This window comes from Conger conger, chromosome 14 (assembly GCF_963514075.1).
Source record: "Conger conger chromosome 14, fConCon1.1, whole genome shotgun sequence".
Classification (NCBI taxonomy): Eukaryota; Metazoa; Chordata; class Actinopteri; order Anguilliformes; family Congridae; genus Conger; species Conger conger.
This window is the reverse complement of record NC_083773.1, coordinates 38962825-39105382: the sequence shown is the minus strand read 5'-3', so window position 1 is coordinate 39105382 and position 142558 is coordinate 38962825. Positions and strand designations below refer to the sequence as shown.

Sequence of the window (142558 nt, the reverse complement as noted above, 5' to 3'; positions counted from 1 at the left end):
TCATTTATCAAGAAATACCCCACTGAAATTAAAATGTGCATGACTATTACTAATGTGCACAGTGTCTGATAGCCGTCTTTCCAAATTGAGTGCAGGTTGAAGGAATATGAAGGTTTCTGCAGTGAAGGTGATGCTTGCAGGAATTATAATTGAGCAGTGAAATGAGTGAAGAAGGAAGCAGTCTTAAACATTGATATATACTAATGGATAGTTCTACATAGAGTTAAGGGTGTTAGCCAGACCATTTATATAAGACAGTGGTGGGCTAATTATTTAGTGTCTATAATGAAAATATCATGTTCTATGAAAACTGTGGCCAAGGTGTGGAGAGTAGTTAAGGATGCTTGCATTTAAAGTATGTTTAGAGTCTAAAACAGATTAAAAAATGACATCTATGAGTTTCTTCTAGGTCTCAAAACTGTAAATACAAATATCCAAACTTAATTATCTTCTTAATCTGTTTTTCAATATAACTTTTTGTTTTGGCCAAGCCAGATCCATTTATTTATTTTTTGCAATTATCATCAAATGTGTGTCCTTTCCAAGTCAGCAATAGGGGATTGAGACCATTAGGTATACAGTAGGCGACATTTAAGGAGTGCATACCTTGCAGAATTGGGAGACAGGGGGTATGGAAAATATGGATTGTATGTGGGTCAGTGACAAATGGGATTCCAGTTTACAAAAAAAATAAATGGGTAAAAAATGCAAATGAAATTAGTTTTTTAGAATGATATTTAGTTCTTTCTAAAATTTGAATTTCAAAAATATTCTTTATATATGTTAATTTAGAATAATATGATGAAATCAGTCACTACTGTCATAAGAGATAACAAAAATTAATTTCCAAAAAATATATATATTTAGCTTTTATTGCCACCCAATAATATACAAGGTGATATCTCAAGTATGTAGTGCACAGGAAATAAAATGTTTTTTTTTTTTTAATAAAACAATTGCAGTTGTTCTATATTACAGGTCAATGTGTTCAAGTGTCTTGCACAAAATGCAGAAATGTGACCCAAACTGGAAAATGTCTGAAAATGTTTTCTAGTACATAACACCTCACTGTTGTGTTCTCAACTCACTCTGAACATTACGTTTTTACTACATGAAATCTGTTATCCAGGCTGACTGAAATTGTTACCTGCCAGGACAGTCTTTACAAATACTGACCTCCTGATTCGTCTCACAACATTTGACCTTTAGTATGATAAAATAATTATTGTATGATAAAAAGGTTTTCTTTTGAACTGCACTTGATACTTCGCTGATCCATTTGACAGCTAATACAACCATGTCATTATAAATAACAACCCACTGATTAGTATGGCAAAAATAGACCACTATAGTATGTTTTACAGTATGATTAAATAACGTTATCATACCTCAGATTTTAATTTAAATGAACTGCACTTCTGACTTGGTTGGTCCATATAAATTCCAAAACCAACCAAGAGAGTGGTGATTAGGAGCAGGTGGAGGTGGTCACGGGGGGCAGGTGGAGGTGATGAGTGCTCTGGGGAGGTGGAGGTGGTCATGGGGGGCAGGTGGAGGTGGTCATGGGGGGCAGGTGGAGGTGATGAGTGCTCTGGGCAGGTGGAGGTGGTCATGGGGGGCAGGTGGAGGTGGTCATGGGGGGCAGGTGGAGGTGATGAGTGCTCTGGGCAGGTGGAGGTGGTCATGGGGGGCAGGTGGAGGTGGTCATGGGGGGCAGGTGGAGGTGGTCATGGGGGGCAGGTGGAGGTGATGAGTGCTCTGGGGAGGTGGAAGTGGTCATGGGGGGCAGGTGGAGGTGGTCATGGGGGGCAGGTGGAGGTGATGAGTGCTCTGAGCAGGTGGAGGTGGTCATGGGGGGCAGGTGGAGGTGGTCATGGGGGGCAGGTGGAGGTGATGAGTGCTCTGGGGAGGTGGAAGTGGTCATGGGGGGCAGGTGGAGGTGGTCATGGGGGGCAGGTGGAGGTGATGAGTGCTCTGAGCAGGTGGAGGTGGTCATGGGGGGCAGGTGGAGGTGGTCATGGGGGGCAGGTGGAGGTGATGAGTGCTCTGAGCAGGTGGAGGTGGTCATGGGGGGCAGGTGGAGGTGATGAGTGCTCTGGGGAGGTGGAGGTGGTCATGGGGGGCAGGTGGAGGTGGTCATGGGGGGCAGGTGGAGGTGGTCATGGGGGGCAGGTGGAGGTGATGAGTGCTCTGGGCAGGTGGAGGTGGTCATGGGGGGCAGGTGGAGGTGATGAGTGCTCTGGGCAGGTGGAGGTGGTCATGGGGGGCAGGTGGAGGTGATGAGTGCTCTGGGCAGGTGGAGGTGGTCATGGGGGGCAGGTGGAGGTGGTCATGGGGGGCGGGTGGAGGTGATGAGTGCTCTGGGCGGGTGGAGGTGGTCATGGGGGGCAGGTGGAGGTGATGAGTGCTCTGGGGAGGTGGAGGTGGTCATGGGGGGCAGGTGGAGGTAGTCATGGGGGGCGGGTGGAGGTGATGAGTGCTCTGGGCAGGTGGAGGTGGTCATGGGGGGCAGGTGGAGGTGATGAGTGCTCTGGGGAGGTGGAGGTGGTCATGGGGGGCAGGCGGAGGTGGTCATGGGGGGCAGGTGGAGGTGGTCATGGGGGGCAGGTGGAGGTGATGAGTGCTCTGGGCAGGTGGAGCTCTGAGACGAGGGCATGGGCGTGACAGACTAGGACATTACAAATGATATTCAGGCATGTGTAAAAAGAGCAAATAAAAAACATTTTATCCGAGACATACTAACCTTTTACCAATGCTTCAAAAGCTTCTGTATGATGCCACTTCCTGTTTAATGATTTAACAATAGCATGTTTTTTACATTTGCTCCAGCCAGATTGTCTGTTATCAAGGTTAACATTGGCTGAAATTCCAGTGTTAGGACAAAGGGTTTGAAGCCTAAAAATCTATTGAACTTGATCGTTTTTGTAATGTTTTCATATGTTGATAGAAAGACCTATATAATTATGCCTGAGGGAGAGATGTAAATTTGTATTTTATTTTTGTAGCATTTTTGCATTCAGCATGTCGGTGCGGAAAGTTATCTGGATGACATTTTGCCAATTTGTGTTGTAATTTCTCATACGGTTTTTTTGTATCATTTGAACTCAAGTATAGCATTGTTTAAATAATAGCATTGTTAAATTAAATAATTTAAATAAATCCTTAGTTTTATATCATAAATGTGTTTTGTACATCAAATGGATACGTCATTGTGTGAATATTACAGTTGGGATTATTTAAAGATCGTCGATATAAATAACAAATAATACTGGACCCAGGATGAAACCTCCACTTTCAGCCAGGCAAGATCAGCATGCATCTTATCTGTGTGATCACTCAAGGTCTTGGAACCATACTTCCCTCTAGGGTCTTCAACACACTTGTCCCTGGTTATGATTTGCCCTTTATTGTACCTTGCTCTGGGTAAGAGCGTCTGCTAAATGACTGTAGTGTAATATGTAATTATCCATATTTACTCTTATTGAGACTAACGTGCTGCTCTATTCTGCACTCACTGAGGCGTATACAGCTCCTAATTTGCAGCACTTGACTGCTGGCCAGTAATCAAGATGAGACAATCCCTGCAGAACAGTACTAGGAGTGATGAAGGTGGAGCTTCTACTTATAATTGATACTCCTCTCCACATTTTCCCCACAATTTTGTTTATGTGATTGCTCCAGGATAGCTGTCCATCAATAGTGACTCCCAGGAACTTAACCTCAGTGATTTGCTCTATGGAGGTGCCCTTGATGGAAAGACTCAAGTGGTTCTCTCTCCTTAGTGCATGATTTGATCCAAAAGCAATACATTTAGTCTTGGACGCATTTAAAGCTAGATTTTTGTTTTGGGTTACCCATTCCAATATAAATTCCCAAGAATATAATTTAGCTCATCCACACTGGATCCTGTGGAATCATCAGCAAATATAGCTAAGCTTGCTTCTCTCAAAACAAGTGCAGGCATATCATTTTAAGAATAGAATAGAGGAAGGGGCCCAAGCAAGTTCCCTGGGGGACACCAAACTGCTTGTCTTATAAACGCTATGATTTTAGTATCCCTAACACAAACTATGTTCAATGGTCACTATCGTCACTGGAAAACAGAGATCCCAGGGTATCTGGGGAGTGCTTTAGTAAGTATCAGATTGATAAGAGATGATGTATCTGGGAATTCAGCTATTTCAGGTAGGCAAATTGAAAAATTGGGACAGTTCAGGTTGAGACAGTTAAAAACACATTTGCAGACCGGGGTTACCCGATGCCAGTTCAAATGACCCATTAAGAAATTTGGCGTCATTAAACCCAGCCAATAAACTACATAAAGGCGTGCTAGCCTCATTTGAAGCAGATGGGACCTGATAACAGCATAGATGGGAGTTATTCGCTTAATTAATTTTAATAGCAAGGAACTCAAGCTGTTCCTGTATCGTCAATGATTTACCCAGCAAAGAATTAAACTCGATTTCACCTACACAAATTGATCACTTTATGAGGTATTTATTTGACTTGTTTTTTAAACGTATTGGTCTTCTGCTGCTGTAGCCTATCCACTGAGAGGTTTGATGTGTGGTGAGTTCAGAGATGCTCTTCTGCATACCACTGTTGTGACATAGTTATTTGAGTCACAATTTTTGAGTTCACATAAACATTAAACAGAGTATATTTGATACATGTTGGCCATTGAAGATCTTCTGCAGGCAAAACAATAGTGTTTGTATGTTTATCTCCCCTAGCGACTACTCACCTTTTGATAAATGCAGAAAATCTGGGAAATGCCCGGACGTAACAGCACAGCAGGAACCCACCCAATCCCAAAGTATCAAGTACTGAGAGCAGGGATTTTCAAGGTACTTTAAGGTGAGGTCCTTAGAAAACCATAATACACTCAATGCTCTTTAGAAATCAGATGCCTCTGTATTTACTGGAACGGAGGAGCAAGACAGTGTTGCGGTCGCTTTTTTGCACTTTAATTAGCTCCTTCCAGATGTCCAGTTACACATGTACTCTCAAGTAGATTATTATAAAAAGAAAGAACTTACAAATAAATGTGGTGGTTACACTTTCATGGTTTCTTTAATATCGTCTAAAAAACTCAATTTATTAGGTATTTATTAGACTTATTTTTTAGACTTCTAACTTGTTCTGCTGCTGTAGTCTATCCACTTAAAGGTTTGATCTGTTGTGTGGTTAATTGCGTCACTGTCACCTTCCTGTCTGCTTTGACCAGTCTGGCCCTTCTCTCTCTCATTGACAAAGCAGTTTCGCCACCCACAGAACCACCTTTCACTGGATGTTTTTTGTTTTTCCTACCACTCTCTGTAAACTCTAGAGCAGTGCTATGGAAGGCCTTGTATGATTAAATTATTTGTTAAATTATTTGTAAGACAGCTTCAAGCCTAGAAATTAACAGGTGAGACTGTCAAAGTAGAATCGGCATCAAGCCCAGGATTTGTTTTTATATTCCCAGATGCGGAAAAACAAGAGAATCATATGAAATTTAGCCTGAGTAGAACAAACACTCACAGAGCGACCAAGGAACCAGCATGGGCAGCAGTTGTAAACCCTGAGAGAAACAGGTAATTAACCTAACAAAGAACCGACGGATAAGTCGCAGATTTAGCAGTGAAGGCCAAGCAGTGTATCCAAAATAGTTGTAGCTGGAATTGTGTATCAGCTCGTGGGGAGCTTGTGGAATGACTTGGCTTGTGTTCGTTGGCAGTTATGTACCTGGGTGTGTTGGGTATGCTGCCATCCTACCCCTGTTCCAGACACCTGCGTTGGGGGGAAATTGCAATACTGAATTATGAACACAAGATGTCACTGTGGAACAACTATGGCCCTTTCCTTTTGGCATAACAACAACAAAGGTTGCCTGCAGTCATTGTCCTCACTTGTAGAGCAAACTTTTTTTTTTTTTTTTTTTCAAATGCCAACATTTAGCATAAACATATCAATTCCACACTTTGTCGAAAGGGAGCTCAAATTCACACCAAGGAAATTAAAGAAAAAAGATGGGCAGGTTAGCACAGATGTGAATACATCTGTTTCTGGTTGATTTGTCTGCTTTTAGTCTCGCGTGTAGGGTTCGCTTAGTGTCATTGATATCAATCATTAAACCTCAGCAATACTCTCAGTATTTGTCATATAAACAGAGAAAATGAAATGGCCTAACACTCAGGAGGCTTATTTTAGCATATTACTGCCTCAACCAGTCCCCCCCCGTGTAGCAATGAAAACCCCAATACCTTGATAAATTCAGTAAGAAATTAATTTAACATGTATGCGGGGCTAAGAATAGAAAAGTTACATTTGTGTGTGTCTACGTGTGCATGTGTGTGCAAATGTTTTAAAAATAATAATAAATAGAGTGGACACTATTACGTGATAATGTATTGCTGCAGGAAAAAATATTTTAAATAAAGATGATTTGAATTTAATGAGCCAAGTATTAGTACTAGCACCACACAGTCTTAAGGTACCCAGTATAATTACACAGTAAATTTGAAAAACAGACAAACCTACACAGACACCCGGATGAGTTCACTAAAAATTGATTACTACAGTGAATTATGGACAGTGGTTGCACGCAATATTATTAATTATATGGAACTTCAATTGAATTTACTTAATAATATTTTGTGCAAACCACTATTCATATTTTCATATTTTGATTAATTTTTTAGTTCACATAAACATTAAACAGAGTATATTTGATACACGCTGGCCATTGAAGATCTTCTGCAGGTGAAACTATAGTGTTTGTATGTTTATCTCCCCTTGGACCACCATTTTGCGACTACTCGCCTTTTGATAAATACAGAAAATCAGGGAAATGCCCGGACGTAACAGCACAGAAGGAACCCACCCAATCCCAAAGTATCAAGTACTGAGAGCAGGGATTTTCAAGGTACTTTAAGGTGAGGTCCTTAGAAAACCATAATACACTCAATGCCCTTTAGAAATCAGATGCCTCTGTATTTACTGGAATGGAGGAGCAAGACAGTGTGGCAGTCACTTTTGTGCATTTTATTTAATCAGTTCCTTCCAGATGTCACCAACATCCAAACAATCCATGTAATTTGACATAAAGTACCTGGAACACATTGTAAAGATATAAAAATATATTTTACCAAATAAATATAATGGTTACACCAAAGAGTTACCCAAATACTCTCAAGTAGATTATTATAAAAAGAAGTTACAAATAAATGTGGTGGTCACACTTTCATGGTTTCTTTAATATCGTCTAAAAATATACACTCAGTAAGCACTTTATTAGATTTGTTTTTTAGACTTCTAACTTGTCCTGCTTCTGTAGCCTATCCACTTAGAGGTTTGATTCATTGTGTTTTCAGAGATGCTCGTCTGCATACCACTGTTGTAATGCATGGCTAATTGCGTTCCTGTCACTTTCCTGTCAGCTTCAACCAGTCTGGCCCTTCTCCTCTGACCTCTCTCATTAACAAGGCATTTTTGCCCACAGAACTGTTGCTCACTGGATGTTTTTAGTTTTTCGCACCATTCTCTGTAAATTCTAGAGACTGTTGTGCGTGAGAATCACAGGAGATCAGCTGTTTCTCAAACCACCATGTCAGGCAACAACAATCATTCCACGGTCAAAGTCACTTAGATCACATGTATTCCCCATCTGATATTTGGTCTGAACCTCTTGCATGCGTTTATGAACTTAATTGCTGCCACATGATTGGCTGATATAATATTTGCATTAACAAGCTGTACAGGTCCACCTAATAAATTGCTCAGTGTGTATAAAAGGGTTTTTTTAAACAACTACATTAAATTCTTGGATATTTATCCTCTCTTACATAAGTGTGAGTAGACCAAAACTGAAAAAGATATGTGTGAATTAACTTACCTGAAAAAATATGTACGTACATGTGGATTTTAAAGTTTAATATGAACATAGACAGAAATGATGGGTTTCATGAGGAATGGAATCAAATAATACATAATATATAATATGTTTTGAATATGCAGTGTGATGGTAAAGCTTTTGCCTAGAGTGTCCGGCAATGACTCCTTTCCTTAAGTCTCATCCAATTGAAATGGCCGATGGTGACTTTTGCTTCTGCTCTGTCCTTGAAAAAATAATTTTGCTGATTTCCAGTGTTAGCACTAGACACCCTTTTCTCTCAAGAAATGCCTCACTGGGCACAACAGAAACTTTAAGTCTGAAAACCCAACCTCCATTCCCAGGGCAGTTCCCTGATTGCCATCAACTGGACAATTGGCTACGACTAGCCTGATAAGAAAACATGTATAGTCCTTTTGCCAACAACAATAAGTTGGGCTCTGCAAGACAAATTGTTGACTCAACGTCTCCTTTTGGAATTTGGGGGAGGGGGGTGAGGGGTTATGTGCAAGAGAAACAGGTTACACCTGAACAAGAAAAGGCACTAAATGCATCAGACCTGTTTACGCTAAGTGTAGCAAATGCTAAAAGTCACTTAAGTGTAGTGTTGAGAAGTACTTCAAATTGGCGTTCAGAGACCGGGAGCTTAATTTGCGTAAAGGGTAGGGCACTGTATGGATGGCAGATAAGGACTGCGCTCCCGATGCAGCGATGAGAGCATCTCAAATAGAGGCCATCTGGCGCGGACGTTTAAAAGCCAAAAACAGGTCATTAGGATGCCAGAGACAACCAAAGTACTCTGAGCAGAAGGTCACCAAAACATCAATGCTAGTTCCGTGCCAAGAATCACGGGAGAAAGTGCCATGAGAAGACACTTCGTTTCAAAGAACTGACTGCAATTTACAAAACAGTCAGTCATACCAATCTCAGTATAACAAGGGAACGTTACAAAGCCGTACATGAAGATTCATGAAGTACTTGTTGGGCATCAGAGCTCTTACCGGCATTATAATTCTGATGTTGTCAGCATCTACTACCGTTTGTACACAGAGAGCCCATATAAGCAAAGGGCCATTCATCTTGTCCACAGGGATTCTCTACTTAGAATGATGGCAGTCTTTCGTGCTTAAAGGCTAAGCACTTTAAGATATCAGCTAGCTTATCTTAGGATAAAACATGGATCAATAGGACTGTGTACATATCTGATTCCAAACCAAGAAAGTACTGCAAGGTGCAATTTTATACTCTGTTGGAGGCTTAAACACCAGAAACCATAAAACACAACTGCAAGGCCAACCATGAAGAAAGGAGAAGATGAAAGAACAAACCACCAGGAGGGCCCTCTGTATTGTGTCTTTTTTAGCATGTCAGTGGTGTGCTTCCTAAAACTCTGCTGTGCTTGCTAAAAGTGGGTCTCGTGACCCTTGTAACTAAAGATTAGGAGTAAAACTGATCTGACTCTGTTCATTTTCATAACCTGTAATCTGGTTATATGTGTTAATAAGGGTTTGCATTTACACACATTGATTGGGGTGTGAGTGGCAAAAACCTGAACCCTGGTGAGACTGGTGCCAGCCAGACCAAGTGACCTTAACCTGTAAAATATGTAGATCCAGACACTGACAGCTAAGGGAGGCTTACACCGTCAGATGCAAAACCTGGTCAGCATATAAGCAAGCCAAGTATGGTGGATGCACTAAAGAAGGGAAAACAATATCATGACGCAATATGGCTAAGCATAGGCAGTTTCAATTATATTAAAAGGAAGGCATTGTCCCTGGTCCACTGCAGCATCATATAACATAACATAATATAAGCTAATGGCGAACAGGTCTTCAGCCCAGCAATGCTCGCCTTGTCCTACCCCTAAGTGGACCTACTGCCTCGTCTGCCTAAAAGCTAAATAGAATCTAACACTGTATCAAGCCTGGTCTTGAAACCCCCCAGTGTTTCTGCCTCCACTCCATGCACTGGCATGCTGTTCCCCACATAGACCACTCGCTGTGTGAAGAAATACTTATATCGGTACAGAATTTCCATCCATCCATCCATCCATTATCTTAACCCGCTTATCCTGAACAGGGTCGCAGGGGGGCTGGAGCCTATCCCAGCATACATTGGGCGAAAGGCAGGAATAAACCCTGGACAGGTCGCCAGTCCATCGCAGGGCACGCACACCATTCACTCACACACTCATACCTATGGGCAATTTAGACTCTCCAATCAGCCTAACCTGCATGTCTTTGGACTGTGGGAGGAAACCAGAGTACCCGGAGGAAACCCACGCAGACACGGGGAGAACATGCAAACTCCACACAGAGAGGCCCCGGTCGACGGGGATTCAAACCCAGGACCTCCTTGCTGTGAGGCGGCAGTGCTACCCACTGCACCATCCGTGCCGCCAGGTACAGAATTTCTTCTTCGCCAAATTCCATTTCTGCCCTCTCTGCTAACCGAACTCGTCCTGAAGAATCCCCAGTTTATTGTAACATGCAAGTATAATGTCTTCTTTCAGTGCAGAATGTAGGAGTACCTTCAGCTGATAGCCAGGGACCTATCTTGGGAAGGCTTCATCCAGGGGTTTTCTGTGGGTGCTTTATGGCTTTGGCCTTGGCTCCTGTCTGCCCCCTGACACATCCCGGGTTCTGGCTCTTCCCATCAGAGGGCTGTCGATAGGAGTTGACCTCGTTCCTCAAACAAAGTGGCTCCCTTGTTTCGACCCCTTAGTACCCCTTTGTGCTCTGTATAGCACCTGACACCCTTTTTGTGTTGCAAGATCACTGCTGCACTTGACCCCAGAGAAGAAGGAGGTTAAGTAGCGTAGAGGTTAAGGTACATGACTGGGAACCGCACGATTGGCGGTTCGATCCCCGGTGTAGCCACAATGTGATCCGCACAGCTGTTGGGCCCTTGAGCAAGGCCCTTAACCCTGCATTGCTCCAGGGGAGGATTGTCTCCTGCTTAGCCTAATAAACTGTACGTCACTCTGGATAAGACCGTCTGCCAAATGCCATTAAAGTAATGTAATGTAAAGAAAGAAATGGAGCTGTGGGCTTCAGTAATCTGTCAAAGGAAGAGAATGCAGCCTCAGTCCATCAATAACTGTCAAGGCCATCATAAATCAGAGGTCATAATTTATATGGAAGAGTGGTGGTCAAAGAGTGAAGGAGCACACGCCAGATTGACATGCATTGCTCAACATGACCTACCAACCCCTGCAACCACCGTGCCTTGAGAGAGGTTGTTTTCACTGTCGGGACATACTGTCAAAAAAGAGTGCCAATTTATCATCTGAAAATGTGCACAGACTGGTCTGCCTCAATGTAGGCCCAGGTCTTTGTGATGGAAGTTTATTCGTAATGCTAAATTCTCTTTTGTCTTTTTTTGTTTATTATTCAATTGCCACATTTTCAATGATTATCATAGATCTTTCTTCTACAACGGTCACTAGAAAGTTCAGAACTAGCGTGGCATGTGTGTATTTTGGCAAATTGAAGATAAACATTTTGGACTTTGAATTTTGGACAATTTGCAGTAGCCTGATGCCACAGGTCAGAAAGTATTCAAAATGAGGGATTGTACTTTAAGTGGCTGTGTTTTACTGCAGCACAAATTTAGCCACATTTACTTTTTTCTCTCAATCTGATATATTCAGCAAATACAATTTAATTGTGCTTACAGAAATATGCCATTATATCATGTCAAATGTTTTGGAAATAAATCTACATTGTGACCAACTTGTTTTCTCAATGAAATGTAATGCTAGGCTGCCTGTCAAAGTGCCCCTAGAACACCCCCGAAAAGGAGTAATACTTCTGGCCTTATGCTTTTACATTCCAAATAATCAATACTTTTTGTGTCCATTAATTATCCATATTTGCAATTTAGGCCTATTCAATGTTTTCATTATTCATTTTTGCCATACTTGAATTAAGTAAATTGTTTTTTATCATATTCAAGCCATTTGTGTCCTGGTTACTTCAGGATGCTGTGCTCCACAGGCTTTACGGACTGCTTGAATCACAATAAGGTGATTAAGTTATGTTTTATGTAAATTAGACTAAGCCTATACCTTTTGACAATAGGTTTAAACAAACCTGCAAAATAATTGCAGGATTTGCATATTTTCCCTTCAATTTGATATCAAAAGCCATGAATTATGATCATAATAGAATAAAAGCCCATGAGGCAAAAGACCGAATTCAGTCCAAATACAAAGCCTTGACTAATGCTCCTAGCATAAAACCATCACATTAGCACCCCTTTTTGATTGCACCATTGGTTCTGTGTGTTGTCCCAGTTAATGGACTGTAGTTTCAGAATTAATGAACGTGAGGATGCAGTTGAGTCGACTTCAGTGTGTGTGCACCATTGTAGCCCCATCAGGTTCCTAGCCCCTTGATTCAGCAGACACATATATGCATTTGAAATGATTCAGAATTTTGGCTTGAGTAGTTTTGAGCCTATGGCCAGACTTGATTTAAAACTCACTGGGTCAAATTGTGTTAAAATTCTACATATATTATATTTTTGAAGATGCATGTTATGTGTATGTTGGACAACAATATTGGAAAGATTGTTATTTTAGGGATAAAATAATATGTGATCACAACCGATGAAATGACAGGCATTGGCCAAATATACTGCAATAGGGTTGTTTCATATCTGACATACCTAGAACCAGGGCAACATGGCTCAGGCAGTAAGAGCAGTCGTCTGGCAGTCGGAGGGTTGCCGATTCGATCCCCCGCCCGGGCTGTGTCGAAGTGTCCCTGAGCAAGACACCTAACCCCCAAATGCTCCTGACGAGCTGGTTGGCCCCTTGCATGGCAACCAATCGCCGTCGGTGTGTGAGTGTGTGTATGAATGGATGAATGAGAAGCATCAATTGTACAGCGCTTTGGATAAAGGCACTATATAAATGCCCTCCATGTGCCATGATCATCTGGCACATGGAGGGTTCGTTCCTCGGCCCAAAGTGTCCCTGAAGAAGGCACCATACTCCCAATTGCTCCTGATGAGCTTTCCATGCTATATAAATGTAAGTGTTTATAAGTGTTTACATAGCTCTAGTGTTAAGTAGCAAGCATCTGACAGGACACAGGTATGACAGACCACATTCCTGGAGGGCCACAGCGTCTGCTGGTTTCAAAGGTCTCGGCACCAGTGGCTCCTTTCAGTGATTGGCTAAAGGGCCCAGACTCCTTGTGGCGTTGACCCCAGGAACTTCACTTTGACAAATCTGTGATAAGGCTATCATTTTAACTATGCCCACGGATGTTCATGAGAACCTGCTCGTGAAGGTTCATGGTCCAAGAGAAAATATGCCAAGAACCTGTCTGAGATCAGGTCGGTAGAGGTGAACAGCATTTGTTCAGATGGGAACTTGTTCCTCTACATCTGTGGTTCTTCAGCATGGTCCTGTGACTCTTTCTAACCTCAATTGCAATCCAAGCTGCTAATGTTTCTTAATCATTCCTTTCATGTTTTGAGGAATTGTTTATCCTCTTGAACCACATTATGTAAGAAGATAAGGAAGTCCCATATTCACACTGTGCTATTTTGCAAATGATTACATAAAGAAAGTGTAAAAAATAAATAAGTGATCACAATAAAGAGTGAGGTGAAACTGGGAACACCTGGCCACTAAAACTAACTATTTGGTCAGCGATGAAGAAACAACGTGGATACAAATGAAACAAAGTGGAACATTTGCCGTTCTTTATACCATAATTTCTGTGAAGGAGTGTATGTTATCTGCAGAGAGCCACAATCGGCCAGCAGCAGTCTCTGAAAAAATTAAGTAATTAAAGCGCAGACACCCCCTGATGCTGACTGTGCATGTTGGGTCTGAATTGTAGATACAGAACCGAAAAGACCAGTCCTTTCCAGTTCAACCACCAAGTCGTTACCGGGGCAATCCATTAGCTGCAGATTAATACGATGCTGTTAAGATAATACGCTGAAAAGTATGATAATACCGTTTGATATGAGAAGTTACCTTAAATCAGCACAATGCATTAATGGACTGAAAGTGCAGTCATTCTGTGTTTGCACTATCAGCCTCACATACTTGTACCAGAGTGGCTGACTTAGTGTTATCTTAAAGAGATAGTTCACTTTCTCTTATCTGGTGTTATTATTTTATATAATTGGACTACCTGAGATTTAGATTAATGTTTTTTTATTTTTTATGTATGTATGTTTTTTCTTGCTTCAAACCACAAACTTGCGATCGTCTCTACACACACGTAAAATAAATATCCTTTATTCCACTGAAAAAATGCAGTAATACTAAAACTATATATTTTTTAATTCCCTTTATCACACTTGAGCGCTCTTTGTAGGATTGGGTAAGTAAGGGCTTGTAGCTGTCACGTGTTCCTCGTGGATCAAAGACAACCAAGTCTCGTGGCGTAAGCGTCTGACCACATTTCTACAGAAGCAGCCGACGTATTTGGTTGCTGAACTTAAACTCGTTCTACAACTAGATAATATCATATAGAATACATCAAAATATTGTTAGACATGGAGATGGATTAGTTGACTTTATTGTTTATTATCTTAAAGCTGTCGTCACTTTTTCAATGTCACTTTTTTTCTCACATTTCACGCAACATTTTTAATGTTTTTTTCACTATAGGAGCATTTTCCAAAACATTTTATGCATATAGCAAAACATTATGGTTCACCTCCAAAAGTGCGTACCTCACTCGAAATCTTAAACACATTAATTCCAAAATTAAATAATTGTTTCAATGAATTAGCCAGTGTCATCAAAATTAATGGTTAGACATTTTGTCATTATGAACCCTGGAAGAGCATTTGTTACTTCAAATCAGTCAATATTTCTGAAGTACAATATTTCACACTGACATATGTAAAATACCACTTGTAAGAGATGGAGGAATCAGTTGTAAATTACCAATACATCACCGTTCATGTTTTCTTGATGAACTTTAAACATGCATTCACTGTAAACTGAAATAGCAAGATGAATTACAATATTGCACAATTGAGCACCTGTTTTCCCTTCTGAATCTTTGTATAATTGATGATACATTAGGTTGCACTCTTTGAGGGCGGCCTGTAGTGTAGTGGTTATGACTGGGACCCACAAGGTTGCTGGTTCGATACCACAATAAGATCCACACAGCCGTTGGGCCCTCAAGCAAGACCCTAAATCCTGCATTGCTCTAGGGGAGGATTGTCTGCTTAGTTTAAAATCAACTGTAAGTCGCTCTGTATAAGAGCATCTGCCAAATGCCATTAATGTAATGTAATGTACCAAGCTCTACCATTGTAAGATCACGGTACATGGTCCACAATGGTGGCCTTCACCTCATTGGAGGTGCCTCTTCCTCTGTTTTGTGGTCTTCTGTGAAGTGTACTACTGCACGTCCCCTTGAATGAGCAAGCACTTGCCCCTGTTCAATGTTTGCCCGAGCAGATTCCTCAATAATGAGAAAGTATAGTACTATAATTGTGTTGCACCTGTGCCCAGTAATGTGACAGTAATTTGTGACTGGGTGATCTCAGATGTGGGAAACTTCCCTTCATAAGTAAAATCCAGGATTCACCTGACAAGCAATTTATCAATTAAGCTGACATTACATCAATACCATGTCAGTAAAATTTAGGGAGTGTCTACTTGGCATATTATGATGGTTGGATGGACCATTTTGCATATGATGACATACATGAAGAGTAGTTGCACAAATGTGTTCGAGGGAATTATGAAATGTGGGCTACATCATCTATTTTGATCAGAAAGACACATTGACACATTAATCAATATTTGGACATTTATTTTGTACAGGCAATACCTTAAAATGCAGTAGCAGGAAAATTATCTGTGTTTTTGCACAGTACAATTCCTTTAAATTTTTTAAAATATACAATATTAGAACTTTTTAATTACAACGCTGAATAAAAAATTACATACAGTACAAACATAAAACTAACATGTATGTAATTTGCAGGCATCCAAGTGTTTGGCAGTCTTTTGGTATGGCAAAGAACAAAATATTTAAACTAGTAAAATAGAAAAGGAAAACATAGACAGCATACACTATACTCCAGCAGGAGAAATGTATAGAATGATAACGAAAAAAAATCATGGTCATTGTGTTTGGTCTTCAAATTCCTGCAACTGGACACAATACAACTGAAGCTTTCATTATATGCTGTAACACACAATACTATTTCTGCTTCTAAAATCTATTGATCTCTCTCTCTCTCTCTGTCTCTCACAGACACACACATGCATGCATGTGTGTCTATGATAGCATCAAATGTTTGCAGCATCAGGGTGTTTGGTTATTGCTACAGCAATAAAGATTAAACAAAAAAAATGCATCTTGCCAGGACTGTGAGCAGAAGGGGCAGTATTATACGCTAAACTTCAGCACCATTTATGAAATATTGTCTGCCAAATGACTAAAATGTAAATGTAAATGTAAAATGTAAATGCAATATGCAATTTAAAGCTTTAGCTCACGTTTTTGGTTAGAAAAGGATATACCCTTCAGGCTGTTCCATGGTGAAGCTGCAGTTACAGACGTACAGTGTAGTGCAGGGCTAAATGAAACAGACTCCCCTGTTCAGTTCATATATTTCATGGACACAATGTATGACAATAATGTTTCTAACACAGTTTTAAAATGGCACCTTGAATAAATAAATAAATAACCACCAAAGTAATGTATTTAGATGAAAATATACACTCAGCGAGCACTTTATTAGGTATTTATTAGACTTATTATTTAGACACATTAAGTCTTCTGCCGCTGTAGTCTATTAACTTAGAGGTTCGATGCGTTTTGTGTTCTGAGTTGCTCTTCTGCATACCGCTGTTGTAATGCGTGGTTATTTGCGTTACTGTCACCTTCCTGTCAGCTTTGACCAGTCTGGCCCTTCTCCTCTGATGTCTCTCATTAACAAGGCGTTTCTGCCTGCAGAACTGCTGCTCACTGGATGTTTTTTAGTTTTTCGCACCATTCTGAGTAAACTCTAGAGACTGTTGTGGATGAAAATCCACAACAGATCAGCAGTTTCTGAGATACTCAAACCACCCTTTCTGCCACCAACAATCATTCCACGATCAAAGTCACTTCGATCACATTTTCCCCCATTTTGATGGTTGATGTGAACACTAACTGTAAGCTCCTGACCCGTGACTGTATGCATTACACTGCTGCAACACAATTGGCTGATTAAATAATTGCATGAATAAGTAGGTGTGCAGGTGCTCCTAATAAAGTGCTCAATGAGTGTAGGTTCATATCATTACCATTATAATTATTATGCATGTTGCACCCAAAATAACTTACATAAACACAGAAGCTGGTGTACCGAGGGTGGTAGTCTTGGGTTATTTTCTTAGCGATTGTCCTTCACATGGGTGACACTGTGGCCTGAGTTTTTCCGGAAGGAGCTCGTGGGGCCTCAAACCTTGGTCTCCTGGTTGCTGAGGACCTTGGGCATGTCCGCGCTGTCAAAGTCCGAGGGCACTTCGAAGAAGGCTTCGTCGTCGTAGCACCACTCGTCCGAGGGAGAGGCCAGGAAGGGCAGCTTCAGCACGAACCCGGTGACGATGCCGCCCAGCGCCGCCAGGCAGACGGTGCAGAAGATGGCCGCCACCTGGAACACGGCCTGGCGCTGGGCGCTGCGGCCCAGGCCGGGCTTCAGGCCCGGGATGAGACTCTGGAGCTCCCGCAGCCGGGGGTCGCCCTCGGGCGGGGCGCGGTAGGCGAAGGTCTGGTACAGGCTGGGGCCATAGGTCTCCTCCGTGGCCAGCAGGATGGCGCAGATGCCGGCCAGGCTGGAGATGAGGCCCGTGAGCCCGTGCAGGTTGTGGATGCCGCACTGGTCCTGGATGCGCAGCCGGCGGGCCAGGAAGGGCGTGAGGTAGCGGTATCCCAGCATGCAGGCGGTGCAGCCCATCACGCCCAGCGCGAACGCGGCCGCCGGGGAGATCATCATGTCCACCGTCGCGCCCACCGTTACCCCGCCCGCCAGCGTCACGTTCTGGATGTCGGCTAAGGTGAGCTTGCCCGTCTTGTTGAGCATGGCGGAGAGGGCGAAGGCGGTGAGCGTGGAGGAGCTGAGGCCGATGAAGGTGTGCAGGACCGCCCGGTGCTGGTCGTCCCCCTTCAGGGTGAGCGCCGAGTTGAAGGACGGCCAGAACACCCAGAGGAACAGGGTGCCCATCAGCGAGAGGATATCCGACTGGTACGAGGTCATGTCCTTGGCGTGGCCCTCGTTGAGGCCGGGCCGGAACAGGACGAAGGTGACGGCCAGCCCAAAGTAGCAGGCGAAGAGGTGGATGAGGATGGAGCCCCCGGCGTCGTTGATCTTGATGTACTTGAGCACGGCCCACTCCGTGACGGAGAAGACGGGCACCTCCAGCAGGGCCATGACCAGCAGCTGCACGGGGCTGGTCTTGCCCAGCACCGCGCCGAACGAGATGAGCACCACCGCGCAGGCGAACTCGGCGTTCAGCAGGTTGATCACGCCCAGGCGGATCTTGCCGTCGGAGAAGAACTGGAAGTAGCCCTGCACCAGGATGGCCCACTGGATGGCGAAGGTGGCCGTCAGGAAGTTGAAGACCATCCCGCTGAAGCCGTACAGCCGCAGGAAGGCCAGCAGGCAGCCGAAGCCCACGAAAATCATCACCTGCACATCCGCAAAGAAGTGGTAGTCGTGGTAGAGCGAGTTGTCCATGGGCTTCGTCTCATTGTTTTGCATTTTTGCGTCGGCGTCGTCGTCGTAGGTGACAAAGCCAGCGTACAGGAAAAGCATAACTACCTCCACCCCCACCACTAGTGTGGGCAGCCGGACCTTCAAACTGGTGGATTGCTTCATCACGCTTAACCTCTCGACGGCCGCTCGCTAATAGTGCAGAAACCTGCTTCTCTCTCCTTTTATATCCTCTCCAGGCAGATAAGCCCCTGGGCAATGCAACAGAAGCCACGCACACACCGACACACAAACCGGGACCTGCTCCCTTTGCTGAGAAGGCTGTACTTTGGCCTTTCTATTTGGCCGTCGTACCGTTTCGACAGGCCAGCATATTTTCCAGCTTCTCAGCGCAACCAAGCCTCAAATAAATAATAGCCTATCACCTAACGGATATCTCAATCTCAGCCAATGGGAAGTATTTTCTGTATGACATAACCTGAATGATGAATGCAAAAACATGTTATTTTTCTTTTCTTTTTTTTTTTTTACTAAGGGCATTTTACTTTAAAGGTTTCTTGTGGTGATTATTAAGCCCCCTACTACCGGTTTCCATAGAGAGAGGGATAATACCCTTGTAGCAAGCACACAGCAGGAAAGTACTAACTATGCTTTAGAGGCATAATCACTTGAATTCCTCAACTTTTCGCTTTTCTCTGTAAGGACACGTGTTTGATACACTGTATACTCTGAATACAATTATGTTGCTGGACCAATCTCAGGTACTGAGGGAGCATCGACCATACCTTACCTAGGTCAAACAAAAATATAACTATTAAATCTGACAGTTTACAGGGTTGTATGCATGATTAATTAGATTTATTTATTTATTTATTTATTTATTTTGTGACTAACTAATCCAAAATGTAGCCTGCATCGCAGTATATACGGAAAGTTGGAAAATTGAGCTTTATGGTGTTCGGACATAAATGCGCTCTGTCATAGGTTCTCCACAGGATTTGTATTAGATACACGAATAACTGACAATAAATAAAAAAGTAGCCTATAGCAGACAAGTTGTTCTACAGAATGAAATATCCAAAAGGCCAGCAAGGGGTGAAACATGAAAGGTTATCTGTTCAATGTATTATTTCTACGTTGTAGTTTAACAACTTATCCAATGCATTCGTCCAATAAATGTTTAATTTTCTATTTTGACTATAGGCTACGATAGACCAAGCTGACCTGCCTTTAAAATTATGTCGTCAAGTAAACTTTAACCATACAGAAAGAATACCCAGACTAAATGACAAAGCTCCAATGAAACGTTACGCTCAGAATAATTTAGTTTTTGAGGCTATTTAAGTGAATAAACGAACACTGGTTTTAGCGCCATGATCATTTCAAGTATACGGAGCGACCGCTCTACATAATCGGTCTGCTTGTCATGTGCTGTCACCTCGTGGACACAAAAAGAGTAGCAGTAGAATACAAACAAGAAGTAGTTTCATGCTATTTTCCCAATTGTGGCATCAGACGCCGGTAATTTCACTGGCTTGCACAATTTATAAAAACGCAAGGAGTATAGTAAACGGCGCAGTACCCAACCAATCCTTAACAAATAAATTATGAGCTGCTGATGAATAAAAAGATGTGATTGTGATGGGCACTCATAATAAATAAATAAATGAATAAATAGAAGTGATGGTGGAGGTACATTTTGTTCTTTAAGGATTTCCCAAATGGAACCTGAAAGTACATTAATGTTTTCTCTTGAAAACAAATGAGTATGTTTTCCACACAAATTAATGATTATATTGCTGGTTAGGGTACCGCCCTAGCGACAAGCATTCGTACATTTTTAGGCACTTTTCATACAATTATTTCTGAGAGTGTAGAGCAGGTGCTTCACGGCCTTTTACTGAGCAATTAAATAGCTCATAATACACCAGTGTCCTTGTGACAGACATCAGTAGCTGTTTGTGCAGTGTGGAGCAGGAGTGTTATTTAATGTAATATTTTAGAGCATTCTGTCAACTTCGTCCACCGGAAGCACGACACCCATTTCCCCATGGCCCAATGACCTCAAATGACACATCAGCTCATTCCTCTTTGTGCTGAAAACACATCCATCAAATCTGCAATAAAAGCTATTCAAACGTTCAGCAAACAGGATGGTTTTAGGTTGAGTCTAGGGGTCCATATGATTGTTGGAGAGCCCTGTGAGGGTTTCCAGATCCTTCCACTCACCTCTCATTCGTTTCCGCTGAGACTGCCTCTCAGCCTTTACTGTTAAGCCCTTTTTGCATCCTTCATTGAATTTTGTTTGGCAGAATGGGGGGTTGTATGCTGTTGTGGTGTGTTTAGTATTGCATCTTTGGATGATTTACTGTATAAGTGTCTTTGAAATTGCTGTAGCATAAGTTTCCCCTTGGTGCACAGGTGATGTCTGAACCCTCGCTATAAGAACAGAAGAGTCAGACTTTGACGCAAAAGGTTTGACCGAAATGTGAGATAAAATAGCCTACATTTCAGGTTTATCACACTGATTTAGATCAATGGTTTTCAAACTCTCTCCTGGGCTGATTTGTCTCATGGGCATCTTTAGCAATTAAGGTTGTTGAAAACATGTATTTATGGTCTAACATAATTTTGTACTTTCACATATTCACTAAACCCTAGCATTTTCAAGCTTGATCTTGGGGGCCCACAGTGTAACCTGTTTTTTTATTTACACCATAATTCTAACCTCTCAAGAGCAATTCACTGTTAATTTTTCACACTCTTAATTTATATTGAAGGATAATTTGCAGTCTTACCATCATTTGTCTGACACACCAGTCAGACAAACTACTGGTTTAATTTTATGTTATGTTGTATGACGAATTGCTTTTCGATTAGATTCAATTACAGATTGATAGGTTAGAGCACAAACACATGCATTGCACACACACACACACACACACACAGGTTTAAATGCCTTGATTTTGTTTACAGCAATCCCTCTTGCTTATTTGTGTTGTTAAGACAATGTATTAAGTCTTTACATTTTTACAATTCCTTTTACAAAAACCTCATCAATTAATACAGTTGATTGAATACATTTACATTAAATTAATTCAATGTATTACATTTATTTCTATCACTAAGCCTACTCATAGTGGTGAGTCGAGAAAATTACCTACTTCTGTGTCTACTGTAGGTAACTGCGCACAATCTTTGTCATGTGTGTATTTAGGAAGCACCCTTCATTTTGGCAGCCGTACACAATGGAACAACATGGGAAACGTGGTAAGCATATTTTTGTCAAAAGTAAGTATTGTACATATAATCATAATGCATAAAATTTAAATGCACTGTCAAGGCAAATTGAGCAAGGTCTGAGAATAGGGAAGGGAAGTAAGCATGATGTGTCTTTCATCTGCTGCACTAAGTTTCCTTGGCTGACCACTACGTCTATGGTCCTCAACGTTGCCCATTTCATTGTGCTTCTTCAACAGAGCTTGGACAGCACATCTGGAAACCCCTGTCTGCCTTGAAATTTCTGCCTGGGAGATACCTTGCTGATGCAGTATAACTACCCTGTGTCTTGTTGCTGTGCTCAGTCTTGCCATGGTGTATGACTTCTGACATTAAACTGTTTTCGGCAACTTCACCTTGGAAGCAGAGTTTGGCTGTTCCTCACCCAGTTTTAACGCTCCTACACAGCTGTTTCTGTTTCAGTTAATGACTGTGTTTCAACCTACATATTAAATTGATGATCATTAGCTCCTGTTTGGTATAATTGGTTAATCACACAACTGACTATATACCTACAAAATCCCTGACTTTGTGCAAATGTACCTAGAAGAATTCATGCTGGTTTGAAGGCAAAGCGTGGTCACACCAAATATTGATTTGATTTAGATTTTTCTTCTGTTCACTCATTTTGCATTTTGTTAATTGATCAAAATAAACTATTAACATTTCTATTTTTGAAAGCATTCTTATTTTACAGCATTATTTCATACCTGCCTAAAACTTTTGCACAGTACTGTACATATAATAAGGTGCTATGTTATAAAAACATGAGAACTACAAAAGGTTTTTGTTTTTTCAAATTATTTTGCAAAGCATTATTTTTCTTGTGGGGTAAAGAGATTATCGAAAACTCTGGGGTATGTTGAACCAGTTCACAAGGGTGGAACACTGTTCCAAACAGTGGCTAGAGATAGATTGACAGGTCATCCCATAAAAATTACAGGATACAGAGGAACATCAGAGGCAAAGACAGTCTTCACAGAATATTTAGAACAGTTTGTAGACCATGTTAAAGAGCTAACTGAGCAGTTCATGGTCATACTCTGAAATAATTAATAATAATTAATAATTGGAAATAGAAGGAGCTAGCAGGTAGGCTAATGTGTGTAGGAGAGCAAATTATTCAGTTATTCAGCCAAGAACAACCTCATCATGCTAATGCATTTTAACTTGAATGGTTAAGTCAGATACATGATGATATTACCAAATTATTTTACACTTATTTTTCTAATTTCAAGACATGCCACCATCTCACCTGTAATTTGCCTGAAGTGACATTCTTTGGAAGGGCAACTGCCTTAACCCTCCTATTATGTTCAGATTTTATGATTTTTTGGGGTCAAATTGAACCCAACATTTGGAATAAGCACAAAAATATCCATCCATCCATCCATTATCTTAACCCGCTTATCCTGAACAGGGTCGCAGGGGGGCTGGAGCCTATCCCAGCATACATTGGGCAAAAGGCAGGAATACACCCTGGACAGGTCACCAGTCCATCGCAGGGCACACACACCATTCACTCACACACTCATTCCCACGGGCAATTTAGACTCTCCAATCAGCCTAACCTGCATGTCTTCGGACTGTGGGAGGAAACCGGAGTACCCGGTGGAAACCCACGCAGACACGGGGAGAACATGCAAACTCCGCACAGAGAGGCCCCGGCTGATTCGAACCCAGGACCTCCTTGCTGTGAGGCGGCAGTGCTACCCACTGCACCATCCGTGCCACCCTGGTTGTATATTTTCTTACATTTTATACAGTTACAGAGGGTCAAAATAACACTGCACATTACACATTTATATGCCAAGTTGGTACAAGACTCGGCATAGCATTATGTTTGTTGCTCCCACCAAATTAGAAAATTAGAAAAACAGTATGAAGTATCAAGTATCAATATAAAAAAGGGTTAACTGTTTTAAGAGAGGTCAAACATTGAGTGGGATAAAATTGACCCCAAACATAATAGGAGGGTTAAACAAGACTACAGTGAGGGAGTTCTTTCCCAATGTCACTAAACTCATGTACAATGTGGTTTAATAACTTACATTTAAACCACATTGGTTCACACTGCTAGGCCATCTATTGGGCTATCTACTGGTGTTTTAGGTTTTATGTCTTTTTATATTAGTTATAAGGTCTTGAATGACTCAACTGTGTTATCTTTGTTTTACAGGCACAATTTCCCTCCAAACAAGATTTATAATGTCGATGAATCAGGTGTGACAACAGTGAAGGCGCCAGAGCAGGCAGTGGTAGAGAAAACACAAAAACTATAACATCTGCTAAAAGAGGAGAGTTCATCACTGTCATCCGTGCAGTGAATGCTACAGGGAGTGCAACCCCTCCTTTGTTTGCTCTCTGAAGAGTGAGATACAAAAAACATTTATTTGCAGGAGCACCAGCAGGATTGTTTGGTGGCTCCAGCAAATTGGGCTGGATCAATGACACCACCGTTGCCAACTTCCTTGAACAAGAGTAAGTCCTTGAATAAGAACTTAACAGATGGGGTTCAACACACCAATTGCTCCTCTGATCATCCAGTCTTGCTCAGCTTCAAAACACGAGGCCCTCTCATTTCAACGAGGGCTGTAGATCTCCCAAAAAGAAGCGGTATTGTTATTTTCACAATCCCACCCCAAACCTGGATTGGGGTCCGCTTACAATAGAGATATTTTCTCCGATGTCAAGTTTGAGCTGTCCATGCTGTCTGACAGGCCAAGCCCCGGGCTTCAGACGATTGACCTGTCGCTGCTAAACCGTCTGTAACCTGTCACTACCGGCTCGCCCTCGTCAGCTCCCATGAGCCCTGCACGCACTTCGCAGAGTAACACAACTTTGTCCTTATTAAGCCACAGTGGGAATATATGACATGAAGGGAGGAATAACAAGCAGAAGGAAAAAGGAAAGAAAGGACAGAGAAAAGGGAAAGCTCAAACAAACCAGCAAGCAAGACGAAGATTATGTCCACATTTTTACTTGAAAAATCCAATTGGCCAATTACCAATGGCTTATTTCATTTGGAAGAAAACATCCTAAAATATGGGCAAATGTATTTAGTTATTGTTACATTCTGCTTATCTTACCCATCTCCCATACTATCACTACTAATGCCTTTTGTGTAATTGTGTAATTGTGTTTGTATTTAGAGATATAGATACGTGTCGGTGTTATTACAATTGAGCAAGGGTGATTCCGATGAGAAAAGTCCATAGAGCAAGAATTATTCATGAACGGTCATGTGGCGATATGACGTTAGGTTTGGTGGTTGCGTTTACCCAAGATGCATTGCGATACCGCTGTGCAACGTAGGCAGTCTCCAATCTGCAAAGCATCAACATGGCTACTGTTTGATAGGAGACACCATTAAGATTGTATGTCTATGGAAGCTTTTTAAATATAGTGTTTCATAAACTTAGCTTGCTATCTGTAAATACATTCTCGTTTTCTTTTTCGTTCACTACCTTTAAAGTACCTCGCATTTCTAAATAAACAGGTAAGAGATGAGTCCAACATTTGTTAGCTAATGTTAGCTCTGGCTATTTCTAACCTGCCGGCTAAGAGTTAGCCAGCTGTGCTATCTAGCAATATAATTTCCAAGAGATTCAGATAACTAGTTAGTCGAATAGCAACCTGGATATATTGCGCTTCAGTTGGCAAATATGTAATGTTGTCTAATAAGCTAACTTAAATCGCTAATTGTTGGGATGTCAACGATGACAAGCTAGTTAGGTAACCTTTCAGAGCCATTCAAAAAACGGCTACTTATATTATATATCTAGGTAGCTGACTTGTTAGGACAGCTATCTTGATATATATGTAACACTAGATCTCACTATCTCACATAAGTAGAAATAGATTAACATTAACAAACTGCTGTAACGTTACACCAGAAACCCAACTCGGTAGCTAGCTAGCGGTCTACTTTTCGTATTCCGAATATGTGATAGACGTGTCAGCCCAGTTATCTGTTTGTCTGATTCAACATAGCCAGCTGGCTGCCACCGTCGCTGCTCCTCATCAGGAATATCTGTCGTTCGGTAACTCATTCTTGATTTATTATCCGTGATATGATTCACAAATGAGTGTTTACCGTTTAGTTAGATCTTTAGTTATATAACTGGTTTGTGTAGCCAAATAACGCTAGCATACATTTGCTAACGTACATGTGCACTGGCCACTACTGGCAGCATATATCTTGATGGAATATATGGACTTTAAAGCCTGCTAGCTGCCTTGGTCCTTAACATATTCGCACTGGATACCTAACTAGCTAGTGTAGCTATCAGCTCTTTCCTGCTGTTATCAAGTCCTTACATTGTGTGGCTATAAACCGTTTTTCGTGAACTCCAGGTAAAATGGCTAGTCCACGTACCAGAAGAGTTTTGAAGGAAGTGAGAACACAGGACGAAAACAACGTGAGTTTCTTCCCCTTTTCTTCACTACTGAAGTTTGTAATGTCATTAAACCGTTTTAAGGTTTTGCTTACTTTCAATGAGAAACATCACTTAACTGATTGTATGAAGAAGGCGGTTCGCTCCACAGTTAGTATTGCCGTACAAGTTTAAGCAGTGTACCTGTATTTTTTATTTTTTTTACACACTATATCCTGTTCGATAAGGTTGCTTGTTCCTATGTATTGAGTTCCTCTTGTCTTTCCGCAGACTTGCTTTGAATGTGGAGGATTCAACCCCCAGTGGGTGAGTGTTACGTATGGAATCTGGATTTGCCTGGAATGTTCTGGAAAGCATAGAGGTTTGGGGGTGCACCTTAGGTGAGTATTGCTTCCTCTGCTCAGCATCCACCATAGAATTAGAACTTAACAAATACTGTACTTCAGGGGCGGTTGTTTTGCCATTAAAAAAAAAACATACTGCCTTTTCCCATAAGCCGAATAGTATGTTTCAGTCGTTTTCTGATTTGCCATTTTCATTTTTTTTTCTTCTTTCATATATGCTGTGGAATGACTGTGACTGATGCTTTGATGTTGTGTGACTGATGTGGTGATGTGGTGATTGATGCTGTGATGTCGGTTGCGTAGCTTTGTGCGTTCCGTCACCATGGACAAGTGGAAGGACATCGAGCTGGAGAAGATGAAGATGGGCGGGAACGGCAAATTTCGACTGTTCCTGGAGCTGCAGGACGACTACGACGCCCACTGGACCATGCAGGAGAAGTACAACAGCAGAGCAGCAGCTCTTTTCAGAGACAAGGTAGGGCGGCCTGTAGTGTAGTGGTTAAGGTACATGACTGGGACCCGCAAGGTCGGTGGTTCGGTGATTGTAGGCACAATAAGATCCGCACAGCCTAACCCTGGGTTGCTCCAGGGGATTGTCTCCTGCTTAGTCTAAATCAACTTTAAGTCGCTTTGGGTAAAAGCGTCAGCCAAATTATATGTAATGTAATGTAAAACGGTGTTTTAGGTTGTACATTTTGGCACAATTCTTCCTGCTAATAAAATTATTTACTAATAACGCTAATGCCGTAGGTTGCAACCCTGGCCGAGGGAAAGGAATGGTCAATCGAGACGTCTTCCGCCAAAGACTGGACACCCCCTCAAGCCAAGACGGGCCTCTCCTCGGCTCACCGGTATGGCCTCACAAGCTTTCTTAAATTACATTCACATTAACATGTCGCAGTCTTTGTTATTTATAATAATGTTACAACATCAAGCGTATTTTATTCAGTCAGGATTTTAAATTGGCTTTAGTATCCTGAGAGCAGCACAGTTCTTCCTCTGTCTGCCGCGAGGGCCTTTGGGATTGGTCATTTGGGGCCTTTTTTCTGAGTAATTAACATCGGAATTTACTGTTTAACCAATCAGAGGTGTGACCTTCTAGTGGACTGCCAATAGAAGCGACTGCTTAGTGACACACTGTGAGACCCATAGCTTGTGTGTTTAGAGAGAAATTATTTTACATAAGAAGGCGGTTTTATAATTTTTATAATTATGTTGATGTTTGAAAATATTAAGACTACATCTTCAGCTCATGGTTTATAAAGAGTTTTAATGCTAGGAAACAGCAGTTGCTTTGCATTGTTAAATTGAAATTCTTTTTCTGTGAAATCTTTTTTTAAAATTCAAGTTCAATTTCTTAGTCAACTTGTTACATTTGGATGTGAATCTGCGTACTTAACTGCGGTTATTTGCATATACTTGCAAAATAATATAAACACACTCTCACATAGGCTTCATCTTCTTATAAGTAGCATGCGTACTGTGTAACAAATGTTTTTGGCGATATACATATTTTTCCGTTTTGAGCTTGGCACTGCTGGTTCAATTTTAGATTTGCACCAGTACGACAGGCAAACCGTTGCGTGTTTAATGATGTTTCTATGGTACTGACCTGGGCATTTTCAGTGAGCTTTCAGTGATTTAATTGATTTAACACATAAATCCTCCACACTGTAGCAGCTCTGCTGGCCCTGGGCAGGGTTCAGGACATTCTTCAGACAAGGCCTTTGAGGACTGGTTGAGCGATGATGTCAACTCCTACCAGAGGTGAGCGCTCGTGCCATGTGTTCGCCTGTATGTTAATGCAGTGATCCAGCCGCTGTATATCAGGTGAGTCATTGGGTCCCAGAAGGCACTTTTTTTCCCTTTTGTTGCAACAAATCCAGAGTCTAGACTTCAGCGGAGTAGATCATTATGGGTGCTATTTCATGAATATTGATATTTATAGCCATCTGCAAAAAACGATACTTTTCTCTCGGTGTCAGTGTGTTCTTCATTCATTCAGAGTTGCTGCTGGAAGACGAATCACTGTGAAATATGAAATACACCTGCGTATTCAAATTTTCTTCGGGTGAATAATTTTCACAACAGGCTGCAAAATCTGAAATATTATTGAATTGGAATTTGTATCTTGTTCATTTGAAAACCTGTGGGTGAGTTTATAAAATGTGTTGGAGTGGAGCGTGGAGACTGGGCCAAGCACGTTCACAGTTGACATTCCAGATGTTAGCGGGCATGTTTTTCCTGTACTGTTTGTCTGTACAGTGTAGCCCACTTGTGAGCACACTACTGTTAAAAATAACCCAGATGCAGTGATAAATCCATAGGGTTCAATTGCCATTCAAGTACTTTACATGTAATTATGAAGTTCGCGCTATGATTTCCTTTTCTCAGTCTGAATGTTAAACATTCATATTAATATATTATTGCTGCATAAAAGGCATTTTACTTGGAAATCTGAGGTGCTTTGTGATGTCATTACAAAAATATCACGAGTGAAATACTTTATTTAGATTTAGTCTATGGAAGCTGCTGTGGGTTGGCAGCATATATTTAAATACATTGTACCTAATTTTTTAAAACCATTTTAGACTTAAAGATACAGTATTATCATTGTGGCTCAGCCCTAATTCTAATTAAAAAATGTAAAATTATTTTGGTATAAAATGTCTTGTCAATTATTTGTAGCGCTTTAACTGGTGTAATTCGATAAAAACGCGCATGGTTGTATGTACTTTGCTTATACTGTATTATGCTTTATAAACACAATATAAGGGTACACGCTGTATAGTGTGTTGAATGTATTTGTGTTACCTAGGGTGGATACTCCTTTTGTTATAGCCAATTACATTTTATCGGAAAACAAAGCCATTGCACTTCATATTGAATTTTGTGATGGGCTGAACAATTGAGTGGAATGATGAGGAGACTCGTATAGTGCTGTGCAAATGGGCAGGTTTCTTTCGCTGAAGCGGAATAATACAGTTAATAGTGACGTTCTTGGGCCAAAAGACCAAACCGAAATTTGAATGAGCAAATTGGCCACTGCCTGTATGTTATTATTTATTTATTTATTTATTTTACATTACAACAAATGCAACCTGCAACCAGGTTTCCAAGTTAATGGAAAAAGGCCCAGACGATCGGGGTGGGGAAAAAAAAAAAAACCTAGCCAATGTTATTTGTACAATAGAATGTTTCAACTTCAGCTTCCCGTGTGATTTCCATTGGACACGGCCTCCGTAAAAGTGCCGCTCTTTTAATAGCTGGGAACAAACACATGCAAATTCAAATAAACTCCGGCCTCCAGTCGTAAGCAGGTGGGGGGGAGATGCACCACCCTGAGAATAACAGTGAAGCAGATTATCAGTGTCCTCCATATCTTACTATTTTGGCACCACTCTTTTATATTAAATTGGTCTCACTGGCAAATTTGATTGGAGCAGCACCAAGGCACATTTGTATAGCGAATGCTTGAATGGAAGGTGCAAATAGACAAAGTTTATATATAGACAAATAGTCCATTTAGTGGTGAAAATCCGTTTACATTTGCGAGACATTTCAGTCTAATGCAAAGTGGCTTTCTTCAAATCTTTTGTCAAAATAAAACTAGCCCGCCTAATTTAAACAGGACCTGTAGGCCTAAGAGACTTGTGCAGCTGTTCCTTTGCTGTTAATGCTGCTGGTATGTCTAGATGAATGCGCTACTCATAAGCTAGCAATGGACTGCAGTAAATAGATGTTCCATTCTCCTCATCTTCTAACATATTGCGTCTTGCGTGATTTGGAAAGCCGTGGCTATATGCTGACGTTTTCATTACCAATATCCTAGTTTTAGGATGAGGTGAAGCCAATCACTGGTCTCCAACCACCGGAGATTGACAATGGCCTTTTACTGTTACTGTTATTAACATTTTAAGACATTTATTGAAATTTAGAAATGCATCTCGAAAGTGAAAACCAATGTTACTGTGTATTTTGACTCTTGCTTGGTAGGATTTAAAACGGTCATGGCACAGAGGGTTGAGTATTGAATAGGGTGTCTTCCCTTGACATTCGTATCCCGTGGTTATCTAGCAACCCCCACAGTGTGCTTGCCAAAAGCGCCACATCAGGACTCTTCCTCTGACTTGTCTGTGTGTGCTTGGCTTACACAGGTTTTTTAGTTGCCAAAGTTGAGCTCACATGAAATTAAGTTGAGTGCCTCTTATCTCCCATCTGATTTATTCTGCTCACACTCAAATCTAAATCGGTTCACTTTTAGTTTGCAAGCCGCTCACACTTGCATTTTTGCAGCCGTAACATTGCTGCCAAAGATCCAGCATTGATCCAGAATTGGCTGGAAATGAATTTTCCCAAATGTACCTGCCCATCTTATTTGACCTGCCAAATCATTACTGATTCCCTGAAATGTAATTGGTTGTGTAGGTAAAGATCATAACTACACCGTAGTGCTTGCTAAGAAGTAGTGGGGAACTGATATCTGACCCTGAGCAGTGACATTAAGTTCGTTTTTACTCTTGCTAACAATATGGTGATCGTTCATATGTCTCATTGAAGTTGTTGAAGTGAAGTTAATGCCTTACATTTATGGACTTTCCTTCACCTGAGTTATTTCTGAAATGATGTGTGGGATTTTCTCTAAAGCTACTGGAACTGAAATATGACTTTCCTGCCAGCTGTGGTTTTGTGGCTTTAATAACTCGTATTGTGTATATTTTGCATTTAAAAAAGTGCTTAACGTATCGTGGTGAGGAAATTGATCCAAAGTTCTCCAACAAACAACATTGAATGCTGTTATTTTAATTTTTTTTTTTTTAATGTATTTATTTATTGTTTGTTTTTTAAACATTTTTAGTTATGGCAATTGTATTCCTATCCCCTTTGTGTAAGACTTTCCTATTGCGAATGGGAGGGTGGATTAACTTTTGTCTTTTGCGTGTGAAGAGTTGATGCTGAATGTTTTATTTTGAAAGTGCGTTATGACTGTGGGTGGTGGGTGCGTGACCGCGTCGACCTTTCTGTGACCCCGCAGCGGCGGCGGCTACAGTGGGCAGGAGAACCGCTACGTCGGCTTCGGGAACACCGTCTCCCCTCAGAAGAAGGAGGACGACTTCCTGAACAACGCCATGTCCTCCATATACTCGGTAAGCGAAGCGCTCCGGTTGTCCGTCGGCACTTCTTTTTTTGCCGCGGCCGTTTATTTTCGGCGGATAATTGCTACGTGCCGCGAACGGCGTGCTGTGCATGGTCTCCTCACTGTCCTCCTCTTGCAGGGCTGGAGCAGCTTCACTGTCGGAGCCAGCAAGTTCGCGTCGGTCGCTAAAGACAATGTGAGCATCCCCGTTTTTGTGTCCGTTGTGTGTGGGTATGAAGTGGCTATGCTAGAACACTTTGGTTGTTGGTTCCCCTAAAGTCTTGACATTGTGGCTTAGCTTCACTATGCTGACTATTCACCTACACCGACTACCATTGAAGTATGTTTTGAATCAAAGTACAGTTGTGGAAAGTAATATGCTTTTAATGTGAAATATTTGCAGTGTCCTTTGAGTGAAATATTTTCAGTCTATTAGGCTTGTGTTGTCCTATGACTCATATCTGGTCAGAACATAGCCTGGCGGCTGAATGAGTGAAATTTGAAATATAACTGTAATCTCCCTGGTTACAGCTGTGCTTCATTTACCGTCCCCTGAGGCCGGGCTTGTTAAGGAGAGATTTCCATAGGGCTGATTCATTTATCGCTAGTCTCCGCATCATAGGCACTTTTTATCAGTCCAGCACCGCACTGTTGCTAACTCCGATTCGCCTTACAGACGTATAGCGGGAGGCTACGGCACGGAGTTGACGGTCTGGCCCAGTGCTTGGGAGGATTTCAAGAATATACTTGGCAATGCAGCAAATGGAGCCTATGATGCTGCTTGCTAATCCTAGCCAGAGGCATTACTGCCAGTATTTGGAGTTTGTTTTGCGGGTCGTTGCAAGGGCACTGCCGCCACTATCTAAATTGAAATGGGTTGTTTGTGTCGACTCCTGAAATATTTCATACTTTCACGGATATCTCCTCAAGTTGCCTTCGGAGTAGCCGGCTAGTTCTTCCTCCAACCCAGATCTTACCCTGAGATCCACAGCTCTCTCTGTGACCAGAGTTCCAGAACAGTAGAAAATGAATGCATTCAAAAGCCCTTTCACAGCTTATAGTTCTCCTCTGTATGTTGTCCTAATGAAATGTGCATTGTTTTTTGTCTTCCTCATGCAGACTGCAAAGCTTGCAACCCAAGCCACACAAAAGGTATGATGCTGAAATTACACCCTTGGATATATGCAAATCCTGTAGCCGCTGGCTAATTCACTGCTGTTAATGAAGCTTTGCATCCTCAGAATAATTACAATTGTGGATTAGCCAGTCTAAGGTACAATCGGTAATTTCGGACTTCTAATGCTGAAGAGAGGAATTGCAGCAACCAACACCCTCAAACCGCGACACTGTTTATCCAAAGAATGGTCTTGTAACAATGTATTAACACACAAAATCTTACCTATTGTACCTTTAAAATGTCCCATTTAAAGAAGCGCAAACTTTTAAAATGGCACCAGAAACCTGGGATGTGAATAGTGTCTAGGTCCGGGATCAGCAACTCGAGGTCCGAGAACTGTTTTGATGACGGTTTTCCGCCGTCCCTTTTCCTGGCAGCCAGGTGTGAGGTCTGGCCACTCAGCGCCACTAATTACCCGGGAGAAAAGAAAACCAGGGCTGGATTTTGGATCCAGGGCCAGAGTTGCTGATCCCTAGTGTCTGGCCATGGTATCCTATTCATGGATGTGAATAGCGTAGTTTGAACAGTCTGTTGCTTCCTCTGCTTCCCCTTGCTCCCGTCGCCGGATGTAGTTAAGGGGCTATAGGCCGCCACCTGAACCGGTAAAGCCCTCCCACCTGTCCGTGCTCATGCCCGCTCTGTCTGTCTCCATTCCGTCTGTGTCTCCATGGATACCCAGCTCAGGGTTCAAAGGCAAAGCCCAGTTAGCTTAAGCCGTGGGCACCGAGTGACGTCAGAATTGCAACTAGCACTAGCTCTTTGTAGTCTGCACACGTCTGCCTAATTGACCCTTTAAAGTGTAGTATCACAAATATGGGATTAGAATGTTCTCAACTGAACATTCTAATGCTGATGTCACTATCACTACTGGTGATTAATTAGCCAATTGAAAGCAATAATCACGTACTTGAAATCAATTGAAAGCAATTGAATTCTAGAACCCTGACAAAGAATTTTGCAGAAAAAAAACAAAAAAAACAAACATTTCAAAACACTTAATCTCCGAAGGGTTAATTAGCTGCGCAGACACACTTCAGCCCAGAGTCAGGCCATCTTTTGTTCTTTTTCTGAATTGCACTAACCGATCCACCTGAGCACGTGACTCACCTCCGACCTGTTCCCACGCTGTAGATAACCCGAGAATGTCTTGCATAGAGAGCCTGCGTGATAGATGGTGTTGAATGTGGCTGGACTCGCTGAGTTTCCCCACCCTTGTGTCTGTGGTAGCCGTGGGCACGCGTTGCTCTCTCCTCCTGCCTGGCTGTGAGTCCGTACTGCCCGCGTGCGAAGCTGATGGATAGACTTTCCCCGAGAGAGTCCACAGAAAACAGCACATTCACTTTCACCTGTGATGTATGTGCCGTGCTGTAGGTCTGTGACTCTCTCATTGCCTCTCTCTGTACTCCTGTCAGACCCAATAGGCCAGGCCTTTAGCACAGAGCTGTCTGGTGCCGTTTAAGGTGGATCAGGTGCTGCAAGAGGAACTTCTGATCTCAGACAGACTGGTGACATGGGACTCTGGGACCTGTCCACCTTAAGATGGCATCCGGCCGTCAGGAAGGAGGTGGCTGGATAGAGAGCCCTGGGCTTTACGCACAATCCACCACTGCACCATAACTAAGCCTTATTTCTCCAGGAATTACACGCCTTGTATTTCCAAAATTGGTTCCGTTTCCGTTTACGGACACATCAGTCATGCAGGGTTTTAAACCAACTTTACTGCCCGTCGAGTTGAGAAAGCATGACGGTACGTCGAGCTAGCTTCCTAGTAATGTCAAAAGAAGAAATTAGAAAGTCCAAAACGGGGAAAAATGAACAGACCTACAAAGTTTTTCAGGAGAGCTTATGGTAAGATGATGACAGGATTACTGAGATGTGTTTTGCAGCAAGGGAAGGATTCAGAGTTCTGGGTGGGGGGGGGGCGGGGGGGTCTACCATCAGTCGGTGATTGTTGAGTGTGTCTGAGACCTGCTTGGCCTGTGTGCTGGCTCGCTGGGGCATATGGGAGGGGGTTTTGGGCTGACACAGGCTGTCTGACAGAAAAACGCTGTGCTTCGTCTCTCTGTATGTTCAACTGTTTCTCACACCCCTTTCCCCCCCCCCCTCTCTTTTCACTCCAACTAGGCCACAGAGTTAGGCCAGCAATTAAACGAGAATGTAATCAAACCTACTTCAGACAAGGTAACTTTGAACGTTGAACCTCAACACTGCTGATAGCTTGGTGGTGGGCTCCAATCGCAAGGGGAGACATAGTGGTTTAGTGGCCTTTGTGATTCAAAGGCTTGCTTTAGCCGTGGGCTCACCAACTGTAACTTTGTGGGGGGGGGGATTTCCGTTGGTGTAATTTGATAGTGTAATTCCTTAGCTAAGCTTAATACAGTGAGCGTCTAGACGGCATTATGTAATTTCCTCTTGAGAAAAGCCAAGCCCTCATTGACATTGAGAGTGAAGTCTTCAGCCGAGCCGAGCGGGGCTTCTCGGGGATGACGAACTGCGTGCCTGACGAGTGTTTATACTGCCTTTACTCCGTTCTACACCCTGTGGATGTTTTGAACATTTAATCTGACACTCGCGATGACTACTGTAGAAATGGTGAATCAGCAGGGAATGATCAAGCCTTTGTTTTAGAGCCGCGAGCTTGTCATCGCTATTGTCTTCAGCCAGTCACAGTGCATTGCTGCTCTGTTCTTCCCGATGAGTAACCATGGTTTGGCTTGTACAGGTGAAGGAGGGGAAGTTGCTAGATGACATGTCGACCGGCTTCACAGGGCTGGCGACCAAGGTACGGGACGGGTCACTGGCAGTGATGCGCACGCCCTCAGCCAGGCTCCTGGGGGGGCAGGGGTCGTAGGTCAAAGTGCAGCTCCGAGATTTAAGCAGGAAGGAGACTGGCTGGGGCGTACGGCTGTGTTTTTCCTCAATGTTAATGTCACTTTTGTCTCTTCTTCCTTTGCTACCGTTGTAATGTTGACCGTGAGTACAATTTAACTCTTAACTCCGAGTTCATTAAGAGATTATTTATTTTCATTTTAGTTTTGTATATTGGGATTGTGGTACTGGGAATGTGTGAATTTGTCATGCCATGTACAGTGGGCTCCGGAATTATTGGCTCCCCTGACTGATGCACAAAAAATATCCTAAAACAATAATTGTTTCAATAATATAACTATTGAGTAACTCAAAATGCCAACATGTGAAACAAATGTACTTTAGAAATGGTTAGATGGAACCAACCAACCTACATTAATAATAAAAATAAAAAAATTATTCACCCAACAAATAATAATTATTATTATTATTATTATTATTATTATAATAATAATAGACACTCAAGGTCACCTTACATTGGGCAAAATACAAAATAAACATGGTAAAAACATGCTACAAAATATCCAATTAAAAATAATTTACAATGAACATACAATTCATATCAAACAAACAGAACATCAAGGTTCCATAATTATTGGCACCCCTGGTTTACTTGGTGCATCCACCTCTGGGAAGGATAGGAGCATGGAGTCTTTAGCAGCATGGCTCTGGTTAAGATCAAGGTTATAGTGGGTTCTCACTTAGTTTCAGGCAATTTTAGCTGACAATCTGGTTGCCTCTGCCCCAATACTTAGACTTGGTGGTCATTCCAACAAGACGATGACCAAAATGCATACCTCAAAGTCCACACGGAAATGATTCCGCGATAAAATCAATGTTCTGCAGTGGCCATCTCAGGCACAATCCAATGGAAAGCCCATGGGCTGAACTGAAGAGGCCAGTTGATGAAGCGGCCCCAGAATGTGAAGGATCTTGCAGGGATCAGCATAGAGGAGTGGATGTGCAGCATTACAGGAAAAGACTCCATGCTGCTATCCTTCCCAGAGGTGGATGCACCAAGTAAACCAGGGGTGCCAATAATTATGGAACCTTGATGTTGGTGAATTAAAGAAAAAAAAATTTAATTAATGTAGATTGGTTGGTTGGTTCCATCTAACCATTTCTAAAGTACATTTGTTTCACATGTTGGCATTTTTAGGTGCCAATAATTCTGGAGCCCGCTGGATATAAATGTGTTTATGTTCTGAGTGATTTAGTGTCTGTAATTTTCAGTATTAAATATTATTAAAATAAATTCTAAAAAAGAAATACGCTTGTATGACCAAGTATATTTTGTGTTTGGTTTGAAGTTCCAGGGAGCCAGTGCGCAGGGTTGGAAAGACATGACCACGTTCTTCTCTGGAAAGCCTGAAGATTCGGCTGACGGGTGAGTGTCTTTCGCTGATTCATTTTGAGCCCTGCCTCGAAATTAAATAAGAAACGACCTCACTGTTTGAGACATAACTTCATGTAAAGGCCTCTTCTTGATGTTTAATTCATTTAAGGAAGCTGTCAGAGGCAGATAATTCAGTGTGTCTGAAGAACATCTGATCTTTTTCAAGTAGGAACATGGGGGGGGGGTTTGATGTTTGTTTTAAAGCGATGGGATGGAGAATGTGTAATGTTTCTCAGCCTGAGAGATGTGTGTTTTAGAGATTTAGAGATTTCTGTCAGGCTTACTTCACATCACAGTCCCCAGTTTAGGCCTACAATTCCGGGGTCCCTGCTTGGAAGAGAAGTCTAACCGTTATTTTGGAGAAGCGCAATTAAAAATGATGAGAGCATTGCAGGAAGGCTGAACCTCTCTGCAATAATAACCCCCCCCCAAAAAAATAGTATGCTGTCTGTACTTTCCCTTACTCACTCGCATTTCCATCAGCGGATAAGCTCTGCTTGACTGTTTGCCTTTCGTATTAATACAGCAGCGTACTTTGAGGGAATATAAATAGCCTAGTTCAGTTTTAGCGCAGAATCGTGTTTTTGCTACAGTCTGCAGTAAATGGTATTCACACAGTATACAGCTTTTGAGCATTTAGAAGATGCTCGCAGCTTATGTTTTACATATAGTCCATTTATAGGAAGGCGCACTTCAGTGATGTACCTCACTCACAGGTCCAACTGGCAGTGCCCTACCTGGGACTTCAATCTGCGACTGAATCTCAAATTCAGGCCCCATATAGTACAGTCATGGGGTGTATAATCAGCGGTTTGCAGCCTGTGTGAGGTTGGGTATCACTGATTTTATGTACCGATTAATGTAAACCTTTAGGGCATCAATTATTTTTATGAAAACAGCACAATGGTACCCTCATTCCTAAAATGCAATGCATGGGGCTGTCTGACCATGTCTGAAAATGTGCCTAAATTCACGTGGGGTACACCTATGCACATCTCAAATACGGCTTGTATATCTGCCTCTACCCTGCCTGCAGAGGTAGTTAGTGATTTAGTTGTTGACATTTTGCTGCCAGTACCACATGGACCTTTCCGGTGATTACGGTCGTCATAACCCCACTGGCATCATTAATGCATGCTCGGTGCCACCGGCCCCTAATGGATTTCCCTATAATCACTAGCCTTACCTGCTAGCCATCAGCTAGTTGAAGATGCCCCCCAACTAGCCTACCCTCATCACATCCACAACCACTGACTGCCGCTTTCGGCTGCTTCGGCTTCCATAGCGACCGACCACGAACATCAAATTCCAAAAAGTCGTTGACTTGGCCACAAACCTCCTAGCCTCAGGAACCAAATCTGTGTGTTTTAGCTTCTTCCTCTCAAACGCTTCCTCAGTAGCATTCTCGCACGGCACTGTAACTTGATACAGTAAACCATCTGCTCTCTCTCGGAGTACAAACCTATATCAGGTCTTAGGGAGGTCGAAACCATAATCTGTTATTTTCCCGTGCCTGAACGCCACTACTCTGCCCCTCTCGTACGAAACCCGCCGTGTCGACTCCACTATAACCAGGAAGTAAATTATCCTCGACGCGTTTGCTTTCAGAAACAGCGGTCAAACATTTAACAACTTCATTATGACGCTAGGTGTAGCGACCCTGCGTCAAGCTAACCTTACAGCACGGCAAAATATGCTTCAACATAGCGACCCCATTGCACAGTTCACACCTATCACCTTGACCTACCCATTGTAACCATTTCCGTCTCTTTCGATGCAACCGTTTCCCCACCGCGACATAAACCGGCCCTTTTTTCTTTTTCCTACGACTTTGACGGTTAAACCACAAAACACCCTTTTGCGTTCTTCCGCCCCAGGACCCCGACTGAAGACAGCTACCAGAACATGGGCCAGACGGAGGGGTACCAGAACAGCGGCGAGATGGGCCAGGACTTCTGGGAAGGCTTCGGGAGCGGGAGCGGGGGCGGGGGCGGGGGCGGGGGCGGCGGCGCCTCCAAGCCCCCCAAGAAGTCCCCCAGCACCGACAGCTGGACCATCGCCGACCACTCGGGGGAGAAGAAGAGCTCCGACAGCTGGGACAACTGGGGATCCGAGGCGGGGACCAACAACAAGCACAGCACCGGCGACAGCTGGGAGGCATGGGACAACAACTGGGACAACAACGCCGAGGCCAAGGCCCGGAAGAGCCCCCCGAAACCGCCGGAGGACTGGGGCAACACGGACTGGTAGACCGACACCACCGCCACCACCAACACCACCACCACCATCACCTAGTACTCCACCTTATCCGGCCTTAAATGCGTCGGGAGTCGTCTGTTTGAAGGTGGGGTGCAGCCCGATGGTTGTATTTGGACACCTTTATGTATATGTGTATGTAGGCCATGCCATCTAGGGTTTTTGCCTTTTTGACCATATATGTGTGTGTGTATACATACACATACACATGCGTACTTGTGTTTGTGTGTGTGTGTGTGTGTGTGTGTGTGTGTGTGTCTGTGTGTCTGTGTGTACTTTAAAATGCAGCTTTAATTTTTACATATCCAGTCTATCACAAGGGGAATTGGATAATACAGATTTTACAGGAACGCAAAAACTAGTGGAGCCTGGAATTCCATTGCTGGAAGGAGCAGATGTGATGGTTTATTTTTATATTCCTAATATGCATTAAATCTTGAGTGCATACGTACATACATGCTTTTTTTTCGGTGATAAAAATAGTCTGTGGGGGAAAGAAATGTATCCTTTTTGACTGCACCTAACTTTTGTATCCAGGCCCTACATCCACAGTAGTGTGGTTAAGTATATTGATCAGTTGAGTTGAATGAGAAAAGTTTTTGACTTCACAGAAACATTGAAATTTTCGGATCGTTCGCTGCCAGAGTTAAGCGGCTTATGTTTTGTTTGATCTTAAAATGAAAAGGCCGCGTCTCTTAAGAGATTGAGGTTTTCGGTGGGTTGCCAGGTTGGGGAGTGATTAGGAGCGTATGAGGCGGTGAATCAGCTGGTCGAGGAGCCCTTTGTGACTCAGACGTCGTGCTCTGACAGCCAGCAGCTCTCATTGTGCTGTCCACCTCCCTGCTGCTCGAGTGGGTGTCCCATGTTGCATTCATGGCGTGTTAATCATCTCTTGCTGAGTCAGGTGTTTATAGTGTGTCTACGTCTGTGTCTCTGTGCGTGTGTGTGTGTGTGTGTGTGTGTGTGTGTGTGTGTGTGTGCACGTGTGTGTGCAGCTGTGAGTGAAAGTGGCATTCTCCTGCTCGGAAAACATTTACCTCAAGAGAGATTTGGCTGATGCACCGTACCCATGGAAGACCATTCATTGTAAATATACAGTACTGGTTGAACTGTGACCCCCACACAAACGTATTCAAGCCTTGGGAAACCCCCTTTCTGCTTTGGAATTTAATCATATTTCCAGATTTATTTATTCATTTAGTTTTTATTTTTCTTTAAATCTTCAGCATATTTGTTAGGTGTCTTGTGGGTTGTGTTTGCAATGGCGTCGAGCTGGAATTAAAAGACGAAGCAATGGCGTCGAGCTGGAGCTAAAAGGCGAGCAAAACGCACAGCAGAAGACACTTGGGGAAATGTCATTGCTCCCGTGGGTAAGGCGGAGATCGCATCTCTGCCCTGCCACTAAGAACAACCAACAAAGCTACATTTCTCCAACACATCTTGTAATTGCCTCTTTTTTTCGAAGTAGAGTAATATAGACGAGTAAGTTAACTATTTAGTAATGCATCTGAAAAGCCTGTATTAAATGCTTGACAACGCCAGAGGCTGTTGACAATGAAATAGTGTATTCATGTGACCTGTTGAGACGAACACCGCTTAGTTCATTCCGGTCAGTATCTATGGGTTCCCATCCGTGTCCCAACGGCTACAGCCTCGAGCGTGCTCCGATTACGTAGCCAACTGTACCTCGCTTGTGAGTTTGTAAGCGTGTCTGTCGTAGACGTAAAATGAAGTCACTTTTCTCCTCGTTGGTATCGGGAAGGTTATTTTACTGTGCTTTCTTGTTCGCGTTTTTCATTTTCAGATGAAAATCTAACAGAATTTGGCATGCGCTCTCTAATATTGTCTGGTCGGTACGCAGCAGCACAGATGCGTTAAGGGCAAGGTGCATGTTTTATACGAAACCTGAATTCCGTAACTGAGTTTTAAGCGAAGCAGACTTACCACTCGTTTAATGAACGTGGCATCTGTGCAGAGCTCGTGTGACGCATCTAACTCACGGATTACGCTCTTTTTTCATTTAAATTTGCTGGTAATAAATGTTCTTGTAATAAGCCTTACAGATAAATTACCATGCCTCTTTATAAACAGATCTTTGACATTTTTGTTGTTAATAAGTTTGGTGCTCTGTGTGTGAGTGTATGTTAATTTTATCTTCTCTGAAATGCATGTAAAATCAAGGAAGAAAAAAAAACCTACACAAAAGATCAAATGCACAGTGTCTGGATTTTCAGTCTAATTCTTGTCATGTGTATTTGCTGAAACGGTCCCTAAAATTTGTATAGGATTTTAAATGTACGTGTTAAATATGAATTTATGATCCGAGATGTATTCATAGACTGAGAATCTGATCTAGTCCAATTGAACCTGAACTTGTTCATACAAAGTGCAATTCGGATGTGAACCATGTCCAAATTATCAGTCAGAAACTCCGCTGGATAAATTGCAGAGAGATTTGTCCATACATGAAGTTCAACAAAGATAGCTCCAATCACTGGCAAATATTTTGAAAAGAAATGCCATTCATCCAAACCTATCCAACTTCACAAGGTCTTTGTATAGCAGGATAGAACTGACTCAGCATGTAACAATATTTAAGTGGATTACTTCTTTTACTAACCAATACCTTGATTTTCTTTTTTTTAAACTGTCATAACTAATAAACAATGTTTACTTGTGTAGCACATGGCTTTTGTTGCAGCATTTTCCTGCCAATGGTGTGCAAAATAATGAGGAGGGTTTCACTTCCATCTGGAGCTGATGTGGGTAAAATGGGCCTTTCAGTGTTGTGCAAATATGCGTTTGTATAGTGGACATTCTAATTGGCAATTTCTGTCCAAACAAAAAGGTTTATGATATTTCAACACCAAAGTAAATTCTGTCTTTGGATCGTTTTGATTGCTTTCAATATAAAAAATATTTTAAAAAAAGACAAAAATTGTATCTGTGTAGTTGCTTGTGGATTTGTGGCTCATGAAAAGTGTATAACGGGTCAGAACGTCGTGTAAATTTCACCTCAGCTGCTCCACATCTATGAGTGAAATCCCCACTTCAAAACTCTCTCTTCCTGGCCGAAAGAGGTCTCCCACTCCTTTAACTGGTTTCTGTTGAGATTTTAACTGGTGTTTGTTATATGACGTGTAACTGGTATTGAATCGTGTTTTATTTTTTTCCTTTATTCAGTGCGTTTCCACCTCATGTGTACGAGAAACATTCCGCAGGTGGAGCGGAGTTCAGTCGTTGTGCTGGGTCAGTGTGCAATATCGCTGCATTCCCCAAGTGAACCTCCCCAAACACTCAGAACAAGACAGCCAGGACAGGGTGAAAGCTTTGTACAAGCCACAGGCTGCTCTTCTCCTGCTGTACATTGTCTGCTGTCTGGGAAAATATTCTAAATAAAGAAGTAAACATTTTTGGCTTGTGTTCATTTCATCTTCGCTTCACAACTGTGTTTTTGTATAATCTAGTGATTGCAACAAACATTCAATTTGGAATGCTTTATTGGCACCATTATACATATTGCCAAACGCATATGACTTGCTAGACAGAAGAAGGTCGATTAAGTCTCATCAAGGTTGTATTGCTATTATTGCTGATGCCAACAATACTCTTAATGGTAATGGGTAATAAAAATGAATATTATAATCAATAAATTTACAGCTCAGATTACTATTACTACTACTGCCTGTTTTTTTGCCTTTTTATTTGTATTTTAAGAATTAATGCTTATTTGCATTTTGAGTATTATGGTGTTCATAAATAATAAATATCCTCTTGATCCAGTCAGCCTGTGTTCTTGGCCTTATGTGCCCATACTGTTTAGTTAAAACAAAAATCCTTGAATACAACTTACACTTTAATGGACTATTATAAAAAGACTGACTAAAATTGAAGGTTCAATTCTGAATTATGATTCAGCTGGAACTGTATGGATCTGTGGGAAATGCAGTCAAAACATGCTATGGAAAGAATTTGAGGGAACAATTTTCTGTCCAATATGGTATTTTAATATTCAAGTACAGTGTCTTTAAAGCCTACAGTTCACTCATCTGTTTATTTAGAATGCAAAAAGAGCAGATTTGAATTATGCGAGACTTTACAAGTATGATTCAATTCATATGGAAAAGTGGTAAATAATAATAATAATAATTTTAAAAGTTTTATTCATCAGGGGCAAAAAAACCCCCAATTCATAGAGTTACTGTGTGCAAGTTGATGTATCATATAGCCTATTGATAACTCGTAACAATCTTGATAAAATTTAAATAAATTAATATGCTAATAACTCCCATTCGAACGCAAACTCAAATCCCGTTTTTCTCAAACGCCGTTTTTCTCAAACCCCGAGCCTAGTACTTTCCTTGTACTAGTCCACTGTGCGTCGTGCATTTTGAGAGAGTAATTGCATTGCCATGGGCTCGGTTCATTTCCGATCAATAGATGGCCGACTGCGGTGTTCTACAGTAAAGGTAAGAGCCCATGATGTACCAGTAAAGGACAGTTGCAGGCAGCTGGCATCGACTCCAAAAATGTATTAGTCTGCTCATTATGATCAATCGTGACGCAGATAATCCAATCACTGCGCGAACATTGGAGTGGATACCGTTGGGAACCAATAGCCAGTTCAACATTGGGTGAGGTCACGCCTTTGAGGCGTGTCCTCGTATCATCTTGCTTGAAGTTATTCTCTCCATAGAACATAATACGAAATTGCGAATGGTCGCGCTAAATGGGGTAAGTGTTCTCACCAGTCAGTTAATTTTTCAAAGGAGCAATTGCGAACCTGATGACATGAAACCGTTTGCTTGCTTAACAATACAAGACGGGACACAATGTCGCAGTTTACCCGCTTGCTATATTAGCAATATCCAAATAAATCGGCTATTGTTGAACCCAGTGAGTGAGATTAGTTTTTTTCATCCTGGTTGCTAGCTAGCCAGATTGCTAGCCCGGCTTTGTGAGTCTCATGCTTGAGAGTGCTGTAAAATATTGCTAGATGCACTCCAGCAAGCCAGATAATTAGCCGAACGTTACTTCGCGCTAAGTTATCCCAGTCGGAATGCTCACAGGTAGCACTAGCTGTCGATTTACGAATGAACGATATTGGCTGGATAATTTTATAGATTTGTGAACGCATTTTGTTTTTAAATGATTCCCTGTGCTCTGTTCACACTATTGTTATATGTGCAATCTGTTGAATGTTTTCTGCTTTAGATTTCCCCTCTAACTGGCTAGCTTGCCAAATGTAATGTTTAGAATCAATAGTTCCTAGCTCGTTCGGATTAATGTATAGCTACTTGCCCCGTGTCGGTTTTCACTTGCTTCCTAGCTAATAATATAGCGAATACTAGCTAGCTCGCTAGCCTGCAGCCTAGTTACCCTCCCACACTAACTGCTAGCTAGACAACCTAGCTAGTCTATCCATTCAGCTGACCAGCGTTTGCATTGCTGATCAATGACATTAGGAATGGATGGGTAATTAAATGTTTTTTATATTTTGTTTTAACATAGTGCAGTACCTAGCTAACGATAGATTTCAAATGCAGCGATCGCTGTCTGGGGCCAGTACAGAGATATTGTAGAAAATCCCATTGATGCTGCCAGTTTGCTGTCCCTCATGCCTCTGCTGTACGATTGGGAACGTTATCTATAACCTTAGCTAATGGTATTTTTGCAGGATTTGACCGCATCCTAGTTAAATAACACCGATACATTACCAATATGTTTTATAGAGACTACTTTTATTTATTTCTATTCATTTGTAAATTTGGGATTTTCTTTTTCAGTTGAAGATAACATGCATTCACGTTAGCAACCTATTTTTTTGACACATTGTTCTGGATAATTTTGACGGATAAACTAAAAATCTGGTTTGGAGGCTAGCAAACATTACGTATAAAAACCCACCAGTTGGTGAACATCAAACAAATGAAAAGGCTTTTTGTCGTACGATGCATGCAGTGGTGTGATGTGGTGTAGACATTTTGTTACAACACTGGATCCATGTGATTGGATACCGGTCACTATTGATCAAAATGTCGTTGCTATCAGAATAAGTGACTTGGTGTAATTGAATTCAACAGCCGTATCACTGAGCCCGCTAGCTAGGTATCTATTGTGGGTTCACTTGATTGTGAGCCATGCGTCCAGTTATTCTCAATGATAACGGTGCTTCGTCAGGTTAACGTGCGGCATTTCGGATACTGTGCCGGATTAATCCCGACATGTAGTAAATTATTATATGGTATTATTGTGCTTATCAAATTGTGTTAGCTCTAGTAGCTAACATTATAGCTTGACGCCGATGTACATTGAACCAAGATTTTCATCAAATGTAAACGGGGCAGACGGCAGTAAATTGACTTCAGTTTTCCGAGGGAACCTGTTGATGCTGTAACACTGCAGTAGGAAAGCTTTCATCTTGTCCAGATCCTTGCAAAGAGGACGTAGAGGTATTGAGTCAGTCTAGACTCCAGACCAAATAAGAGACCGAGAGATCATGATCTGCGGTGTTACCTGGTGTGTCGAGCTAAGTTGGTGGGCTCGCTCATTTTTGAGGCAGTTGGAACACCAAGCAGAAATGTGTTTACAGTCTAGGTAGGTCATTGGTTGCCAGAGTAACCAGGATCCACAGCTACATCTTTGATCTGGCAGCCCACACACTATGCTTAGTGAGGGTGGTGATGAAGATGATGATGAAGAAGCTGTCGCTGGTTTATCCTCAGGCTTTTAGGAGTGCTGGCGCTGATTGATATACAAAATACGTTTGGTTTCGGTTCTGTAAAACCTAACAATCCTTCAGTGTGCAACAAGTTGATCAAACTTACCGTACTTTTACCATTCCATTTCATAACATTGGTGCAGTGCAGTGCCCTGCGATAGATTGCCGACCTGTCCAGGGTGTATTCCTACCTTTCACTATACGCTGGGATGGGCTTCAGTACCCCCCTGGCACCCTGACCAAGAATAAACTGGTTAGGTAATGGATTGATGGTGCAGTGTCCATTCCTGAATCAGGTTTTGGCTACAGTATTTTGGACAGGGCTGGCCAAACCTGTTCCTTGATCTATGTTCCTGTGGGTTTTCAATCCAACACCAAGCAAGCACACCTCATTCAACAGAGATCATGAGCTACTAATTTGTAGAACCAGATATGCCAAATTAGGGTAAAAATGAATATCTACCGGGTAGTAGATCTCCAGGAACAGGGTTGGGCAGCCCTGATTTTGGGCAATATTTTCTAACTCGACACAGTAGTATCTTTATCTGCCAGGTTTGTTTCCAAGATTGGTTTCCACGGTTTTTTTTAAGGAATGCTTATTTATTGCAATTCATTGAGTCATATTTCCTGTTTCCAGATGTGCTGAAGCTATGGTTTGAAAGTCACGACCTGAGATAGATCAGAGGTGAAGAGCCCATTCTACACTTCGTAATCAGGTAAGGTGTCCGTCCCTTCAAGGGAACCATCCATCAAACTCAGAATGCGGAGAACTGGACATGAAGAGGTTCTGTCATTTTGCTTCTGTTTCAAAATGGCTTACCTTGTTTTCACATTTCTAAAGGCTGTGGCATTTTATAAGTACAACGGAGAAATGTATTGTGGGATTGCTGGCACTCTGTGGCCCCCAGAGTTTGCCTTTTTGAAGGGGCGTTGACTGTTGTTGGTGTCCAGGGCTGTGGGTTTCACGGTTGTGGATTTGCAGTAATGTATTCGCATTCAGCCGAATGCCATGGTTTCAAATCAAGTTAGCGACTCCTAAAACCGCACCCCTAGATACCGAAACACTCAACTGCCCCTTCAGAAAGAGAGACGGAAAATAGCCTGAGAACCAGCAGTCCCATGGCGCACTGCTCCATTATGTTTATAAACAAAAGCTTCAATCCTTTTAAATGCAAATAGCAAAAAAAAACAAGCAATTTTTAAACAGGAACCAAAGAAGGGCTAGGTTATGCATAATTTACCACTCTCTGCAGGTTTAGTTTGGGTTTTGGTCTCAGGAGAGATTCTGTTTGAAATAAAACCAGAGGCAGGAAACCATAAACAGGAAGCTAGCAGGACCTAGATGTGGACATAAAACAGCGGAGGTTGTGTCCTGCCTGTGGTGATGCTGGTGTAAGCCCCGACTGATTCGCTGTGAGTCCGCCATTTCCCCCTCAGACCCACCCCCTGCAGTGTGCCGGTAAAACACATGCTGTACGATATTGCCATTTGGATGGTCGGGAGGAAGAGCCTGGATGATGGATGGCTCCTTGGGCAGGTTCTGTGTCTGCCAGTCGGGGTGAATACTCACTGTGCTATGGGGTAGAGGGAGCTGTGTTTCCGCTGTGCTGTCTGGGCCGATTAGCCTGAATATTTAGACCATGCTCACTGTGTTTTGGTTTGGAGGACACTGTTTTTGCTGATACAGGAATGTTCAGCCTGTGTCTGCTGTGTTATGGGGTAGTAGACACTCTGTTTGTACTGACTCCAGCTGATAGACATTCATGTTCAGCCTGTGTTCGCTGTGTTACAGCAAAGTGCACTCTGGCTGTAGTAAGGCCAGCCCTTTCTTTGCCTTGAAGAGCATCTGTTTTCAATCCCTGCTTTCACTGCTTATTGATTTTCTGTCAGGCAGAGTTTCTGGCCACTCCCCTCAGGCCCCCGGCCCCCGGCCCCTGGCCCCTGGCCCCTCCTGCCCCTCTCGACAACCTTTCCCACAGGTGCGATCGCAGACAACACGGCGCTCGCCCCTCTGCCCTGCACCGGCAGAAGCCGCACTGTTTATTCCTGGGCGTTTAATTACCACGTCTTCGCCCTCCTCAGCCCGCTCCAATAACGCTGCTCTGGCCGCAGTTTGGGTTCTTTCCTCCGGAGCCGGGCGGATGGTAGGAGTTATTGGACCCGGGAGACTCCTCCGGGACCAAAGTGAGAGGAAGTGTCTCACAGTATTAATTCGCTCCATCTGCCCTGGAGGTTTTTTTTTTTTCTGTTTTTTTTTCTCTTCTTCATTTTTTAAAAACTGTTAGCAATGACAAATGTTGAGACGTTTCAATGTCTCACCCTTCCCAGCAAAGCATGGGACCCTCGCGCCTAGTAAACGGTGTTTCTCTTATCCTCTCTCTGTCTCGGTCTCTCTCTCTGTCTAATAAAAAATGCGTTATTGGCATGAAATACATTTGTATATATTGCCGAAACATTCATACAGAAAGGAAGCGGAATATGTATACAAACAACAAGAAATACAAGCAACATTGTGTTAACAACAATTTAAACAGTGCGGCAATGTCTATATAATAAAAATAAGAAGAATAACAAAAAAAAGAATACAGGAATACTCTTTCGGACGAGTGGGACATGTTGCTAACGCGCTTCACGCCGCGTTTCATTTAATTTAGCTTAGCCGCGCCCGCTGAGCGCTGCTCGGACCGGCCCACTTCCTGCCGGCGCCGCTCCCCCCCCGCCCATCGCCAGGTGCTCACTTCGGGGCGGGTCCTCGGAACCCCCCCCGCCCCGGGGTGCGTGGGCCTGTTTTAACGAGCCTCGCGGCCTCGAGTAGCCGTGACGTGCGTGTTTAGCAGAAGTTCTCAGAGAGACTTGCGAGCAAGGGCTCCGCAGCGAGGCTACGTGAAAACGCTGGACCAGGGAAATCACGCACAGATTTTCATTTAGCGAAGGAAAACAAGCAGTGAGTGCTAAAGCAAGTCGAGCTCGGAGTTGCACGGAGGGTTAAGCTGGTGGGTTTTATTGGAAGTCCTGTGAAATGCCTCCCCCAGCTGACCCCATGCCCTCACTCTCACATTCGATCGGCGCAAATGTCCGTCAGCACAAGACTTCCAGATTAGAAGGGGTACAACAGGTCTCACGGAAAGGCCTGCATTCTTATAACGAGCCAAGATTAATTTGGCTGCCTGAACGCGAGGGGTCTAAGCTTCTCAGAACTTTCATCTGGAGGTCCTTCTTTAAGGGCACAAGTGTCTCTGCGCACAGAGAGCGGACTTCTCAATTCGGCCCGAACAAAGGCGCCTCTGTCACCCGCTCGGCCCGTGTGAGCGGGAACTTCCTTCTCTTAATTACTGGCCTGCCTCTCCCGCATTGGCCCGCTGCGCTCCAGAACATGCCGCCATTGTTCTCCCAGAGCAAGTTCTGCTGCAGCCAAGAGCTTTCTGGGGTGAAAAAACAAAAAGAAAAACAACGACAGAAGTTTTGTGCAGAATTCCCTAACGTGTTTGACGTGTTCAAGTTGTTTCTGGAATTTGTAAGGCATTGCTGGTTGTGGCTGATTGGTTGATTTTTGTTTGGAGAATGCCGTGTCACAGTTAGGCTCTTGGGTCCTGAGATGCAGCCGGAAAGTTCCCATGCTGCAGCTGTCCATCTGGAGCTCAGCTGTGCTGCACGTGTCTGCCTTTCCCACGGTGGTGTTCTTACAAAGACTACTGTCACTGTACACTGGTGTAGCTGTGTTCATACAGAGACTACTGTTGCTGTACACTGGTGTAGCTGTGTTCATACAGAGACTACTGTAGCTGAACACTGGTGTAGCTGTGTTCATATAGAGACTAGCTGGACACTGGTGTAGCTGTGTTCATACAGAGACTACTGTAGCTGAACACTGGTGTAGCTGGGTTCATATAGAGACTAGCTGGACACTGGTGTATCTGGGTTTATACAGAGACTACTGTGGCTCAACACTGGTGTAGCTGGGTTCATACAGAGACTACTGTAGCTCAACACTGGTGTAGCTGGGTTAATATAGAGAGTAGCTGAACACTGGTGTAGTTGTGTTCGGTTATCTGCTGAACACTGCCATGGGTGTGTTTGGTTATCTGCTGAACACTACCATAGTTGTGTTTGGTTATCTGCTGAACACTGCCATAGTTCTGTTTGGTTATCTGCTGAACACTGCCATAGTTGTGTTTGGTTATCTGCTCTGCACTAGTATAGTTGTATTTGGTTATCTACTGGACATTGGTGTAGCTGTATTTGTACAAAGATCAGCTGAACGCCAGTGTACGTGTGTTCAGATAACCAAAGACAACAATGCTGGCATTCAGTTGATATCTGCTCAACACCAGTGTAGTTGTGTTCTGTTATCTTTATTGATTACAGCTTAATTGTGGTTTTCTAAATTCCTCGAAACCCACAGAGCCTTTGAAGTATGTCTTTGATTTCCTGCTGGAGTTTGCTTCATCCCAGAAAATGGAGGCTTAAATATCCCGGGGGCTGGAAGTGGCGTTCTGAGGCTGCTGTGCAGGCACTTTATTTACAGAGGAACTCTGGGAGCACTTATTTGCCATTGGAAGCCTTTCTGAATACCTTGAACAGTCTTTGGAAAAGACTTTCGTTTTGAAGTTACGTAATTGTAATTGCATCGAAAGAACCAGCTCATGGTAAATCGGAGGCGCTCAGAATGTAGGGACTCTGCGGTCTTGGATAGCCCTCAAGTCTTTGCAGAGGGCATGTCCGACCCGGCCATTGCGTTCCCAAAAGAGAAACGAAAAACAGAGTTGTAAACAAGCTAAGCCGGTGTGTGCCCAGAGGGCATTTCCTGACCCCGTCGGCAGCGGGCCACGGCCGCCGGGGATTCTGGGACTCGGGCTGTTCTGGTGCCTGTTGAGCCCTTTCCAGACATTGTTAATGTTGAGTCGAGGGTACGGATGTTTCCCAAAACAAAGGCGGTACGAAGCTTGCGCACCCCTGCCCTGCCCTCGCCCCTGCCTTTGTTTGAGGCTGTCTGCTGGTCTGTCTTTAGTGGGACCTGTGTGTTGAATGGCTCTCTGGAACTCCCTGTGCTGCGGTGGGTTCTGGAGGTCCCTGTGTTGCACTGGGTTCTGGAGGTCCCCGTGTTGCGCTGGGTTCTGGAGGTCCCTGTGTTGCGCTGGGTTCTGGAGGTCCCTGTGTTGCGCTGGGTTCTGGAGGTCCCTGTGTTGCGCTGGGTTCTGGAGGTCCCTGTGTTGCGCTGGGTTCTGGAGGTCCCTGTGTTGCGCTGGGTTCTGGACGTCCCTGTGTTGCGCTGGGTTCTGGAGGTCCCTGTGTTGCGCTGGGTTCTGGAGGTCCCTGTGTTGCGCTGGGTTCTGGAGGTCCCTGTGTTGCGCTGGGTTCTGGAGGTCCCTGTGTTGCGCTGGGTTCTGGAGGTCCCTGTGTTGCGCTGGGTTCTGGAGGTCCCTGTGTTGCGCTGGGTTCTGGACGTCCCTGTGTTGCGCTGGGTTCTGGACGTCCCTGTGTTGCGCTGGGTTCTGGAGGTCCCTGTGTTGCGCTGGGTTCTGGAGGTCCCTGTGTTGCGCTGGGTTCTGGAGGTCCCTGTGTTGCGCTGGGTTCTGGAGGTCCCTGTGTTGCGCTGGGTTCTGGAGGTCCCTGTGTTGCGCTGGGTTCTGGAGGTCCCTGTGTTGCGCTGGGTTCTGGAGGTCCCTGTGCTCTCTGAATCCAGGGTGCAGCTGTAGCCTGCGGGAGGCGCTGTGCTGCTGTACTAGCGATGCAGGGTCTGTGCGGAAGGCCTGGTTACCCTGGTTACACTTCCCTGAACTGGAGGCACCCACCCACTCTCTGGACTAATAGTGCTCTTACACCACCCTCTCTCTGTACTAATAGTGCTCTTACACCACCCTCTCTCTGTACTAATAGTGCTCTTACACCACCCTCTCTCTGTACTAACAGGAGCTCTTACACCACCCTCTCTCTGTACTAATAGTGCTCTTACACCACCCTCTATCTGTACTAATAGTGCTCTTACACCACCCTCTCTCTGTACTAACAGGAGCTCTTACACCACCCTCTCTCTGTACTAATAGTGCTCTTACACCACCCTCTCTCTGTACTAATAGTGCTCTTACACCACCCTCTCTCTGTACTAATAGTGCTCTTACACCACCCTCTCTCTGTACTAATAGTGCTCTTACACCACCCACTCTCTGTACTCATTGACACGGTTGTCCAGGTCTTATATCTTGTAAGTCTTCAGCCTCTGTGTCAGCACCTGTGGTTGTAAAAGCGTGTGCTGTAGCTCTGATATGGGAACATTTCTTTCTCTCCCTCTCGCTGCTGTTTCACGCCATGTTTATGCCAACTCTAGCCTCTTGTTGAAATTGCCTCAGTGAATTTATTGTAGCGCTGGAGGAATCTCACAGCTACATGTCGGTTTTGGGGAGAGGTTACCCCCGGCGTGGCTGGCACGCAGACCGCCATTCAGAATGCTGTGCGGCGGAGCTGCGTCAGAGTTAGTGACAGCGGCGCCGATTTCGGGATGGACTCATCCGGAAGACACCTGTCTCGCGCCGTCTCCCCGCAGGCCTCCGCGGAAGGGCTGTGTGATCGAGTCTCCCGCACCTGTTATGCACACAAGTCTTCACAGCTTTCCTGCTCCTGCCCGAGTTTGTTTGCATTATTAATGTTTTGGCTGTACTGTGGAGAAGGCTCTGTTAATTCTCTCTCTCTGTCTCTCTGTCTCTCTCTCTCTCTCGCTCTCATATGCAGCGTGGCGTGAGAGCACGGCCATGCCTCCTCCCTCTGACATCGTCAAAGTGGCCATCGAGTGGCCCGGTGCCAACGCTCAGCTCATAGAGATCGACCAGGTTAGTGCCCACACCTAACTTTTTGAGATCGAGCAGGCTAAGTGTTCCCAGCCAGCTCGTAGATGTCTGGCTAGTGCAGGGGTACCCAACCTGTTCCTGAAGATCTACCCTCCTGTAGCTTTTCACTCCAACCCTAACCAAGCACACCTCATTCAACAGCTAGAGCACAGCTGCCCAACCCTGTTCCTGGAGCCTAACTCAAAAGAGATCAGAGCTGCTTATACACCACTGGTGCAAAACGCCACTCCTGGAGGGCCCGTCTGCTTGCTGGTTTTTGTTCCAACTAATTACCATAGTTTTAGTTTCCTGAAATCCCTATAAGCCAGGGATACTCAATCTTTTTCAGAAAGGGCCAGTGTGGGTGCAGGCTAGGGACCTTGGTTAGTAGAATCGGGTGTGTAAGCGCTTGGTTGGAACAAAAGCCTGCACCCACACCGGCCCTTTCTGGGGAAGATTGAGTAGCCCTGCTATAAACTATGCTGGTTTGCTTCTGTACTTGAGCACAGTAAATAAAGGATACTCTTGCAGTCTGTCCCTGTAGCTGGTGCTTATACAAATGTTTCAGCTAATTAAATGATTAAGAGCATTATTTTTGGCACAAAAAAAACATAATGGACCTTGTTGGACCTTTGGATAGGTCAGCGCTGGTAGAGTTTGAGCAGATTAATGATAACATCCTGCTCAAAGAAAGTGAGTCGGTTAGTGCTAGCACTAGCCAATAGCGATTGAGCAGGTTAGTGCTAGCACTAGCCAGTAGAGACTGAACAGGTTTGTGTAAGAGGTTTAGGTTACTGTTAGTGATTGAGCAAGTTCTAGCAAGCTGGTAGACATTGAGCCAGTTAGTGCCTGACCCAGCTGGTGGAGAATGAGTATGTTACTTGCACCAATTTGTAGAGATTGAGTAGGGCTGTGTTACTGCCAGTTTGTAGAGAGTGAGTAGTGTTTGTGTTAGTGCCAGTTTGTAGAGAGTGAGTAGGTTAGTGTTAGTGCCAGTTTGTAGAGAGTGAGTAGGTTAGTGTTAGTGCCAGTTTGTAGAGAGTGAGTAGGTTAGTGTTAGTGCCAGTTTGTAGAGAGTGAGTAGGTTAGTGTTAGTGCCAGTTTGTAGAGAGTGAGTAGGTTAGTGATAGTGCCAGTTTGTAGAGAGTGAGTAGGTTAGTGTTAGTGCCAGTTTGTAGAGAGTGAGTAGGTTAGTGTTAGTGCCAGTTTGTAGAGAGTGAGTAGGTTAGTGTTAATGCCAGTTTGTAGAGAGTGAGTAGGTTAGTGTTAGTGCCAGTTTGTAGAGAGTGAGTAGGTTAGTGTTAGTGCCAGTTTGTAGAGAGTGAGTAGGTTAGTGTTAGTGCCAGTTTGTAGAGAGTGAGTAGGTTAGTGTTGGTGCCAGTTTGTAGAGAGTGAGTAGGTTAGCGTTAGTGCCAGTTTGTAGAGAGTGAGTAGGTTAGTGATAGTGCCAGTTTGTAGAGAGTGAGTAGGTTAGTGTTAGTGCCAGTTTGTAGAGAGTGAGTAGGTTAGTGTTGGTGCCAGTTTGTAGAGAGTGAGTAGGTTAGCGTTAGTGCCAGTTTGTAGAGAGTGAGTAGGTTAGTGTTAGTGCCAGTTTGTAGAGAGTGAGTAGGTTAGTGTTAGTGCCAGTTTGTAGAGAGTGAGTAGGTTAGTGTTAGTGCCAGTTTGTAGAGAGTGAGTAGGTTAGTGTTAGTGCCAGTTTGTAGAGAGTGAGTAGGTTAGTGTTAGTGCCAGTTTGTAGAGAGTGAGTAGGTTAGTGTTTCGTATCAGCAGTTTTGTTCAAGTTCACTGTGCAGCAGCTCCTCCCTGAGGTCTGCTTTCTTTTGGATAAAATGTAGAAAAAGTGCATGAAATTGCCCATTTTTCTCTACTGTAATTTATTCTAAAGATCTACCAAAAAGGGCAGAGCAGAAATAAAGCTTGTGTCTGGTGTGCATTCCACTGTCACAGCTGCAATTAGCGTGAAAGGCCAGCGGTCTCGCTGCGTCACAGTGTTGGTCCGCTCCTCCTCTCCTGCGTTGTAAAAGTTTGTTTTTAAACGCTGCTTTTCATGCGAGTGAATGAGGTGCCGCTGTGGTTGAGGTTTTTTTTTTTTTGGGGGGGGGGGGGGGGGGTTTCTTCATTCTGTAGGAGTTTAAACTCGGCTTGAAAAATTCTCAATTTAAGCTCGGCGTTGATCAAGCATGCTGTGTGTGGATGCCAGTTGTCAGATTTTTACAAAACTCTTTGATTGAAATTCAATATCTGTCCACCTGGGCACCTCTTTCTCGGCAAGGTCTCGGTTCTTATTTCTTTTAAGAAAAGAATCATATTTTTAAAAAATCCTGTTTGAATCTACAATCTGTGGAAATGGGAACTGAGGAGTGCTGATGTGCGTTCGGTATCATGAGTGTCTCATGTTTTGTATGTGTGCACTATTACTGAAATTGCACATAAAATAGGTGTCTGTATTGACACTCCTCGCATGATGAATTGGTTTCATTCGGAGTTTTTCTCTTTTAACCTTCATCGCGTTCCGACAGTGATCAGATTAGACAGGAAAATGTCCGCCCGGGGAGCTTCAGTGACTGAAAGCGGTTTTGCCCAGGCTCCGATCGATAATCTGCAGTTTATTGAGATACATGCGTGTGGAGCTGCACATCAACAGCTATCTCTCTCTGGAGCTGGATGCTGCCCACGGTGGACTTCCCCTGGCCTTCATCTATCCCAGAGTTCCCCCTTTCCTACGCAACTGGCACGCCACTCGCTCTTCTCTCTGTGAATTGGAAGCTTGACGCTCCAGGTCTTCCCAGAGACCTTTGAGAGTTCTGGTATCACCTAACCCCTCTTTCTAAGTGTACATCTCCCAGGGGATGTGTGTTCATATAGGATGATTTTATTTATATTTGTTATATTTACCCATGGGTGAGTCATTAAGGAACTGAGACAAAAACTGTGAAATGTGTATAGGTGCTAATGGGAAAGTAGGAAATTAAAGTAGCTTTATTGACCTCCGAATAATGACCATTTCTCAGGTGTCTCTGCCTAATGTGGAGGCAGGAAGCCACTGTCAGTCAGAAATACCGCAACTGTCATTTAGCATGATGGCAGAATACTTGGTATTCTCAAAATGTTAATATTTTTCCTGTACCAACAGGCCTTTTTTTTTCTCTTGGGTTAGGACGCTTTTGCCAAAATTTCACAGGCCGCTGAATCCGCAACCAGAAGGCAGGAGGCCAAAATAAAAATTGCCCCGAGGGCTTCAAGGCCAAAATAGAGCATTAAGGGGGTGTCCATCCTCTGCTGGCCTATAGGTTGATTGGTCACAAGGTAGCAAAATATAGTTAGAAAGTCCACATGAAGGCATATAAAGTATGCAGTTCAGAGGGGTGCGGCTTGAGATCACAGCTTGAAATGCAGGGAGCCAAGCCCGCTGTGGCTGGTGTTAGGGTGATGGAAAATCCCTGGGAAAACACTGGAACATTCTGTGGGAAAGCACTGCTGAACAGCACCACTTTGACATGCAGTGAAGAAAGACAGGAGAGAGCCTGAGATTTCCACAAGTGGGAACCGGCACCTTCTTTTGCTCCTTTTAGAGGCTCCCACAACCATATAAACCACTGGTCCTCACTCCCTGTCCTGGAGAGCCGCGGGACCTGCTGGTTTTTGTTATTACTCGGCACTTAAATGAGCGATTACCTGCTTTATTTGAGCAATTAACACCTCATCTGGTTTCTTGGGTCTGAATTGGTAGCTGATAGTAAGGTGAAAACAAAAACCAGCACGCCCTGCGGCTCTCCTGGACCAGGAGTGAGCACCACTGACGTAAACTACCTTGCAGGTTGTTATGGCCGACGTGTCAGTTGAGCCCTGAAACTGGTTTTGCCGCTCCGTATGTTTGAGCTGCTTTTCTCTGCCGAATAAACATTATTGAATCTCTTCAACAACGAGTGGAGTGAGGCTTCATGCTCCTGACAGCTTATGTTTGTTCAAATCAGCCAGTATATGAATCATTACTAATGGTGGAAATGTCTGACATTAAGCCTTACATGACATGAATTGTTGGATATAAATGTTTCTAGAATAGACAATTCAGCATTTTACGATGGAATAACGGTCATATTTTTCTTGTGTTTTTAGTTTTGTATAAAAATGTGTTAGTAATGTACTTGTGCGTAGCTATACTCAGTGAGCACTTTATTAGGAATTTATTGACTTATTTTTTAGACTTCCACTTGACACAATGCTTGTTCAGTGATGCTCTTCTGCACACTACTGTTGTAATGCGTGGTTATTTGCATCACTGTCACCTTCCCGTCCGCTTTGACCAGTCTGGCCCTTCTCCTCTGACCTCTCTCATTAACAAGGCGTGCCTGCAGAGCTGCTGCTCTCTGGATATTTTTTGCTACTCCAACCATTCTCCATTTTCACACACCAACTCCAGAGAGTGTGTGAAAATACCAGGAGATCAGCAGTTTGAGATACTCAAACCCCACCCTGTCTGGCACCAACAATCATTCCACGGTCAAGGTCACTTGGCTAACATCTTTCCCCATTCTGATTGTTGATGTGAACATTAAATGAAGCCCCTGACCCGATTCTGTATGATTTAATCATTGCACTGCTTGTTAGATAATCGCCTGAATAAGTGGGTGTACAGGTGTTCCTATTAAAGTGCTCAGAGTATATTTTCTCAGACAGGTTGAAAGCAAGTTTTCTTTGTTCCTGGTGAGACGAGGTGAAAGCGTTGTGTATTCTCACGCAGGGTGAAAGCTTGTTCTCGGGACCGTGTGAAAGGTTAAACCCTCTCATCTGTTCTCTGTTCACAGAAAAAACCCCTGTCCTCCATCATCAGGGAAGTGTGTGACGGGTGAGTGTGTCCCCCTCCTTTGTGTGCCTACACCACACACACACACACACACACACACACACACACACACACACACACCACTTACCACTCATACACAGACACACACACAGACACACACACACACACACACACACACACACACATGGGGGGGTCGGGGGTCGGGGGGGAGGGCGGGCGGCGGGCGCTGGAGCGGAGCCAGACCTGGAGCGGCGGTCTCGGTCGGCACGCGGCGGGCGCTCCGGGTCCACAGCCACACCGTCAGCGGAAGGCGGGCGGGCCGCGGCGGGGCCCTGTCTGTCGGGAGTGTGTCCGGACGGCCCCCTCTCCGGCCGGGCACGGCGGTTCGAGCGCTTGGCCGCGTCTCCCGGCCCTTGTTCAGTCACAGTTCAGTCGAGGTCTGTTCCTTTTTGAGTTGTGTGTGCAGCCAAAAAGCCTGCAGTCCCCCCCCCCCCCCCCCCCCTCCCCCTCCCAAACTCCCTTTCTGCTAAACCAGGGGACTGATGAAGGCGGGTAATGGCTGGCAGATGGGAGACAGGCCCAGCTCTGGAAACGGCTCGCTGGTTATGCAATCATCCCAATTACAGCGCCTCTCCTCCCTCTCTCCCTCCCTCCCTCACTCCCTCTCTTCCCTCTCTCCACCTCATTTATCCTATTCCTGTGCCTGCAGCGGCCCGACTCACTGCATCCCTCTCTATCCCATCTCTCCTCACTGTGTCCCTATCTCTACCTCCATCTCTCGTCTCTGCATCCCTCCTGCGCTGTCTCTCTGTCACTCTCGCTCTCGGTGTCTCTCTCTCTGTCTTTCTGTCTGTCTGTCTCTCACTCTCGCTCTTGTTGTCTCTCTCTCTCTGTCTGTCTGTCTTTCTGTCCCTCTCTCTGTCTCTCTCTGTCTTTCTGTCCCTCTCTCTGTCTCTCTCTGTCTCTCCCTGTGTCTCCCTGTGTCTCCCTGTGTCTCTCTGTCTCTCTCTCTCTTTCTCTCTCTCTCCTCCACCGCTCAGCTTCCTCCCACTCCTTTTTTTTCTCCGTGTCCGAAAGTGCGCGCACGCCCACTTCCTCTGTGCCCCCCCTCCGTCTGGATCCCTCCGTCTGCGCCCGGGAGGAACGACGTTCCGAACGCTCCGTGCGGGAGTGGTCCCGAGGTGGGGAGGGCCGTGAAACGGTGCGAAACGGAACATGAAATAAAACCCAACGGAGCATTCAGAGACCTCCCCTCACAGGGCCACACACTCCCGTACCTCTCTCTAGTCTGTTGAGTTTGGGCTGTGTCTGTACCTCTCTCTAGTCTGTTGAGTTTGGGCTGTGTCTGTACCTCTCTCTAGTCTGTTGAGTTTGGGCTGTGTCTGTACCTCTCTCTAGTCTGTTGAGTTTGGGCTGTGTCTGTACCTCTCTCTAGTCTGTTGAGTTTGGGCTGTGTCTGTACCTCTCTCTAGTCTGTTGAGTTTGGGCTGTGTCTGTACCTCTCTCTAGTCTGTTGAGTTTGGGCTGTGTCTGTACCTCTCTCTAGTCTGTTGAGTTTGGGCTGTGTCTGTACCTCTCTCTAGTCTGTTGAGTTTGGGCTGTGTCTGTACCTCTCTCTAGTCTGTTGAGTTTGGGCTGTGTCTGTACCTCTCTCTAGTCTGTTGAGTTTGGGCTGTGTCTGTACCTCTCTCTAGTCTGTTGAGTTTGGGCTGTGTCTGTACCTCTCTCTAGTCTGTTGAGTTTGGGCTGTGTCTGTACCTCTCTCTAGTCTGTTGAGTTTGGGCTGTGTCTGTACCTCTCTCTAGTCTGTTGAGTTTGGGCTGTGTCTGTACCTCTCTCTAGTCTGTTGAGTTTGGGTGTGACTGTACCTCTCTCTAGTCTGTTGAGTTTGGGCTGTGTCTGTAAATCTCTCTAGTCTGTTGAGTTTGGGCTGTGTCTGTAAATCTCTCTAGTCTGTTGAGTTTGGGCTGTGTCTGTAAATCTCTCTAGTCTGTTGAGTTTGGGCTGTGTCTGTAAATCTCTCTAGTCTGTTGAGTTTGGGCTGTGTCTGTAAATCTCTCTAGTCTGTTGAGTTTGGGCTGTGTCTGTACCTCTCTCTAGTCTGTTGAGTTTGGGCTGTGTCTGTACCTCTCTAGTCTGTTGAGTTTGGGCTGTGTCTGTAAATCTCTCTAGTTTGTTGAGTTTGGGCTGTGTCTGTACCCCACTCTAGCCTCTGTTGAGTAGTTTGGGCTGTCAGTACCCCTCTTTCTGGGCTGTGTCTGTACCCCTCCCTAGCCTATGTTCAGTTTGGGCTGTGTCTGTACCCCTCCCTAGCCCATGTTCAGTTTGGGCTGTGTCTGTTCCCCTCTCTAGCCTGCATCCAGTAACTCAAGGTTGATACAGGGGAGGCATGAGGGGGTTGGGTTGCCCCTCTTTAACTCTAATCTTTCTTCCCCAGATTTGGAAGTGGGAACTGATTTTTTTTTTTTTTTTTTTTTCTTCCCGCTGTGGCTGTTTTATTTTAATCTTGATTGCTGGTTATTTGGGGGCTCAGTCTTTCACACTTTGAATTGACTTTGAATTGAGAGAGAATTGAGAGAGAATTGAGAGAGAAAGTGTGTGAATGCTGTGCGCTCCCATGGGTCCTTTTTTAGGATGGGGTGACGGGGTTGTCGGTGTCTTTCTGAGCGCAGGCCTGCGTCTGTTTCCACAGCTGGTCGCTGTCAGGCTCGGAGCAGTTCGCCCTGCGCTACGCCGACGGGCCTCAGCTCTACATCACCGAGCAGGTCAGTCCCAACAACTACTTGTGCATTTTGAAATAAAAAAGTTTTTTTTTTTTTATCCACTTCCTGAAAAGATTTGTCACCATGTACCAGTTGGGGGTGTATGTCGATCAAATGTCTGTCAATTTTCCGTTCCCCTCCAATCGATATCCTTTTTACACACGTGCATCCTTATTTGATGTTCCTCTCCCCATCTGGATCTCTCCATTTCCCTCGGGGATACCACACTCACGCCGTCACCCAGTGCAAGGAACCTCGGCGTGGTGATGGACAGCAGACTGTCCCTTTCCGAGAACATTGCAGCGGTGACCCGGTCTTGCAGGTTCTTCCTATACAACATACGGAGAATCCGCCCCTTTCTCACCCCCTACTCGACCCAGCTCCTGGTCCAAGCGATGGTTCTGTCCCGCCTGGACTACTGTAATTCCCTCTTGGCTGGCCTCCCAGCGTCCGCCATCAGACCCCTCCAACTCATCCAGAATGCAGCAGCTCGTCTGGTCTTCAACCTTCCCAAATACTCACACGTCACCCGCCTGCTTACTTCCCTCCACTGGCTGCCTGTCATGGCTCGCATCAAATTCAAAACATTGGTGCTAGCCTTCCAAGCAGTTAAAGGGTCTTCCCCAGCTTATCTACAAAAAAATCATCAGACCCTACACCCCTGCCAGACCTCTTCGTTCAGCCTCCACAGGCCGCTTGGCACCTCCCCCTCTCCGAACCTCCACCTCACGCTCACGACTACTGTCTGTTCTGGCTCCACGGTGGTGGAACGAACTCCCCGTTGAGGTCAGAACTGTAGAATCTCTCCCCACCTTCAAGCGCAAGCTGAAAACACACCTCTTCAAGCAGCACCTCTCCCCGTCCCTCCCTACCTCCCTGTGAACCTTAATTGTTGTCTCTGTGATGTGCTTTGTGTATCGGTATTTTTAGTTGGCTAGGTAAGCAGTGTTTGGATAGTTCACTTTGGTCACTTTTGCTCTGTTTGTTTGTTTATTTGTTCTAAAAAATAAAAATTTTTTTAAAAAAAGGCCCTCGTCCTTATCTTTGTTGTACAGGTAGCAGTTGAAATTGTACTTCCCTCTAGGGTCTTTCAGCGAACTTATCCCTGGTTATGGGTATGCACTTTGTTGTACGTCGCTCTGGATAAGAGCGTCTGCCAAATGCCAATAATGTAATGTAATCTAATGTTCCCCTCCTCGTTTGGTGTCATTCAAATTGACTCCCCGCCCTTCAAATTGAAAACCCCGAAAGTTCCGTATACCGCATATACAGTCAGGTCCATAAATATTGGGACATCGACACAATTCTCCTCTTTTTGGCTCTATACACCACCACAATGGATTTGAAATGAAACTAGATATGCTTGAATTATAACTGTTTGTATATGTGCCTCCCACTTTTTAAGGGTCCAAAAGTAATGGGACAATTGGCTGCTCAGCTGGCCAGGTGTGTGTTATTCCCTCATTATCTCATTTACAAGGAGCAGATAAGGTCTAGAGTTCATTTCAAGTGTGCTATTTGCATTGGAATCCGTTGCTGTCAACTCTCAATATGAGATCCAAAGAGCTGTCACTATCAGTGAAGCAAGCCATCATTAGGCTGAAAAATCAAAACAAACCCATCAGAGAGATAGCAAAAACATTAGGTGTGGCCAAATCAACTATTTGGAACATTCTTAAAAAGAAAGAACGCACCGGTGAGCTCAGCAACACCAAAAGACCCGGAAGACCACGGAAAACAACTGTGGTGGATGACAGAAGAAGTCTTTCCCTGGTGAAGAAAAACCCCTTCACAACAGTTGGCCAGATCAAGAACACTCTCCAGGAGTTAGGTGTATGTGTGTCAAAGTCAACAACCAAGAGAAGACTTCACCAGAGTGAATACAGAGGGTTCACCACAAGATGTAAACCATTGGTGAGCCTCAAGAACAGGAAGACCAGATTAGAGTTTGCCAAACAACAGCTAAAAAAGCCTTTACAGTTCTGGAACAACATCCTATGGACAGAAGAGATGAAGATCAACTTGTACCAGAATGATGGGAAGAGAAGAGTATGGAGAAGGAAAGGAACTGCTCATGATCCAAAACATACCACCTCATCAGTGAAGCATGGTGGTGGTAGTGTCATGGCGTGGGCATGTATGGCTGCCAATGGAACTGGTTCCCTTGTATTTATTGATGATGTGACTGCTGACAAAAGCAGCAGGATGAATTCTGAAGTGATTTGGGCAATATTATCTGCTCATATTCAGCCAAATGCTTCAGAACCCATTGGACGGCGCTTCACAGTGCAGATGGACAATGACCCGAAGCATACTGCGAAAGCAACCAAAGAGTTTTTTAAGGCAAAGAAGTGGAATGTTATGCAATGGCCAAGTCAATCACCTGACCTGAATCCGATTGAACATACATTTCACTTGCTGATGACAGAACTGAAGGGAAAATGCCCCAAGAACAAGCAGGAACTGAAGACAGTTGCAGTAGAGGCCTGGCAGAGCATCACCAGGGATGAAACCCAGCATCTGGTGATGTCTATGCGTTCCAGACTTCAGGCTGTAATTGACTGCAAAGGATTTGCAACCAGGCGGCACGGATGGTGCAGTGGGTAGCACTGCCGCCTCCCAGCAAGGAGGTCCTGGTTCGAATCCCCGTCGGCCTGGGCCTCTCTGTGCGGAGTTTGCATGTTCTCCCCGGTTTCCTCCCACAGTCCAAAGACATGCAGGTTAGGCTGATTGGAGAGTCTAAATTGCCCGTAGGTATGAGTGTGTGTGTGAGTGAATGGTGTGTGTGCCCTGCGATGGACTGGCGACCTGTCCAGGGTGTATTCCTACCTTTCGCCCAATGTATGCTGGGATAGGCTCCAGCCCCGTGACCCTGTTCAGGATAAGCGGGTTTGGATAATGGATGGATGGATTTGCAACCAAGTATTAAAAAGTGAAAGTTTGATTTATGATTGTTAGTTTGTCCCATTACTTTTGGTCCCTTAAAAAGTGGGAGGCACATATACAAACTGTTGTAATTCCTACACAGTTCACCTGATTTGGATGTAAATACCCTCAAATTAAAGCTGAAAGTCTGCAGTTTGTTTCATTTCAAATCCATTGTGGTGTATAGAGCCAAAAAGATGAGAATTATGTCGATGTCCCAATATTTATGGGACCTGACTGTATCTCTCGTTTCAGCTTGTCTTTAAAGCATACCCTGCTTTGGTCATTTGTTATAAATTAAGGGACTTAAAAATTTTTTTTATCACAGAGCATTTTTTGTACAGTAGTGTACAGTAACTCAGTCGGAGTGATGACTATTCCGAATTTGTCCATGGACAGTTCAGAATCGTTACCCTGTTATGTTCCGGCATGTTCTCTTTCCTGTTGCTCGATATGGCTTGCGGCATATGGTCATAGAGAACCCTCTGTGTAAATGTTGGTTTGGTTATAAGGAGCTCTGCTACTTCTGAGGTAACCCTCTATTTTCACCAGTGGCCTTAAATTCACCCTGCTGTAGTACAACACAACAGTCACTCTGATACGAAGCTTACAGGAACAAATGTATCTTTATGATAAAAATGAGTAAGAAATAAGGATGATGGTGATGTGTGGTATTGATTTTATGCTGTGTATTCCAGGGATCTTAGAGCTCTGTACAGTGAACAGGGGATAACTGCTCACCTGGCAGTTGGCTGTAGTTTTCCCAGTGTTGTACCCCTTCTGTATTTGCTTTTCAGAGTCGTGGTGAGATCAAGAATGGGACCATTCTGCGCCTGGCCATTTCTCCCGTAAGCCCCTGCCCTCCCGACCGTGTTCAGGATTCCTACCCGTATTTACACACACCTCATATCCTCCAAAGATCCAGGAGACAAAAATATTACGTTCATATAGCCATTCAGGCTAATGTTTTGGATGTTCTTTGTTGAATATGTAAAGAACATTTACACAAAGTTTGAACAAAATTGGAGCGGGTACCTCCCACACCTCTGATTGAATCTTCAGGGAACGACTCCCATTGTAGAGTTTATTGTATAGTGTAGTGTCAGATGTGGAAACTGAGCGTGGCTGAGAGTGTTCTGTATTTAGTGTAGTGTTGTGTAAGTTGAGCGTGACCCTGTGAGTGCAGTATAGAGTTGTGTAAGTTGAGTGTGACTGAGTGCAGTGTTTATTGTGTAGTGTTGTATAGGTTGAGTGACTGTGAGTGCAGTGTTTGTGTAGTGTTGTAGAGGTTGAGTGACTGTGAGTGCAGTGTTTGTGTGGTGTTGTAGAGGTTGTGTGACTGTGAGTGTAGTGTTTATTGTGTAGTGTTGTATAGGTTGAGTGACTGTGAGTGCAGTGTTTGTGTGGTGTTGTAGAGGTTGTGTGACTGTGAGTGCAGTGTTTGTGTGGTGTTGTAGAGGTTGTGTGACTGTGAGTGCAGTGTTTGTGTGGTGTTGTAGAGGTTGTGTGACTGTGAGTGCAGTGTTTGTGTGGTGCTGTAGAGGTTGTGTGACTGTGAGTGCAGTGTTTGTGTGGTGTTGTAGAGGTTGTGTGACTGTGAGTGCAGTGTTTGTGTGGTGCTGTAGAGGTTGTGTGACTGTGAGTGCAGTGTTTGTGTGGTGTTGTAGAGGTTGTGTGACTGTGAGTGCAGTGTTTGTGTGGTGTTGTAGAGGTTGTGTGACTGTGAGTGCAGTGTTTGTGTGGTGCTGTAGAGGTTGTGTGAATATGCTCCACAGACGCGGGCCGCTCGGCAGCTGCTGGAGAGGATCCAGTCTCACGGGATGGACGCCCGGCTGGAGGCCCTGAAGGAGCTGGCCAAGCTGTCTGCTGATCCCACCTTCGCCACCGAGTTCATCAACATGGAGGGCATCGGCACCCTGGCCCGACTGGTGGAGAGCGGCACACAGTCAGTGAGACACACACACACACACACACACACACACACACACACACACACACACACACACACACACTCTCTCTCTCATACTCTCTCACACACACACTCTCTCACACACACACACTCTCACACACACACACTCTCACACACACACTCTCACACACACACACACACACACACACTCTCACACTCTCACACACACACACACTCTCACACATACACACACACACACACTCTCACACACACACACTCTCACACATACATACACACACACACACACGCATACATACACACACACGCACGCACGCACTCGCACGCGCACACTCTCATACACACACGCACACACTCTCACACACACACACACATACACGCACGCACGCACTCACACACACAGACACACACACACACATACGCACGCACACACACACACACACACGCACACACTCTCACACACACACACACATACACGCTCGCACACACATACACGCTCGCACACACATACACGCTCGCACACACTCTCACACACACACACACATACACGCTCGCACACACACACACACACACGCACACACTCTCTCACACACACACACACACACATACACGCTCGCACTCACACACACAGACACACACACACACACACACATACACACACACACTCTCACCCGATGTTCAGAGCAGGGCTTTACTGTGAGTCTGAGACAGTGTTCAGAGCAGGGCTTTACTGTGAGTCTGAGACAGTGTTCAGAGCAGGGCTTTACTGTGAGTCTGAGACAGTGTTCAGAGCAGGGCTTTACCGAGGTTCAATTCAAATCGTAAGGACTAAAAGGAAAAGGGCAAACAGTAGGCTAGAACCCCAAAATAGCAAGTAAATGAGGTAATAAAACTCCCTTGTGGGGAGAAAAACCCTCAAACAGTGGCGAGAAATCTCAGGAGAAACCTGGCAACCCATCCACCGCTGGCCGGCAGGGTGTAAAGTACAGGGAGGGAGGGTTTAACAGAAATGTCTGCTTTTTGCTGCAGCTTCGGGGAGATGCTGGCGTTTACTCTGACCGCCTTCCTGGAGCTGATGGATCATGGGATTGTGTCCTGGGATCTCATCTCCCTGTCCTTCATCAAACAGGTGCGGCCCTCCAAAACACAGCAGGCTTACTTCCTCCTACTCATGTCCAGTACCCACAAGCTTTCTCTGGCAGTGCCAAGCTCTTCCTGCTTCCAATTAAAGGCCCCATATTGTGTATTTTCCAGTGTTTTATTTTAGGTCCTGATTTCCATAAGAAGGCGTTTGTGTGGTTTCACGTACCAAAAATGATTTCTATCCGGTTTTAAATGTCCATTCTCCAGCGCCTCTCATGAGCTTTACCAAGAACAGGCTGTTTTAGTGACTGTCTTTAATGACATCAACAAACTTCTGTTCCGATTGGATGGCTAGCTCCAACTAATTGAACACCGTCTGTGCCGAGCGATCTGATTTTTACTACCCGGTGAACTGACAACGAGCGAACAAGCATATTGTTGTGATGTCACTACTTCAAGGAATTTCAAACAGCCTGTTTAAACGCACATTTTCTCCATTATGTGCATTTATTTGAGGGCTGTTCATTTTCATACTTTCAGTGTTTTTTTTGGGGGGGTTTTTTTAACGCCTCCAACTCCTTTATAATCCAAATAGCAAGGGAAATGTCATGTTCCACAATCTGGGACCTTTAGAACAATCCAAATAATTGTTCGAGGCCGCCTGCCATTGTTCTCCGCTTCAGTCTTCGCAAGCCCACAAACAGCGAAGCCGTGACGGAACGTGTCAACAGCGCTTGAGGTCTTTGTTATTGCGTCTGTCACGTCGGGCTTCAGAGCGTAGGGAGAAGCGTCTCGCTAACGAGGCCGCGCAGTTGCGTGTTTCGCAGCTGTGCAGAGGCTAAAGAGGAACATATTCACATTCTGGGTGAGAAGTAAGAATATATTTAACTTAACTCGGGAGGGGGGGGGGGGGGGGGGGAGTGGTCTGAAGTGGTCTGCCTGCGTTGAAGATTTTTCACGTGGTGTTTCTCGTGGGGAGGGAATTCTGGGATACTGGGGGCGGATCTACATGTGAAACGGTAGCTTTCCTTTAATTAGTGTGAAAATGGGAAGCGGGGAGTGGTCCCTCGTAACGGTGGAGTGGGAACACTGGGATTTTAAGTTTTATGTGTTCTGATATGAGTGGTGTATGTGGCTAGAGGACCCGCTCCCCCCCCCCCCCCCCCCCCCCCCCCGCCCACTGCCAATGATAAGAAAGTGCGGGGGATTACAATGGCAATCTGGAGCCCCTTTTCACAGAATGACCTCTGACCTCCCACCGCCTCGCCGGGATGGTTATTAAGAGCAGCCTGTGGTAACGTAGCAACCCTCAGTTCTTGTTCTCCATCCGTTCTCGTTCGGCTGCCACCGCTCCAAACCGGGCCCCGGCCTTACAGCACCGCAGAGATTCCCCACAGAAACGCCACACGCCTGCACAGACTACAGAGAAACCACAGAAACACCACACGCCTGCACAGACTACAGAGAAACCACAGAAACACCACACGCCTGCACAGACTACAGAGAAACCACAGAAACGCCACACGCCTGCACAGACTACAGAGAAACCACAGAAACGCCACACGCCTGCACAGACTACAGAGAAACCACAGAAACGCCACACGCCTGCACAGACTACAGAGAAACCACAGAAACACCACACGCCTGCACAGACTACAGAGAAACCACAGAAACACCACACGCCTGCACAGACTACAGAGAAACCACAGAAACACCACACGCCTGCACAGACTACAGAGAAACCACAGAAACGCCACACGCCTGCACAGACTACAGAGAAACCACAGAAACGCCACACGCCTGCACAGACTACAGAGAAACCACAGAAACGCCACACGCCTGCACAGACTACAGAGAAACCACAGAAACGCCACACGCCTGCACAGACTACAGAGAAACCACAGAAACACCACACGCCTGCACAGACTACAGAGAAACCACAGAAACACCACACGCCTGCACAGACTACAGAGAAACCACAGAAACACCACACGCCTGCACAGACTACAGAGAAACCACAGAAACACCACACGCCTGCACAGACTACAGAGAAACCACAGAAGAGTCCAGCAGAGCAAACGCAGACTCGCAGGGAAAAGCATCCGGAAACCTGGCCCCACAGCCCCGCAGATGTGTCCGTTTATCCGTCAGGTCGCAGGTTATCTTAACCGGCCCAAGGTAGATGTGTCCGTTTCAGAAATGAAAATACCAAACGCACGACACACCAGGTAAATAAAGAGGATCACATGGGTGCTCCGCAACCGGGGACAAATGGACTATATGGAACTCCTTACCTGGACAACTAACAAGGGGAAATAAGGGACGGTCAAGCACACTGAGGAATGCACTTCGCTGTCAAACAACGTCTGTCTGTCTCAGATCACAAGCTATGTGAACCAGCCCATGGTGGACTTGTCCGTCTGTCTGTCTCTCAGATCGCGGGCTATGTGAATCAGCCCATGATAGACATGTCTGTCTGTCTGTCTCTCAGATCACAAGCTATGTGAACAAGCCCATGATAGACATGTCTGTCTGTCTGTCTCTCAGATCGCGGGCTATGTGAACCAGCCCATGGTGGACGTGTCCATCCTGCAGCGCTCGCTGGCGATCCTGGAGAGCATGGTGCTGAACAGCCACAGCCTCTACCACCGGGTGGCGCAAGAGATCACCGTGGGACAGCTCATCGCACACCTGCAAGTGTGAGCACACACCCACGCACAGCAAGCACCCCCGCACGCTTCTGACACGCTCTGCACTCTGCACAACGCTAATGTGCAGATAGCTTCTTATTATTAATATTATTTAGGCCTACGGCTGACGAGACTTCATACAGCAGTATAGTGCGGGTGCTGGGAATCGGATAGATACTCCATTCACTCTGGGCTATTGCACCTGATGGTCGTATTTTCTGCGTTAGACAATTGTTGAGTAGCTTAGACGACGATAAACCGGAGACTTTCTTCCCGTTTTGTCCGCGGCGTCTCGGTGGCACAGAGAGAAATGGGAGAGTTTAAGGTTTAGACTTCCACGACTTGCTATGATTTTCAGTGTGGCATAAAGAGTGTTGTCTTTTATTGGTAATTACAACCCTTCCATAAAAACACTTATTTTAAAATTCAAAACGGAGCAATGAACTAGAAAAAAAAGTCTAAATAAAAACTTGTTTCATACGATAGAATTCCTTTTAAGATTCTAAAACGAACACACTTAAAAACGCAATATGAAACAACCGAGTCTCAAATGCACAACATCAAAAAACAACTCTTAAATACGCTACATATATGACAACAGCAACTGTTGTAAATAAACAACATGGAAAAATAACAGTTTAAAATGCACAACTTAAAAAAACTGCAGTCTTAAATGCACAACATGAGAAATAACCGTTTAACAGTTAAAAGATGAACAGTATCAGTTTCTGGGCTTCCTTCTTTGGAGGGTTGGACTAAGATAATCCGTTCTGTCGCTATTATTCTTTCGCCATTTTATTATTGTTATTATTATTTTATTTTTTATCAAAGTCTACACACTATCCTGGAGGAGGTTTTGGAGAGCGACAACATCGAGTTTGTTTTTCATACCTCCCACAGGACCTGGTGTTGATTATGCATGTTGGAGGATCCACACCGCATCGGTTTACTGGTTTAAAGGTAGATGGTATCTAAACAAACACTTAAGAAAGGTCGCACACTCGCGATTCTGATAGTTATTTTAATTGCCAACGTTTAGACTGCTAAACTGCCTTCGTCAGGACTTGGTCAAATAACCGATTCGCTAGTCTTTCATCGCCTTATTCTTGGTGGGATATAAATTGCGCAGGCTGCAGCAGCCAGTAAAATGCAGTATGTAAATTAGGTCATTCCTGTTCAGCAGTATGGGCGGGCGTGATGATGTAAGGGCGCAGATGGTTTCCAAGGCAATTTTGGGGAATACGACAAACATGGCTGCCGCAAACTTTGCCGACGTGACAACGAGTCGTCACAATCGGATCTGGAAGGGCCGTCGAGTAAAAGCTGAAATTCCCCACGGCAGAACTTACTCCAAGAGAGGAGGCGGTTGGGAAACTCATCCAGATTATTCTGGAAATGTATTCAGCCGAGCCTCTATTTTTAAATTCGTGTTCCATGGCAACTACGTCTCCGCTTTACAGTCTGAGTGTGCGAACGATGCCGTGGCTCAGCAGAATAAAGGCGAATGTTCTCCGCACTATTGTTTAAAAGAAAGAAAAAAAAGATTTTCATTAAAAACCACGATACAGTCTGTTACTCATTTTTAAATACATCTGTACAAAACTCAAAACATCTTCAGGAATTTGTAAAATGAAGTAAATCCTCTTGAATTAATTGTATGGATCTGCATTTATATAGCGCTTCTATCCACACTGCCACGCAAGGCACCGATCAGCTCGTCGGTAGAAATTGGGATTATGACACGCACCAAACGGTCTGACGCACACCCCTGGCGGGGGACAGGCAACGCTCCAACTGCCAGACAACCGCTCTTACCTGAGCTAACGTTGGCCCAATTTGCTTGCAAATTAGATCGAGAAGCCAGTTCAGTGGTACTACAAGAGGCCATTGCCCCAACACTTTGGGTGCAGGGCGTTAGAGAAGTGGTGGGAACAGTTCAAATATTGAGGAGACAACAGATTAACTAGTCCAGTTTGAATGGTCCGGAAGCAGACCTTCCATAAATCAGGAATGTCGATGACCCCAGTATTCCCGACAGGGTGTTTTACCAATGGAATGACATGCGCCCGTCAACCCAATTTAAGATCAACCCTGATTGGATGCAGATTGGTCTTGTAGCTGTACTGCTGTAAGAGTGCTGTAAGTCACGGGCTCCCAGGACAATAACAAGGAGAGATTGAGAAGAGAGGGGGCGAGGTACTGCTAACCGATTGTGCTGCCCTGTGTCTCCAGGTCCAATCAGGAGATCCAGACCTACGCCATCGCGCTGATCAACGCCCTCTTCCTCAAAGCGCCCGAGGACCGCCGGCAGGTCAGTGCGTTACCCCCCCCCCCGCACCACGTACCTGCGTCTGACCCACACGCATACTCTCTCTCACACACACACACACACACACACACACACTCACTCAAATGTGAGGACACACTCTGACACTCACATGACACACAAGGATACAGTCACACAGCCACACACTCTGACCCCCACACAAGCAAGCGAGAACACACAAGGACACACTCACTCTGACACACTCACATACAGGCATGCTCGGACACACTCAGACAAGCATGCACGCTTTGATACACACAGACACACACACACACGCACAGAGACATGTTCTGACACACGGACACACACACACACACACACACATCTCTCCCTCGCTGCCTTTTTACTAGGCTACTTGTTTTCATGGATGAAGACGTTTTGTTTGCATAACTATGTAGCAGAACGGACAAGTGTGAGGACAGTTTATAGTGACAAAGCATGCCGTCCCTGAAACAATGCAAACCATCGTTGGACAAAGTTCTGTCTGCACACACTTTGTGTCGTGACACTGTTGCATAAGGCACCTTTAGTCTGCAGTTTAGAGTAGAGTCAGAACGGTGTGTCAAATTCCCCCCCCCCCCCCTGTTCAAAGCCATACTCAACGCTGCTGTTGACAGTATTCATAGTGTGCTCATCACTCTGCCTGCACTGCTGCCCTGTAACCCCACACAGCTGCCTGAGGGAGCCGGCCGGTTGTTTGAATAAAGAAAAAAAGAACCGATTCAGTTACATGGCCAACCCTGTTCGGTCCTGGTCATGTAAGAGAGAAAAACAAATGTGACTTTTATTATTTTATTTTTTTCCCTTCCTCTCCCCTCTTGCTTTTATGTAGTATTCGGGACCCCTAGCTGATACGATTTTCATGTTTTTATTTCATTTTTATTATTTTTTCAAACTTGGTTACAGTTTTGTGAGCAGCGTATACCTAATGAGTAGATGAATAATCAACTGCACGTCGCTCTGAATAAGAGCGTCTGCCAAATGCCAATAATGTAATGTAATGAATAAAACATTCTCAGTGTGAGGTAGGGGACAGCTTCTTGTGTGGGTACGGTTGGCCACTTTTCGAATGGGCACCGCACTCCACCCGTTTATGAGACGCACACATAAGTCAAATTTAACAAACACTTCAGATTATCTGTTATCTGACCGTAACGGGGCGGTTGTTCCTTTTTCCTGAGCGTCAGTCATCTGTTATTTTTTAAAATGTTCATTAACATCGAACGGGGACTGAGACTGAGGTATAATGGTAATTAAAAGTAGAGCTGTCGGTTACTACTCGGGGTTAGTCGGTCACTCTCGGCCACCGTTTGGTTTTCCGGTCGCCGGGCCTGTTCCGTGTGTGGCTCCGCCGGTGCTTTGTCGCCCCCTGGCTGCTGCATGCGGTCGCTGCGCTGTGCATGTGCCGTCGCGCGATGCCTGTGCCTGTTTGTCGTGCCCGTGTGTAAGCGTGCTGCTCTCTGTCTCCATCGCTGTCACGCCTGCACCCCTGCTCCCAACCCCTCGCCGTCAGGAGGAGCATACTAACCCACTGGACCTGGGGCTCACCGTGAGTATGCATCACCACCCCTCATACACTGTGCTGCTCTGTCTGCCTTCACTGACCCCTAGTGGCAGGAGCTGTGCGCTGCAGGCCTCTTCAAGCTGTGGGGTTTTTTTATTATTATTATTTTTAACATAACGTAATGACCAGAACACACCATTTAGTCCAGCAATGCTCGCCTTTTCACACTGCATTTGTGTGAAAGTTAAATGGTATCTTCCACTGTAGCTGGCCTGGTCTTGAAAAACAGTACACTGCACTGGTTCGTAAACTTTTTAATGGGACACAAATTAGAAATTGCTTTTGCATTCCGGGTTAATCTGCGACTCGCTGCGGGCTCGATTCTCAATGGAAATGGTTGCAGCGTAAGATCAGCTATATTTCTGTCGTCCTGGCTGCACAAACCAACTCGTTGCCGGCTGATTACTAAGGTGGGTCCTCATTAGGCAATCGCAAAGTGAAATGCCGCTGGTTACAATTTTGCTGGAGGAGATGCCCTGTAAAATAAAGAGCCTGCCGAAATGATGGCCTACTGGTACATGCAGACTGCAGGCGCCAAGAAATGCTGAGAAATCGGGAACAAGCAGCAAAAGCAATATTGAGAAACTGAAACGTTTTTCAGGTCAGGAAATCGAGGTACAGGGTCAGAACATAGTATTGCAGCATAAGAATACGTCACCGACGGAGAATAATAATAAGAATTTGTTGAGCGCAATGTAGAAAAGTAGCTTTCCTACAGTCATACGTGGACGGAAGATACACACGGTCCAACCGCGGGAAGAATATTAACATGGATGAAACAGCAGGCTGTAAAATGGAGGTGGCCCAGTTGGGAAAGGCTGTAAGGAATAGAAAGTTGGAATGTGTGAAGGTTCAACTGCATTCGTTCTATTCCCCACTGGACGAAGGGACGCCGGGTAATTGTTTAAATTCAGAACGACATTTTAATACAAACTCAACCGCGAGGTGATGACAGATTGGTCAATAGTCCTTTCAACTGAGGAGGGGAAACTCCACCCTTGGCTTGCAATAGAGGTAACCCATGCAGTCAGGAAACCGCTGCACACCAGATCCGATTATAAGCCTGTTTATTTCTGCAGAAAGAGCTAGCCCGCTGAAAAAGTCAGCACCGTGCTTAAATAGCATTATTTACAGCGACCCGTTATACCTTCCCGTTGAGGCTGTGCAACCGTGTGCCTGTCGGTTCCAAGGGCAACCAGCTCATTCGGTATGAAAGATGTCTCCCACTCACCAGGTCTATGCTCCCCTTTCTGCTTTGTCCTCGAGGCCTGGAGGAGTTGGGAGTTGGAAGGTTAAGGCCTCAGTCAGCCAGACCTTATCAGATCGAAGATAATGTCAGATAAGACGCGTTGAATAGGACGGAGTACACCATATTATATAACCTATAAAATAAAATGTCATAATTATCATACGGATACGAGCATGTCGACCTTTGACAACGAAGCAAATATCTTTTACTGTTTTATATCTGGTAATAAATGAGTAATTGGCACAGAAAATATGTGTCAACAAAACATTTGCTAGCTGAAATGTGAAGTTAAATTCGAGTAGGTCGGGAATTTGGGCTGCGTGGCTCGATTTCCTTATCCTCCGGTAGTGTGTCACTTACGCGCCTGTTTAACCTGCATGGCTTAACTCCTCGGTTAACTGAAACAAGGTCGTTCTTGCACGAAAGACCCTCTCGTCTTATTCTGTTTTTCCCTGCTCCTCTGTCTTCTGGTTCCAATAACTGCTGCCTTGTTTGGGAGAGAGAATCCTTATTAAACACACATCTTATTGAATGTGAGTGATGCCGTGTCCGCAGTCTGCAAATTACTGCCTGTTTTTAGTCCTTAAATTCCTCACAGAAAAAGCAGTCGCAAAGAGGCGTGCTTTAATTAATTTGACAGAATACATAATTGTTTACATAATCTCCACACTGTTGTAACGCCTTCACCCCAGGTATGTATGTGCAGGAGCAGATTTAAAGAGAAACTGAGCGTGTCTGTCTCTCTTTACAGGAGATGGCGAGCACCCTGGCACAGAAACACCTGCGATCCATCATCCTTAATGTGAGTGTAGGGTACTGACTGTCTGTGTGCTGGGTACTGACTGACTGTGCTGGGTACTCTGTGTGTGTGTGTGTGTGTGTGTGTGTGTGTGTGTGTGTGTGTGTGTGTGTGTGTGTGTGTGTGTGTGTGTGCGCGCGCGTACTGACTGTGTGTGTGCTGGGTACTGACTGTGTGTGCTGGGTACTGACTGTGTGTGCTGGGTACTGACTGTGTGTGCTGGGTACTGACTGTGTGTGCTGGGTACTGACTCTCTGTGTGCTGGGTACTGACTGTCTGTGTACTGGGTACCGACTGTGTGTGTGCTGGGTACTGGCTATCTGTATGCTGGGTACTGACTGACTGTGTGCTGGATACTGACTGTCTCTGTGCTGGGTACTGACTGTGTGCTGGATACTGACTGTCTCTGTGCTGGGTACTGACTGTGTGCTGGGTACTGACTGTCTGTGTGCTGGGTACTGACTATCTGCTGTAGCTTGGTGGTTCTCAAACTCAGTCCTGGGCCACCACAGAGTGTGCTGGTTTTCGTTACAACCACAAATGGAGTCCCAGAACTTTAACAAGCTGTTAATGTGCTGTTAATGTTATTAAGCCGCATTATGTCAGAAATACTGTTTGTTAAATATATTCTCCCAATAACAAATTCGCCTGATTCCTTTAACATTTAACAATTTTCATTTGCTATAAAATGGTGACACCCAGACCCTGGGAACCCACTGTTTGTGCTGGTTTTCATTCTTGCCGTTATCGCAATGTCTAAATTGTAACAAGCTGCTAATTGTTCTTAATTATACATTTCTAATGGAGGTTGGCCATATTCAATGCCCATTATGTCAAGAACAGCTTTGCACACTATGAAGAATGAATGTTCAATATTCATATCCCACAACATTTATTCAGTCTGATCAACCAAATGCATATAATGTGTTATGTATGAGAAATTAATGCAGTTTGCATTTTTAATTGATACAATTGACTGGCAGTTGAAATCAGTTGTGTCCTAATTGTAATCATTATTTTCATCCTGTTGTACTCAGTGCTATTTCTGTTCTCTGAGAATTGTGATTATATAGTTACGTGTGCAGTTTATGATGAGATGTGTCCCGAATGATTAAATTGCAGTAAGAAAACTGCTTACTTAATAGAGAGAGAACTTTGACCTCATAACCATACAAACACATCTTAAAGTATGTAGTCCAAAAAATATATATAATTGTAATACTATAATACTATATTTTCACAGCCACTTCCTGGGGAATTTATTTTTTTATGGCATTTTACATAATCGTGTACCAGTGTGCATGCACATTGATGTTAATGCTACCGTGGCAACATAAGTGTATCGCCCCTTCTGCCTTAATGTTACCACGGCAACATAAGCATGTCACCCCTTCTGCCCTAATGTTACCACGGCAACATATGCGTGTCGCCCCTTCTGCCCTAATGTTACCGCGGCAACATAAGCATGTCAACCCTTCTGCCCTAATGTTACCGCGGCAACATAAGTGTGTCGCCCCTTCTCCTCTCGCAGCACGTCATTCGCGGCAATCGGCCAATCAAAGCCGAGATGGCGCACCAGCTGTACGTGCTTCAGGTGTTGACCTTTAACCTCCTGGAGGAGCGCATGATGACCAAAATGGATCCCAGTGACCAGGTGAGTTTCACGCAAGACGGCGCAGAGCTTCCCTGCGCGTGCAGCGGGGGGGGGGCGCCTCATTGGCTCACGACCCTGTCCGTCTCCTCCAGGCTCAGAGGGACATCATATTCGAGCTGCGCCGAATCGCCTTCGACGGAGAGAACGACCCAGGTGGCACGGAGAAGCGGAAGGCCATGTACACCAAGGACTACAAGATGCTGGGCTTCACGGTCAGTCCCTCACCATCACATCACAGCTTTACGCTGTAGTACGAATACAGCATTACACCATCACATCACAGCTTTACACTGTAGTACGAATACAGCATTACACCATCACATCACAGCTTTACGCTGTAGCACGAATACAGCATTACACCATCACATTACAGCTATACGCTGTAGCACGAATACAGCATTACACCATCACATCACAGCTTTACGCTGTAGTACGAATACAGCATTACACCATCACATTACAGCTATACGCTGTAGCACGAATACAGCATTACACCATCACATTACAGCTTTACGCTGTAGCACGAATACAGCATCACAGCTTTACGCTGTAGTACGAATACAGCATTACACCATCACATCACAGCTTTACACTGTAGCACGAGTACAGCATTACACCATCACATTACAGCTATACGCTGTAGTACGAATACAGCATTACACCATCACATCACAGCTTTACGCTGTAGTACGAATACAGCATTACACCATCACATTACAGCTATACGCTGTAGCACGAATACAGCATTACACCATCACATTACAGCTATACGCTGTAGCACGAATACAGCATTACACCATCACATTACAGCTATACGCTGTAGCACGAATACAGCATTACACCATCACATTACAGCTTTACGCTGTAGCACGAATACAGCATTACACCATCACATTACAGCTTTACGCTGTAGCACGAATACAGCATTACACCATCACATTAGTAATACACGTTTGCCAATACAGCATTCCATTATAACTGCATTATGTCATTAAATCTTTACACCGCTACAACTTTGCGTTATCACACCATTCTGTTCTTACAGTGATGCATCATCAGACCATTATATAATTTCAGCATTTCACAATTGGAGCCTCACAACATTAAATCTTGATTTGTTTGTGTGGGTGCGTGTGGGTGTATAATCTCTGCTGTTGGTGCAGAACCACGTGAACCCTGCCATGGACTTCACGCAGACCCCTCCGGGCATGCTGGCCCTGGATAACATGCTGTACCTGGCCAAGCTGCACCAGGACACCTACACCCGGGTGAGAGCGCTCGTAACGCACCGACCCCGCAGGGCTGACGCCTCAGCATGTACCCTGCAGCGACGCTGCGCTGCACGCAAGTTCCCTCCGCTTAAACCGGCCCGGTGCGGGCGACCTGTAGCACAGCGGGGGACTGGGACCCGCAAGGTCGGAGGTTCGATCCCCGGTGTAGTCACAATAAGATCCGCACAGCCGTTGGGCCCTTGAGCAAGGCCCTTGAACCTGCATTGCTCCAGGGGAGGATCGTCTCCTGCGTAGTCTAATCAACTGTAACGTCGGTCTGGATAAGTGCGTTAGCCAAATGTCATGTAATGTACATAAGGATTTTGAAACCGAAATGCACACTCGGGCACCTGTGTACGTGAGGAAAGTGGAAATGCCAGCAGTTGTTTTAATTTGTAAATTTTTTCTAGATTGTTCTGGAGAACAGCAGCCGTGAAGACAAGCACGAGTGTCCGTTTGGCCGCTGCGCGATCGAGCTCACCCGCATGCTGTGCGAGATCCTGCAAGTGGGAGAACTGCGTGAGTGCATTTCGCCGCACTGCATGCTGGGTAGCGTTCGTAATGGTCGTAACCACCTGGGGCAGTCACACAAGTACATTTTAATGACAATGTAATCTCTTCCGAGATGTATAATAACAGTATTGTTTAAGTGCTAATAACATAATCTCTTCAGGGATATGCGTCTTAATAACAGTGGCATCCCGTGTGGGACGTGTGTGTTAATTACAGGATTATGTCAGTTATGACATTCCCCTTGATACAGTCAGCCCCGTCTAGCCAGTTTAATGATGTGCTGTTCAATCAAATCAGACTTAATCTCTTTCATATTCTTATTCAAACATGCCTTAAACCTTTAGGACTAAAAAATCCAAGAAACAGGTATCTGTTTTGCTTGAAAGTTTTTGTTGTTACCCTTTGCAAATAATACTTTTAACAAAGAAAGCCATAGATCACGGGTCTTGGTCTGGTAATTACTAGAATGATGATATATCATTTCATGGTTTTTTTCTTGACACTGTAATAATGAGAGGGCCTCAAAATGCAGTTTTTCCCCAGCCAAGTTATGTTTATGGCATCTTCAGTGTGTAGATTCAGGTTCATAAAAAGAAGAAAACGAAAAAAATATATAAATGGGCCTTATGCTGTATACTGTATGCCACTTTGGTGTCTGTTAATACCCGTTTAATATTGTACATCTCCAGATCAACAACCTCACTTGTGTGGACCCAGATTGCTTGCTGGAAGTAAATTAAATCATTTATAAACCTTCAAAAGCAACATAATCTTAAAACATAAACGTACTTTTAAGTTGCGGTTGATGAAAACATAAGGCTATATTTGTAACGACTCCAGGTGAAGCCGTCTTCATGTAGTAACAGGGTTATTTTCCCACGGTTTGATGCTTTGCACTGCGGAGAATGGTGAACTGAATTTAACATGCTTAGAAAACGCGTGTTACCAAAATGAATGAATGACAAACAGGAGTGTCAACCATTTGATAAACTCATTCAGGACCCTCTTATTTCTGCTCGTCTTAACTGAATGATGCTGAATGAATCCAGCGCCAATTCATCTCTTTATCGATACGCCAACTTATCCACCTGGGCCAAGCGTAAAAAAAATTTTCTCGATATTCCGCCTTTTTGAACTTTTTTTTTTCCTCATTTCAACTATTCCCACTTAAGTTTACTTTAAAAGTGCAATTTCAAAATTCACATAAAAATGGTTGGATGGAAACCGCACTTATGACATCACTTTCAGATGGGTTTGTGAATAAAATCGAATCGTCTAGTCCTGTTCATGCATTTGTAGTTCATTACAATCAAAGTAGGTTTTCCTTTAGGCCACCATTTTCCTTTAGGCCACCGTTTTCTAATCCGTGTCCACAGGAAAGTTATGAAGACGGGAGGAGGTCCATCCGTCAGTTAGTGACGGTGTCTTATGAAATGCCAGTAACACTATGCTCTTCCTCTCCAGCAAACGAGGGCTGTAATGACTACCACCCCATGTTCTTCACCCACGACCGAGCCTGGGAGGAGTTCTTCTGCGTCTGCATCCAGCTGCTCAACAAGACCTGGAAGGAGATGAGGGCCACAGCTGAAGACTTCAATAAGGTCAGTGCAGGACCTCAGCAAGGTCAGTGCAGGACCTCAGCAAGGTCAGTGCAGGACCTCAGCAAGGTCAGTGCATTGCTCCAGGGGAGGATTGTCTCCTGCTTAGTCTAATCGACTGTACGTCGCTCTGGATAAGAGCGTCTGCCAAATGCCAATAATGTAATATAGTGATGTGTGTGTGTGTGTGTGTGTGTGATGTAGTGATGTAGTGATGTAGTGATGTAGTGATATAGTGATGTGTGTGTGTGCGTGTGTGCGCGTGTGTGTGTGTGATATAATGATGTGTGTGTGTGTGTGTGTGTGTGTGTGTGTGATGTGTGTCTGTGTGTGTGATGTAGTGATGTAGTGATGTGTGTGTGTGTGTGTGTGTGATGTAGTGGTGTGTGTGATGTAGTGATGTGTGTATGTGATATAGTGATGTGTGTGTGTGTGTGTGTGTGTGTGATATAGTGATGTGTGTGTGTGATGTAGTGGTGTGTGTGTGATGTAGTGGTGTGTGTGTGATATAGTGATGTGTGTGTGTGTGTGTGTGTGTGTGTGTGATATAGTGATGTGTGTGTGTGTGTGTGTGATATAGTGATGTGTGTGTGTGTGATATAGTGATGTGTGTGTGATATAGTGATGTGTGTGTGTGATATAGTGATGTGTGTATGTGATATAGTGATGTGTGTATGTGATATAGTGATGTGTGTGTGATATAGTGATGTGTGTATGTGATATAGTGATGTGTGTATGTGATATAGTGATGTGTGTGTGATATAGTGATGTGTGTGTGATATAGTGATGTGTGTGTGTGATATAGTGATGTGTGTATGTGATATAGTGATGTGTGTGTGTGTGTGTGTGTGTGTGATATAGTGATGTGTGTGTGTGTGATATAGTAATGTGTGTGTGTGTGATATAGTGAAGTATGTGTGTGTGTGTGATATAGTGATGTGTGTGTGATATAGTGATGTGTGTGTGTGATATAGTGATGTGTGTATGTGATATAGTGATATAGTGATGTGTGTGTGTGTGTGTGATATAGTGAAGTATGTGTGTGTGTGTGATATAGTGATGTAGTGATGTGTGTGTGTGTGTGGTGTGTGTGGTGTGTGATATAGTGGTGTGTGTGTGTGTGTGTGTGATGTAGTGGTGTGTGTGTGTGTGATATAGTGATGTGTGGTGTGTGTGTGTGTGTGTGTGTGTGTGTGTGATGTAGTGGTGTGTGTGTGTGTGATGTAGTGGTGTGTGTGTGTGTGTGTGTGTGTGTGTGTGTGATGTGGTGTGTGTGTGTGTGTGATGTAGTGATGTAGTGATGTAGTGATGTGTGTGTGTGATGTAGTGATGTGTGTGTGTGATGTAGTGATGTGTGTGTGTGATGTAGTGATGTGTGTGTGTGTGTGTGTGATATAGTGATTGTGTGTGTGTGTGTGTGTGTGATATAGTGATGTGTGTATGTGTGTGTGTGATATAGTGATGTGAGAGATGTGAGATGTGTGTGTGTGTGTGTGTGTGTGATGAAGTGGTGTGTGTGTGTGATGTAGTGATGTGTGTGTGTGATGAAGTGGTGTGTGTGTGTGATATAGTGATGTGTGTATGTGTGTGTGTGATATAGTGATGTGAGAGATGTGAGAGATGTGAGATGTGTGTGTGTGTGTGTGTGTGATGAAGTGGTGTGTGTGTGTGTGATGTAGTGAAGTGTGTGTGATGTAGTGATGTGTGTGTGTGATGAAGTGGTGTGTGTGTGTGATATAGTGATGTGTGTGTGTGATGAAGTGGTGTGTGTGTGTGATGTAGTAAAGTGTGTGTGTGATGTAGTGATGTGTGTGTGTGATGAAGTGGTGTGTGTGTGTGTGTGATGAAGTGGTGTGTGTGTGTGTGATGAAGTGGTGTGTGTGTGTGTGTGATGAAGTGGTGTGTGTGTGTGTGATGTAGTGATGTGTGTGTGTGATGAAGTGGTGTGTGTGTGTGTGATGAAGTGGTGTGTGTGTGTGATGTAGTGATGTGTGTGTGTGATGAAGTGGTGTGTGTGTGTGTGATGAAGTGGTGTGTGTGTGTGTGATGTAGTGATGTGTGTGTGTGATGAAGTGGTGTGTGTGTGTGTGATGAAGTGGTGTGTGTGTGTGATGTAGTGATGTGTGTGTGTGATGAAGTGGTGTGTGTGTGTGATGAAGTGGTGTGTGTGTGTGATGTAGTGGTGTGTGTGTGTGATGTAGTGGTGTGTGTGTGTGTGTGTGTGTGATGTAGTGGTGTGTGTGTGTGTGTGTGTGTGATGTAGTGGTGTGTGTGTGTGATGTAGTGGTGTGTGTGTGTGTGTGATGAAGTGGTGTGTGTGTGTGATGAAGTGGTGTGTGTGTGTGATGTAGTGATGTGTGTGTGTGATGTAGTGGTGTGTGTGTGTGTGTGATGAAGTGGTGTGTGTGTGTGATGAAGTGGTGTGTGTGTGTGATGAAGTGGTGTGTGTGTGTGATGTAGTGGTGTGTGTGTGTGATGAAGTGGTGTGTGTGTGTGTGATGTAGTGGTGTGTGTGTGATATAGTGGTGTGTGTGTGTGTGTGTGATATAGTGGTGTGTGTGTGTGTGTGTGATGAAGTGGTGTGTGTGTGTGTGTGTGATGAAGTGGTGTGTGTGTGCTCAGGTGATGCAGGTGGTGAAGGAGCAGATCACTCGGGCTCTGGCCATGAAGCCAGCCTCTCTGGACCAGCTGAAGAGTAAACTGCGGGGCCTGAGCTACTCTGAGATCCTGCGCCTGCGCCAGTCTGAGAGGATGAGCCAGGACGACTTCCAGTCCCCGCCCATCATGTGAGTGCTGTGCGTGAGTGTCCCCACCAGTGGGCAAAAAGTCATGTGTCCTCACCAGGTAGCAAAAACAAGATTGTGTGTGTGTATAATGACTGTCAGTCTATCAGTGAACTGTGTGTGCTTGTGGTGTGTGGATGTACTCTGTGTAATGAGTGTGTATCCAACAACGAGTTGTGGCTGGTGTGTGTGGTGTGTGTGTCTGTGTGTGTATGACTGTGTCTGTGTCACACAGAGAGCTGCGTGAGAGGATCCAGCCGGAGATCCTGGAGCTGATAAAGCAGCAGCGGCTGAACCGCCTGTGTGACGGCAGCTGCTTCCGCAAGATCGGCAACCGCAGGAGACAAGGTGAGGACACACACACACACACACACACACACACACATATACACACACATAGAGCACTGCTCACACACACACACATATACACACACTCAGAGCACTGCTCACACACACACACACACACACACACACACATATACACACTCACACACACACACACACACGCGCATATAGAGCACTGCTCTCACACACACACATACACACATCACTATATCACACACACACACACACACACACACATCACTATATCACACACACACACAAACACACACACAGAGCACTGCTCACACACACACTTCACTATAGCACACACACACACTCAGAGCACTACACACACACACACACACACACTCACGCACACACACACACTCACACAATCACACACACACACATACACACACACATCACTATATCACACACACACATGTACTCACCTGCACACACATGCATGCACACACACACACACACACACACACACACACACACACACACACACACACACACACCTTGTACACACAGACACACACACACACACACACACACACACCCTGTACACTCGCATACACACAACCATGCACACACACACACACACCTGCACACGCTCACTCAGCGCTCCTGATATGTACACATTATGATGGCTACTCCCTACACGCACTCATAGCCAGAAAGGTCTTCATTCAGACCTGATGTCGCAGAATAATGAGGAGCCTTCGCGATCTGAAGCATTTTTAGTACATCCCACGGTTACAAAAAGAAGCATTTCAGTCATTTTCATGTCACTGAAACATTAGCAGTGTTCAGCCTGGACACACATTGTTTATTCATCTGTGGTGCCATTATGTGTGTCAAGGGCTCTCTAAATTACCTGACCTTTTCCCCCATGCACCCCCCCATCCCCCCACAGATAAGTTCTGGTTCTGCCGCCTGTCTCTGAACCACAAGGTTCTGCACTACGGAGACCTGGAGGAGCCTCCCCAGGGAGAGGTGCCCTTCGAGCTGCTCAGCGACAAGAGTGAGTCACCTGACCTCCGCGCCGCCGTTCGCAGCCAATCAGAGCGAGGCATCGCCGTGGTAACCGACCTCTCCTTGCCTCCGCAGTACCAGTGTCTGATATCAAGTCAGTGGTGACCGGGAAGGACTGCCCTCATATGAAAGAGAAAAGTGCCCTCAAGCAGAACAAGGTAATGACCCGTGCCCTCAACCTGAAAAAGGCCTGGGTCTGCTGTTGAGCAGACTGGAACGCACGCTGGAACAAGTTAACATCCGTAATATGCACTGTGAGGTCCACACCCAAAAGAAATATCTATTTGCCGTGACATAATACATTGTAGCTCGGAGAACTGCTTGTGAGTGTGTAGTGTATGTTGCAGGTATGTGGTAGTGTGTAATAATGTGTTCCTGTGTTGAGTATGTAGTTTGTAATGTGTTCCTGTGTTGAGTATGTAGTGTGTAATGTGTTCCTGTGTTGAGTATGTAGTGTGTAACAACCTGTTCCTGGTTTGATTATGTTGTGTGTGATAATGTCTGCAATGATGTGTGCTTCTGATTTGAGTATGTAATGTGTAATAATTTGTTCCTGGTTTACAGGAGGTCCTGGAGTTGGCCTTTTCCATTCTCTATGATCCTGATGAGGCCCTCAACTTTGTGGCTCCAAATAAATATGAGGTGAGCAGCAGCTCAGGAGTCCCCGTTTACTATCCGTGTCAAACATGTTCAAACTTTGTTTTATTTTTGCCACGGACAGAGTTAATCAACTAGCTGGCATTGTTAGACCTAAGTCGCATCCGTTTGTATAAGGTGTTGGTGGTGGACTCCATGGAATGTTCATTTAAGTTCATTTTCTGCAAACATAGTCGTAATCTTGAACGCACGCCTGGGCGTCGTGATAAACCGGGTCTCCCTGCTGATATGAAATACGACACGCGTGGTGTGGTGACGGTTTCGCATTGGCATTTGTAATTGGCGAAGGGAGGGTGGGGCGCAACGCGGGCGGGTGTAAGAGAGCGTGTATTGAGTGTGCGCACGCGTGCTTTCCGCAGTACTGCGTCTGGACGGACGGGCTGTGCGCCCTGCTGGGCCGGGAGATGGCGAGCGACCTCACGCGCAGCGACCTCGACACGCTCATCACCATGGAGATGAAGCTCCGCCTGCTGGACCTGGAGAACATCACCATCCCCGAGGCCCCGCCCCCGGTGCCCAAAGAGCCCAGCACGTACAACTTCACCTACAACTACGGCTGAGGAGGGGAGGGGAGGGGAGGGGGGCAGGGAGGTTTGGGCCAGGAAGGGAAAATGGCGGAGCGAAGGGAGCAAGACTCCACCCTTACACAAATCTCCTCTTTGGGGGGCGACGGCTGCGGAGAGGTTCACTGAAGGCCACGTACACCCCACACCGGCGCTACCCAACCTCACGTCCTGCGGGCCGCGGTGTCTGCAGGCGTGTGTTCCAACCGCACGCCACACCGCCTGATTTCACTCATTAGTTCACCTGCTTGGTTCAGATGACAAGCTAAATTGGTTAAATCAGGCGGTCTAGCGCACGGTCGAAGCTAACGCTTGCGGACACTGCGGCCTGCAGGACGTGGAGTCTAGCCCTTCAAAAATATACCCGTCTGTGTTATTTTTATTTGGTTATAAGCTTCCTGTGCATCACTATGACGCCTCAACAGAAGCGAGTCGTGTGCTGGCCTCAGTGAATTCGGCTCTGTCAGTGTCCCCTGTGCATGGAGCAGTGCATTAAGGGCTGGGTCTCGCGCTCTCTAATCCACTACTAATACTTATCGATGTTTGCTATTGAAAATAGAGTCTATTTTTGTAATTGATTACGTGATATAGCAGGTCTGGGAGGAAGGCGGTTTTCCAGCAGCAGCCAAACTGAAAAAACAAGAAGAAGAAGAAGAGAAAAAAAAACTGTCCTTTCTTTCCGTTTTCGAGCTCTTTGACCACGGCGGCGAGCCGGTAACATGCTTAGTCATGCACGTATTTGTGTTGTGTAAACGCTTTAAAATCACGCCGCACCACAACGGTTAAGGGGCCTCGTTCAGCCGAGAGTAGTCGTAGCTGCGTGGCAACGATACGCCGGGACACTGAACTACAGGAACTTACACTGCATCAGCATACTGAACCTCCAAAGCATTCGCTCAGTCTGAGCTAGCCCAGAGATGGTACAGGGTGTCCCACACAGGCTGCCGTAGTTCAACTTGGACGCACAGGTACAAGAGCAGTGAACCTCTCCACGTAGGCCCAACACAGCCACTTTGCCTCGTTATGAGGATTTACATGGAAAACCAGTGATAAAATACACCTCCCTGAGTACATGAACTCTTGTAATAAAACAACTGGGGTTAATGGCTTTCAATTTAGATTTTTTTTTTTGTTTAGTAATTTTTAAGCCAGAATGTATGGAATTCGGAGTCATCTCCTGCAGGATATATTTTGTACACATGGAGAGACTATAAGCTTCTGTTTTGTTGGTTTGCGTCTGCAACAGACCTGTTCTAGTTCTGATCATTTTCATTCATCCCTCCTGGGCTCCAGGTGTGGTTGGGGGTTACCCACCAAAAGTGAAGTCTGTGAGTGTGTCAGTGTGCTTTCTTTACGAATTGCGGGAACAGTGTTTTAGCTGCGTGTGCGTGCTTCTGGGTGTTTACCGTGGTTAAAAAAGGACTTTTAAGTGCCAAAATGTAACTGAGTCACCAGCCAGCTCTATGTGTCCTTGTAAGTGGTCTTTCCTGACTGCTCATTTCAGTTCTGCAGTGAAACGTTCTACTGTATGCAAAATAATAATGTAAAAAAAAACTCTATTTCCCTACATGCATTGTGGCTCTTATAACCAAGTGCCATGCCATGTGTCAGATAAGAGGGAAATCATTGCAAGCGCATGCTGCTTGCCAAACCCCACCCCCCCGTTTTCCTTAATGTTATTTTATTCTTTTATATTTTGTATAGGTTCACCAGCATTACTGAGGGGGCTGATTAACCCAGGTCAATGAGGGAAGGCCCTGGATTGCATTGACTTGGGAAAGTTAGCGCTACGGCTAACGCTAAAGCCAGGCCACTTCCACTCCACTTTGGCCAGATGGAGATACTGCCTTTTCCTTTCAGAGGGAAATTAGCCATGGGCTAATTAGATAATGGGCTAACTGCAGGTGCACACACAGGTCATTGAAAGAATGTCAATAATGACGTATGACAACAGTGTAGAAAGAGTTAAAAATGAAGTATAATATGAAGTGAAGTGGAAACCTGTCCCGGAGGTTTCATTGTTAAACTCACCTTCTGGTTTCCCAGGCTATGTAAATTCTGGTTTGCTCGCCCTTGGGAAGCACTTTATAAATTGCTCAATAGCTGCAGAACAGGAGTGGTTTGGAAATTGGGTCAGTGGCAGGGAGCTGTGGGATAATAGCGTTGTACTAGGTACTTACCTTCGCATCTCAATTGCCCCAGTAAAATGATTTTAAATACATTTGTATAGATAGGCAATACTGATCATCTGGGCTAGGCGAGCTGTCCTGGGTACAGACAGCCTCTTGGCTTGTTTTAGGAGATTAAAGTATGTTCTTTGTTCTTTTTAAAGCTTAGTTACTAGTGTCCTCCATGGAAGTGGCAGATTATTTTCACGGCTTTTGGATTGGTAATGGAGGAGACCCTTCAGTCTTAACTGAAAAGTGCTGATGTCAGTGCAGGTTCTTGTTCTCAACCAGCACTACACCTGATTCAACTATTTAACTAACTTTGGCCTTCATTCAAGACTTTTCCTGCTTTGAAATGGCATACTATCTTACTATTTAAGATGTCAAAATAGTATTAGTATGTCCGAAAAATCATAGCTGTATAAAACGGATGCCACATGCTGTGAAATATCGAAGTGTGTGAGCCATTGACTGTAGAAAAATACACTAAAGCCACCTTATGTACGCCACATAATAGTATACATGTATAGTGTGTCGTGTTTGATTTCGGATGCAGCCTTTAAGTTGAATCAGGTGTCGAAGTGCTGGGCTAAAACAAAGACTTGCTCTCCCTCATAGGCCCTTTTTGGATAAAATTGGACATCTCTGGTCCAAAGGGTCTTATCTGAGGTGCTGCTGCTGACGTGGTGTAGGAGTTGCCATAAGCACTGGTCATTTTCCTTCCTAAAGCGCAAGGTTAGGAATTCGGTAGAGTGAGCTCAGTTTCCAGGCAACTTCAGCCTGAACAGTTTGATATATAGCCCAAGCAGAAGACCCATCTATGAAGTCTACATACCATATCACACAACTTTTTCCAGACTGGAGTAACCATTATCTTGTTAATTCTAGTGATGATAGTGAATGACATGTTAAATAAATGAATAAAACATTTTAAATATATATAAATATGCATATATATAAATCCTATCTGTATATTTTGTGTTGCCTTAATGAGACAATTGTAATGAGTTTGTGAATAAATGCAAAGTTCAACTGGCATTCTGTTGTAGGGCACAAAGTGCTTGACTGCTGGTCTTTTTTGAAGATTGGATTTTTCCGGTGCCAATTCATGCTGTAGATTGTCAATGCTGATACCTATAATATCAGATTACAGGCAATTGCCAAGCACTAAATATGTGCTGTTAACACAATTTTATTACCACAGTAGTGATAAATAATTGTAAATAAATCAAATATAAATAAATTAAGTTTTTGATTTTTCATAAATTTGCAAAAACATCAACGTTTTCACTTTGTGGGTTATTTACGGGTTATTATGAGTGTAGATTGATGGGCAAAAATGGGCATTTTATACATTTAAAACTAAATCTAGAACACAGTGTGAAAAGTGAAGGGGTCTGAATAAGCCACTGTATATACAAAAATCATAATACAGTTTTAGAGTATCAAATGGCAAAAAAAAAATGTTTTCCTATTGAACAGCATTTCACAATGTTGAATTCAAGTTGAAATTGGTCAATTGTGTTTAGGCCATTTATTCTTTAATAACTGAATTAGCAGAGCATTCCATTCACATAGACAGAACATTGTTGTGGCATACGTTTTATTAGTTATTAATACAAATATAATTTACAATACTATTTTTCTTTCCCTTTATCACTATTATTTCTATCATTGACACAATGCGTATTCTTATGGTTTCATTAATCACAAAACAAAATTGCAAACTGATCATTATTACAAAATACAGTATATACTTTGAACATGTATATATTTGCAATAAAAAAAATTGCACTGCTCTCTGGCTTCGGGTAAGTTCTGCTATTCCAGTTCAGCCCACAGGCAGTATAGCGGAGGGAGCATATCGTGCATACAGGAGCTGAAGATGACTGGAACGTGGTGTAACAGTAAGGGGAGACCGGTTCAGAGGAGACCCCGAACCACGTTTACCCACGAGCGCATCACGTGAGAGAATTACGGTTGGTCGGCGACTGCTTGGTGTGGATTATCAAACGTTGCTTTGGATCTTGGGCAGTTCATTTTGGCCTCCACACTTAGTTATTGCCGTGATACAGGTGAATCTTGGTATCATCTGTGCACCAGACCCGTTTCCAGAACTCTGCAGACAATTTTAGCGAACTTTGTGACCTGTCCATTCTTTTTCTGCGGCTCTGTAGTTCTGTTAGTGACGAAGACTTCACAGACGCATCCTTGTCTGCCTCCTGTAGAGTGTTACGATCCAGACCACTCACAGTGAATAATATTAATTGAAAGTACTCATATCAAATACATAACTTCACCCCCTCTCATAACGCACAAGTGGGTCCCTTCCCTACATTTAGGCACCCATCAGACTTATGGTGGTATGTTGATTCAGTGACGTAATAGAAAAGTTAACGGATTTTTCAGAAGGAACTACAAGTCCCAGTCGCCATTTCGATACGTCTTGACAACAACCTAGATCAGCTGGGGACGGACAAGGAGGCGCGTCTTCTCGAGATCTGGAAAGATTTTAAAGCGAGCAGTTGCTTTTTTTCCACGAGTTAACGGAATCATAGCATTAAAAGCAACACCGTTTCATCTGCCTAAGACTAGCGAATGTTTTGACACACGTTTTGAATGACGTGATAGTATTTGTCAGTGTTGCTAGCTAGTAGCAGCCAGCTAACCAGTGCTTGGCTGCAGTGATGTGGCCTGTTCTGTTTGACGGAGGGAGAGGGAGGATGAGCAAGTCCAGCTAATCAAGACCATCGCTGCACTCATCTTTGTTGCTGGCGAGAGATATTTTTATTTTTCCAATGTCTGTTTAAATTGAAGGTGGGGGAGAAGACACTTCAAAAGATCAACAACAATGAGCGGACTGGCAAGATGTCCCTGAAAAAATCTAAAAGCATCGGTGCCTCCTCTCCTTTGAATGGAATCGGCAAACAGGGTATGGTGGTCCGTTTCTCCATCACGGCCTTTTTTATTTACACCCTACTTCGTTCATCAGCAATTAAGGTTTCTCTCAAAGGAAACCGCAAACAAGGCATAGCTCACTACTAGTTTAATGGCGATATAGCAGGCTGGCTAACGTTGGTTAGCTTGTAGCTGTCCAAGCTAGCTTTCGTATTGTTGGTAACCGCTAAAGGTACCCAACAAGATCGATTGTCAGTTAGCTTTAGTTTATCTAACTTGGCTGGTTAACCTCTGCTGTCGATAGATTTATTTTATTTTTTAAGCTGTAGCTAATAACGAATGTATCCAGAGTAGGGCTTATTAATCTTGCCAGCGAGTGTGCTTGGTAGTTGACAAGTAAGTGATTGCCATGTGACTGACCAGTTACGCCAATAAATAATGATGATAGTTCACCTTCGAATACTTTCTGGTAGTAAATAAAATATAATTCATAGCGTATCTCCGTGGAAATAGAGCTGTTTTGTGTTTAGCTGATTTGATGTCGCCAACATTAGGCTAGGTGAGTTGCTCATGTGTCCCTACGGTATTGCTGAAAGTGCAAAATAGCAACCACAAGCGGCAGGAGACCTGCCTAACTCTAGATGCACCGTTGCTGTTTGATTCACGGTATACGTGGCACCAGTAAATTATACATACACCCTACACTCGCACTTATAAAAGACCAAGTTACCTGCCATTCCGCAAAGACCCTCTGCTGTCTGCACAATTGTATACATAATTTATTTTAGGTCAAAGATGACTGCAGGTACCATTGCGTACTTAATTTCGTTGCCGAAGAACGAACCCCTCATCACTACAATAATCGCTGTCCTATAATCATTTTCTGCAGTCCTGACCATTTGTGACTTTTCCCATTGCATTGGTAGGACCCAGCATTCCGGTTGCAGCATGTAAGCACAGCGTTGGGAAATGTCAGGGTAACATGGTGAAAGGGTATTGGACTGGCTCCTTCTGCACTCTTCCAGGAAGGCAGTCACTGCTGTAAGGCTGTCGTAACACTGCCTCAGTCCTCCTGCTGGGCAGATCGCTAGTTAACCAGTTGAAGAGTAGTCCAAATCAATGCTCTAGAATTCCGTTGGTTTCTGTTAGCGGTAGTGATTAATTACAAGTTAAGTTCAGTTCTAAATCGCATGTGTGATCTTACACCTTAAAACAGCTGTGACTAACCGTGTTCCAGGTGATCTACTGTCCTGTAGGTTTTCATTCCAGCCCCAACGAAGCACACCTCACACAACATCTAGGGATCTCGTTGAGCTGATAATTAGAGGCTGGTGTGCAAAATTAGGATTGAAATGAAAATCTCCAGGAACAGGGTTGGTTGCCACTGCCTTAAAAGGGTTAAAGGTTCTGCTCTGGGTCGTCCAGCCCTGCGCTCTGGGTCACCCAGCCCTGCCAGTGCTGGTGTTTTAATCAGAGGCCCTGCAGGGCGCTCACCCGGCGGTCCATGGGGCAGGCTCCAGACGGGCAGTGTTGAGCGGTGGACTGATGCGGTTGTGATGTGGTCAGACGGGGACTCGCGGAGGAGGAGGAAGATGGCCGAGATCTCGCAGGCCCTGGGAGCGAGCCCGGCGGACGTGGCGGCCCTGCGGCGGATGGCCATCAGCGAGGGCGGGCTGCTGAGCGACGAGATCCGCTGCCAAGTCTGGCCCAAACTGCTCAACATGCACACCGACCACCTGCCCGAGAAGCCGGGTAAGAGACGTGCCGCCGAGGGCCTGAGAGGCTAGCCGTGTAGCGTAAAGATGCCTGCATTTATATAGCGCCTTTATCCAAAGCGCTGTACAATTCATGCTTCACATTCTCACACACCAACGGCGATTGGCTGCCATGCAAGGCGCCAACCGTGCCCGTCAGGAGAAATTGGGGGTTCGGCGACACGCACCCACCTCCAGACGACTGCTCTTACCCCCTGAGCCAGTGTCATCCCAATGTCTTTAACCAACCTTACCATAGGGCAGGGGCGTCAAACTCCAGTCCTGGAGGGCCGCAGTGTCTGTTGGTTTTTAGTGTGCATCAGCACAACAGATGAATTTCAGTCTTTGTTTGGCACACACTTTGATCTCAAGGCCTTAATTGGCTGCTGATTGAAAGGAAACCACAAAAAGGGACACTGCGGCCCTCCAGGACTGGAGTTTGACACCCCTGCCATAGGGCATATCCCCTGCCCTTTTACAGATGGCTGTGTCATGAACTTAACGTAGCGGCACGGTGGCCGCACAACCCAAACGTTTCTGTGTGGGGTTTGCATGTTCTTCCCGTTTCCTCCGGGTACTCCGTTTTCCTCTCGCAGTCCTCTGGCACATTGGTGTGGACACTCTCCCCGGTAAATAAATAAATAAATAAAAATAAACCAGACCCACCCTCACTCACGATACCCCTGCGCCCCCCCCCCCACATTTGAAACAGAAATTTTGCCCGTCTACCATCCTGTAAGTTTTCTATCCAACCCAAAAAAAAAAAAAAAGCGCACCTCATTCTATAGCTCGAGATTGAGTTCAACTGCTAATTAGTGGAATCAGGCGTGCCAAATTAGGGTTGAAATGACAACCCACAGGAAGGTCGATCTCCAGGAACGAGGGTCGAGCTGCTCTGTGCTAAAACCACTCGTAATGAAGTTCAGAAACTGAACACGGGTGCTGAGCTTATAGCCTAGGCCCTGGGTGATAAAATCTAACCGTTATAATGTGAGCCTGCTTTTACTCATGGCTTCCTTCCGTCGATGGCACCATGATGCTGACGTTCATCACACTCCACAGCAGCACATTCAGTTATAGGGGAGGCTCCTGGGCCCTCTGGGGGAGGAGCTCCTGTCCAGAGTGACTTGCCCTACATTCACCTGCATAATAGCAGTAACTGTGACAGACCTGGCTAAAAATACTCCCAGACTGCCAAAAGTCTAAAGCTTTAAATTTACACTAAAGTACTAAACTGAAGCTAACCGCATTCATACAAATCGTGAATATATGGAGATAAACAAACACAACGTGCAGATCCCGACGTGAAGCCTTACTTATTTCCTGTGTCTGCCCGTGAGAGTGCCGCATGTCACCCGCAGGTTTTGTCTTTGTGTGCAAATAGCAGCGGACTTGAGGGAGAACCACAAGGACTACCATCAGGTGCTGCTGGATGTGAGGCGCTCTCTCCGGAGGTTTCCGCCAGGTGAGTGCGACCGTCTACACTACAGGACCCACACGTTTCATCAGATAGAAATAGATACGTAGGGCTTTATGTTCTCAGCCGTATGTTTAGCCGTTGTTTTCCTTTGGGTTTCTCCTGATAATCCTCCGGATCTAGTGTTTCCTCGGTCCTGCTTGGTGCGTTTGATGCAGGGCTGTCGTTGGCACAGAGTGACTGGCTCGGTGTTGCTGCATTTCCATAGGTACAGCTGAGTTTCCGTAGGGATAGCAGGCTAGCTAGGTTTCCATAGGGACAGCTGAGTTTTCCAAAGTGACAGTGGACTAGCTGAATTTCTATGGGAGCAGCAGGCAAGCTGATCTTCTATAGAGACAGCAGGTCTAGTTGAGTTTAGATAGGGACAGCATACTAGCTGGGTTTCCATAGGGACAGCATACTAGCTGGGTTTCCATAGGGACAGCATACTAGCTGGGTTTCCATAGGGACAGCATACTAGCTGGGTTTCCATAGGGACAGCATACTAGCTGGGTTTCCATAGGGACAGCAGGCTAGCTGAGTTTCAATAGGAACAGCAGGCTTGCTGGGTTTCTATAGGGACGGCAGGCCTGCTGGGTTTCTATAGGGACGGCAGGCTAACTGGGTTTCCATAGGGACTGCAGGCTAGCTGGGTTTCCATAGGGACGGCATACTAGCTGAGTTTCCATAGGGACGGCATACTAGCTGGGTTTCCATAGGGACTGCTGACTAGCTGGGTTTCCATAGGGACTGCTGACTAGCTGGGTTTCCATAGGGAATTGCAGGCTAGCTGGGTTTCCATAGGGACAGCAGACTAGCTGAGTGTCCATAAGGACTGCTGACTAGCTGAGTGTCCATAAGGACTGCTGACTAGCTGGGTTTCCAAAGGGACAGCAGGCTAGCTGGGTTTCCAAAGGGACAGCAGGCTAGCTGGGTTTCCAAAGGGACAGCAGGCTTGCTGGGTATCCATAGGGACAGCAGGCTAGCTGGGTTTCCATAGGGACAGTAGGCTAGCTGGGTTTCCATAGGAACAGCAGGCTTGCTGGGTATCCATAGGGACAGCAGGCTAGCTGGGTATCCATAGGGACAGCAGGCTAGCTGGGTTTCCGTAGGGACATTAGGCTAGCTGGGTTTCTATAGGGACAGCAGGCTAGCTGGGTTTCCATATGGGCAGCAGGCTATAATTAGATCACTGCTTGTACCATTACAGATACTGGGCTGAAGGCTACTTACCAGTCGAGATCTAGGAAAAAAGAAAAGAAAAAGACAACATTCCCTTTGCCATCGGAGCTCCAGGTTTTGTGCTTTTTGCACCAGCTTATAAGTCTTCCTCAAATCATTGTACTTGCCGGCCAAGAATAGCTGGTTTTTCCATACCCTTTTACCTGGGTGGCAGGTGTGACGACAGCCTTGCTAATCAGTAGCAGTTCAGTTAATTATTACCTGAGAGGAAAGAACCTAGGCTGGATTTGGATTTGAGGGCCTGGTTTGAGGATCCCTGCTGTAGAACATTACACAAACAATGCTTGTATTAGAGAGAAGGCGACCCGGTCAAGTGTGTTTTGCGGTCTCATAGAGACATTTTTTGTGACCCCATGCAGGGATGCCTGATGACCAGCGGGAGGGTCTACAGGAGGAGCTGATTGACATCATCCTGCACGTGCTCGACCGCAACCCCCAGCTGCACTATTACCAGGGTTACCATGACATCGTCGTCACCTTCCTCCTGGTCCTGGGCGAGCGACTGGCCACCGTCCTGGTGGAGAAACTCTCCACCCACCATCTCAGGTACAGCTGTGCTCCTAATCTCACCCACAATCTCAGATACAGCTGTGCTCCAAATCTCATCCACAATCGCAGATACATCTGTGCTCCTAATCTCACCCACAATCGCAGATACAGCTGTGCTCCTAATCTCACCCACAATCTCAGATACAGCTGTGCTCCTAATCTCACCCATCATCTCAGATACAGCTGTGCCCCTAATCTCACCCACAATCTCAGATACAGCTGTGCTCCTAATCTCACCCACAATATCAGATACAGCTGTGTTCCTAATCTCACCCACAATCTCAGATATAGCTGTGCCCCTAATCTCACCCACAATCTCAGATAAACCTGTGCTCCTAATTTTACCCACAATCTCAGATACAGCTGTGTTCCTAATCTCATCCACAATCTCAGATACAGCGGTGCCCATAATCTCACCCTCAATCTGATACAGCTGTGCTCCTAATCTCACCCACAATCTCAGATACAGTTGTGCCCTTAATCTCACCCACAATCTCAGATACAGCTGTGCTCCTAATCTCACCCACCATCTCATAACCTGAACAGAAACTGAACAAAAAAACTCTTATGATACTCCCCACATTTCTGCTATTTCCTTTGGGTTCCTCATGTCCGTTGCTTTGTTACGTGAGTGTGAACTCTGAGTGGTGAATGTTTTCACTTCTTCTCTTGTAGGGATTTTATGGACCCCACCATGGACAACACCAAACACATTTTAAACTATCTGATGCCCATCATAGAGCGGGTCAACCCTGAGGTGCACGACTTCATGCAGCAGTAAGAATTTGGTTGTCCCATCCTTATTAAGAGGACATATACTCACAAGTGTCCCTTATTGAGGTATTCAAAGTAAAACAATCAGTGTATTCAAGGTTTTCTGTTCTGAAAAACTGTACAGTAATAGCTTTAGGGTGGAACTGCGGTTATGATGTCCTGTTCTGTATGTCAGGTGATGCTTTAATGTGGGTGTCCTGAGCTAATTTGTATTTATATTTTATAGTTATATTCATAAAGACAGGTGTATAGTTCAAATACATAGTTAATAAGTAGCTTTTGTTTTGTTATAAACTGCCCACCCACTGATTCATCTGGAGCTGGTACATGCGTCCAATAATTAGCCTGTCACGCCTTCTTCTCCTCTTCCTCCCTGTGTAGGGCGGAGGTGGGCACCATCTTTGCCCTGAGCTGGCTCATCACCTGGTTTGGCCATGTACTGTCTGATTTCCGTCACGTGGTTCGGTTGTACGACTTCTTCCTGGCCTGTCACCCCCTAATGCCCATCTACTTTGCTGCCGTGGTGAGTTTCCTGTTGGTGTGTTTGAGTCAATTGGCAGTTATTGCTTCGAGATGACATGGTCCATGAGGTACTTGTGTGACATCACAATAAAATTTGAATATTTGTCCAGCCATTTCTGTTGCTGTAAAACTGTGATGTAGACATATATTTATGGATAACATGTACATACTGAGGATTGATTTGTGTTTTATAATCAGCGCAAACCAACAAGGACATTTTTTACTGTCCAATAATTTTGGCTGTGTTTTTAGCTTGCAGTGACTTGGCTCCCTCTTTTGATCCAGCTTCATGGTGGTCCAGATAAAGCAAGGTCTCATTTGGCTGAGAAATTTGGAATGCTTTTAATGGCATTTTCAAAAATACATTTCAGACTTTAAATGAATTATGAACTATCAACGCACCTGGGTTTAATTTGCACTTTATTGTACGTCACTCTGCATAAATGCCTGCAATGCAATGTAGTTTATTGAGAAGATGAATGAAATTTGTTTCCAGATCGTGCTTCACCGAGAGGAGGAGGTGCTGGACTGCGAGTGTGACATGGCCTCCGTGCACCACCTCCTGTCCCAGATCCCTCAGGACCTCCCGTACGAGACGCTCATCAGCCGAGCCGGCGACCTCTTCGTCCAGTTTCCCCCCTCCGAGCTCGCCCGGGAGGCGGCCCAGCAGAACAGCCAACAGTAATTATCATTATTATACAGCCTCTATTTACCATTATCATTATTATATAGGAGGCGGCACGGATGGTGCAGTGGGTAGCACTGCCGCCTCACAGCAAGGAGGTCCTGGGTTCGAATCCCCGTCGGCCGGGGCCTCTCTGTGCGGAGTTTGCATGTTCTCCCCGTGTCTGCGTGGGTTTCCTCCGGGTACTCCGGTTTCCTCCCACAGTCCAAAGACATGCAGGTTAGGCCGATTGGAGAGTCTAAATTGCCCGTAGGCATGAGTGTGTGAGTGAATGGTGCGTGTGCCCTGCGATGGACTGGCAACCTGTCCAGGGTGTATTCCTGCCTTTCGCTCAATGTATGCTGGGATAGGCTCCAGCCCCCCTGCGACCCTGATCAGGATAAGCGGGTTCAGATAATAGATGGATGGATGGATTATTATATAGGCTGTATTTACCATTATCATTATTATACAGCCTGTATTTAACATTAGCATTATTACCTAGCCTGTTTTTAGCGTCAGCATTATTATACAGCCTGTATTTACCATTATAATTATTATACAGCCTCTATTTACCATGAACATTATTATACAGCCTGCTTTTAGCATTATTAAACAGCCTATATTTAGCATTAGCATTATTACCTAGCCTGTACTTAGCATTAGCATTATTATATGGCCTGTATTTAGCATTAGCATTATTATACAGCCTGTATTTAGCATTAGCATTATTACCTAGCCTGTGTTTAGCATTAGCGTTATTACCTAGCCTGTGTTCTGCATTATTATTTAGCCTCTATATAGCATTAGCATTATTACCTAGACTGTACTTAGCATTAGCACTGTTACATGTCTGTAGATGTAACGCACTGCGCCTGTGTGCTGTGGTCCCGCAGGACGGCGGCCTCTACCTTTAAGGACTTTGAGCTGGCGTCGGCGCAGCAGAAGCCGGACTCTGTGCTCCGGCGGCGGCGGAGGGAGCGGGTGCCACCTCAGGCTCAGGCGCAGGCCATGGTGGTGGCGCGGCCGCGGGCCAAGCGTCTGGTCCGGCTGGCCGTCATGGGCCTCACCGTGGCCCTGGGGGCCGCGGCCCTCGCCGTGGTCAACACCGCCCTGGAGTGGGCCCCCAATCTCGATTTCCAGCTCTTCCCCTGACCACGGCTCCTGGACACGCGCTTCCCCCTCCCCCACCGGACGCTCCGTTGCTGCGGGAGGAGGGGTCCTTATTTAGGCGTTTGTATATTTCAGAAATATAAAGGACGTAAGCGGCCGCGCTCGCAGGGAATAAACTGTCAGGCGGATTCATTTAAAGGACGGCTGGGAAGCGCTTTGCCGAGTGAGTGGGGCTGCCAATGTTGCTTTCTGAGTCAAGGTTAGGGTGTGGCGGTGCTGCTGATTAGGCTAGTGTGTGTGTGTGTTTGTGCGCGTGCGTGGGGGTGTGTGTGTGTGAGTGTGACTGGTAGCCACTGAAAGCGGCAGTTTCCCCACACGGTCTTACTGTAAGGACTAAACGTCACAGAAGGCTTCCGTTTGGGAGGTTAGCCACCCCACACACACCCCCAAATTAAACTAGGCCTCAGTCTGCAGTGAAGTTCACCTGTGACCATCCAGCCTTCAAAATGGCTGCCTTGTCACCACTGTCACCCCTATTCTGAGTACTGTACCGCGACCAAAAAGGCCCAGTTTAATCCCCTAGTTTTGTGTATTTTCCACACAATGTATATTTTCTCAAATGAAATGCAAGTCGTTTATTTTTCTGATCAGGTTTTATTTTTCTCATAATTATGATCGGTCTGTTGTGCATTTCAGTTCAGCGATCGTCACACTCCGTGTTATCGGCGTCTGTGCCGGTTCCTGTTTCGGTGTCCGTCTCTCCGTGTACAGCATCGCCCTGACTGCACTTGTCCGGCCGGCTTCCTCCTCGGCCCCACCCCCTCCGGATAAGCAAAACATTTCCTGCCTTTCAGTGTACACGGCCTGTTTGCGGACACTCCCTACTGAAAAGCACCAATAATCTCCTGGAACAGGGCTGGGCAGCCCTAGGTTATGTACTAAAGCCCTGTTCCTCAATTCATGGTCCTCAAGGGTTGAGGACTCCTGGGTTTTCCACCCTCCGTTTACCTGGTAGTCGGGTGTGAATGCGGTCAACAAATGGACTGGATTCGGATTCGAGGGCCAGATTTGAATATCCATGATGTAAACCAGGGGTGTCAAACTCCAGTCCTGGAGGGCCGCAGTGTCTGCTGGTATTCCTTTCAATCAGCAGCCAATTAAGGCCTCCAATTAAGGAGAACAAGGTGTGTGGACTCTTTAGCCAATGAAAGAGTTAGAAATGTATCTCTCGTGCTGAAACACACCAAATACCAGCAGACACTGCGGCCCTCCAGGACTGGAGTTAAACCAGCAGACACTGCGGCCCTCCAGGACTGGAGTTTGACACCCCTGATGCAAACACTCTTGAAGCCTGGATTTAAAACCACATACATCACAATCACAGAGAGAGACCGGCAGCTTCCCTGGTCCTGCTGACCATACCTCTGACAGGTGAATGTTTCCATTTTCCTAGAGTTCACTGAGAAATGTATTATTCTTTTTTTCCCCATTTTCTCCCAATTTGGTAGCCTATTTATTCCATTTATCACTGTTAGCTGAGGATACACCATCGGCGACCCATGGATCTAGCGATCCTGAGAACGGCACGTCTTCTTCAAGCAGCATCGTCTCAGCGCCCGTGACCGTGATTCCGGTTGCGATTCTTCGTGGCGATCCAAATGGCACCACTGCACAGGAGCCTGTCTGTCGAAGAGCGCCTGGGTTCAGCGGTCACCTCAGGACCCCGGGTCTCTGTGCCTTCGCCTGCCCATCCGTTTCAATCCGTTCAACCCAGGGGTGCGCAACAAGGGCCCATCCGTTTCAGGATTTTGTGCCAACTTAATTATTTAATTGACTGTCATATCTCATGTGTTTGGGTACCAGCTACAGCTGCAAATGTATCCTCATGTGCTCCAGTACAGGCTTGAACCAGGGTCATTTATAGAGCTGTCAGCAAAACAAGGCAATTGGTAGGAACAAAAACCAGTACGCAGACTAGCCCGTGAGGAGTTGTGCACCCATGGTTTAACCCCTCCCTACCCTCAGCACTCATTTACTCAAGGTTGCCAAGCAGTCCGCGTCCTGACAAACGATCGATTGTTCATTTTATGCCAAACGGAAGCCTGGGATCGACCTGAGGGACGAATGCCCCATGCCCCGAGACGGACACGCTTGCTGCTTTTATTTTTGCACTCGGTGGAGAGTGGAAGGATGATCACTGTAAAATCTAATCATTGATCTGGTTCTGTGGATTTCAGTTATGTTCTGTCATGAAAAATTTTGAAACAGACTAAAATAAACTGCTAAACAATGAAAGGGGTGATTTATTGCGTACCTATGAGGCCAGGTTCACCACCTTCGGTCGGCAGATGCCCCGATTTCCATATCGTCTGGATGAAGGAAGTGTATTTGGAGAAGGTTGGAGGAAGCCAGTCTATTGTGCTTATGAAAAGTAGTCTTCTGTGCTGTAAAGCACTTGCTTCACATGGGAGTAAGGAGTCTGTGAGTCAGCAAATCACTCAACGGAGGCAGGAGAATTTTATTTTTTACAACCAGAATCTATGCACTTTACCTTACATTTATACTCCCTTACAAGGAACTTGGAATGCATTTAAATTTAAAAACCGCAAGTCCGCTGCGTCTTAGCCTGTTGCGCCACCGCGGCCCCAATTTAAATTTTAATATGATTGTGGAAGCTCAGCATACAGCAGACAAATGCTTGTTACATGTTGCAGACAAATGTCAGAACCATGGTTAACAGTGGGAGGGAAAATGCATCATTCAAATCTGTCTGCAAGTCATTACAGTATAGTATATTAAAACTGGGTTAAATGCACAGATTCTTGGGAAAGGAATAAAGAGTTTATTTTGAGGGCTAGATAAACTACATTTTCAAAATAATCAATGACCCCAAAACCATAACCCAATAAATTAGACAGCCCAGAGATGGTTACTCCTATCGTAACGGACTTAGTAATTAATTTTAGCCACCTATGTTTAAATAAATATGTTGCTATTAATATTACCCCACAGGTTTTTATTTATTATAAAATACAATTTTTGCTGATTTCAAATTTAAGCGGTTTAACATTTAATCATTTAACACTTAATTTGTCTGAACCTGGCTAGTATGTGGGGCAATTTCAAATGCATTCATTCAGTTATAGTTTAGACTTGTAATCTTTAACTTTCCTCATAATTATCAAGCTATACAAGCGCACGCTGACAAACCAGAAATTGTCAAGAATCACTGAGAAAAACATGACTGATGCAGGTTGCATCCATCTCCAGTGCCCAAAGGAGTTCAACGTTCCCATTATTAATATTCACCAGACAAAAATAAATGGAAGTAAAGATTTTCCAGTCATTTAACTGTCCCTGAGTACTTTCAAGTTATCTCTCGTCAATACAATCCATATCTTCTCTCCCCCCAGACAAGCCCCCTATGCCTGGCCACCATTTTGATTATGTGTAAAATTGGAAATGCAACCTTGAATCAAATAAATTTGATATCGGCCTGTATCGGAAATTGTACTACGCTCTATAAACGCAAGGAGACTTCCTTCATTTCCCGTATGACTGGAGTGTCAACGCAATCTACCTTCACCAAAGCAAGTTGAATGGTACAAACTCTTTCCCCGACCTCAGAACGCCATATTTCCACATAAGAGTAAAGGAGCAATCGGGCCACCTCTGGAGCCGGAGAACGGGTGGAGATCGGGTGGAGATCGGGTGGAGATCGGGTGGAGATCGGGTGGAGATCGGGTGGAGAAAACGTGAAGGGTGAACATGAAGAGGATCGGTGGGGGTGAAGAGGGGTGCCCTTAGTGGCAGTTTTTGCAGTCGGGGTGACAAGGTCCGTTCACTCTGCACCTGCAGCCTCCAGAGATGTCTCCTTGGCCCTGGAGAGAGGGAGAGAGAGAGAGGGAGAGAGAGAGAGAGAGAGAGAGTCAGTGGTCAGATCCGTAAATCTGGTAAGTAAAATCACTTGTAAGCCCTCTTTAGCAACATAGGTTAATATCTGTAGCATTATGTTTGAAAAAACTGCAAGGTAAGGGCTCTAGGATGAACAGAGGGCAAGGGGTCTCTGCTGAACACAAAACGTCCTCTCAACGTTATGACGTGGACAGAAACGGAAGGTTTTGGGTACGTTCAGGCGAGGGGTTTAAGAGAAAAGCGTTCTTGCCATGGGGCCCCAGCGGGCCTGGCGGGTGGCCCAGCAGATCTCCGTCTTGCACATCACACAGCAGATCCAGTCACAGCCGTGCTTCTTCTGCAGGATGATCTTGCACTTTGGGCAGAGCATGGCTTCACCTCCTTCCAGCATGGCCTGCACAGAAACCATCACATTACATTCAGACATTTATCCAATCAGACTTTATATTACATTCTGCTGTTCATCCAATCACCCATCACATTACATTCAGACATTCATCCACTCAACCATCACATTACATTCAGACATTTATCCAATCAACCATCACATTACATTCAGACATTTATCCAATCAACCATCACATTACATTCAGACATTTATCCAATCACCCATCACATTACATTCTGCTATTCATCCAATCAACCATCACATTACATTCAGACATTTATCCAATCAGACTTTATATTACATTCTGCTGTTCATCCAATCACCCATCACATTCCATTCAGACATTTATCCAATCAGACTTCATATTACATTCAGACATTCATCCACTCAACCATCACATTACATTCAGACATTTATCCAATCAGACTTTACATTACATTCAGACATTTATCCAATCAACCATTGCATTACCTTCAGACATTTATTCAAAGTATGCATATAGGCATTTACCTCAACCTTTAAGCTTTCAGAAGACAACAGTGAAAAATGGCCTTTATCCCTGAGGACAGAAGACTGAATCTTACCTTGATCATTTCCTGGGTCTGCTTAGCGGCAATGTCGTTTTCAGCTCTGACACGGAGGTCGTCCTGGTACTCCTTGCAGTTCATATTGTTGTGAATAGCCTGAAACGGAATGGAATTCTGTTATTCCTTGGACCACATCTCGAAGGCGGGGATTACATTTACATTTAAAGTCATCGACACAGTTACAAGTACGTAAGTGTAAGCTGGGGCAGTCCCCTTAGCAGCCTGGAATACCAACACAGGCCCTTTGAAGCGGAGGCAAGACAGGGAGGGGTGTGCGTGGGTACCATGCAGGGGATGCAGTTGGTCTCCTCGCAGAGCTGGCACGGAAACTCGTTGACTTCGTCCTCGTATATGCACCAGCCCTGGCAGTTGGGCGTCTTGCAGTGGAAGCTGTTCTCACTCCGCGTCTCTGCGATGTTCAGCCTGAGCTCCAGGTGCCTCTGATACTCCTCCGGAGAGAGAAGCTGGCAGATCCCGCCAGAAAATGGTAAATGGTAAATGGTGGGCATTCATATAGCGCCTTTATCCAAAGCGCTGTACACTTGATGCTTCTCATTCGCCGTTCATACACGCGCTCGCACACCAATGGCGATTGGCTGCCATGCAAGGCGCCGACCAGCTCGTCAGGAGCATTTGGGGGTTAGGTGTCTTGCTCAGGGACACTTCCACACACCCAGGGCGGGATCGAACCGGCAACCCTCCGACTGCCAGACGACTGCTGCCTGAGCCAATGTGGCCCAAGAAAAGATGAAGGGGTTACGTCTCCCGTGGAAAGGATATAGTCTCAGCCCAGTAGAGCATAAGGGCTGATGTGCTTACAGTAATGTGTAGTGATGTGTGTTTATGTGTAGAGGATAGGATGTGCTTACAGTAATGTGTAGTGATGTGTGTTTATGTGTAGAGGATAGGATGTGCTTACAGTAATGTGTAGTGATGTGTGTTTGTGTAGAGGATAGGATGTGCTTACAGTAATGTGTAGTGATGTGTGTTTGTGTAGAGGATAGGATGTGCTTACAGTAATGTGTAGTGATGTGTGTTTGTGTAGAGGATAGGATGTGCTTACAGTACGAGATGTGCTTACAGTAATGTGTAGTGATGTGTGTTTGTGTAGAGGATAGGATGTGCTTACAGTACGAGATGTGCTTACAGTAATGTGTAGTGATGTGTGTTTGTGTAGAGGATAGGATGTGCTTACAGTAATGTGTAGTGACGTGTGTTTATGTGTAGAGGATAAGATGTGCTTACAGAGCGTATTTCTCTGTCCAGCAGCCTGCATTCACAGGTGTACTCATTGTCCGCAAAAGGGCAGGGGACCTCTGCGTCCTGGCAGGCCATTATCGTTCCTTTCAGACAGTCTCTGTTTTAAAATACAATTCAGACATCAACACATTTCAGATTTCCAAATATTCATTTTCCAAAACATTTAATTTGAGACATTTTTGTATTTCATTTTAAAAAGTTAAATATTACTGTAAGCAATTGACTACTTTTTACACAAAAACTTGATCAAGGCTGTCTGAGATCAGAAGCAAAGACCCAACCAAAGTCTGCAGAGGAACTGTGGCAAGTTCTCCAACATGCTTGGAACAATCTCCCTGCTGATTGTCTTATAGAACTGCAGGACAGGGTTGGCTATCTCAGAGAAGTGATGCAGTATTAACGCCGAAGGGTGTTCACAAAAAATATTGATTTGATTCAGTTTTAACTATTCTGCCAAATGACTAAAATGTAATGTAAAATGTATAGTACGTTTATTTAGGACCTTTCATTTAATCATTTTTGCTGAACACTAAGTATAGCTTAACTGAAAGCCTATTTTATACAGTTGAGGTTTTTTTTTTTTTTTTTGTAACAGTTGCCGAGCTGCAATGTTTCAAAGAAGCCAGAGCCTGACTACACATGTGAGTGATGCCCAACTGAGGAACAACAACTCTCCAGACTGACAGGTCCTGATTTCCATCTGAAATGTCCCCCATACCGCAAATTTCAAGCTACAGTGCTTGTTTTCTTAGTTTTTGCCTTCATTTTGTTTGGATTTGGCACATGCTGCTGTGATGTCAGGCAGCGGCACACACCTCTGTTCCACAGATAAGTTGGCCTCCTAAGTCATGTGGGGAGAGAGTAGAAATGCGAAAGAGATTGGGTTTGGGTGAAGACCGGTTGAGACTGCTCTAGGGGAAATAGTTTGATGTTGCCGCATGTCGGGAGAGACATGCGGCAGGTTTTCCGCACTTAGGATCCCACGGTTCTCATCTGCGCCTGAGGATGTTGTTTTGCATGGTTCGCTCTCGTTTTTTTCTTTCCATTCATAATTTGAATTTCCTGCGAATGCTGGAGGAGAGCCCGCCACTGCAGAAGGCAGGACGGTTGGGCTGGCCCTGGCAGGAAAAAAAAAGGGGGGGGGGGCGCCTTCCAACATAGGTGAGTCACCTGTGGAAATGGTGGATGTGTCCCGTGCCCTTTTTGTTTTTCCCCATTAGCCCACAGCACACACTGTAGGTTAGGAAATTACGGCTAATTAGGAGCATTACGGTTTCGGCCAGCACCTTCATAGGCTTAATTATATAGCTTAATTATATTATAAACAAATTGCATAGTGCACCTTATTTTCCAGTCTTTATAGAGTATGTATGAATATATATAGAGCATGTATTGTATTAGATATTGTATTATTGTTCTTGGGGTATTCTAGCTGCCAAACGTGGTATGCTAGTTCGTAAGTTGAAGCTAGTTCAAAGGTTCCGATTGTATTTGTATGGTCACGCTAGGCCTCGGAACCCTACAGTCCTCTCGGGTCCTCTTGGTTGTGCGTGGCTCTGGATAAGAGCGCCTGCTAAATTCCTCATAATGTAATGTAATGTAATGTCTGACAGGAAACCATAGGTACAGAAAAACGGGACGTACTTGCAGAAGGTGTGCAGGCACTCTCTGAGCACGGCGCCCTCTCCTGGTTCGATGGTGGTGAAGCATATGGGGCAGTCCAGCTCGTCGTCGTTGGGCACCAGGCCGTGCTCGTCCACCTCCAGCAGGTTCTGGAAATTCCTCTCCCTCTCGTCCTGCAAGGCCTTTCACCGTTCCACAACAGCACACAGATGGTCAGCGGGGGAAACGCCTCGGCCTTATGTCACGTTTCACTGATATTGATACTGATGCATACACTGATACACGGGCGGCCTGTAGCGTAGTGGTTAAGGTAAATGACTGGGACAGGCAAGGTCAGTTCGATCCCCAGTGTAGCCACAATAAGATCCGCACAGCCATTGGGCCCTTGAGCAACACCCTTATTGCTCCAGGGTTGGATTGTCTCCTGCTTAGTCTAATCAACTGTACATCGCTCTGGATAAGAGCATCTGCCAAATGCCATTAACATAATGCCATGAGTGTAGTGTAGTGTAGTGTAGTGTAGTGTAGTGTAGTGTAGTGGAATGTAGTGTAGTGTAGTGTAATACTGATACTGATACAGTGTACGGTGGCTGCGGAGGCCAGAGCGCTACCTGCTCGTACTGCAGGAGGGAAACCTCCTCCTGCTGCATGCGGCGGGCCTCCTCGGGGTCGGGCTCGTAGCGCTCCGGGACTTGGTAGTCCTTGGGCCTCTCCGTGCTGCACATCTCGCAGCCCGGCCGCGTGGGCCTGTTCAAGAACGTGCACCCAGGACACACCCAGCCCTGTGGGAGAACACGCATTTTAATACTTTTATTCACGTCCGCATACCAAACAAAGTGACAATGAAGGGCATAAACGATATACACACAGGGTACGGAATAATGACATGGACATTTCCAGGATTGTTAGGGGTTCAGGTAACAGCGCCACCTCCAAATAACTTTTATTCTACTTCCTGTAAAGACTGCATCATGTTTCAATGTAATGTCCTATTGAAGAACTGGAATTAAAGTGGCATTCACAATTCAATTCTGAACGGTGCACAACCATGCACGGCACTTCCAATTCCTGAAGACGACATCCGTACCGGGTTGCTTGGTTGGTTCATTCTGACTAGCCCGCGTTTCTGGATTCTGGTGCCACAAGCACTTTCTAGCCATACAGCGCCTGCCTAATTATCGTATCCAATACACCAAGCAAAGCTGACTCCGTTGAGACAAGGCACTGTATTAATATGTAAGGTTTTAATTGAGTTGCATATGACCTTACACAAGTGTGTCTGATTGAATCTAGCTCTTGCCTTTCTGTAGGGGGTTACAGTAGTGTTGCTTATGCCATAGATTATAATGGAACTTATATCTAGATATAGATATTGTTGCATTGTATTAGATATTGTACGCCAGGACTCGGAACCATACTGTCCTCTTCATACTTGTCCCCGTGTTCGAACTGCACTTCGTTGAACGTCACTCTGGATAAGAGCATCAGATAAATACCTTGTACTGTAATGTAATGTAATGTTGCTGACTACCTGTGGTTGGACAACCCTGGGTGGTTGGACAACCCTGGGTGGTTGGACAACCCTGGGTGGTTGGACAACCCTGGGTGGTTGGGTGGTTTTATGTCTGGGAATGGCTGGCTCCCTGCCCCTGCCTGGTGGTAACATCGTCCTCTCTGTGTGTCTGGCCTCCATGGTCTCAATGATACCTGGAAGGGTAGTACAACACAGTGATTACGCATTTTTACATATTATATGAATTATAATGAACCTTTTGAGGCCTAGGGTGATTGACACTTTTTGCTGTTCTCAGTTTTTTTACAGATTAAACAGGTTTATCGAATCGATAACCCCTCATGTGACCCCTCATTTTTGTCACAAGAGACAGTCTAGTCTCGACCTAGATATGATATGGTTTAGTTGGTGAGCCCCATTATATGAGAAATAAATATTTTTCACTTAATAAAAATAAGCTCACTTGAGTACATCTCCACAATCAAAAGGTATCAGTTCAGGAATATCATCCAGCATTTCAAGAATAGGCTGTATGGAGTAACCTGATTATAGTGTGGTGTCAATAGGACACATCATTACTTTATAATATATAGAAGTATCAGCAAAGTACTGGTCACTAATATGCTCAGAGAGCTGAAAGGGTCAAATAAAACTTATTTTCTTTTTCAACGCATTTGACAGTCTCAAGCCTGCATAACAAAAAACTAAATTGGTCCTATATTCAGAAAGAAGAGACAGAGATTAAAGTGAGCAATTTTGATGAAAAATGCATCATTAGGCTTCAAAGTTTCATATATTGTAATAATCCATGCACAACAAGGTCTGTGGATGTTCATCAGTAACCATGTCATTATATTTTGAAAAAGACATTGCCATTGCGTTTCTCATTTCTAGTTGTCTAGTCAAATTTTTTGGCGCAGAACTTTGGCCCTGTTCCATCAGGGTAAGCTGCATTAGACCTTTATAAAAGTCATCAAACCTCAGTGAAACTCTGTACGGCAGTCCAGGCTAGTGGAAATACAGCCATTTTATACAGTATTCCTTGGATGGGAGAGTGATCAGGTTACTTTGCATCCAACAAAATGGATGATTCCTCAATACAAAAATACACAGAAGAATGGTCAATGCCTCGACCTGGTTTTTGCCAGTTTAATCTACTATTTTGGAGGCCCATGTCACAGGCGACTTCTGTGAGGGTGAGTGCAGACTGGGATGGGGTGAAAATATTACATAAACAGGGATGGTCGCTCTGAGCACACCCATTTCAATTGGCTAAGATTGCGTGAAAGGAATACCAAATCACAACTAATTTACTGACAAATTCCAGTGCTACCCAAACAATTGATCAATCACTAACAGGTAGCAAACCAGTTTCAGTGATTAAGACACACCAATAAAACAAACTAGCTCAGTCTCTAACCTCAACTGTTCAAAACAGCAATTTAAAAATCTACTTTACCGCGTCTAGTGGAATGGCCCGCAGCGATACCAACACACCTGGTTTTGCTTCCAAACAAGTATTAATGAGACCTTGAGTGTGTAGGGCATTTAACATAAGTGTGCCTCTCTGCAGACCCCCAAAAGGAAACACAGGGTCAGCAAGGTTTGATGAAAAGACGGTGCTCGTCAATACTGGACTATCGCTCCCATCATTGTGCTGCCTCTGCGCAATTCTGCCACCTCAGTGGAATACTCCCAGAACTGTTGAGTTGAAATAGCACTGTATAAACCATGGATTTTCCACATACAGTGTTTGCCATCTTTAGATATCTAAAGTTGTGGGAAATAATTTGGTGTCATTGGTGGTGTAGTACACTAGTTGCTGAATAATGATCTTGAAACAGCATTTAGAAATAAACCATAGGTAATGCAAGTTACCTGTGAGTCAGCATCCAGCTGTGCTATAAAGGTTAGCCAGGTTTGTTAGACATACAGAGATAACATCAGCAAGACCATTGTTGTTACCGCCATCTTGTGACTCCATTTGATTATTTGTTGTTTTCCAGTAAACCCTGGGTAAGAAGGAACTGTGGAAGACTCGCTATTACGACCTCCTGCGCACCATTTGCGTATAGCCATTCATATTACACCTTGTAATTATTGGAACACATTGTCATTCTATTTCTACAATGCACATTGTTTCATAAATTGTATTAATTTGAACCTGCATCCTCTTGACTCGCACCACTATACACTTAGCAGTTTGGAGTCCTAGCAGACATAGACAACCTAGGATACCTGCACCCCGTAGTCACTCGCCTATACAACAGTGCCGTCACAAGATACATAAGTGTATCATTGCAGGCTATACAGGCCACAGGCACGTCCACATCGACATAGATAGCTAGCGATCGTATAGAGCAACACTATTGGCGGACATTTGCAGTTCCTTTTGTTGAATTGTTAGAACAGAAAACCAGTTGAACTTATATTTTGGAGTCAGATAAACGAGAACAAAATTAAATGAACCCTGTTCCAGTAGCATTGGTCAGGCTACACATGTTTCCTTCACCTCTGAAATACATCCACTTTTTGTTGTATTTGGGGGGTTGCTGGTTGCCCTACAGTAAGTTGCTGTAAAATCCAGCTATGCGAGCTACCAGCTTTTTGAAAACCTAGCTTGAGCGTTTTCTTTTTTCAGCAGGGTGAGCGTTGGTGCTGCTTACCATCCAGTCGGCGGTCCTCCTCGTCCTGATTGTACTGCTCGCGGGTCAGGTCCACTGCCGACGGCGACAGGATGTAGACATAGGCCTGGTCCCCATCGTGTGTGACTCCGTGCATGTGCAGCGTTTCTGTGTCCCGGGCCAGACGTTTCCCAATCACCCAGGTCTGCAGACGCGGGTGGAAATTGTAATTGGTGTTCACCTGCGGGTGAGAAGGAGTCAGCGACTCATTTTTCAACAATTAAATCAACATTTTCCATTTCCACATCAATGCAAATGCGCCAGTTAGCTCATGAGCTCATTTTCATCTGTAGTCCCCAAGAGGTCTTTGGGCTGTGTGAGGAAACCGGAGTACCCGAAGGAAACCCACACAGACATGGGGAGAACATGCAAACCCCACACAGAAAGGCCCGGGCGGGGCTCGAAACAGTGCTACCCCCCAATGCTCCACTGGATAAATAAATGTAGCTCACTAATGTTGATGGATTAACAAAATTCCAATGGAAAATCATCTCTACCTTGTTCTTCAGATCTGCGATGGTCATCCCAGGCCTTACGGGCATGGTGATCATAGTAGGAGTGACTGACAGGGAGTCCTCTACCCCCACCTTCAGTCTGCAAGGCAGGATAGGTTAGCGACAGTTCACCAAAACCTCACCAGTAAATCTTAAAGGCATGAATGACGACAGCTTTCAAGCTGATCCACATACTGTATAATGTCCTTTCCATAGGCCTCCTGGTGTATCGTTACGGAAACGGGGACGCGGAGGGCAGCAAGCTTTTCGGCAACCTGTCCGGCCTTCTGCTGGTCCCCGTAGGTGAGAACCTCGCTCAGGGTCTGCACCAAATCTTCCGCTGACGGAGGGGGAAAAAAAGATTGTAAGCAGACAACCGGGCAACGTTCTACTTCAGGGATCAGCAATCAAGGTCCTCGAGGTCCGAAGACTGCTGGTATTCCACCCTCCCTTTACCTGGGAGTCAGGTGTGAAGACAGTCTGGCCGATCAGTAGAACTAATTGTTCAGCTAATTACCTGGGTGAAAAGAAAACCAGGGCCAGATCTGAATTTGGGGGCCAGATTTGATGAAGGCTGTTCCACTTCATACTGGGTGCCAGCAAAACACTACTTGAATACTGGCACCTATCAGTGACAGGATGACAGTAACATGACCACTCTGAGCATGAGAGTTGGAGTAATGGTGGGGGTGTGTAACAATTACACTTCACAACAGTGGTCCTCACTCCTGCTCCTCGGGAGCCACAGGGTGTGCTGATTTTTGTTGTTCTCAGCACTTAATTGATCAATTAAAACAAATAATTACAGTTAACTCACCTTACCTGGTTTCTTAGGTCTGAATTGTTTGCTGGTAATAAGGCAAGAACAAAAGCCAGCTTACCCTGCGGCTCTCCAAGACCAGGAGTGAGGACAACTTCTTTAAAGCAGTGGTCTCAAACTCAGTGCCATGCAGTGCATGCTAGTTTTTATTCCCGCCTCAGATCTTGATTATATAATTACTTCAAATATTTGGCGAATTATGGCTGTAGGTTTTCACATAATATACATAAAGTGAAATGTGCTATTTGTGTCTAAATCAGTGGTTCCCAAGCTCAGTTCTGGGGCTGCCCTGTGTATGTTGGTTTTCCCTCCAACCACAATTGCAATCCCAAAACTTTAACAAGCTGTTCATTTTTCTTAACGTGCTTTTCGTGTTTGGATGGACTGTTTAAATAGCTATGCATACCATGAAGAATAAAACTCCCATATTACATTACATTACATTAATGGCATTTGGCAGACGCTCTTATCCAGAGCGACGTACAACAAAGTGCATACCCATAACCAGGTATAAGTGCGCTGAAAGACCCTAGAGGGAAGTATAATTTCAACTGCTACCTGTACAACAAAGATAAGAACCAGGGCCTTTTTTAATTTTTCTTTTTCTTTTTTATTTTACGTACAAATAAACAAACAACAAAGCAAAAGTGACCAAACTTAACTATCCAAACACTGCTTACCTAGCCAACTAAAAATACCGATACACAAATTAAATCACAAAGACAACAATTAAGGTTCACAGGGAGGGACAGGGAGAGGTGCTGCTTGAAGAGGTGCGTCTTCAGTTTGCGCTTGAAGGTGGGGAGAGATTCTACAGTTCTGACCTCAACGGGGAGTTTGTTCCACCACCATGGAGCCAGAACAGACAGTAGTCGTAAGCGTGTGCTTATTTTACTATATTACAAACAATTACATCAGAAGAGGTAAAACAAATTTGATCTAATGATAGACTGAGGTTAATCAATCGGCTCCTAATTAAGTTGCTGAACAAGTGTTTAATTTCTGTCATAGTACTTCCCATAAACGTATCAACACAATACAGATTTGGCTCATTATCATTTTCTATGTTTTTTAATTCTGTATTATCTGCCAGGTGGTTAGTTTTAGTGCCCAGGTGTCCACCATTTCAATTAGGAGCCTATTTATTCACCAGTCTTTCATTTGATCAGTTAAAAAGAAGTTGCCTTTTTATATAATTACTAGCACAATACGAACAAGGTAATTGTATTCTTCACGGCATGCATATCTATTCCTGACATGACCTGGTTTGTGAGGGTAAATAATCCCTCAAAAGCACATAATCAAGAAAATTTAACCATCTGGGATTGCAACTGTGGTTGGAATGAAACCCAACATACACAGACCCTGGACTGAGTTTGGGAACGACTAGTCTAAATAATATAACTGTTGTTATATTCTGTGCTTTCATGCAGTTAAATGCATATGGCTGAATTAGTAATTGTAATCCATTAAGGACAGCATGGTTCGCATTCATCGGTTGAAATGAAAACCTGCATTCACAGCCCTCCATGGCAATTAGTAAGACTGTCCATATCTTACACCAGCCAAAATCAAATCTGGACCTTGAATCCAAATCTGGCCCTGGTTTTCTTTTCACCCAAGTAATTAGCTCAACAACTAGTTCTACCAATTGACCAGATTGTCTTCACACCTGACTCCCAGGTACAGGGAGGGTGGAAAACGCCCAAAGCTCTACAATTAGTTTGAATGAGGTCTATAGGCCAAATCAGAAATACAAAAAGAAAATTAAAAGTACCTATACAAATCCATTCAATCTACATTTGGCCTCTGACACAATTTTATGCACAGTTATTTTTCCTTGAAGAAAAAGTCTACTTATGCAACACTTGCGTTGAATTGTCAGTTACAGGATAAATGCTAAGATCTACCGAGTAAGGAATTAATATAAAAAGTGAATCACATTTTTACTACAACACATTCTATCACATAGCATTTCTGTACGATATGTCTTGTTTAGTCGTAGACATACAACGTCGTCTGTTTCCTACTTACCTTCTTTCAATTTGTTTACTCTGGGCCCTTGGTACGCTGCCATTTTCTACAGTGGATACTGTAACACGAAACAAATGTGAGTCAATATTAATAATTACATACTATAGCCTATATTTCTAACTGCATGTTTCGTGACAACTTGAATGTACCATTAATGAATTTTAGACTCATGGAGAGTTCAAATATTAACGTCTTTTGACAGCAACTGGGAGTTTCCATTTCTTCAGAGTAGGCTTTCATATTCTGCAAAACGAAGCCGACCGCAGGAAGTAAGTTCGCCAATATGAAATCCAAATAGTAACCATAATGAGTTTACCCTTCACGCTTAAGACAAAGTTGGTCACTTCTTCGTAGCATGTTATGGACACGATGCATAACATGCGGTGATTTTTTTTTTTACAACAAAACCAACAAACAATAGGCTAGGCTAAAACTTTAATCTAAAAAACGTAAATAAAGAAGAAGAAAAAGAATGTGTACAGCAGCAACTATGAATGGGTACAATTATGCTTCACCGACAAATGTGTATTCCACATAAGAAGTGTTTTCAGAGATGAAACACGTTAAACCTAAGCGTTGATTTCTGTTGCACAGCAAGATATTTCGTAAAGAAACAACATTTCAACATGAGTCCTGCTTCTATAGGCTTACCTTCGAAAATATTAGCTGAACAAGTCCAATTTCAAACTCGTTTTTACTTGCTTTCAAACCTATGTTGTAAAAGTTTGTTTTTAGTTCATAAATTAAGTTACTCCTCAAAACCTCTGGACAAACGTATAGCCTCCTTGAAAGAAAAGTGAAACAAAATTGAACTCCAGGAAGTCAGTGTTTTATAGAAGAACTGACATGGAGTTTGTTCTCGAAAAATGATGCTCCAGCAAATAGTGCTGGTGCGAAATCAGTAGCTCCCCTCAGTGGCTATTTTTTTAATCATATCGAATTTCAAAGTAGCCGAAGGAGTGAGCAAATTCCGCAAGTCTCAAGTTATTTAAATACTTATGCAGCTTATGTAGTTGTGTAGACTATGCATCGCTGCGTTTTAACAGAGCTAGTGTTAATCGAACATTATAACGATGGTAATATTATAACAGGGCGTAGCCTTCGCAGATAAGACGCTAACACATCTTGAAGAATACAGTATGTCGCCTGGCCCCTGCCATGAGACAGCAAACGTTATTTTTCTTTTTTCTTTTTTCTTTTTTTTTTTACAAACTCCACGACCCAGGTTCGCAATCGCAATACAACACGACCCTGTAGTTTATAGGAACAGCGAACCCAGGTTCGCAATACAATACAACACGACCCTGTAGTTTATAGGAACAGCAAAACAACTTCACTTTCTATAATGTGGTGTCGTTATGTAATGTTTGGCATGAAGCCAAGATGACAAGGAAAGAGACAGGTGAAACCAGGTGGATAGGAACAGCCAGTTTAAATCGGACGAATTTATAGTGGTATGCAATGATCAAACTTGTTTTGAAAACAAGAAAAACCAGTCAAGCAAGAGCCCTGCCCGAAACAGCCTCCTATGAAGTGTCAGGCATGGCCACCCTGGAATATATACATTATCCACGGATTTTAAAGTACACTGTGCTTAAATGGCGGCGTTCTATGATGACGTATCTGTCATCTTACTTTTTACTCGTTGACTAAAGCCGCCTTTTGTACCCCAAATAATAGTATACTTACAGCCTATGTGTAGTTTCTGAGATGAGACCTTATTTTTTAGTTAAAAAATAATATAATAATAATAAGAATAATTATTATTATTATTATTATTTTTTTTATTTTTTTTTCTGTAGAGGAGAGAATTGATACCTGACCAACTCAAGCTATGTTTTGATACAGCAGGTGCCAGCTCATACCCAGCTAGACCAACTTTATGACCAGCTTGGCCAGCTTATACCTAAATAGATCATTGCAATTATATAGAGCTTTTCTAGACACTCAACGCACTGATGAGGGGGAAACTCCCCTCAACCACCACCCACTTGGGTGATGCACAGCTGCCATTTTGCACCAGAATGCTCACCACACACCAGCTAAGGTGGAGAGGGATCGGCAATTACCACAGTGAGTCAGGACCTCGGTTTAACATTTCACCCAAAAGATAGCATCTCCTATACCACAGTGTCCCCATCACTGCACTGGGGCATTGGGGATAATTCAATGGAAACATTAATTTAAGAAAAGTATTTATCCAAAACCAAGGCTCCATAATGATTGGTTTTGTACTTCATGCATCCACCTCTGGCCAGGATAACAGCATAGAGTATTTTCCTGTAATTGACAAGGTTAAGGAAGACTGTGGCAGGTTGGGTCAGTTTGCAGGGAGGAAACAGGCTACACCAAAAGGCAGAAGTATCTGAGAGGTGAAGGAAATATGTGTAGTCTGACCAATGCTACTGGAACAGGGTTTATTTAATTTTGTTCTCATTTATCTGACTCCAAAGGATAAGTTCAACTGCTCCTCTGTTCTAACAGTTCAACAAAAGGAACTGCAAATAGTGTGGCTCTATACAGTCGCTCCTGCTGATGTTATCTCTGTATGCATAACAAACCTGGTTAACCTTTGTAACACAGCTGGATGCTGACTCACAGGTAACTTGCATTACCTATGGTTTATTTCTAAATGCTGTTTCAAGATCATTATTCAGCAACCAGTGTACTACACCACCAATGACACCAAACTATTTCCCACAACTTTAGCTATCTAAAGATGCCAAACACTGTATGTGGAAAATCCATGGTTTATACAGTGCTATTTCAACTCAACAGTTCTAGGAGCATTCCACTGAGGTGGCAGAATTGCGCAGAGGCAGCACAATGATGGGAGCAATAGTCCTGTATTGACGAGCACTGTCTTTTCATCAAACCTTGCTGACCCTGTGTTTCCTTTTGGGGGTCTGCAGAGAGGCACACTTATGTTAAATGCCCTACACACTCAAGATCTCATTAATACTTGTTAATACTCCTCCTATTTGGATCATGTTAATTGTTATGCCATAACAAAGTAGGCTAGTTGTTGTGAACTATTTTTGCCTTTTGCTTGATGACTTTCTGCTGTGTAAGGAATGACTGTTTAGGGGGTTTCCATTCGAGTGAGATTTATTGAGTAGATTAAACTGGAGGCAAAACAGGGCGAGGCATTGACCAATTTTCAGTGTATTTTTGTATTTTGAGGAATCATCCATTTTGTTGGATGCAAAGTGGCCTGTCATATAAAGCTGTCATGTTTGAGGTGCCTGCTCAGCTATATAGGAAAAAACCTCAACGCACCATCACATTTCGAAATATTACACCTGATCATCTTGCACCCCACCCCTGACCCACTCTCATCTACCGACAAACTGGTCACCGATTACAATGCCTGTCTCTCCTCCTCACTGGACACTTTAGCCCCTCTTAAGGCACGTGCTGTCTCTTTTAACCACTCTGTGCCCCGGTTTACCCCTCAACTCTGCCTTCTAAAAACTGTAGGGCGCCATCTAGAGAGACTATCCAAGAGAACTGGTTTAACCGTCCACTCCCACGCCTACTCTGACCATATTAACTTCTACAGAAATGCCCTCACAGTGGCCAAAAGCTCCTACTACTCCAATATCATCAACAGTGAGAGAGCCAATTCCAAAACCCTCTTCTCTACAGTGAAACACCTCCTTCAACCACTTGATAACTCCCCTGACAACACCTCCACTGACTTGTGCAATAAATTCCTGAGCTTCTTTCAAACTAAAATTGATAACATCCATAAACAGCTGTGCCTGTCACCCCCACCCACTGCCCTGCCCTCCTGGATGTCCACCCCCATGGACCCCCCATATCAAAGCTGCCTCTCCACCTTCACTCCAGTCACTGAGGAGACTATAACCAAAATGATTACCACAGCCAAGTCCTCCACCTGCCAGTTGGACCCTCTGCCTACCACTCTGGTTAAAGCTGCACTCCCTGCCTTCTCCCCACTGCTCACCCAGATTATAAACTATAAAATCCCTGGTTTCTGGCTCTGTTCCTCCCTCACTAAAATTGGCTGCCATTACACCAATACCCAAAAAATCTGGTTTAGATTTTAACAATCTAAACAATTTCCATCCCATTTCCAACCTCCCATTTGTGTCAAAAGTACTTGAACGTGTTGTGGCAGCCCAACTTCAAACTCACCTGGATTCAAATAACCTCCTTGAGGTCAGCTGCAGTTACCCATGGTGTCCCTCAGGGGTCAGTGCTTGGTCCATTATTGTTCATCATTTACCTCCTCCCCCTTGGCCGTATCATGCGTTATCATCACATCAACTTCCACTGTTATGCAGACGGTACGCAACTATATCTCAACTCTGTCCCCTTGCCCCCCCGTCCCTCCTCAGCTGTCTTCATGACATTAAAAACATGGATGACTACAAACCTCCTTCAACTCAACGGCAATAAAACTGAAATCATGCTCATTGGTTCAAAATCCACATTGTCCAAAACACCCAGCTTCCTGACAACCATTGATGGTTTCCCTGTCCCCCTGTCAACACAAGTCAAAAGCCTTGGCATCATCCTGGACAATACTTTATCCTTTGGTCCCCACATAAAAAACATCTCAAGGACTGCCTTTTTTCACCTACGCAATATCTCCCGACTCCGCCCCTCACTCTCCCACACCAGTGCTGAAACTCTAATCCATGCCTTTGTCACCTCCCAGCTGGATTACTGCAACAGCATCCTCTCAGGACTCCCCATCAAACTTCAAATTATACAAAATTCTGCTGCCCGAATCCTCACCCACAAAAAATCTCATGACCACATCACACCCATCCTCACTCAGCTACACTGGTTACCAGTTCAACAGTGCATTGATTTCAAGATCCTTCTATTCACATACAAGGCTTTGAACACCCTTGCACCCCCCTATCTCTCTGACCTTCTTCACGACTACACCCCAACTCGCACTCTCCGCTCCTCCTCAGCTGGCCTCCTGTCTATCCCCACCACCCAACTCTCTATTATGGGTGCTCCAGCATTAGCTCTACAGCACCCAGGCTCTGGAACTCTCTACCCATACACATCCGCCATCACTGTCATCTTTCAAAACTCATCTGTTTACTCTTGCATACCCCTGACTGTTTCCTTCCCTTTACATGTTCTTGTGTCTATCTCTTTCTGCTGTCTGTTTGTTTGATATGAATTGTATGTTCATTGTAAATTATTTTTAATTGGATATATTGTATCACGTTTTCCTTTTTGTTGATGATTTTAAATTAGATATTTAGTATCATGTTTTTACCATGTTTATTTTGTATTTTGTACAATGTAAGGTGACCTTGAGTGTCTAGAAAGGCGCAACTTCAAATAAAATGTATTATTATTATTTATTATTAATCACTCTCCAATCCAGTAAGTGCATCATTCTGACCAGGTGTTTAGTATCGCTGCGGACTTTCCTCTAGACGCGGTAACGTTGATTTTTAAATTGCTCATTTGAACAGCAAGGGTTAGGGCTTGAGCAACATTTGTCTTAAATAGTTTAAATAACTGTGGAATTTATCAGTAGATTAGCTTTGATTTCATATTGCTTGTGAGCAATTGTAGGCCATTTAAATAGGCGTGTCGGAGTGTCATCCCTCCATCATCCAGAACTACCGCCCGGTATCTCTTCTTCCTCTCCTTTCTAAAACTATAGAACGAGCCGCTTCTACTCAACTTTCTTCTTTCTTTTCTAACAACAACCTGCTAGACCCCCATCAGTCTGGCTTCAGATCGGGCCACTCGACAGAGACTGCGCTCCTCTCCGTCAGTGAGTCACTCCATGCCGCACGAGCAGCCTCCCTCTCCTCCTCATTCTTCTAGACCCCCCTGCTGCCTTCGACACTGTGGATCACTCCATCCTCCTGTCTGCCCTGTCAGCAACGGGCATCTGTGGCACAGCCCTGGACTGGATTGAGTCCTACCTCTCTGGTCGCTCCTTCCAGGTTGCCTGGGCTGGTTCGGTATTGACACCTCGGCCCCTCGCCACAGGAGTTCCCCAGGGCTCAGTCCTAGGCCCGCTTCTTTTTTCTCTTTACACTCGCTCCCTTGGCCCTGTGATCACTGCACATCGGCTATCCTACCACTGCTACGCGGACGATACCCAACTCTTTGTCTCGTTCCCGCCGTCTGATACGCAGGTTTCAGCCCGTATCTCTGCTTGCCTGAGGGACATCCAGAGCTGGATGGACAACCACCATCTAAAGCTCAACCCAGGCAAGACTGAAATGATATTCATCCCTGCTAAAACCTCTCCCCATCTGGATCTCTCCATTTCCCTCAGGGATACCACACTCACGCCGTCACCCAGTGCAAGGAACCTCGGCGTGGTGATGGACAGCAGACTGTCCCTCTCCGAGAACATTGTGGCGGTGACCCGGTCATGCAGGTTCTTCCTATACAACATACGGAGAATCCGCCCCTTTCTCACCCCCTACTCGACCCAGCTCCTGGTCCAAGCGATGGTTCCCAGCGTCTGCCATCAGACCCCTCCAACTCATCCAGAATGCAGCAGCTCGTCTGGTCTTCAACCTTCCCAAATACTCACACGTCACCCCCCTGCTTACTTCCCTCCACTGGCTGCCTGTCATGGCTCGCATCAAATTCAAAACATTGGTGCTAGCCTTCCAAGCAGTTAAAGGGTCTTCCCCAGCTTATCTACAAAAAATCATCAGACCCTACACCCCTGCCAGACCTCTTCGTTCAGCCTCCACAGGCCGCTTGGCACCTCCCCCTCTCCGAACCTCCACATCACGCTCACAACTACTGTCTGTTCTGGCTCCACGGTGGTGGAACGAACTCCCCGTTGAGGTCAGAACTGTAGAATCTCTCCCCACCTTCAAGCGCAAGCTGAAGACACACCTCTTCAAGCAGCACCTCTCCCCATCCCTCCCTACCTCCCTGTGAACCTTAATTGTTGTCTCTGTGACTTGCTTTGTGTATCGGTATTTTTAGTTGGCTAGGTAAGCAGTGTTTGGATAGTTAACTTTGGTCACTTTTGCTCTGTTTCTTTGTTTCTTTGTTCTCAAAAAAAACAAAATAATAAATAAATAAAAAAGGCCCTCGTCCTTATCTTTGTTGTACAGGTAGCAGTTGAAATTGTACTTCCCTCTAGGGTCTTTCAGCGAACTTATCCCTGGTTATGGGTTTGCACTTTGTTGTACGTCGCTCTGGATAAGAGCGTCTGCCAAATGCCAATAATGTAATGTAATGTAATCCAAGGAATACTGATCACTATCAGGCTAATGCAGAAACAAAATGGCTTCCTAAACTGCTAAAGGGTCAGTACCCAAAAATAAAATAGCTGTATTTCCACTAGCCTGGACTGCCGTACAGAGTTTCACTGAGGTTTGATGACTTTCATAGAGATCCAATGCAGCTTACCCTGATGGAACAGGGCCAAAGTTGAGCACCAAAAAAATGACTTGACAACTACAAATAAGAAAAACGCAATGGCAATGTGTTTTTCAAAATATAATGACATGGTTACTCATGAACATCCACAGACCTTGTTGTGCATGGATTATTACAATATATGAACCTTTGAAGCCTAATGATGCATTTTGCATCAAAAAGTGCTCACTTTAATCTCTGTCTCTTCTTTCTGAATATAGGTCCCCTTTTTTGTTATGCAGGGGAGACTTGAGACTCTCAAATACGTTGAATTGACAGGCAGTATCATCAGAAAGAAAACATAATTGACCCTTTCAGTTCTCGGAGCATATTTCTGCCAGGTACTTTGCTGATACTTCTATATATTATAAAGTAATGGTGTGTCCTATTGACACGACACTATAGGTTACTCCATACAGCCTATTCTTGAAATGCAGGATGATATTCCTGAACTGACACCTTTGATTTTGGAGATAAACAGCTGGTAGCTGGTTGACCAGCTGCTAACTCAGACAAGATACCAGCACTAGGTAGTAGACTAGCCCATAGCCTGCTTGACCAAGTTATGACCAGCTTGACCATGTTAGTTGACCAGCTCATAGCCTGCTAGACCAGCTTTAGGACCAGTTTGGCCATGCTGGTTGACCAGCTCATACCTAGCTAGAAGCTCAGTTTTCAAGCTAGTCAAGCTCGCATAGCTGGATTTTACAGCAACCAGCACTGCCAATGTCTAAACGGTGCATATCTGGAACACCAGGTGTCTATTTACTTGTAAATACCCCCGAAATACAACAAAAAGTGGAAGTATTTCAGAGGTGAAGGAAACGTGTAGTCTGACCAATGCTACTGGAACAGGGTTTGTTCTTGTTTATCTGACTCCAAAAGATAAGTTTAACTGCTTTTTCTGCTCTAACAATTCAACAAAAGGAACTGCAAATGTCCACCAATAGTGTTGCTCTATACGATCGCTATCTATCTATGTCAACGTGGACGTGCCTGTGGCCTGTATAGCCTGCAATGATACACTTATGTATCTTGTGACGGCACTGTTGTATAGGCGAGTGACTACGGGGTGCAGGTATCCGAGGTTGTCTATGTCTGCTAGGACTCCAAACTGCTAAGTGTGCAGTGGTGCAAGTCAAGAGGATGCAGGTTCAAATTAATACAATTTATGAAACAATGTGCATTGCAGAAATAGAATGAAAATGTGTTCCAAGAATTACAAGGTGTCATATGAATGGCTATACGCAAATGCGTAGGAGGCTGTATTAGCGAGTCTTCGTACCGTTCCACATTTCCTTCTATATACCCAGGGTTTACAGGAAAACAACAAATCATCAAATAAAGAGTCTGTATGAAGGTAAGATGGCGGTAACAACAAGGTAGCAATCTAGTCCCACCCCCCTATTCCCATAGAGATCCATTGAAATGCAAAGAGTTATGGTATCGCTTGTAGGACAACCTGAGAACAAGATATCCAGACGCTGGTGATTTTGATAGGTCACAGACATCAGGAAGTCATGCTATGTAATGGATATGCAACCAAATACAAAACATGACTATTTTATTTGACATGTTAAATTGTCTCAAATATTGAAATGGGGGGCTATGTATAAAAAGTGCTGTAATTCCTACATGGTGCAACCAAAATGTATAAAAACATGGCTTAATAAAATATGAGAATCTGCACTTTGACCACATATCAATTGCTTGATTACAAACAGTGGAAATAAAACATTAATCAAAAAATCCAGAAAAAGACAAGGTGTGTCCAAACTTTTGACTGGTACTGTACCTGGACTACCTTGCAAATTAGTCCAGGAGTTTATAAGGTGTGTTTCTTACTACAGTAGGCGGCTGAGACCAGGAACAAAGGAGAGGAGAGAGAGAGTCGAGACCAGGAGACCACTCCAGAGTGCAAGTTTTTATTTCATTTTGTTTATCCTTCAGTTCATCATGCATTTTACTTTCTTTTGCCTTTTTTATTTTGGCTTATTGTGTTCATTTAGTATTTCTGCCCAGAACCCGTGAGGGGGAAGGGAATATACTTTTGATTATATATTTTGTGTTGGTGTTGGTGCTCTCTCGCTTTCCAGGTGGCAAACAGTGTCGCATCTCCCACGCAGTGTGTGACAAACACATTTGGAGGGATTTTGGACCATTCTTCTATGCAGATCTTTGCAGGATCCTTCACATTCTTGGGTTTACGCTTATCAACTACCTTCTCCAGTTCAGCTCACAGGTTATCGATTGGACTGAGGACCGGCATCAGAACATGGCTTTTGTTGTCACAGAAACATTTCTGTGTGGATTTTGTGGTATGCTTTGGGTCATTGTCTTGCTGGAAAGTCCATCTACAGCCGAGCCTCATGCTTGTGGTAGGGTCAAACTGATTGTCAGACAAAATTATACCATTGATTTTAACCAGTGCCCCTGGACCCCTGGAATTAAAACAACCCAAAAACATCACTTAAGTGTGCACAGGTGCAGCTTTTAAACTTGCTGAAAGTCGATCCCTTTCAAGTGCGTTGTCGGACAACGTGCATCGGCTCCAGTCAGGCCAGGGGACGGACCCAATGAACCAGGTCATTTTGAGACGTGTGTTTTCATACTTCAAAGGCTGTACACTTTATAAAAGATAAATGATACATCAAAAATTATGAAATTATGACAATGGATTATCCCATTTAACATTGGAGAGGCAAAATAACAAATACTAAAACATGACAATAGCGCCACCTTGTGATTTGTACAAAAAAAATTTTCAAAACAAGGAAATTATCCAAAGCGGAGGGGTATAAGAAAGGAAGTAAATTCAGAACGAAGATAAAGCAAAATACTACAAGAACTAAGTTATTGTTGTTTTTATACCTCCAGTCACGGGTTGCTGCCAAGGCGAAGGCTTTAGGAAGCCTTGGATTTAAATTTAAATCCTGATTAAATTGCTGGGATGAAGAATTTGGGATTTAATTTTTGTTCATTTAATGGCAGGTATTGGAAATTTCACAGTAAAAAGGAAGACATTTTTATTAGACATATAAGTGTCTTAAGGCTTCAACAGAGATCATTACCGCGTCCATAAATGTGTATTTGGTGTCATATGGGTGAAGGCGGAATTAACATTTAGCCTTTGTTGAATACTAGCGGCTGCTGCATACTTCCTTTACGGCTACAGAAGTCGATGAAGTCCGCGGGTTTCAAATTGAGTGCGCGGCTTATTATGGAAGCTTAGGCCCAGAAGTTGTAACGTATTGTTCGATAAAAGTTTATAACGGAAAAGGGGAACTGCTTTTAATAGTAATCCAGTACGCAGATATCTATAAATAAAGGAGACATCTTTCAAGTTCACAATTTGGGAAAATGTCGAATGATTTCGCGTGTGTTGTGTTGCCAGCTTAGGCTAGCTAACTTAGCAGGTTGACGTTGGTCAAGTTGACTGTTGTTGCTAACGTTAGATAGTGAATGGGCTACGTCGGAGATTTACTTTACACATCTGATCCAACGTATATGTTTTGAAATGAAACTTCTGGAGAATTCAAGTTTTGAAGCCATAAATTCCCAACTCACGATTGAAACAGGAAACTGCCAGATAATAGGACGGTAAGTTATAAACAAACACTACCTATGTTAGCAAGCAATCTTAATTGACAGTAAAGCTACTGCGATGAACTAACGTTAGCTAGCAGCAGCTAGTCTATCCGCATAGCTAACTGCTGTTAACATTCATGAAAATGTCTTCAGCTATTTTTGCATGGTACTCATGTGATAAACGCTTGTGTTTTCTGGCGTTTGCGATAACGTTAAGATAGCTAGTAACCTAGTTTGCTTAGACGGCTATGTAACATTAGCTGGCTGCACACCTTGGAAAGAAATTTAGCCTACCAGCGCTTGTAACTTAACAGTTAGCTGTTAAATTTTTCACTTTTTTTATTCCTTTCGTTTATGAGAGATAGTGGTCGAGAAGTTTGCAGCTAACCTATGAAAGTTGTGAACATGAACGTTGTGAACTTGCAAGTTGAACAAAATGTAGAAAGAACCTTTCGTATCCCGCTGTCCGCAGGATTGAGAGCTACTCATGTAAAATGGCAGGCGATGACAAACAGATGTTTAAGCAGTTTTGTCAGGAGGGTTTGCCACACGTCCTGGAGGCGCTGTCCCCACCACAGACCTCTGGAGCCAGTCCCAAGTAAGACCACCATAAAGATAAATATTTCTGACAAGTATAATGACCTGAGTAAATTGGCAATCTATAGTCTTTACCCAAAATCTAACATTCTCTCATATCTTGTAGTAGAATGTTATGCTTTGCGTAAATATAACATGATAACGCTAGACCCACACCTGCATTTTTCAAGCATGTATAGATGCCGGACCAAAGTAAAGTTTTAATGCGCCCTTTGATTTGATATAACCGTCCGCTCCCTTCTCCCTTCTTCAAAAGCTCAGCGTATTGAGCTCAGTGTAAGCAATAGGCTGCAGTGTGAGTGGAAGAAGTACTTGACTTTGGGTTAACCCAGAGTCGTATGTCGTTACAGGCTGAGTCAAAGTGGGCAGAGTGGGGATGAGGGTGAAGGCCCTCTATCGGACAAGTGCAGCCGGAAGACACTCTTCTACCTGATTGCCACTCTCAACGCCTCCTTCCGTCCCGACTACGACTTCAGTCGCGCCAAAAGCCACGACTTCAGCCGGGAGCCCAGTGTTAATTGGGTGAGGCCTTTTATTAGTATCAGTATTAACGAAGGTAACACTCTGGCCACGAAAGGGGAACCCGGCCAATTGCATTTAATGCGTACTTGCTCAAAATAGCCGAAAGTAATCAATGGTCCTCATTTAGGAAGAGAGCCGTGTTTTTTCAATATATTTTATTAGTTGTTTGCTTCGTCTGTAGGTAAATGACAAGTCTGGATAGCCTAAATGGCCTATTCTCATCATGTATTCCTAGGGATATAATTTTGACAGTGCACATAGTTTTCATGGCGTGTTATGAAAATGTCAATTATTTGCAGCAAAATCAAAAAATGGTTATTGCTCCAGGCAGATCCTCCAATTCTTTTGCATGATTTGTGATTGTATGCAGCATGCTGTAGAGTGTTGGTTTGTGCTACAGGGAAATGTGTGTTGATTGCAGTCTGGCTGTGATCTCAGGTGTGCAATGCGGTGAACAGCAGTCTGTCCTCAGCCGCCGGAGGAGAGTTCAGCCGAATGCAGGCCCAGCTGTGGCAAGCCATCGATGATGAGATCTGCCTGTCTGAATGTGACATCTACAGGTAAGAGCGAGATCTGCCTGTCTGAATAAGACTTTTACAGGGTAAAGCTGAGTGTGCATGTTACCTGCTCCTGTTCATCTCTCTGTTCTGCAGCTGAAGCTGAACAGTGTGCATGTGGGCTGATGAGAGGATATGGAGGTTTAATTTGTCTTATAAATGATGTTCTGTCTCCCTGGCAGCTATAATCCGGACCTGGATTCAGACCCGTACGGAGAGGAGGGGAACCTTTGGTCCTTCAACTACTTTTTCTACAATAAGAGGTTGAAACGGATTGTATTCTTCACCTGTCGATCGGTCAGGTGAGCCTGGAGAAAAATAAGGACAGAAACGACTCCACTGTCGAAAGAGGAGTAGGCATCAGCCGTTTGAACAGGGGGTGGAAGTGACCCATCTCTGTTTGAGCCAATGGGCGTTGAAATGATCTTTTTCTGTTTGAGCCTAACTGGTTGGCAGTGCATGCCCAGAGTCATGTGACTGACTGCAGGTCAGTATGAAATGAACAAGCAGGATGTTTTTTTCTGTAGGTCATTATGAAATGAACAAGCAGGATGTTTTTTTCTGTAGGTCATTATGAAATGAACAAGCAGGATGTTTTTTTCTGTCGGTCATTATGAAATGAACAAGCAGGATGTTTGTCTGTAGGGCATTATAAAATGAACAAGCAGGATGTTTGTCTGTAGGTCAGTATGAAATGAACAAGCAGGATGTTTGTCTGTAGGTCAGTATGAAATGAACAAGCAGGATGTTTGTCTGTAGGTCATTATGAAGTGAACAAGCAGGATGTTTGTAGATCAGTATGAAATGAACTAGCAGGATGTTTGTCTGTAGGTCATTATGAAATGAACAAGCAGGATGTTTGTCTGTAGGTCAGTATGAAATGAACAAGCAGGATGTTTGTCTGTAGGTCATTATGAAATGAACAAGCAGGATGTTTGTCTGTAGGTCATTATGAAATGAACAAGCAGGATGTTTGTCTGTAGGTCATTATGAAATGAACAAGCAGGATGTTTGTCTGTAGGTCAGTATGAAATGAACAAGCAGGATGTTTGTCTGTAGGTCATTATGAAATGAACAAGCAGGATGTTTGTCTGTCAGTATGAAATGAACAAGCAGGATGTTTGTCTGTAGGTCATTATGAAATGAACAAGCAGGGCGTAATGTGCGTGTTGGTCAGTCACTTACTCCTGCCTCCTTATGTCAGTGTGTTCATGGCCCCACGAGACTCAGGCATTGGTAATGACCTGGACCTGGAGCTGGAGGAGGAGGAGGAAGGTAACATGGAGGAGAGGTGAGTAGCTTATATTACCTGCCTATAGTACAGGAGGCTTTGTGCCTGAGGCTAACTGCACCTCTGCTATATTTTCCAGTATCACAACAGGGTCACAAATTTTTCGTATTTCATTCTCGGGATAAATATATATTTGCCAAGGAAAAGCACCATTGAGATATGCACTTCAAATGTACGCAATAAAACAGGCTTCAAAATCGTACCGACACATTGACCCATCGCTGCCAGATAGCAAGACTCTAAGAGCATAAATCAGAATTGGTACCATTTCCTTAACTGTCAGCCAGATGGTGCAATAACTCACTAAATGACTGGTTTAAGAATTAAGACGAAAACCTTTCTTCCTTGTCCTGCTGACACTGCCCATTGCCTCCCGGGAACTCTGTATACTACAGTTGGCTCCAGAATCATTGGCACACCTGATGAAAATGGCTGTATTTGCCAAAATTGCCAGGCATGAAAAAAGTATATTTTGTAACCAACACAGATCATCTATGTATACATTATGCTCAAACATATAGGAATACTACATACTTTTATTTTGATACATTTATTTTCATGTATTCAGTGTTTTTTTTATTTTTTATGAAGTAATCTTATTAATTTTTTTATGAAAACCAAAATGATTGGCATCCCTAACAATTATTGTAAATAAACGTAAATTAATTAATCTCAGTCTAAATTAACTATATTGTGTGAAAAGGAAAAAAAAACTAAGAACTGTCCATCCAAAAGAGACAATTTGTAATTGACCGTCACAAGTAATGGGTTCAACAAACTACTTAGCACTGTAAAGACAATTATACAAGTATTTAAAACATATGGAATGGTTGCAAACTTGCCAGGAAGTGGACGTTGTTACCAAGGGTGGTGAGGAAGATGGTTGGGGAGCTCTTAAAGAACCCAAGGATCAACAATGGTTGCATCTCGGGGTCACCAAGTCTCAAGATCGGCCGTAAATTTTCTCCATCTCAACAAACTCTTTAGAATGGTTGCATGAAGAAAGCCCTCACTGGGCACTAGATGCCAATCCAAGCATCTACAGTTTGCCACATATCATTGGAATTATGAATGGAAGAGAGTGCTATGGTCAGATGAGACCAAAATCGAGTTAGATGTATTTTTGGTGGCAAAAGAGGAATGCATAAAAGAAGAGGCAGCTCATTCATGCAGTCAAGTATGGCGGTGGGGCATTGATGTTTTGGGGATGTTCTGCTGCCAGTGGTCCAGGTATACTAGTTAAGATCAATGGCACAATGAATTCCACAAAGTACCAGGAAATTTGTGCGGAAAACCTGGTTGCCTTTGCTAAGAGTCTTGGTCGTAGATAGACTTTCCAGAAGTCTACAAACATACATCAAAATCCACACAGTTATAGTAAAAACTATCCATGTTCCGCAGTGGCCAGTCGCCATCAACAGGACTTAAATCCCATCCAGAACCACCTGTGATCTGAAGAGGGTAATCAATAGGTGCAAGGCCAAGGATGTCATTGATCTTGAAAAGTTCTACATGGTGGAATGGTCAAATATCCCTCCAGATGTGTTCTCTAACCTTATCAGAAGTTATAGGAAAAGTATCACGGCTGTCATCTTTGCCAGGGGTGATTGCGCAAAGCATTAAACCAGGGGTATTTAGGTTTCTCAAATAGTTGTGAAACCAAATGTTTTATTTTTTCATTTGACTTTGATTGAATCCATTGAATCCACAATAAAGCATATGACTTTACACATGTTGGAAAAGAAAGTTCATTGCAATAGTGTTTTGCGGTTTGCAGTATTTCGTGTGCATATTTATCTAGGGTGCCAATCATTCTGGAGCCCACTGTACATTGAAATGTTAAGAGATGCTTTTGGGTTGGTTGCGATGGTTTGCTTTTTCTCCACAGGTATGGCGCTCTGTGCACCTGAGGGAGCGGGGGAGAGCGCGCTGTGGGAAGACGGGCGTCAGAGCTCGGTGTGAAGCTGCAGCTTCAGTCTCGCTCCCGTTTCTCTGTCTGCGCCCGCCCTGCAGTCCGCCCAGCGCTCGGTTTTCCCCGGGCCCTCCCTGCGGGACGCCTGCTTGTGCACACAGCGGCTACATGCAAACGCCACGTCTCTGAAGCTGAAAGCCGTTCAAAATCGGGAACTTCCTCATTCTTTTTTTTATCTCAAATTATTCCACCGTGTACTCTAGTTTCGTTTTGATTGTGTTCTGTGGATCGTGTTTTTTTTTTGGTTTTTTTTTTGGTCGTTTGTTATTTGAGTGTGAGAAATGTCGTAATGCAGGGAGGGGTACATTTCCTCTACATTGGTAGAGGTACATTTCTGTGAACCTTTCTGTTTTCAATTTGTACTAAGAGTGTTTGACTACCTGCAAGTATTTTATTCTCTTTTTTTCTAAATAGCAAGCTTTATCATTCCATATAGCTTTGTCTTCAGACGCAGTGTCACCAGAAAATATATTCTTATCCAGTATATTTATGTTACTTCCTGTCAGACATTGGGAGCTTTGGTATGTAATGCGTAGACCATTTTGTTTGCTTGCTGTTACATGTATTGGACACTAGGGGTCCTGATACACCAGTTCCATGCCTCTCCTTTTTCCCTCAGTGCAACACTTTTAATCGTGCTCGTCATGCACACCCGCTAGTTTGTCTTTACCTTTACCTCCACTGACTGCTAAGCAGGGGTTAAAATGTCTTTTGCTTTCCGATTTTTGAATTGGATGATGAAAGCATGGTGCAATTGAATATATGACGATTACGTCAACTTAAACGTACTTGACGTTGTGATGCATTGAGCCCTTGCACCAAGCGCAAGTGTCGTTTTTAGCATCGCTGGTAGTTCATTCAGATTTTACCCTTTTCATATGCCAGCAGGCCAGTTTCATGATTTATAGGTCATATTTACTGGTTTTATTTGCTGTGTTTTCAAGGCATTGGGGAAGCATTGCATTTTAAAGACATTGCCTGGTGGCAATGTTTAATATATATACATACATCAACATAAATATATATTTTTTTAAAACATCAGAGGAAACATTTGTTTTCTTAAATATACTAGGTCCTCCATTTTCTGTTGAGGATTGGTGGAGAGATCAGCATGTGTTGTCCCGGGCTGTCACAGCCCGGTTTTATGTCCTCAGTTTTTATTCTTGTGCTTGTTTTTAATGCCCTTGTTTCGTTTTACGCAGCCAAGTGTCATACTTTGACCGGGAGCTGAGTTGCATGTAATCCTTTTGCAGTATGGAGCCACAAACGGATTACGTGCACATGCTCAACAGAAGCTTGAGTAAACGATAACTCTGTACCCGTGTACATTTCATGTGAAGGATCAGCATCAGTTTGTGATGCTGTGTTTGGCGAAGATGGCAGTAGTCCCCTAGCCTGGTGGCAGGTTACACGCTAGCTGGCCGACGACGTGTAACCCTCACCTGTCTTCAGACATTTGGTTGCTCGAGTCATTGTTGAGTCTTATCTCGCGGACATCGTGAACTTGCTGGTTCTCTGGCTATGACATTTTACCCGTGATTTGCGAGATTGCTAGGCCCGCGTAAGCCCTTCTCTGCTAGCTATGCAGAATCCGCACTGCTACAGTTCTCACTCCGTACATCAGACCGTGGTGGCAAAAACATTTCCAATGCCTCTCACTAGTTATCTTTTTGTTACTCGAGCACCAAAGCTCAGTTTCATAATGACTAAAAAGTGTTCATGCGTGTGTTAATGCATGCATGTCAAGTTGAGTCCACCTACAGTACGTTCTGGTTTTTGTGTGGTGATTCTTTGATAAGGTGGTTTCAACCAGTAGTGTTCATACAGTTGCTTTGAATTCTGCTCTGGTGGGCATTTGTTGCCATTTCTATTGAACTTGTTCCCACACATCTTTCCTTATGGCATGAAGCGTTTGAAGGAAGTACTATGAATGCTAGTCCTGAAACCACCTGCATATGACTGATGGTGTGGAATTAGACGCAGCCTTACCCGCATTCATTGCTGTGGTGACATTGGCTTAGGTGGTAAGAGCTGTCGGCTGGCAGTCAAGAGGGTTGCCGGTTCGATCCCGCCCTGTATGTGTCGGAAGTGTCCCTGAGCAGGACACCTAACCCCCAATCGCTCCTGACGAGCTGGTTGGTGCCTTGCGTGGCAGCCAATTGCCGTTGGTGTGTGTGTGTGAATGGGTGAATGAAAGCGCTTTGGATAAATAATGTATAAATGTAATATGTAAATGTTTTACCATTACCAGATATTTACCATTTACCAATAAACACTTGTGAACCGCTGATCAGAAAAGAAACCATTTTAAAGCTCCAGCCATTTCCATTATTTATTTTTGCATTGTTAATGTTTGTTTATGTTGAGGTGTAAAAGTCGGGGAAGGGGTATTCTGAGTTGTGCGCTATATTTCATTAGCTAACTGAAACGAGCTGATATCCTATGTCTGTACCCATCTCTTTTTGGATTTCCTGCTTCACAAAATTGTGAAAGATGATGGGAAATTAGTAGTTGTGAATTGTGGGTGATTTATTTGTTGTTTCTACTGAAATGGTTGTTTCATAACCACAGTGTAGTGTAGGAGTGCTGTTAGTATCACAGTCCGTTATTGGCCAATGTGTCCGTTAGGCTTTTGTCCTGGCTTTTGACAGTGTCATGCCATCTTTAGCAGATAGGTGTATGTTCTGATGCATATGCCTGTAGAGCATAACTGTTAAGAGATCAGGTGATTAGTGAATGTAATGTTTAAAATTCAAACAAAAACATTTCAAACAGAAATTTCATCCACAATCGTTCGGCTGACATTTGCACGCTTTACGGCAACTTTTACATTTGTAATTTTTAAACTTCGCTTCGAATATCGTCGCGAACGTACACGTCGGGTCACTTCCACACTGCACTTCCTGACGTCGGAAAAAGGCGCGTCCCTATGGAAGTGCGTCATCTTGCCTCAGCGCCTCTCATTTTCGTTCAGTGTCTCCGTTTGGTTTAAATCAGTGTCGAACCGTACATTATTCAAATGAACCGCCGGCCCGTAACATACGGCACAAGGAGTAAATGAGTGTTGTGTAAGGAGGGCCGGATCCCACGTACACATTGCTGGTTACTGAGGAATTTGTGGCGAACAGAAGAAAGGCAGAAGCATGCTGTGTAGGCTGAAATTCCTCCACTGCGAAGGTCAGCAAGATGGACATTCTGTTACTCATTGGAGGGAAGAATCTGTACCCTGTATTCAGCCGTTCATTGTAGTGTAGTTGTAGCTACAGTATGCTTAACCATAATTCTTACATTCATCCATTATTTATCCCAACCAGGTGTTTTGTGTAATTCACACAAAGCAGAGACTTGTATTCTCAGGGATTTTCAAGTTAACTTCAAAATGAAACCCAAGTAAAATAAATGAAATAATATTGGTTCAAGAAGAAGCATCCGTACAATACAAAACTCATTTGTTTTGTTTTTGTTACTCTTGAAGGTTGCGAGCACTGCATATTGTGGTTCCATTATGTAGGTTTGCTACTGTAATCGATCGCACCATGTTTAATAAATGTGTTAACCAAATTGTCTGTTATCGTGATTCAAACTAAGAAAATGAGTATATTTAACATTAATTTGTGAAATAAAATTCAAGAATGTTTCATGGCATTTACATTTACTGATGAATGATTAATAGTGTTGGCTGTAGAGTCTGACGTATTGTAAATTCCAAATAGTGATTTCTGGAAACAAAGGTGGCTTAAATTGAAATGGTTTGCCAGGGGGGGAAAAAACAATTACTAAAGCCATTAAGATGTCCAACTGTAAGGCCCTCATTCTGTGGAATGCGGTATTTGTTGTTATTGCTTGTGTGGGAACGCATTAAAACCACTCTCGACTGGGGCCTGGTATGGCCGTGTTTGTCCATGAAAGACCTCCACATGCAGCGGAGTATAACACATTGCACAAACTGCCCTCTTAATTTTTTTATTTTTTGTTGAGCCGTTTCGAAAGAGCAGCATGTGTTGTTTGCCTCTTTAGCATGTGCGGTTCTTGTAACTCTAAACAGGCTCTTTGACCTTAAGGTCGCTCTCGCATTGAGCAAGCATCATGAGTTCTGTTTGCTCATTCTGTGAATGTTTCCTGTCTCGGTGTTTCACTATGAAGGCACGCTGTGTGGGAGAGTCAACTGAAGGCTCATTGTCATTAGGATAGGGGGGCGGGGGGACCTTAATCACACCAACCCCCCCCCCCCCCCCCACCCCCCCCACCCACTAATAAACTCATGTGAAACTCGTTTATTACTAATATTGTGGGTTTTCATTGATGCATCTCTTGTCAAATTCTTACAATGAAGGCATTATTGACAATGCCTGGTGAGCTTAATTCAGGATATCTACCACGAAATGAAACTAAACGATCATGTATGCACGGACCCATAGGGTCCAGAGAGGAACAGAATCTGTATTTATGTAGAAATGGCACTGCTCAGTGGTGCAAATGGGCATATTGCTACAAATGGCACACTTTTGGATTGGAATGCCACCTAATAATAGTCTAGATAAAGTTGTTCTGTAGCATAAATGTTGTTTCCTGGTCCTAGTACCATTTCAGATTCAGCTGTGCTGATTTGATGTAAAGGTAAGCTTTGACAAACACTCTCATTAGCCAAAGTTTTGTTTTCCACTCATTTCAAGCTGTTTGCCCACAGGCCTTATATGGAAAATTCCATCAATCTTGAAATATCTTGCAGTTTCATACTTTTATAATGCCTCTTTTTTATTTTGTCATGCCTCTTATGTTTATGAATTGACCAGGCATGCTTACAGAAAAAACGGTTGCCCACACTTGTCCTGTGTACATTTTTGCAAGGACACAAGGTGGTACAGAGTTCATCACTCGCCATGCCATAACTGGGTTTGCCATATAACTGCGTTATCTGAATAATAATATGCATACATGTGCTTACATGGCGGCACGGATGGTGCAGTGGGTAGCACTGCCGCCTCACAGCACGCAGGTCCTGGGTTCGAATCCCCGTCGGCCTGGGCCTCTCTGTGCGGAGTTTGCATGTTCTCCCTGTGTCTGCATGGGTTTCCTCCGGGTACTCCGGTTTCCTCCCACAGTCCAAAGACATGCAGGTTAGGCTGATTGGAGAGTCTAAATTGCCCGAAGGCATGAGTGTATGAGTGTATGAGTGTATGAGTGAATGGTGTGTGTGCCCTGCGATGGACTGGCGACCTGTCCAGGGTGTATTCCTGCCTTTCGCCCAATGTATGCTGGGATAGGCTCCAGCCCCCCTGCGACCTTGTTCAGGATAAGCGGGTTAGGATAATGGATGGATAGATGGATGGTGTGCTTACATCACATTAATGGCATTTGGCAGAGACTCTTATCCAGAGCGACGTACAGTTCTGAGCAGGAGACCATCCTGGAGCAATGCAGGGTTAAGGGCCTTGCTCAAGGGCCCAACGGCTGTGCGGATCTTATTGTTGCTACACCAGGGATCGAACCATCGACCTTGCGGGACCCAGTCATGTACCTTAACCACTATGCTACAGGCCGCCCTACATGATTACATGTGACTATGTGTCTGATCTACTAATACCTTTTAGCCCATGCAAAACCAGTAAGACGACCAATCGGCCATGGCGGTGGTTTTGCGCCAATCATTGGTCGTGTTATTTGTGTTGCACATGCTAAAGGTCTCCTGAAATCAGGCCCCAGGCATGGGATTGGCAGTCTGCTCAATGTTCCCGATGAATGCTTTTCACAGTCACGCTCCTACAGTGCATCAGGCCTGCGTGTTGAGAAATCATGGCCTTTTCTCATGGCCAGGAATAAATGACCGCACATTCCCTATTAAAGGAAAATGGATGTTGCGGTAAATGTAGCCCAGGGTCAACCGGAGAGAAAAACAACCAGACTAATGTGCTGAAATGAGTGCATTCTGGGTTGTGAGATGCAAAAGAGAATTAGAGGGGTTATATTTTCCCCTTTGGAAAAAAGCTCCAGTGAAAGGAATGCGGACTGATGAAAGCGGGCGGATTTCCAGATTAAACGGTGAAGGCACCGGTGGCACAGAAGCCCGTTTCGTAACGGGCGAAACCCTGCGGGATTCGGGCGATCGCACGTTCAACAAGTCCCCTCTTACCGCGGTGAGGAGCTGGCACGCACGACGAGAACGACTTCAATTTGTTTTTCAGCTTTTATTATTGGCAACAACAACAAAAATACATTTATTTCAAAACAAAGAACACCCGCCCTCCCTCAAACAAAGAAACTGTAGTGTGCATTTTTCTCTGTCTAAAAAACCTATTTACAAAATTCACAAAAGTTTTTTTTTTTTTTTTTTTTCAGAGAAAGAACCTAGACTTAGGGCCATCCTAAGTGCTCAGGTTGCACTCCTGACTTTTAATGCCTCGTTCTGCTTCTTCAGGTCCAAGACCGTAATACCTCTTTGCCTGTAGACAGGACAGGGGGAGCCGGTAAATCTCTAGTCTCCTTCTGGTTCAAACCTGCCCCCACTGTACATAATCATACATACAGACAGAAAGCAAGTCAAGCAGAAGTTGTCTGTCGTCATTGCGCAACTTTTTTAGGACCTATGACAACATGCGTACAATGACACATCACAAGTTCTTCATAAAAACCCAGAGCTAGGCCCTGTGTCTGAGATTTATAGTTCCTTTCAATGTTAAGAAAAAAAAAAGAAAAAAGCCTCTCCTTTTTAACTTTTATGACAAACAGAAAATTCAGTTAGGTTAACCTGGATCCATACACAGAGTGAAGACTGAGGGAAGCTACACACTCTCTTTGGTAAAGCACTCGTTTTATTTGGTTCCAATTTCCTTGAGGAGAAGTGAACGATCACTGAGAAATTTTCCCAGTGGGGTGGGGGGGTAAAGGCACTTTGAATGGCAGGATCCAGGTTTACACAGCAAACGATGTAAACGACAGTACAAAAGAAAGGCACAAACTGTTGTGCATCAAGTATTCCAGGATTAAATCAAGTCAAGAGGTATCCTGACGCCTGTTTTTAAACCTCTTCCCAATCACACTTCACCCTCCCCTCATGTACACTGGTCTCTTTGTAGCTTTTTATTAATGTTATTTTTTGCAAAGGGAGAATACTGCTCGACAGAAAGGGCACAGGACGAAGATGGCGTGAGGGCCCATCGTTTGGCGCGAAGGTCGTTTTTCGTTTCCCGCCGTCTCCTTTCATCTGGACCTCGTCGCCAATCGGTCGTCCGCGTCTTCCTTAAGATCCTTTTCATTGGAAAAGCGGTGAAAATAACGGTCATATCTGGCTGCGGTCGGGGCGAAACGGGCGCGGCTCAACGGCGGCCAGCTACGCGCTCGTGAAGTTTTGCCATTCACCTGCGCTCCCGCGACTCCATCTCGCAGAAGAACCGCTCAAGACCGACTCCAGTCCAGACGCCTTTCATTTTCTCCTCTCTCCGTCCCTGAAGATTCAGTGTCATGAAGCACACCGCCTCAAACGCCCCACCACACACGGGAGATGCGCAAGGGGAGATGGGAGCAAAGTCCTGAGGGTTCTCTTTTCCTCCCCGCCTATAAATATTCCCCCTCTTCGCCCTTCCCGAAGTCCGGCACCACCTGGTCGGAGTGGTTCCTGGGGCTGAAGTGGTTGCCGGGGGAAGGGGGGACGGGGCAGGCGAACCAGGGGTGCAGCAGGACCTCCCCGGCCTCCAGTCTTTCCGCGGGGGCCTTCCGCAGAAGGCAGCGCACCAGGCACTTGGCCCGCGGCGAAAGGGATTCTGGGACGGTGAACACCCCCCGGCGGATCTTGCTGAAGAGGGCGGCGGGTTCGACGTCCTGGAAGGGGTACCGGCCCACCAGCATGGTGTACAGGACCACGCCCAGGCTCCACACGTCCGCCGCCTTCCCTGAGTACGAGTGCCGGGAGTTGAGGATCTCTGGGCCCACGTAGGCCGGGCATCCATGTTTGTCAGACAGGGAGTCGTCTTCCCCCTTCAGGAGGCAGGAGTCCTCAAGGTTCTGCAGTACCAGCTTCGTCCTGTAGGGGGAGGAAAATGAATACTATGGTCTCAAGGGCTGTTTCAAAACACTCAACTGAACAAACATTTTCATGTTCTTACAACTAATTCCATGCGTGTTACCAAATATCTGGAACATCAGAAATTTTTGTGGATATCATTTAAAACATTCTGACATTGACAAACTTTGCCAAGGTTATCAAACTCACCCACCATTTGCTTAAACTAATATGTACTGATAAATGTTTCACAATTCTGACTCATTACCCCCACTCACACGAAAGCAACCAAGACTTGAGTTCCACAAAGCCCAATAAGCTATTGGAGACCAAATTGGTCATTTGGTGAATTAGTTGCATCTTCGCCATGAAGGCGCAGAAGCATAACGACGGCAGGATGCTCGTTGCTGGTGATTTGGTGACTGGAAACACAACATCGCCCACACACGGCTGTCTGAGGAGTTATTTTTCTCCTGGAGTGTGGTTTGACATTTGGGTCGAGTTAGACTCAAAATATGCAGCTACCACCTCCTCAACAAGGAGCACGATGTCGATGTGTCCATGTCTTCTGCACCGAAGAACACCAAGTAAACGGGCTCTATTTTTGGAACAAGTTTCTGCAATCAATTTAAACTGAAATTCAATTCAATCTGATTTGTATAGCGCTTTTCGCAGAAGACTGTCACAAAGATGCTTTACGGAGTTCCATTCACCAGTCTGAAATCACACAGGAGGCACTACTGGACCAGTGTTGCCAAACCCCCGCCAACTGAAATTCCCCCAAACTACCTCCAAATGTCTAATTTTAACGAAAAGTCGACAAATATTAAAATACACCAGTAGTAGCGTAGTGGTTAAGGTACATCACTGGGACCCGCAAGGTCGGTGGTTTGATCCCCGGTGTAGCCACAATAAGATGCGCATAGCCGTTGGGCCCTTGAGCAAGGCCTATAACCCTGCATTGCTCCAGGGGAGGACTGTCTCCTGCTCTAATCAACTGTACGTCGCTCTGGATAAGAGCCATTAACATAATACCATTAGTGTAGTGTAATGTAATGTAGCGTAATGTACTGTAGTGTAGTGTAATGTAGTGTAGTGTAGCATAGTGTAATGTAGTGTAGTGTAGTGTACCGTAATGTAGCGTAATGTACTGTAGTGTAGTGTAATGTAGTGTAATGTAGTGTAATGTAGTGTAGCATAGTGTAATGTAGTGTAGTGTAATGTAGTGTAATGTAGCGTAATGTACTGTAGTGTAGCGTAATGTACTGTAGTGTAGCATAGTGTAATGTAATGTAGCATAGTGTAATGTAGTGTAATGTAGTGTAGCATAGTGTAATGTAATGTAGCGTAGTGTAATGTAGTGTAATGTAGTGTAGCATAGTGTAATGTCGTGTAGTGTAATGTAATGTAGCATAGTGTAATGTAGTGTAATGTAGTGTAGCGTAATGTACTGTAGTGTAGTATAGTGTAATGTAGTGTAGCATAGTGTAATGTAGTGTAGCGTAATGTACTGTAGTGTAGTATAGTGTAATGTAGTGTAATGTATAGCAGTGTAATACTGACCTCTGGCGGTCGGTGAAGACGAACTTGCGCAGCTTGAGGTCGCGCAGGACGACGCCGTGCTCGTGGCAGTGCGCCACGGCGGACGCCATCTGGCCGAAGAGCCGCGCGGCCTCCTCCTCCTGCAGCCGCTTGCAGCCGCGCACGTACGAGTGCATGTCGCCGTGGCTGCGCGGGAAGAAGGCGTACACGCTGCGCTCGCCCGTCACCACCTCCGCCACGCGGCTGATGTTCTCGTGCGGCGGCAGGCGGGCGTAAGGGCCCATCAGCTCCTGGTACCTCTTCGCCGAAAACACCTGAAGAGGCAAAACGCGCCAGTCAGGAAAAAGCGCGCCACGGAGATCCGAAGCACTTCCACGCACGCGCGCGGGAGAAAGCCTCGAGCCACACAGCCCACACAGGTACGATCACACGCTGCGCACACAGGTACGATCACACGCTGCGCACGCATTAATAAGCATGCAGGTACGTGAGACACACTTCACGGCGCGTGTGCAGCACGCTGCATGAATACGGCACACTTCCAGATATAACCAGGTCCATGCAGGAAATATTAATACTTAGTTGCAAGTTTGCAGTTTGCAATATTAAGTTACAATGGAACACAATGGAAATGAGGGTATCATTGATGGGCAATATTCAGGTGCCGTTTCAAAAGGAGAAACAGGATTTGCAGGATATGCCAACTCTCTATGCTCTTCTGTTGTCATGGCAATGAATTTAAGGACCGTGGTTCGTGAACACGTACGGTGCACAATTACATCTGCAGGGAAAGACCAAAGGCTGACGGCACTAGCAGCTGCTGCTTCTACACGGACTGAGAACAGACGATCTTCAAAGTAAGCAGGACATGCTGAATGCCAAAAGCCTTAAGTAATGCTCCACTTTAGTCCTACCCTCACAGACAAAGATACAGCGTTTGCTGCTTGTTCAGAAACCAACCACCACTGGTGAAGCTTCCGGCTAGCTTAGCTACCCCTGTCATATGTACCCTACTGCAGTTTGTGCAGAACGTTCAGGTAGCAGTAGAAGTTTTTGGTTTGTTTAAACCCCTTATGTCTTTTGTACACAACAAAGAATTTAATTAATGCAGTTAGCAAAAGGAAGTACATAATTTACAATGGTTCATCTAGATGTGTGGCCATAACAAAGGCAAACAACCAACAATAGCACCAAAAAATAAAATTTAAATAAAATTTAAAAAATGCATATGGAATGCCGACTGCGCTCACCTTGCAGGAGAACTCCGCCTCTGTGACGCTGTGGACAGCCCTGTACGTCTGGGTTCCCTCAGTGGCCTCCAGGAGGATGTACGGTCCAATGCGGGATACGCAGTGCTGCTCCGCGCTTCCGGGGCTCGGGCTCTGGGTCAGTGGGCGGAGACATGGCGCCAGGCCCGGGGAGGGGGGCAGACTGAGCCGCGGTCGCTTGCATTTCAGCGTGTCCGTATCGAGCGGGTCCTCGAATTCCAGGCGCTTCAGTCGCAGGGGCAGCGTGCGAGGGGCAGTTTGCAGGTTCACGCTCATCTGCGAAACAAGTGATATTGTTATTCACGGAACATGAAACATAATTGTGATGCATGCATCCACTGCAAAGGTCCTAACGACACAAAGAAACGCTGACAGATGTGCATGGTTGGGACGACCAAAAGACATGCTGCAAAACTTAAAGTAAGGATAATACATATCATCTACAGGAATCACGCTACGAATAAAACCGGGTACTTTGCATGGAGCACAAACAACAGACTGCAAGAGGTGACGTCAATGCCCCGGACGTTGAGGCCCGTTAGCAAGATTCTGAATACTTCTGAAAACAATGGCTCTCATATAGATCAGTAACTACAAGTATATATCAAATGTATTTACTCAGCAAATTGCGTGTATTAACAAAGGTTATGCGTAAAGAATTTACTTTAATTGCTGTTCTATCCGACGTAGTTACACAAACATTCTGAAACTTGAAATCTGGAATGTGAGAATATATTCCAGCCAATCAATAAAATAATTTGAACGGTAAAATGTTCAAGCAAGTATCTTATCACTCTAATATAAACTTAACTAAAAATGTCCGTACGGCGTGTGAGTTAATAGTTCAGTAAACTATCACCCCATCGCATACGGAAAATGTGTAACAAAGACTCACCAAGAGAGCGCAACAGTACATCATTATGCATATCATATTGAGTAAGACAATGCAAGAATCATGCATCACACAGTTTGTAACTCGCTTGCTAAATCTAGAACTGACGTGAACTTACTCATAATGACTGTCCATCCGTTTCGCAATGTTAATCGGTTAAAGTGTGTCATACTTAAAATGGCAATTCGGCTGCGCATATTAGCAAGTTTAAGTTCAACGAATCTTTGCGTTTTATGACAATACTCTCCATACAATCAGTAAAAATAAAACAAATTATAATAATTCTACGTAGTTAGGCACCAGTGTGACCCAAACCCTGTTTTAATTAACGAAGACATAAAACTGCAATTTACATCTGGCCTGTGAAACAAGCTGAGTGATAACACGACTAAACGTGAAGAAATGAATAACAAGCTAGTCAAAGCAGCTATGAATGGGAAATTCACCGGTATTAGGAGCGCAGCGTAGAGTTGCACCATCACCTTTCCTTAAAGTTTAACCGTGCTATTTCACAACATTGCAGCTAGCTATCATAGTTAACCATCACTACTCAGACAATGACCCGATGCGATAATCATTTCACACTACAGAATTCGCTCAAATAACAATATATACCCTAAAAAGTATTTTAAATAAGTGCCATGCGTTGTGCTGCCTTACCTCGTTTGTGGAAGACAAAGGGACCCACTCTTCAGCAAAGCAGAACAATGGTTGCTAATGTTAGCTTGCTGGCTAACAGGGGCAATTCCAGTCTCAACCAAAACGATCAGTTGTAGAAACACATCCTTCTCCGTTGTAAAAATAGACGTTAATCAAAAGAGAGGACTCGGGAGTAATGGTGATAAATAATGTGGGAAAATAACGACTGCAACACTAACGTTAAGTAGGATAACTCGCACGCTAACGATAGATCCGACCACAATTTGCTAGGATTCCTTTTCGCCTCAACGAGAACAAAAATACGGTCCGTT

General features: G+C 44.4%; 7 protein-coding genes and 1 long non-coding RNA gene across 15 annotated transcripts in view; 5 read left to right on the top strand and 3 right to left on the bottom strand.

The window, feature by feature from the left end:
* Positions 1–15764: 15764 nt before the first annotated feature.
* On the bottom strand, positions 15765–18748 carry LOC133110399 (ammonium transporter Rh type B-like). Its single transcript, XM_061220471.1, has one exon. It carries the CDS (start codon positions 18737–18739, stop codon positions 17321–17323), a length of 1419 nt encoding a protein of 472 aa, XP_061076455.1. The 5' UTR covers positions 18740–18748; the 3' UTR covers positions 15765–17320.
* A 6426-nt stretch (positions 18749–25174) lies between these two features.
* On the top strand, positions 25175–42840 carry arfgap1 (ADP-ribosylation factor GTPase activating protein 1). 5 transcript variants are annotated; one of them, XM_061219779.1, is made up of 15 exons: positions 25175–25352; positions 25847–25896; positions 26210–26274; positions 26521–26630; positions 26898–27069; positions 27345–27445; positions 28272–28361; positions 31630–31741; positions 31871–31927; positions 32851–32883; positions 33481–33510; positions 35033–35089; positions 35631–35690; positions 37087–37163; positions 39050–42840. In XM_061219779.1, the coding sequence occupies exons 3-15, from the start codon at positions 26215–26217 to the stop codon at positions 39420–39422; spliced, it is 1332 nt and encodes a 443-aa protein (XP_061075763.1). In that variant the 5' UTR covers positions 25175–25352; positions 25847–25896; positions 26210–26214; the 3' UTR covers positions 39423–42840. The 5 variants fall into 5 exon arrangements, with proteins under 5 accessions (XP_061075763.1, XP_061075762.1, XP_061075764.1 ...); XM_061219778.1 differs by lacking the exon at positions 25847–25896; XM_061219780.1 differs by lacking the exons at positions 25847–25896; positions 33481–33510.
* A 1280-nt stretch (positions 42841–44120) lies between these two features.
* On the top strand, positions 44121–85500 carry elmo2 (engulfment and cell motility 2). Of its 3 annotated transcripts, XM_061220480.1 has the most exons (23): positions 44121–44162; positions 46787–46865; positions 52876–52973; positions 57776–57816; positions 60467–60539; positions 64259–64309; positions 65237–65406; positions 66418–66517; positions 69019–69170; positions 71394–71472; positions 73001–73036; positions 75052–75102; positions 76631–76753; positions 76846–76965; positions 77917–78021; positions 78435–78543; positions 80002–80138; positions 82758–82921; positions 83154–83266; positions 84165–84272; positions 84359–84441; positions 84848–84925; positions 85300–85500. In XM_061220480.1, the coding sequence occupies exons 3-23, from the start codon at positions 52896–52898 to the stop codon at positions 85498–85500; spliced, it is 2172 nt and encodes a 723-aa protein (XP_061076464.1). In that variant the 5' UTR covers positions 44121–44162; positions 46787–46865; positions 52876–52895. The 3 variants fall into 3 exon arrangements, with proteins under 3 accessions (XP_061076464.1, XP_061076467.1, XP_061076465.1); XM_061220483.1 differs by lacking the exon at positions 73001–73036 and having other exon boundaries at positions 69019–69164; XM_061220481.1 differs by lacking the exon at positions 73001–73036.
* Positions 85501–90124: 4624 nt separating this feature from the next.
* tbc1d20 (TBC1 domain family, member 20) lies at positions 90125–99732 on the top strand. Its single transcript, XM_061220071.1, has 8 exons — positions 90125–90603; positions 92136–92321; positions 93708–93788; positions 95381–95567; positions 96246–96347; positions 96726–96867; positions 97363–97547; positions 98427–99732. The coding sequence occupies exons 1-8, from the start codon at positions 90540–90542 to the stop codon at positions 98683–98685; spliced, it is 1206 nt and encodes a 401-aa protein (XP_061076055.1). The 5' UTR covers positions 90125–90539; the 3' UTR covers positions 98686–99732.
* Positions 99733–99823: 91 nt separating this feature from the next.
* LOC133110576 (uncharacterized) lies at positions 99824–100938 on the top strand. The gene is made up of 2 exons (XR_009704862.1): positions 99824–100074; positions 100179–100938. It is a non-coding gene; the product is annotated as an uncharacterized LOC133110576 (long non-coding RNA).
* Positions 100939–101137: 199 nt separating this feature from the next.
* Positions 101138–114771, bottom strand: rbck1 (RanBP-type and C3HC4-type zinc finger containing 1). Of its 2 annotated transcripts, none has more exons than XM_061220791.1 (13): positions 114613–114771; positions 113962–114019; positions 111303–111447; positions 111111–111207; positions 110596–110794; positions 107948–108123; positions 107028–107198; positions 106438–106598; positions 104779–104890; positions 103818–103997; positions 103531–103629; positions 102809–102952; positions 101138–102524 (listed from the first exon to the last, which is right to left on the bottom strand). In XM_061220791.1, exons 2-13 carry the CDS (start codon positions 114002–114004, stop codon positions 102447–102449), a joined length of 1605 nt encoding a protein of 534 aa, XP_061076775.1. In that variant the 5' UTR covers positions 114005–114019; positions 114613–114771; the 3' UTR covers positions 101138–102446. The 2 variants fall into 2 exon arrangements, with proteins under 2 accessions (XP_061076775.1, XP_061076777.1); XM_061220793.1 differs by having other exon boundaries at positions 107028–107204; positions 107972–108123.
* Positions 114772–124144: 9373 nt separating this feature from the next.
* maf1a (MAF1 homolog, negative regulator of RNA polymerase III a) lies at positions 124145–133768 on the top strand. The gene is made up of 7 exons (XM_061220899.1): positions 124145–124962; positions 125423–125548; positions 125898–126069; positions 126508–126629; positions 126809–126928; positions 127831–127917; positions 129806–133768. Exons 1-7 carry the CDS (start codon positions 124880–124882, stop codon positions 129825–129827), a joined length of 732 nt encoding a protein of 243 aa, XP_061076883.1. The 5' UTR covers positions 124145–124879; the 3' UTR covers positions 129828–133768.
* Positions 133769–136059: 2291 nt separating this feature from the next.
* trib3 (tribbles pseudokinase 3) overlaps positions 136060–142558 on the bottom strand; it is a 7450-nt gene continuing 951 nt past the window's right edge. The window contains exons 1-4 of the mRNA XM_061220677.1: positions 142248–142558; positions 140678–140971; positions 139449–139741; positions 136060–137906 (exon numbers count right to left, since the gene is read on the bottom strand). The exon at positions 142248–142558 is cut by the window's right edge and continues 951 nt beyond it. Coding sequence (XP_061076661.1) covers positions 137441–137906; positions 139449–139741; positions 140678–140971 — 1053 coding nt within the window. The 5' untranslated portion in view covers positions 142248–142558 and the 3' untranslated portion in view covers positions 136060–137440. The remainder of the gene's footprint in view (positions 137907–139448; positions 139742–140677; positions 140972–142247) is intronic.

What these genes read in the sequence shown, in the direction of transcription:
- LOC133110399 (XM_061220471.1), bottom strand. Translation starts at nt 18,739, where the DNA reads ATGAAGCAATCCACCAGTTTGAAGGTCCGGCTGCCCACACTAGTGGTG.
- arfgap1 (XM_061219778.1), top strand. Translation starts at nt 26,215, where the DNA reads ATGGCTAGTCCACGTACCAGAAGAGTTTTGAAGGAAGTGAGAACACAG. An exon ending in CAGCTCTTTTCAGAGACAAG is followed by an intron (nt 27,070 to 27,344) that starts GTAGGGCGGCCT and finishes CTAATGCCGTAG; the next exon opens with GTTGCAACCCTGGCCGAGGG. An exon ending in TCACAGGGCTGGCGACCAAG is followed by an intron (nt 35,691 to 37,086) that starts GTACGGGACGGG and finishes TTTGGTTTGAAG; the next exon opens with TTCCAGGGAGCCAGTGCGCA.
- elmo2 (XM_061220480.1), top strand. Translation starts at nt 52,896, where the DNA reads ATGCCTCCTCCCTCTGACATCGTCAAAGTGGCCATCGAGTGGCCCGGT. An exon ending in CTCATCGCACACCTGCAAGT is followed by an intron (nt 69,171 to 71,393) that starts GTGAGCACACAC and finishes CTGTGTCTCCAG; the next exon opens with GTCCAATCAGGAGATCCAGA. An exon ending in TGCGATCCATCATCCTTAAT is followed by an intron (nt 75,103 to 76,630) that starts GTGAGTGTAGGG and finishes CTCCTCTCGCAG; the next exon opens with CACGTCATTCGCGGCAATCG.
- tbc1d20 (XM_061220071.1), top strand. Translation starts at nt 90,540, where the DNA reads ATGTCCCTGAAAAAATCTAAAAGCATCGGTGCCTCCTCTCCTTTGAAT. An exon ending in CCATCTACTTTGCTGCCGTG is followed by an intron (nt 96,868 to 97,362) that starts GTGAGTTTCCTG and finishes ATTTGTTTCCAG; the next exon opens with ATCGTGCTTCACCGAGAGGA. An exon ending in GCCCAGCAGAACAGCCAACA is followed by an intron (nt 97,548 to 98,426) that starts GTAATTATCATT and finishes GTGGTCCCGCAG; the next exon opens with GACGGCGGCCTCTACCTTTA.
- rbck1 (XM_061220791.1), bottom strand. Translation starts at nt 114,004, where the DNA reads ATGGCAGCGTACCAAGGGCCCAGAGTAAACAAATTGAAAGAAG. An exon ending in TATGGAAAGGACATTATACA is followed by an intron (nt 111,208 to 111,302) that starts GTATGTGGATCA and finishes CCTGCCTTGCAG; the next exon opens with ACTGAAGGTGGGGGTAGAGG. An exon ending in GGAGGACCGCCGACTGGATG is followed by an intron (nt 108,124 to 110,595) that starts GTAAGCAGCACC and finishes CTACCCTTCCAG; the next exon opens with GTATCATTGAGACCATGGAG.
- maf1a (XM_061220899.1), top strand. Translation starts at nt 124,880, where the DNA reads ATGAAACTTCTGGAGAATTCAAGTTTTGAAGCCATAAATTCCCAACTC. An exon ending in GGGAGCCCAGTGTTAATTGG is followed by an intron (nt 126,070 to 126,507) that starts GTGAGGCCTTTT and finishes CTGTGATCTCAG; the next exon opens with GTGTGCAATGCGGTGAACAG. An exon ending in TTCACCTGTCGATCGGTCAG is followed by an intron (nt 126,929 to 127,830) that starts GTGAGCCTGGAG and finishes TCCTTATGTCAG; the next exon opens with TGTGTTCATGGCCCCACGAG.